Raw genomic sequence first — 144,179 nt, 5'->3', positions numbered from 1 at the left:
GAGGTCACCAGATCTCAGTCTAAGAATGATGTTGTCCTGACTGCTCCCTCTTCTCCATAACTCAGAAGCTACAGCATTTGACCACAGCAAACAAACGTAAATGTTCGGTCTGATGGTTGCAATAGCATTTATTTAAATGACAGTAGCATTTATGCATGTCTTTATTTACATTGATTATTACAGTTCAGTAAATCCTTTATGAGACTCTACAGGTTTGGAGTGTTTTCCCCAATCCTAGCTTGCCTGTATGCCCTGGTTTTTTGATTTTGAAAAATTGATGGTTTCAGAAACCCATATACCACATGAGGGATGCAATCACTTTATAGTGGTCACTGCGGGTGCCTTTTTCCTTTGTCTACTTCTCCGTCCCCCTTCCTCCCTCCCTCTCCTCCTTCATTCCTTTTTTTTTTTTTTTTCAACTTTTGACTTTTAGAGATTTCCCTCACTTTCTTGCAAGGCATTTAAAGTCATGATTGTTGTAATTTGTGCGGGATTTGGTTTTTGGCAGGAGGACCCTGCAGAATATTGATTCATTCCATCCACCCTACTCCCAGAAGCGAAAGTCTCTATCGACTACTCATCTTGCTTTACTGTGTTGAAATCTCTCACCAGCGGTGGTCCCTTTGGATTCTCTTCATTGTTGTTGACTTTGTCCTTTTTCATTCCTTTAGTTTCATCTTCATGTAGCCTCTGCAGGGAGAGGACATAAAAGTGTGTGCGGTCACGCGTTAATCTGAACCACAGACCAGAATGATTTTTTCAAACTTGAGATTTAAATGTGTTCTGGTTTCTTCTTCAGAGTTTTCAGGAGTGCACAAACAAGACAGATTAAAAACAAATGACATGTCAACCTAAGCTGTAAGATAAAAAATGTACCAGTTAATGAATTTCAAAATAATGAAAAAAAAAATTTAACACTTTCAGAAAGTAATTTCCAAAGCCTTTTTTTCCCCAAAAGTTAAGTCTAATTTATTGTATATAGTAGGTCATTATCTACATATTTGTTTTTAAAAAATATTTCACTTGTTTGAAAAGTGATGTCATGAGGTAGTATTTTAGCTGCTTTGGGATGATCTTTAAGTTTTTGTATCATTAGTTATTCTTTTTCATGAGGGATATAGGTTACTCACATGGCCATGGTTACAAAGCCTTCTGAAATATAAGTTAGAGGTTGTGCTCTTCTGTTTTTACTGTCTGACAAGCCCATGTTTTGAACAGGATACTTTTCAGTTGAAAATAATACCTGCACATTCATTTGACAGGGCATTTAGAAATACTCTTTCAAATATGTCAGTAAAAATAGTAGTCTCTACTAGAAATATTTGTATAATTCAATACTGTAGAAAAAAATAGTGTTTAAAGGAATCTCTAGAATAAATAAACTCATTTCTTTTTTAATTTTTAATTTTTTAATTCCAGCATATTACAGGGGTGTAAATGTTTAGGTTACGTATATAGATAGCCCTTGCCCCACCCGAGTCAGAGCTTCAGGCGTGCCCATTCCCCAGACGGTGCGCACCGCACCCATTAGGTGTGAGTATCCCCATCCCCGACTCCCCCCCCCCCCCGCCACCTGCCCGACATCCAGTGAATGTTACTACTCTATGTGCACTTCAGTGCAGTTAAGTCAGTTAGTACCAATTTGATGGTTAGTACATATGGACTTGTTTTTCCATCGTTGTGATACTTCACTTAGTAGAATGGGCTCCAGCTCCATGCAGGATAATACAAGAGGCGATAGATCAACATTGTTTTTTTGTGGCTGAGTAGAACTCCATGGTATACATATACCACATTTTATTAATCCACTCGTGGATTGGTGGGCACTTGGGTTGTTTCCGCATCTTTGCAATTGTGAAAACTCATTTCTTTCTGTAACATACCTTGGCAGTAGATAGCTGTTGTTGTTTTAGTCCCCAGCATTGAAGCTCCTGCCTTACGGTGGCCCAAATGACTTTCAGAGCAACAATAGCTCTCAGAAAGGTATAGAGAGAGATGATAAATCAGTGCAGGCTCTTCTGCTTGAGAACCTAAAGGCTCTGGTTTGTCATGTTCTTCAAGGGCAAACCTGGTAACAGAAAAGAACAAGTAAGTCCTATGTGTAACCATTAAGTCCCTCTCTCTGTCTGTCTTTTTCACTCCCTTTCTCTCACACACAAACACATACACATGCATGCACCCCTACATGTGCATTTGGGACTTTGAATTTGGACTGCGGGGTTGGTTACAAGGATGAGATAAATGTTTAGAGTCTTCTAGTCAATCCATGCTCTGCCAAAGACTTCGAGTTATTCCTACCACCAAAACCTGTGAAGGTGTCTATTTCTATCTCTTCCCCACTTAGTTTCTTCAGTCTTCTCTTTAGTCATGTTAGCTTCCTTCCCATATATCTGCAGTCTCCAAGCCCCAGACCTTGGCCCCGTGTGTTCTGTGGCCCCTTAGGAACTGGGCCACAAATCACCACCTGAGTTCTGCCACCAACACCCCCGCCACCGTCCCTTGGAAAAATTGTCTTCCATGAAACTGGTCCCTGATGCCAAAAAGGTTAGGGGCTGCTGCTATACATTCTCTCTCTATTTTATTTCAAAATATTAAGAGGGTACAAATGTTTTTGATACATGGATACCTTAACGCTTAAGTTGGGGCTTTTGGTATGCTGGTCACCACAATAATGTTCATTGTACCCAATAGGTAAGTTTTTATCCCACTTTCCCTCCCCCTACCCCTTATTGGTTTCCAATGACCTTTACATCTCTTTGTGCCCATGTGTACCCATCATTAGTGAGAATATGGGGTGTTTGGCTTTCCATTTCCTGACGTACTTCACTTAGGATAATGGTCTCCAGTTCCATCCAGGTTGCTGCAAATGACATTATTTCATTCCCTTTTATGGCCAAGCAGTACTCCATGATATACGTAATTTCCATATATTCTCTGTCTGCCTAACCTACCTAGTTATTTCTGTACCTTGCTAACAAACTACACTAATTTGATTCACCTTATGACACAATATGATTGAGGGCCACATGCCACCAAACAATGATATTATAAGTGACATCACAGCATTGGTCAAATCTGCTTAGCTGTACAGACTGGAATTATACTATGAAGCAGACGAGAATCTTCCTCCTTGTTGGTGCTCAGAACCATAAAAGAAATGATCTGATACAGCAGAACCGAGCACTACTCTGCTTTGACTTTGTTTTCAAAATTGGAACAGGAATCAGATTCTGCACAAGAAACTTAACAGAAACAGAAGGAACAGCAACCAATACAGCTGCTACTTCCCCTCAGCCAGCCTAACCAGAGCAGAGAGGCTGCATTCATTTGACTGACTGGTTTCTACTCTCTTACATTTTCTGTTACCTCTTTAAATTTTAAAATACTTTTAAATTATGAGACATTTCAACATAAAGAAATAATATCATAAAACCTATGCACCAATGCACTACCTAGAACTGGGTTTAGGAGCTGTAACAGAAAAATAAAAAATAGTGGCTTAAAAAAGTTAACTTTTTTTCCATCACAAGAAGTTTGGAGGTAGGCAGTGCACAGAAGATACAGCGTCTTAGAGATGCCCCCGGACCAGGCTGCTTCTCCTTGCTGCTTTTCTGCCATTAGCATCTCCTTAGGCAGCTTCCATCCTCGTTACATGAAGAAGAGTGTGCCATTGTCAGGCAGGAAGAAGACAGGAAGGGGGCCTCCTCCATACATAAAACCTCGTTGCTGTTGTTTCATTGCATCAGAAAGCATGTCCCGGGAATGTCGTCTACCTCTCTCTGGCCAGAACTATGTGATATGGCCCTTCCAGGCGACAAGAGATGTTGGGAAAAGGATATTACCAATTTCATCAAAATTGGGGCTTTGTTAATAAAAAAAAGAAAGAATGAATACTGGGAAAAAACCCACGAATGTCTGCTGTCACTTACTCCCAGGATTTAATAAATGTTAACTTTTTGCAAATTTGCTTCGGATCTTTTAAAGATATGAAACATTACAAATAAGGCTGAAAAATCCATCTTCATGTCTCTTTCCTCTCTTCCACACCAGAGGTAACCATTAACCTGAAGCTGGTGTGTGTAACCCCCAGATAATTTTTATACTTTGACTGCATCTGTAATGTTGGGCTAAGTAAATCAAGCCCACCCTCCTGATAAAATATACCTAATTATACCTAAAATATATGTGTGTGTGTATACTTTTTCTAAATTATATTTTAATATTTAGTAAAAGTGTTATAGAACTGACAATGTTATAAAGAACTATCAGCCCAGAATTTAAGGAACAGGAGGGTGTAGAGAGGCAAGTTAAATACACCAGCTGTATTCAGCTCTGGGCCAACCCTTGCTTCAGTGCCTTGGGGTTGGGTTAGGGGCTGGTCTACTTCTGATCTACCTGACCCTGAAGGTGTGGTCTTCAGGGACCTGCTTGCTATAGAAGAGGGTTTCCTATTAAATTCCTAGTCTTAGGGTGAGCTCTGGGCCATTATTTCTTTTTTTTTTTTTTTTTAGACAGAGTCTCACTTTGTTGTCCAGGCTAGAGTGAGTGCCGTGGCATCAGCCTAGCTCACAGCAACCTCAAACTCCTGGGCTCGAGCGATCTTCCTGCCTCAGCCTCCCGAGTAGCTGGGACTACAGGCATGTGCCACCATGCCCGGCTAATTTTTTATATATATATCAGTTGGCCAATTAATTTCTTTCTATTTATAGTAGAGACGGGGTCTCGCTCTTGCTCAGGCTGGTTTTGAACTCCTGACCTTGAGCAATCCGCCTGCCTCGGCCTCCCAGAGAGCTAGGATTACAGGCGTGAGCCACCGTGCCCGGCCAAGGGCCATTATTTCTTCATAAATCTACTAAAACTGAAGTCCAAGTTTGCCCAGACCAACACAAGCCCTCAGGGCAAAAAGCAGATTCTATGCTCCTGTGTCCTACTATCACAGATGGGCTATCTAGGAAGGCAAGGACAAATTCACACCAGAAAAGCCATTGGTATTCGCCATTTCTCAGGCATGTTTTCCCTGAACCTTATGATTGTCTTCCTTCTATACTTCTTGAATTTATTGTTTTTCTTTGGCTAATTTCTTAGCTCATTGATTTTTTTTAAATCAATGTAGTTATTTAAAGTCGTGGATTTCTTCTCTGTTAGGTACTGGTTTATCTATATTCCCAAAGTTTTGATAGGTAGTGGTTCATTATGATTTATTTCTAAACATTTCTAGTTTGTTGACCCCAAAATAATGAATAATTATTGATATTTTTGTAAATAGTTATTGAAATGTACGATATATTCTGAAAAGTATATAATCATAAATGAAGAGCTGTATATATATTCACAGAATGAACACATACATGTAAACCCCATCCAATCAGGAAATAAATCAATCTGACAATATTTGTCTTTTAATTGTTTATTCCATTTACATTTAAAGTAATTACTGAGATATCTACGTATTTGCGTTCACATTCTTGCTATGTTTTATTTGTTCCCTGTGTGTTCTTTGTATCCTTATTCCTCCTTGATTTCTTTTGGAATAACAAGCATATTTTTTATTATATTTTCCTCCTATATTAACATTTTAGTTATACATCCTTGCATTATTCTTTTAGAAAACACAATAGACATCCTTGACTTATTCCAGTCTAGCTTATGTTAATAGTTTCACCATTTCCCAAGCAATGCAGGAAACTTTCACTGATTTAACTGCATTTACCTGCCTCTTGCCCTTTGTGATATTGTCGTCATATATTTCACTTCTACTTATGCATAACCCCACAAGACTGTGTTTTACATCAGCAATATAATTTTCTATTTATACACATATTTACTCTTTCTGTTTCTCTAATTGCTTCCTATAGTCCCATGCCTCTATCTAGGGACTCTAACTTATTAATTACAGCTATGTTAAAGTCCTTATATATTCCTAACACCAATATTCGGATCACCTATGGGTTTGCCTGTATTGTTATTGGACTAGTGATATTTCATTGTACACCACTCTACACATTTTTAAAACATTAAATTAGTTCCCAGAATATTATATTTTGACATAAGGAGCTCTTCTTTCCTGTTAGGCAAATAAGACAAGAGGCTAATCACCTGAATCCAGTTATGCTGTGAGCTGGTCAGACCTGGGTTGGGGTTTTGGTAAGACTTGGTCCATACTTCCAAGCCGCTGTCCCTTGTGTCCTGAAAGCCTACAGGAGGCTGGGCTTCAGCACTCCTCAAAATCTGGCAAATATACTCTGGGAGAGACTGGTCATGTGTTTGAAGCAGGGCCCCTTCTCAGAGTCTCATAGGGACTGGGAGGCCAGCAGAGACTGCTCTCTGCTTCTGGAAGCCCTTTCCTAGATCCCCAGCTTTCTGTGTGTTTCCCAGCACTCAGGGAATGTCCCATGGTGAAAACCAGCCACATGTTTGGAGCTTTGTCATCTAGTGCCATGTGATCACCACAATCCAAGTAGATTTCCTTTGCATGGGCCAAGCCCAATTCTCCACGCACAGAATTGGCAAGTGCTCCCAGGGAAAAAAGTGGCCGGCAACGATCAGCTCACTTCAAAAGGGCTTTTTAAAGCAGTCTTTCCTTCTGAAAATCAAGATAATCTTGTCATTATTGCTTCCATTACTTGTGAACATCTTAAAAATAATGATTTTGTAATTTATCTGGGTTTTCTGGTTGTTGAAGTGGGAACATTGGGCTAACTACTATATCCTGCCTGGGAGCAAAAGTTGACTACCCTTTACAACTTAAAATACATAATACATAATATATGTGCTAAAAAATTTAAAATTAGTCACTATTTTTTAGTCACTAAAATTAGTCACTAATATAAGAACTTTAGAAAGTTTTTATTCTAACCAATACTTTCTATAGTTTGTGTTATTTTTTTAATTTAAAGAATCCTTAACTATAATAATAGTAACAGGGAATTAACTACTAAGAGGGGTAAAGGTAACATTAAAGAATATAGGACTAGCAAATGTATGAGCAGCTATTACCCTTAGGACCGAGGGAGAGTACCAAAGGGACGAATCTGGAAAAGGTTCCTCACCTTCTCCTAAGCTGAGATTTGACTCCCCTTAAGGGTGTGGTTAAGGCCTACTGCATGGTAGAAAATTTTGTTGAAGTGCCACAGATGGGAGCTGGTAACAGGCAAACTTCCTGCTAGGATGCTGGCAAGACCACTAGCAGACCATCTACTAGACCACCTGCCAGTGCAGGACTATCCTTGGACCTGCCCACTGGGATGCCAGTAGAACTGGGTAGCCATCTGCTGGGGTGCGAGTAGAACGTGCTGGAGGATGTGCACCAGTGTGTCTCTTACATGCCACCATTGGTGGAACTGACCCCTCACAAGCAAGCTGCCCACTGGCTGCCACAGGAGCCAGAGAGCCAAGCAATGGAACCAGGAAGAGAAGAGTCTTCCTCTTACTGGTCCTCCTAGTGCCCTCTACTGCCAAGGACTGACATTGTGCCAGCTGGGGTCCAGCTCCATGTCCCAAAGGAGGGCACAGAAGACTGGATTAGGAGCCAAGAGGAATATATTGATAATGGGCATAGATTTCCTATTGCTCATCCTTGCTACTTATACCCCAATCCTTCTTCCTGTATTCAATAGTTTGCTTTCTGATGTACATTTTGCAGTAATTCCTCTATCAAGGGTCTTTGAATAAATCTCCTTACCTTTGTTCATTCCAAATTGTCTTTCTTTTACCCTCACTCTTGAATGATAATTTAGCTGGGTATAAAATTCTACACTGGTTGGTTTTTTTCCTGTGTACTACAAAGATACCATTTAACATTTTCTTAGTTCTGTAGCTGCTATTGAGATTTCTGCTCTTAGTTTAACCATTATTTGTGGAAAATCTGTCTTTTGTTGCTTTTAAGGTTTTCTCTCTCTCTTTTTTTCTGATCTAGACTATTATACCAAGGTTTCAAGGCTTTTGTCTTGTTTGGGAGTTTGTGTTATTACCATCTGTGGAGTCATTTTCAGAAAAATCTCTATCAATTCTGGAAATATATCACCCATTATCTTTCTAAATATTGCCTTCCTAACTCACTCTGTTTTGTATTTCTGGAACTCTTACCATCTGCACTTCAAAGCTTCTCATTCTTTTCTCCATGTGTCTTATAGATATTGCCACCCCTTCAACTTTCTGTGCTGATTTCTGTGTAGATTATTCTGTTTCTCTCATCCACTATTTCCACCATGGCTATGTTTAGTCCGCTATTTAACTCATTCTTTGAGGGATTTTGTTTGTTTGTTTGTAAAAGTTTTATTTGACTATTTTTAAAGTCTACCTGTTCTTTCCAAGTCTTTTCCCTTCTACTAATTTACATAGTGTCTTTTAAGCAAACTTATAATCTTTTCTTTTGGATTGTTTTATTGTCAGAAGTTACCGCAGTTCTAAGCCTCATGCTTATTGTATTTGACAACACTTCCTCATGAAGGAATTCATTTCCTAGTGAATTAAAAAATTTTGAATTGTGAGTCTATACATTCAGCATTTTTTTTTTCTGTGAAAACACCATGTAAACTGGTTGAGGAAATATCCTTTCACCATGTTTTTGTGTTTACTTACGCTAGGTAATGTAAATTTGAACCTTAATAAAGCATAGGCCAGGGATTTTGATTTCTTAGCATGTTAGTCTGAGTCTAACCAGGAGACTGAAACCACATAGTAATTTAAATAAGTTAGTTTAATATAAAGAATTATTAAGCTATGACAAGAGAGTAAAAAGATGGAAAGAGAATGCTAAATTTGGACCCTAGGGCTGAGAAAGAAAGTATCCAAGGAAGGACAAATTGGGAAGCGGGGGCTCCCTGAGGCTGGGGTTCAGGGTTCATTGGCAAGGATGTGTTTGCAGCTTGCAAGAAGGCGGAGAGGCTTACTGGGTTGCCCAGACTTGAGCTGGTCCACAGCTGCTGGGCAAGCAGGAAACAGCTCTCCATGGTGCAACCACAGCAGGGCTGTTATGTGGGTCACAGAGAGATTCAAGACACCATTGTGGATGTGAAGTCTGGAGCACTTGTTATCTGTGTCAGGTGGGCCATAGGACTGGCCAGGATGGTGAGGTCGGTGAGGAACGGTGCATAACACCATTGGATGCCCCTCCCCACTCACACTGCCATACAGCAGGAGCCAGAAGCAGCCAAACCCAGCACACAGGAACCAAGAAGAGAAGCCCCTTTCTCGCAATGTCCCTCCAGCACCCTCTGCTGCGAAAACATAGTATGATGCTACCATAAAGGAGAAATGCTTAAGGTCTTCAATCAATTATCACAGACCAGGCACTGAAAGGTGAATTTGAACCTGAGAGGCAATACATTAATAGATGCCTCAATTTATCTGTCCTTTAGGATTGATATTTTTCCTTATCTAGAATGTGAGTAAAGACACACGTTCTCGCTCTGTGAGCCAGTGGGCAGATTATTGTTAGTCCACCTTTCCCTGAAGGTGCCACCCTTTGAAGGTTCAGGCTGTATGCAGGGGCTTCTTCCCACTCCCCGCCTTGTGTGGACTCAAGGACTCCTTTCCTGTTCCCACATGGGCATTAAAGCCCGAGCTCCTAGGAACTGATATCAATGTCCCTTCATCAGATATGAAAGCTGCTCGTCACTTACTACTTTTTTGTATGTCCTCTTTTCATTGTCATCCCTTGGGAATTTCCCTCTCTTGGCTGTGAACTTGGCTATGCATTCAAAGTGGCATACATTATACCCAGCATTTCTAAGTAGTCTTAGGGAGAAGGTTTCAGTCTCTACAACTCTGGCACCTCAATGATACCTGTTCTTGTTCTCTCTTTGGTTTTCTTTTGCAACTTTCTGGACCAGGTAACTGCTTGAGATACATGCTAGAAGATTTCAAATATAAATAAAATAAATAACCCTTCCTGGAAGTTGCATTCTTCTATTTTAGTATATCATCAGACTATGGATGCAAATTTCAGGTGATTTATGAGCTAGACTACCCCAAGCTTGGTGGAGTGACTTGTACAGTGGTTGTCCCATGTGGCTTTCACATGTGCATTTTAAAAACACTCCAGAGATAGACTTGTGCCAGCAAGAAGGGATTTAAATTTCCATCTGAGGGCTCTGCATACTTTGGTGGGTGTGTAACCAATTTCAAATTCATTAGTTATGTAAGATGTCACTTATGTCATTCTTATTAACTGGATCCACATTTCTGATTTATTTCAGCAATATATTAACACAGCATCTAGGTTATGTTATACATTGGCCTTCCCCTTAGTTTAGTTTTGGAGGTTGGTGTATTGTTTTATGGAGAAACTTATGCTCTCTAAATGTAAGGAGACCCTCCCCTGAGCTGCTGCCTCATTTTGTGTATACCTAGACTATATTGTCCATTAATTGCAATGTAATTTTTGTTCACTTGTCTGACATTCCCTCCAAATTAGGAGATCTTTGATAATAGGATCTTGGTATCTGCCCCAGGGACTAGCACAGCTCCAGAAAGGAGATGATAATTAAATATTTGTTGAATAAAATACATTTTTGTCTGGGATCAAACAGCTAGGAATAATTCAGCATAACTTCTGATTTGTTTATACACCGTTATTTTAGCTGGAGCAGAAGGCATGTGAGGGAATTGTCCCTTGGTAGGTAAGCAGATTCCAGATCTTGGAGTATTTTTGTATAACATGCTTAGATGTTGAAATTCTCTTATGGCTATGGGGAAACATTCTGGAGTTTCTATCTGAAGATAGAGGTGATCAGAAATGCATTTTGGAAAGATCACTTTGTTGGTTTTACATAGACCATGTAATCATATAAATGGCCCTTGTTAAATAGTGGTGGAATGAGAATGGATAAAAGAATGAACTAGGGAGGTACAGCTTGGCTCTCCACGGTTCCCTTCAGTTTTGTTGTCCGAAGCAGAATGCTGGCTTGGAAGGTGTCATGGACTGAATTGTGTCCCCACACATTCATATGTGGAACCCCCTAACCCCCTATACATAGGTGGGTGACAGAATGTAGGTGACAGAATGTGACTATATTTGGAGATGGGGCCTCCAAAGAGGTAACTAAGCTGACGTGAGGTCATTAGAGTGGCCCTTAATGCACTCTGACTGGAGTCCTTATAAGAAGAGGAGAATATAACACACCAGGGGTGCATGTGCACAGAGGGACAACCCTGTGAAGAGGTGGCCAGAGCACGGCCACTTGCCAGCCAAGGAGAGAGGCCTCGGAGGAAACCAACCCTACCAGTGCCTTGATCTGGGACCTCTAGCTTCCAGACCATGGAAGAAGACATTTTAGTTGTTTAAGCCATCTAGCGTGTGTTACTTTGTTATGGCAACCCTAGTAAACTAATGAAGAAGGCTTCACAGGCTGCCTGGGGTGGTCATCCCCACCTACTTTTGGGTAAAGTTTTTTGAGTGATGTTCGGAGCTTTTCTCTTCCTGCTGATTGAAGGACTCAAGAGAGTTGGTAAAATGCGGTAAGAGGAATTTCCATTAGGCTTAAAAACATTTCCTCAAATGTAGGAGATGAAGTATTAGAATGTCTGCCCAGGGGCTTCTCAGGTTCAAGGAAAACGTTGATCAGATTTCAGTAGATTCTTGCCTGACAGTAGCAGGATCCAATAAGTGGCACCAGGAGATATTTTCCAGCCTTCTGGTCTTTATTAATTACTTAAGTTATTTATGTAGCATTTATTAAACATGCAAACATCTCTGCATTGGGGCAAATCATCAGGCCCTATCCTTGAGGTTAATTAAAGTAACCCAGTTAATTAATTAGTTAGTTAATTACTATTAATGAGACACAGACCTTGGCCTCTGCAAGGGAACAGTCTAGTGAAGAAGACAAACATGAAAACAGATAACTACAAAATAACACAGTCGGGGCTCTAACACAGATATTACCTGGGTGCTGTGGGAACGCAGTGTGCTGGGGCATAGGAAAGGCTTCCATGGGAGGTGACATTTAACACCAGGGTCTTGAAGTGAGTGTAGGAGTTTGTCAGGCTGATAAAGGCACCAGAAGGGGAAGGGCATCCTAGACCGTGGGAAAACCCTGTGCAGAGGCTCAGAGGCACGGTGTACTTGGGGGTCAGTGAGGACTGTAGTGGGAGACAAGACACGTGAAGGTGGGAGCAGAGAGCCATGGGAGATGCCACTGGGAAAGTAGGCCACTGCCAGGGAGAGGAAGACCTGGGATTCCACCGATTATGTAGGTGACAGAGATTGAGTGGGTAGTACCAGGTCACCGTAGCCCCATGGAGAGGCCCTGCTATCCAGTGGCTCATCTTTGCTGCCCCATTGGCAATTTTTGACACGATCACCTGCTTGGCCTTTGGGCTGCATTCTCTACTGCCTCGCCTCTCTGGCTTCCTGCCCCTTCTCTGAGTCTGTCTCTGAGCAGCAAGAGAGAGGGAGAAGGGGAGTGATAGGAGATGAAGTCAGACAGGTGGACAATAACGTAGGGCCTTTGTGACTGCTGTGAAGATTTAGCTTTTTCTCTGAGTGACTTTGGGCAGAGGAGTGGCCAGATCTGTCTCAGGTGCTAAAATGGTCATTCTGGTTGCTCGGTGCAGAAGTGACCGCAGAGAGCTAAGAGCAGAAGCAGGAGCTTCAGAGGTGCCGGAATTGGGGTGTTCCCCTGGGCAGGGGTGAGTACACTTTGGTTGCATGAAGGAGAGTTGGGAACACGAGGCGAGGGGAATTGAAGGAAGGGAAGTGGGCACGTGTGGATGTTGGAAGCCTGTTGGAAATCCATTAGGGCAGACAGTCCGCCCTTGTTTTGCTACCCAGTGCTGAATTCTCTCCCTACTTGGTGGGGAGAGAACACACACTGTGTGTGTGTTGGAAGGTGGGGCTGCCATTGCCTTTAAAGAAGGTCCTGGCAGAGAATGCCAGAGAGAATGGGCTGGGGACCTGGGCTCATCCTTCTGGAGGTCCACACCCAGAACCCTCAATCGCAATGGAATGACCTGCAGAAGACATTCCATCAGCTGAGAAATTCTTTCTGATGGCTCCAACAAAGTGAGGATCCCGCTGGCTGCAATGGTACCCAAGGTGTATCTCAGAGTCCTCCCGCTGGGCCCTCAGCTGGGCTTCCTCCCATCCTCTCATCCTGCCCACTCCAGGTGTGGTTTTCCTGGCTTTCCCAGTCCATTCTGTTGCTTCCAACCAAGAACCCTGCAGATGCGATGGCAGAAGATTTTTTTTTTCACCTTCGAATTTTTCAGAGTACTACTTTCTAAAGAAAGTGTGTTCCAATTAAAGCAACTCTCACTCAAGATTAGATGAGGGGGGTGAGAGGAGGTCACAGGAGCTATTCAGCATGAGGTCGTATTTAGATAGGAAGAGAGTGGGGGCGAGAACAAAGGCAGATGCAAAGATGACATGAAACAAATTAAAATGTCTTAGGAGATCAATTAGAATATCTCAGTAAAATTGACACATTATTCTTGTGAGTTTCTTCTTTTAAAATTATTTTAACAATCCTTCTGAACAGAGGTGCTGATTGAATTTGAATTCTGTTCTCGAGAATACTCGGTTGGATGTTCTGATTATGTAGAAATAGTTTCCTACAAACTAGGGCAAGTTGAGCACACTTTGTGGTTCTCTGCACCTCATAAGCTTTCTTTAGTTGAAGAAGCTTGATTTTATCACCAATTGGAAACTTGAGTTAGAAATATTTGGTGTGGTTAAAACACTGGATTGGGAGTTAGGATGTTTAGCTGTGAAGACTCCACTCCATTCAAGTAAGGAATTTTGAAGTCAATGATCTCAAAAACTTCCTGCAGCCCTAAAATTTTGATTCTACCTTAAAGTACAAAAAACTTATTAGAATATTTTAAACATTCAGAAAAGTTTTAAAAAATTAAGAAACATGAATATAACTATTATTTAGCTTTAATATATACTGATAGTTTACAGTATTTGCTTCAGATTTTTCTTTTAGTTTTTTTAGAAAAATTGCTATGTAATAAAATTGGCTTTTCTCCCCCACTTTTTTTTTCTTGTACAGCCCTATGAATTTTTAAAATGTCATATAACCACATTATAATGTGATATAATGCCACAATATAATTATTGTGGTAAGATACACATAACAAAGAATTTACCATCTTAACCATTTTTAAGTGTCCAGTTCATGGCACTGAGTACATTCACATTATTGTACAACCAACACCACCATCCATTTTTAGAACCTTTTTCATCTTCCCGAACTGAAACTCCATACCCATTAAACCAGAAACCACCATTCCACTTTATATCGTTGTGAAATTCAGTCCTGTGAATTTTAACACATGTGCAGATTGGCGTCACCGTCACCACAATCGGGGTACAGAAGAGTCCCATCACCCCCCAAAGCTCGGGCACACTATCCCTTTATGATCACGTCCTCCTCCAGACAGCCACCAATCTGTCACCCTCACCATGGTTTTGTCTTTTCACATATGTCGTAAATGGAATAATAAAGTATGTGACCTTTTAACACTGGCTTCTTCCACGCATCGTGACGCCCCTGGGATCCGCCCCAGTTGCTGAGTGTACCTGCGGTTTGTCCCTGTTTGTGGCTGCCCAAGCACCTGTCTGCAACCCGCTCCTCTTCCTCCTCCCTCTCCAGAGGTAACTGCTGCCCTGAAGTCCGTGTTTTAGAGCCTCATGGACATTCTTTTTTTTTTATCATTTTAGTACATATATGTGTAGCCACGAAACGATATTCACTTCTTGTTTCCTACAGTTTAAGGTTTAAATAACTGGTATCTTCCCATACAAACCACGCTGCAGATTGTATTTTATGACCCATCATTATGTTTTTGAGGGATATCCATGTCAGAGCCATGTTAATGCTGGGTTACAAATCTTCATTGTTATAATATTCTGTTATATGACAATATCATGTATTGATCCATTTACCTATGGGTGAGTATTTCTGCCTGTCTATATCTCTGTCTCTTTAGTTCACTCTGACTACAAGCGTTTGGCTCCCTCCTTGACCCCCGTCCTTCCTGGGGCCTCCAGGTCGTACTGATGGCCAGAAATACCCACACTGGGGATGCAAGGGAGAGATCCCGAATCTCACCTCCAGGCTGGCTGCCTGCTTGGCCAAGAACCGAGGTGGAGTCTGTGTCTGCATCCCTGGACCCCTCAGCCCCAAGTACCAACATGGTCTCAATCCTAGATGTATGTTGGAATCCCAATTTCTGGGCAGTGATACTTTTTTTAAAGCCCGCAAGGAGCCAGGTGTGTGGTGGCTCACACCTGTAATCCTAGCACTCTGGGAGGCCGAGGCGGGAGGATTGCTTGAGGTCAGGAGTTCCAGACCAGCTCTGAGCAAGAGCAAGACCCTGTCTCTGCTACAAATAGAAAGAAATTAGCCGGACAACTAAAAATGTATAGAAAAAATTAGCCGGGCATGGTGGCGCATGATCGTAAAATCCCAGCTACTCGGGAGGCTGAGGCAGGAAGATCGCTTGAGCCCAGGAGTTTGAGGTTGCTGTGAACTAGGCTGATGCCATGGCACTCTAACCTGAGAAACAGAGTGAGACTCTTTCTCTAAATAAATAAATAAATAAAATAAATAAAAGCCCCCAAGTGATTTTAAGATGCAGCCAGGGTAAGAGCCTCCTGATTTAAAACAACCAACCAAGCAATGCTCAAGACAGCGTTTTCCAGCCTTCCAGAAAGTTTGGGAGCCCCCCGACCTCTGCACTCCCCCATCCTCCACCCCTTTCACCCCTCTGTCCCTGCCGGAGCTGGCACCTGCACCTCCTTCCAGAACCTGACCCCGAGGCCCTGGCCTCAGTCCCACTGCTGCTGGGGTTTCTCATTGTTTCTGGTGCACAGGGATGTTTATGTAGTTTCTGAGCCTCACTGCAGTTTATCCGTTTCCTCCATTTGTTCTTTATCTAATATTTCTATACGTTGGAAGAGAGATGTTGCCTGAGAGCATGAACTCTCAGAAACGCTTCCCGTCTCTTGAAAGCGCACTTCACCTGCCGAGGGACTGCTATTGTACCTTCAAAGGAGCATATGCTGCCGCCTTATAAATAGCTTCTCTTTGTGTTTTGCCTTTTAAAAACGAACGATTATTGCCTTTTCTCATTTCAAAAGTAATTCACGCTTGCAGTAAAAAGTTCAAACGCTATGGAAATGTACGACTTGGAAAGTAAAAGAAAAGTCTCCCATAATCATCTCTCTGCAGATGAGTACTGCAAATAATTCTGAGTATATTTTTCCATATTTTTTTTTACTATGTATGTACTAACTTTTAAAAAATAAAAATGAAATTACGCTGGAGAACTGCAGGGTCAATTGATTTTTGCACTTAGTGTATCATGGAAAATTTTCTGCACTTAGATAACCTACTTCATTATTCTTAAAGGGCACGTGGAACTCCTTCGTCTAGTTGCACCGCAGTTCATTTACTGATGGCCATTTGCGATGTTTCGGTTTTGGCATCAGGGATAATGCTGGAATAAACTCCTCTTACGTACATCGCTGTGCCCTTACACAAGGTCGAAAACTGCCTTATCTCCTTGGAACCCACATTTCTTATTGAAGCGTGGAGGAAGGAAAGTGCATCTGAGGGGAAGGAGAGAGTGGAGGGAGGTCGGTGCCCTTCCCAGCAGTCTGCAGGCAGTGGACGCTTGAGGCCCCTTTGCACGCTCAGCCCTAGGGGAAAACATGTCCTGAGTGTCCAAACTCTCAGTGCTCAACGCTGAGACAGATTCCCTTCACTCTACCGGCTTCTGACCCCCTCAGTTGCTGAACAGCAGCCTCCAGAATGTTAACTTGGAAGGGTTAGTGCAGTTTTTTTTTTTTAATCTCTAATTATTATACTTACATAGTGCAATGTCTTTCACACTGCAGAGCTGTGACCCTGTATAGGTTATGAAATCAAATAAAGGGTCATAAATAAGCAATTATAAAAAACCAGTAGAATAGTGTAGAAAATAACAGAGTGCATCATATGAAGTATAGTGTAAGTGTTGTTTACTTGAAATTGTATTCCAGGGTGTGTCGTGTGTGTGTGTGTGTGTGTGTGTGTGTGTGTGTGTGTGTGTGTGTGTTGGGTGGTGCTTTAAGTCAGGTTCTCAGAAGCACAGCCTAAGACATGAGATTTGGGCGTACAGGATGTGTGGAGGAAGGGCTCTTAGAAAAAAAGGGGAGTGAGGGGAGCCAGATGGGGTGGTGGGAGGCTGAGCAAGGGTGTGTTTTCAGTCTGATATTGGAGGAGCCCTAAAGCTTGCATTGTCCCACAGAGTTGGTGCTGCCCGATTGAGGGGGCCATCCTATGAACACCCATGTCCACAACCAGTCATGGGCTGTGGCTGCTCTGAGGAAGAGGGGTGCAGAACCTTCTAGAAAGGCAGCTCCAGTTCAGCCAAGGGCAATTCTGCAGAGAAGGAGGCAGCTGGGGTGTGGGTGCACCAGCGCGAACGAGGCTGCCAACAGTGTCCATTGCAGGAAGTGATATAAAAGTACTCCTTCTTAGTGTGGGGCAGGGTGAAAAAACAAAACGTTTGAGAAACACTGGATTAGAAGAATTTAGTCCACCACTCTGTGGGAAAGAAAATGAGGCCTCTATTACCGCCTTTTCCTAATTTCATTAGACAAAGGCAAATCCCACATACGGTTGGAATTTTATCCCCGCCGTAGAAAGAGTCCCCACAGTTCCTGAACACGTCAAGGGTGGGAAAGAAACACGGAGGATGTTCTTAATGCGCTGAGCCTTAAGCCTTAAGGCCAGCAGGTCTCTCGGGAAGCTCACAGCTGTGTGTCCTGGCTTTTTGAGCAAAACGCCCTGGGCGAGAGGTAGGCAAACCCACAAGAAGCATTACACATGTTCAGGAAGGATTTTACTCAGCTAAATATTTTAAAACTTGGGTGCATTTTTTATTTACTACAATGAGTATAACATCCTTGTTCTTGGCAATAATAACATACAAGCACGTGGCATTCACGTGACTGTGGCTGTGTCATTGGCCTCCTGGGTGTGTCTGCTGGTCTAATCTGAAAACAGAGCTACCCTGATCGGGACCCCGCGACAGAGAGAGCACAGCACTTCCAGATGGGAGAACGAAAGTTTTCATCTGTCCAAAATTGGCTTCTTTCCAAAGTCATCATGGGCAACCAAGTTAAGGGGACCAGGGAAGGAGTCTCAGGAGCTTGCAGAAGAGCTGGAGGGAGACTGGCCCTCACCCGCCTTTCCCTTCAGTGGGGCAAAACCCTTTCTTCTACTCTGAAAAGAGTGGTTTCAATTGCAGAGAAGGAATTCGATGTAACGCATTCCCATAAGGTGTCAGTAGCTAACAGCACCCCGTTTCCTGGCAGCGGGGTTGGGGGAGGAGAGCAGGAGAAGCTGACAGCTCACCTTGGTTAGTGGCTGCTCCTATATTCCAGGCACTGTGGGTGCTTCACAAACATTCGATCTCATTTATTTGCCCATCGGCACAATGAGGTTGGTTTTATTATCTGCACCCCAGAAGAAGAAACTATCTCTCAGAATGTGAATAGCTCTCCCATTCAAACACACGCCTGCCCAACTCCCACCCACCTGAGGACAAGGGGTACAGAAAGGGTGAAATGTGCTGGCCAGAAGTGCTGACCCAGAGGAAAGGACAGATAGCAGCAGAGAGACAAAGCCACCTGCTTGGCAAGGTTGTCTTAACCCAGGCTACCCCTGATGTTGGGAAAAGTTCCCAGCTCCACCCCCTTCTGGGTCCTTGTTCTTAGGGATTTTCTGCCAAGATGGTTCAATGAGTGGGTGTGTATTCAACAAAAACCAACATTTGTATAGATCTGCAGGGGCGTGGGGTGGGAAGTCTCCATTTTGCCACATTCATATTCCATTCAGTTTCACCAAGGTGTAATTTATAAACCAGGGAACTCACCTGTTGTGGGTGTACAGTTGGATGGTTTTTAGTTAATTCATGCAGCTGTGCAGCCATCACCACTTCCATTACTCCCAAAAGTTCCCTGTCGTGCCTGTCTATGGTTACACCCTTTCCTTCCCCCCAGCTTTGGGCAAACTCTGTCTACTTTCTGTACCTCTGGTCCTGCTCTTGGTAGAAATTCCTTATCATGGCATCACACAGTATATAACCTTTTGTATCTGATTCTCTTACACAACATAATGATTTTGAGGTTCAACTATGTTGTGACTTGTGTCAGTATTATTTCTTTACATTGCTGAGTATTATTCCATTTTTCTTGTCCCCCTTAAAACTCAGGCTGGGAAACATAATCCTCAATACAACAGTATTAAGAGTTCAGGCTTTTAGGAGGGAATTAGACCAGGAGGGCTCTGCTCTCAGTGATGGGATTAGCACCTGATAAAAGGGCTGGAGGGGACTAGCTAGGACCCTTGTGTTTTTTTCATCTCTTTTGCCATGTGAGGACACAGTGTTTGTCTTCTCCAGAGAAAATGATAGCAAGGCTGTATCTTGGAGGTAGAGACGGGGCCCTCACAGACATGGAACCTACCAGCAGTTTGATCTTGGACTTCCAGGCTCCCCGACTGCAAGAAATAAACTTCTATTGTTTATAAATGACCCAATCTCAGATATTTTGTTGCAGCAGCATGAATGGACTAAAAGATTCCATCTTTAAGGCCACATGATTATGGTCTCTAGCCTCACTTGTGAAAAAGTCCTTTCTAATGCTCGAGCTTCTTATCAACGCAGGTCCACCGTGCCTGTCCCATGCCTCAGTGGAAACACAGTCAACAGCCGCCTGTATACGCCTAGAGCCAGCTGAGCCCATCCCATCCCCATTTCTTCTAGCTAAGCAGACCTGGCTCCTTTCCCTCCAGGGGCTGTCTCTGCCCCTCTCAGCCCTTGCACTGCTTCCTGACACTAATGTCCTATACATGGCATGTGCCACTTGGCATTTGGACATTACAGCTTTGAAAGCAAGGGACGGCTGGGAGCATGTCACTGGAGGGATTTCCCAGAGGACGCTGGAGGGAAAACAGTTGCTGACTTCCATTCCAATTTGTCAGGCAAGACAGCTGGAATCGTTAGGCCTTTTGATTCCCAGGGATCTCTTGGGGAGAGGGAAGGCCAGGGCAGACAGGGACCTGGGAGAAAAGGATGGGCAGGAGAACTCAAGAATCATACTTGTCACTCACTTACACACTTACAGAGCTGACAGTTTGCCCTCTCGTTGTACTTCTGGCCCGACCGTAATGCCTGTTCTTTTTGTCTGGTCCTGAAAAGATTGCATCAGCACCTCAGCAATCATCTGCCTCTTGATGAAGCTCCAGGCCAGGTGTGCACCCACGTGACAGCACAGAAAGACTGTAACAGAGAGTCGAGTACAGAAAGAAATAAATGCAGTAAGATCTGTAGCATAACACGAATAATATGCATAAAAGCACATAATGCACTTTACAAAACAACACTGTGTATTTTATAAATATAGGTCCTTGTACTCAGGTCATAGCTCAGCCACAGAACGGTAGATGTCTGGTGGGCGTGGGAAATTGGAGTGTGTGTTTGTGTTAGTTTCCCATGGCTGCGGTAACAAGTCACCACAAACGGGGTAGCTTAAAAACAACACATTTATTTTCTCACAGTTCTGGAGGCCAGGAGTTTGAAATCAGGATCACTCAGCTGAAAGGTGTTGAGGTGTCGGCAGGGCTGTGCTCCCTCCGGAAGCTCCATGGCAGAATGTGTTCCTGCCTCTCTCAGCCTCTGGTAGCTTCCCACATTCCTTGGCTTGTGGCTGCATCACTCCAATCTTCAAGGCCAGAATCTCCACATCTCCGTCTGCTCCATTTTCACATCACCTTCTCCCCAAGTGAGTCAGATCTCTGCCCCACCCCCAACGCTCATTGCACACACTAAGAATCACCCAGACATAAAATTCTGGGTGGGAAATCTTCTTCCCTCAGAATTTTGAAGGCGTTACTTGATTATCTTCTAGCTGTCAGTGTTTCCATGGAGAACTACGGTGACATTCTGATTTTGAATCCTTTGTATAAGCATTTCCTCCCACTGGAAGTGTGTAAAATCTCTGTGTCCCCTGGAATTTCAGATGCTATGCCTTACCCTGGGTCTTTTCTTTAACCCATTTTGCTTGTACTCAGTGGGTGCATTCAATTCAAATCCTTCATGTCTATGAAATTCTCTGAAAATCCTTATTTGATGATTCTCTCCCTCTTTCTTTCTTTCTTTCTTTCTTTCTTTCTTTCTTTCTTTCTTTCTTTCTTTCTTTCTTTCTTTCTTTCTTTTCCTGTTTCTCCATCTTGGACTTATAGACCAATTCTTTAGTTTTCATATTTTTCTCCCATATTTTCCATTTCTTTGTCTTTTTTTTTTTTACTTCACTTTCTTATTTCTTCCATTTTATTTTCCAACCTTTCTATTGGGCTTATAATTTGGGGTATCATATTTTTAGTTTTTAAGACTTCTTCTTTTGTTCTTTAAAATTCCTTTTGTAGAACATCTTGTTCTTGTTTCACAAATGCAGCATCTTCTGTCTCTGAGGGCATTGTGGTATCTTTTGTTGTTGTTGAAGTTTACTTCTCCCTGCATAGTCTCTTTCCTCCAACTTGCTTTTAAATTTTTTTTTTTTTTTGCCTGTCTCATATTGGAGACTTTCCTCAAATGCTTGATGATTCTTGGCTGCCTGCACATGTTTCAGAGTGGGACATTCAAAAGTTGGTTGGATTTCAGTTTTCAGATAAGGTGTTTCTGTATGAAGAAGATAAACTAGACTCCAGGTCTGGGAGCTGAGGGGAGGAGGAGAGCTGGAATCCAACACCCACTATGTAAATGTCTATCTAATCCCTTCGTTTCAGCTCCATCCCTGCTTTCAACCATGCCTGGTATTCCTTGACGTGGGGATTATGTGTTATACCCTCGGGGGACACAAAACTGCCAGTCTTGCTGGAGTTGGGGAGGAGCAGCTGCCTGGCTGGTTGGTGAGGGAGACAGGATCTGGGGTTCTAACCGCTCCTTGAAAAGACGTAAGCAATCTTGTTTCTAGCCTCTTGTTCACTCTGACTTCTAAATCTATCTGGTGCTACTCATTTCTGGGCCCTTGGAGGTTTTGCAGGATAGATTGGGCTACAGCTTCTTCTTCTTCTTCTTCTTCTTTTTTTTTTTTAGTGCAAATTCAGCAGACAGGTGGGGCTGCATCTTGTCTTCACAATAATGGTTTAGGATTCAGCTTTCTCAGGACAGCTGCGTCACATGCTCTCTGTCCATTTGCTTTCTAACCTCAAAGGACCTGTTGTTCTTTTCCCCCTCTGTACCTTGTTCTTGTGAGCTCATGCCTCCTTCTGCCCACTCTTTACCAACTTTTCAGTGGAGTTTAAGTAGGAAAGGCCACCGTGTTCACTCAGAGTGCATCTGTGTTAGTTTCTTACTGCTGCCATAACAAATCACCATGAACGTAGACTAGCCTTAACACAAATTTATTACTGTACAGTTCTGAAGGTTAGAAATCCAACATAGGTCACACTAGGCTGAAGTCAAGATGTTGGCAGGGCTGTGCTCCTTTCTAGAGGCTCTGCATGAAAGTCTATCTCCTTGTCTCTTCCAGATTCTAGACATTGCCAGCATTCCTTGTCCTGTGGCCCCTTCTTCAAATCTTCAGAGCCTGGGACAAGTCCTCCTCACCTTGTGTCACTCTGCCCTCCTCTTCTACCTCTCTCTTTCACTTTTAAGGACTCTTGACATTACACTGGGCCCAAATGGGCAATCCAGGATAGTCTTCCTATCAGAAAAGCAGCTGATTAGCAAACTCGATTCTCTCTGCAGCCTCAGTTCCCCTTTATTATGTAAGGTAACACGTTCACAGATTCCAGGAATTAGGAAAACGACACTTTTGGCAGGTCATTATTCTGCCCGTGACAGCATCATTCACCAGAATTGAGAAATTTGAAATCAAGTTTTCAAAATTATCAGGATGAATTATTGAGACTTAAAATGATTCCGAGTGCCAAAGATAAATGGAAAACGAACAATACTTGCTCAGAAGTCATTTCATTCCCAGAACAAAGCAGTGGAAAATATTTTATTTGAAGAACTCAAAGTAATTCTACCGGATTGGATAGTGTTCTCTGGAAAGATTTGTCTAACTCCTAACCCCTGATGCCTGTGAATGTGAACTATTTTGGAAATAGGGTCTCTGTGTTAATAGATATAATTAAATTAAGGATCTCAAAATGAGATCATCCAGATTTAGGGTGGGTCCTAAATCCAGTGACGGGTTTCCTTGTAAGAGAAAGGAGAGGGATATTTGAAGACACGCAGGCACAGGGTGGAAGGCTACGTGAAGACAGAGGCAGAGATTGGATTCACGCAGACACGAGGAATGCCAAGGGTTGCCACGGTCACCAGAAGCTAGGAGAGGCATGGGACATATTCTCCCTCAGAGCCTCACAGAAGGAACCAGCCCTGCTGGCACTTTCATTTTGGACTTTTAGCCTCCACTGCAATGAGACAATGAATTCCTGCTTTTCTTTAGCCCCCAAGTTCGTGGTAATCTGTTGCAGCAACTCTAGCAAACTAAGGCAGTCATCTTTTAGCCAACTTCTCCTTCCAAGTGATAAATACCCAGGTCCTGTTAACTTCATTTTACTCAGAGAGGCTGGTCACTATGATAGCTGCTCTTGTGATGTTTGGAAAGTTTAGAAGCCATGTCTACGGAGGCAAAATAAAATGGAAATTTGAGATCATCACTCGGTTTCCATGGGAAAGAGAACCTAACATTTATTGAGCCGGCTCTGTGTTAAATATGCTATGGTAATTATTTTACGTAATTCTCATAATGTCTTTATGGGGAAGGTACTACGATCATCTCTATTTTATAGGCTTGGAGACTGCAACAGAGCAAAGATTCTAACTTAGCTCTTCCAAAACCCTAAGTATTTATGCCTGAAGATTCAACCCGGAACTTGAAACTGATCAAATCTTCCAAATAATCGTTCAAATTTCCACTTTATGTTGTCTGCGTAGAAAAAGCTGGAAAGTTTAAGGGTTCTTGTAGCCAACTATTAAAGTTAAAAAAAACAACAAACGATGAGTTGAATCATTCCAGAATATTCCTTCATATTCCTATCGTACCCAAGGGCTTTCTCCTAAGAGAAGCTGCTAAAGAACTAAGTCATTAAAAAAATGACAGAAGCTGCCGCCTGGATCTCACTGATACTCATTTGATTATGAAAATATTATCTTTCCCCACAGCTATGCTTTTGTCAGGGGTGTGGAAAGATAACTGAACTGGCAGGCCAAAGGCACAGAGAATTCATTACCAAGATAAATAGAAAAAAGGGAACTTTGAGAGGCTCTTCGGGGACTTGCTGGGGTTGCCAGGGCGATCATTCTTTTTGGTGTCTCCAACACAGCCCAGTTCTGTTCAGAAAATGAAGACGATCTGATAAGCCTGTTGCTCAGCAGGCTACTCCGTGGGGTATTGTCAAGGGTAACACCTTGAGCATCTTCCCTTCCACCTTTTTTTTGCAGGCTGGTTTCAAACAAAGTTAAAGCCAAACCCACTGGGCGGGTATGATGACCTCAGTCCCAGGGTCCCTGCAGTGTTACCAGTCTGGGTAGAAAATAAGCTCATTTCTCTTGTATCTGTTACCACTCAAGATAATGACATTTTTTTCAATCCCAGGATTCCACATTTTGGTGATAATTCTCAGGGCTTCCTCGGAAGCCTGGTTATAACCTCTTTGTGAAGAGAAAACCGAAAATTCAGATCCTTCCATCTTGTCCCTGCTGCTCTTGTCAAACCCAGGCCAGTGGGCAGCTCCAGAGCAGGCCTTGACTTGGTCACTGGAGGGTTGGGGGGCCCAGAGCTCAGGGCTGGGCAGCTGCACCCTCTCCTGTCGATGTTACCATCCCAGCTGGGGTGTGAGGCTGTGTGGAGGGGACAGGGCTAATGGAGGGGATGGAAATGGTGCCCACGTCCTGGAGCGTCCTTGCCCACGCCTGGCCCCAGAGGCCTGTGGCCCTTCCCTGCAGTCTCAGAGTCGGCCCCCATAGCCTCACCTTCCACCCCCCCATCCTGGTCAGACCCAGGTGAGAGGGCGTGTGCTGTCAGCAGGGCGGTGGTAGAAAATAAAATTGTTCAGGCAGGGTGCAGCCAGACCGGGGCAGCCCTGGGGTGCTCGGCCCAGGTCCTGCGAGGGTTTTGAGCTCAAGTACATCCCCTGCCCTGCAATGCCACCTCCACTCCAGCCCCTGCAGCCCAGGCCTCAGAGGCCTTGATTTTCCTGAGTCACGGAGGCAAATGTACCCACCCCTCCCAGCTCACCCTGGGGGCCCTCCCTTGGGGTCTCCTCCCTGCAGCCACTTGACCTCTCTATTTCCAATTCTGTGAGTGAGCCACAGAGTTGGGATCTGTGGACACCCTGATTAACGTTTGGGACTCCTTCCCCCTTTGCTGAATCAGCCGCTGACTAGAACTGCTCACCTCTCTTACGTTCTTGGTTCCAACCAGGCTCAGTAGGAGGAAAAGAAGGCATTTGGAGGGAATGCTACCTTGCGATTTCCTTCCCTTTAAAGCTTCCAGAGGGCAGGGTGTGGCAGGACAGAAACACAAGATGGGGTGGGGGGGCTGGGGGGATGGGGGGGTGAGCTTCGAGGTCTGGGGTTGGGCTATGCTCACCGGCATTGGCACTTGCCTCATTAAGACCTGATTTTCCCATGTGTAATCTAAGGGGGTTAATCAAGATTCCAGGGATACCTCCAGCGGTCCTTGTACATTGACCACACACAATGGCATTTTCATCATCTTGGCATTCACATATTTTAGAGCATTATTTTTTATCCCAGTGAATCTTCACAGCGATACAGAGAAGCATGAGTTTGATATAATTTGTAATGTTTAATGTGGCTCTTCCCTTCCTCCCTCTTCCCCTGTCTCTGTCACTCATGTGTCTGTTTAGACAGGTCCCGTGCACACTCATTTGCATGAAGCTCAAGGGATGCAGGGGTACAGCTCTTCTGAGTTTGCTGCTGGCTGCTTCTGGAACTGGGCTGCACCTCTGCTCACTGCTTCAGAGGAAAGGGCAGGGGGAGAAGTCCCCACCCAGATCCCAGCAACCTCACTCTTCATTTTTTGAGTCTGAAATCTCTTGAACGCTGCCTCTGCCACTCACTCGCTGGGTGACCTTGGACAATTTACCTGACCTGACTGTGTCTCGGTTTCCTCTTATGTAAAATGGGAACGATGACAATATGTACCACATAGGACTGCTGAGACTTCCTGCTTCAGAATAATCTGAAGTACTTGTCCCAAATTCAGGTTCCTGGGCCCCAGCTCAAATGTACTGATTTAGCAACTCTGGAGTTGGGGCCCAGAATCTATATTTTTACCAGCTCCTCAAAGCCACACTTTTGTGTACCACAATTTGAGAACCTATGCCTTAAGTGTAGGATGCTTCCCAACTCACATGGCGTTTTAACCTGCATGGACTCATTCGAACTTCACCTTGACTCTGAGAAGTAAACTGGCCAATCTACCTCCCTTTTCACATTCACTCAGGAAACCCCTGCTGAGGGGTCAAGTGCGTTGTCCAAGGTCACACAGGGACCCCAAATTCCAATGCCCAACTTCCCTTTCCATTTTCCCTCCTGCTGCTGCATCTTCCTGCAGGAAGGCATGCTGACATGAAACCCGTCCCAGAATCTGGCTTGACTTCTGCCCGTTTCTCCTTTCTCTTTAGTGGGCGAGTTTCCTTTCTCCTGTTTGGCAGATAGCCATCACCTCCCTTTATAAATGTTTTTATCTGCTGCCACTTTTATCTTATCAGACCCACAGTGTGTCTTTCTGCTCCTAAAGATAATTCCTGCTTTGCTGTACGTCATCAGTGTCATCTCAGTCACTGCTCAAAATAACAAATAGATTTGTTTCCAGCGTGGAAAGAATGTGGCACAGCCCTACTTAGGGAGAACAGGAGTTTTGCACTTTCACTCCTCGGCCCCCTGCCATGCGCTTAAAGGGACTTGGCTGTCCACTCTGAGAGATTCGGAGGGCCCATATCCCTGATATGTTGGGGGGATGCTCTTGAGTGCTTCAGTGAACTGAATGAATAAGAATGAACTGGGAGAAAGTGGGGTGCTGCAGTCTAGACAAACTGGGAGCAGTCTCTTGGGAACACAGATGCCCGCACCTGCAGTTGAGAGGCAGGAAGCATGCCAGGGTCAGGGCGGGTTACAGTCCCCCTAGCTGCAAACTGAGTGGCCCAGAAAGAAAGTGAATCGGCTCTTCTGAGACGAGACGTGTACTGTTTATATTTTCTATTTTCTGTGCCAGGACTAACCAATTCTCAGAAAATGCAAAGGGCCCAGCCACGAAGGACCATGCCTTTGATATGCAAACTAGCCAGTGCAGGGGCCCAGGAGGCAGTAACCCTCTGCCTACATCATCCAGAACTGGGTACCTGGCAAATAGCCACCACTCTCACAGTTCAGAGTCTGCCAAGATTATTCCATCTAGACAATCCAGAAGGGCTCACCCTGCTCCGCCTTGCCTTTCCCTGGAAAACCCCAGTGAAAGCTGTGGCTTGAGCGGTCCCCTCTCCCCTACCTGGTGATTTTCCATGTGGCCCTGGTGGTGTGCCGTGCATGCCTCCTGTCTCTAGGACCTGTGAGCATAATCAACCTGGTTTCTTCCTGAATCTTCCCAGTGTCTCCTCTTGTGGCCACACCTGGCTGGCTGGCTCATAAAAGAACACAAAACAAGAAGCAATGGTCCCTCCCCCCGACCCTTGCCTCGGGGCACTTGGTGGTTTGAAGGAGACTTCAGAATTGCCTTCTGGGTACCGAGTGAGCGGAGCAGAGTTCTAGTGGCTGAGGTTAAAGATGCAAAGATACTTCTTCCATGCCCTGTGACACTGCGGAACAGAGAGGGGTGGCAGGATGGGGTGGCAGCGGGGGTGGGGGGTGAGACACCATCAGGTCCACTACCTATCATTGGCCTGCCACACACACCAGCTTGCTATTCATCTGTTCTTTTAATAATAACACTCGCCATGACGCGTAGTGGCCGGCACGCTTGCACGAGGCATCCGCACCCCAGGCCTGGCTGCCCTTCTGGGTGTGAGAGCCCCCGCGTGTGCTGGTGCGTGGACAGTGTTAGATCACGCTGCATATCACGGCATCTCGGATGTAAGTTTCCTCAGAGGATGATGAGCTCCGTTAATCATTTCACCACACGCCAGGGTTTCTCAGCCTCGGCACTGCTGACATTTGGGGCCGGGCAGTTCTTTGTCATAGGGGATGTCCTGTGTGTTGTAGGGCGTTTAGCAGCTTCCCCAGGCTCTACCCATTGGATGCCAGAAGCATATCTCACCCCTCCATGGTGGCAACCAAAATGTCTCCAGGCGTTGTCAAATGTCCCCTGGGAGCCAAAATTACCCCTGGTTGAGAACCACCGGCGTAGAAGAGCAAGAGCAGCCTGGCAGTCTTCAGATGCTCGGGGACTGCTTCTGAAAATACGAAACCTCGTCGTGAAGGTCTGCGGCCAGAGCTTCCCAGAGATTCCCCAGCCAGCTGGCACAGCCTCTCCCTCATTCTTTAAGGACTCTGTCCCTCCAGCGTGGCCAGACAGGACCTCCCCAGAATGGCCTCTCTCACCTGAACCCTGACCTCTCTGGCTCCCAGGCTGCAGACCCCAGGGCCCCCTCTGGCCAGCTCTTGCCTGTGGCATCACTCTGGGTGCATGCTCCATGCAGCTCGTGCCCTGCCTCTGCTGGGCTGGCTTCTAGAATTAGTCCCTGCACAGAGTACCCCTGGGGTTCCTCAGCTGCTCTTCCGTAATGGTGCCTGCCTCAGCCTAAAAATCACCCCCTCGAGCCCCGCTAGAGCCGGAGTCCCCGCCCAGCCTGCAGGCTGCCTTGTCAGCCTCCTCCTTCCTTTGCAGCCGTGGTCAGAGCGTGGAGAATTCTTGGCCTGATGTGTTTAGCCATTCTGTGGATCCAAACTCACCTGGACTTTTAAATCACCGAGATGCTTGTTAAAAATCCAGATTCTGGGTGGTACCCCAGGATAGCATGGGGACTGGGAATCTGCTTTTTCATAGGCACTATGGTGACAGGGCCCCACTGAGGTCAAGAGAGGCCCAGAAGCCGAACTTGCTCCCAAGCCATCAGCCTCCCCTTTCATCACCAAGGCCTTCCTTCTTCCGGCCCCTGCACTTGCCAAGCTAAGTTCCAGTCCTTTGCTGCATTTCTCCTGCCCTGAGATTTGTATTTGAGTTGACAGATCTAAAGTGAGACAGCCCTGGAGAAATCTAAAACAAAGTGGCAGATGTCAAAGACAGAGGATGTGAGAACCCTGGGTTGGAGGTCGGGGTTGGGGGGAGCCCCCCCACCCCCACCCCGCCGGCTACACTTCAGGGCTGTGGTTCTAGTCCTGGCCCCAACACCTGCGGGCTGGTCCCCTCTATGGCCTGCCTCCCTCCATTGGTGACATGGGAATATACAGAAAGTAGATCCCAAGATCTTTGAAAAGCAATGGAATTCTATTCCCCCTTCATATGGAAGCTTATTCGGAACGCTAATGGGAAAAGCGGTGAACAGGTGTGTTTCAAGAGGGGACAGCCCTCCAAATCCCATACTCTCAGACTTCTCTGTGTCCTCTTCTGTCCCCTGAGGCTCCATTAGAGAAACCTGGGGCTCTACAAGTGCAGGGTGAGGCCCACAGGCCTGGTCCCTCCCTGCCATGACATCTGTGACCGTCACACCCAACACCTGGCTTCTGGGCGTGAGCAACCCCAGCTCCCTTTTCCTTCCCCACTTTCAAGTCTATGAAATGGGAATACGCTCCCCAGCCCTAGCTCAAAAACTCCAGCAGGCCCACAGCTTGCCAGCTCACTCTCAGCGAGCCTGGTCACTTTATCACCAAACACAGTCTCAGTCCCAGCCTGTCCACTCCAGGAGATTAATCAACACCCTGAGCTTAATTTCACAGCAAATCTTTGCCACCATTTCCTCCCCCCACCTCTCATTTCAGGATCAGAGAGGAGGGAGGAAGGCGTGGTAAATGAAATGCTCACCAGTGTCAGATTTGTTTTCTGGGCTGGGAGATACTGAACGCCGCTTCACCAGGTGTAGCTTTCCTCGGCTCCCTGAGAGCCCTACGGCTCTTCTGCACAGCCCTCGCCCTGGTGCCCGGGTGCAGGCATGTCCACCCCAAGTGGTGGCTGGTGGCTGCTTCCTCCTGGAGTGCTTAGAGGCCTGAGCTCACCTCCTGCTTCTTGCTGCTGAGCTGGCTCTGTCCCTCCCAGCTGCGCTGTTGGTCAGGGCCCAGAGTCGTCCTGGCTGGCCTCCTTGGGCACCCTGTGCCCACCGACCCCAAACTCTGGGAGTGAGGGGACCCCAGGGCAGCCACCTTGCTTCTCTGCTGCAGCGGTCTGGGGCGTGACGAGGCAGCAGCCCGCCACGTCTCGGCCGCAGGGAGCACGCAGCCGGGCTCTCTGATGGACCGTGGCCCTCACGAGACACGCGGTAGGGGAGGAGGGGGGACCGCCTCACACCCTAGGTCCCTGCAAGGAAACCTCTTGACAATTCTCTCCTTGCTTCCCGCTCTGACCCCGCCCCCTTAATTTGGAAATCCATTAAAATTTTTTTTTATTTTTAATTATTATGGATACATAATAGTTGTACATAAGTATGGGTACATGTGATGTTTTGATGCAGGCATGCAGTGTGTGATGATCAAATCAGGGTAATTGGGGTATCCATCTCTTTGTACATCTTTGTACAATCTGACCTCTTTGTACTTCTGACCCGTTTTTGTCCTTGATCTGGCTGAGGGGCCCAGGACTGCATCAGGCGGGGTCCAGCCAGGAAGGCAGAACGCTTATGAGCATCACGGAAAAAGGAACAGATTCTAGGAATTAGACTGTGCACAATGGTGGGAGGTGCTGGGCGAGTAAAGTTTGCAAAGAGGAGGTCAAGGGGTGTAGGAAGGTCAGCCGTGGGGCAGGGAGTGAGTCAGAGCTTTGAGGGAAAGTGAAAGGCTGGAAAGGGTGGGGCAGGGAAGGCTGTGGAAAGCTGCTGCTTCGGGGCTCACAGGGAGGGCTCTGCGGGGGGCTGGGGGTCGCTACTGGCCAGTAGGCTCAGCAGCTGGGAAGGAGCGCTGGATGTGCAGCAGGGATGAGGGAAGGCCCTCTGGAACCATCGGCACCTCTGCATGGGTCTGGCCTCTAAACCAACAGCAACCACCGGAGGGTGAGTGAGCCTGCTCTTCCACTTCCGCCTCCCAAATCCCACTCAGTTCACACTTGGTAACTCAGATCTAGAACATCCTCTAACAGTGTTCTGGGAAAGGCAGTGCCTAGTGGAAACAAGTTGACTCTAGAACAATCCAGCACAAGGGGCTCTGGAGCTGCTGATTTTTTTTTTTTTTTTTTGGCATATTATGGGGGTACAGATTTTAAGGTTTCAATAAATCCCCTTTTCCCCTCCTCCCCCCACAAGTCTGAGTCTCCAGCATGACCATCCCCCAGATGGTGCACATGTCACTCATTATGTATGTATATACCCGCCCCCCGCCCCCCTCCCACCTGCCCAATACCTTATTACTGTAGTACCTATGTGCCCACTTAGGTGCTGCTCAGTTAATACCAGTTTGCTGGTGAGTATATGTGGTGCTTGTTTTTCCATTCTTGAGAAACTTCACTTAGTAGTATGGGTTCCAGCTCTAACCAGGAAAATAAAAGATGTGCTATATCACAATTGTTTCTTAGAGCTGAATAGTACTCCATGGTATACATATACCACTGCTTCTTTTTTTTTTTAACCTACACTTTTTACTTGACATCAGTTGTGCCTTGGTGTAGACACTTCCATTTCTGCATCCTCTTACCCATGGCGCGATCCTTGCCTGCCATTTGGCACATTCAAACGCGTCCCTTAAAAGAAGCAGAGAGCACAAGCCAGCGACACGCCATTTGCAACTTGCTCTTGAGGGAACCAGCAAGCAGCTGTCCCCCAGCCTGGGGCTGCTTTTGAAAATGCAGAAGGTCATATGGGAAAGAAGCAGATTTATGATAGGCTCACGCTGGTGACTGGGCTTCGGCCATCAGTTTCAGATGCCTGAAAAGAGAAATCACTGAAATAACTCAGGTTTACGGTGTTTGTTGGTTATGTCGCCCAAGTCGCAAAATTTAAGAGCAAATTTCAAGTTACTAGTGTGCACCGGTAGCCCCGCGTGGAGATGGGTGGCAGCTGTCGGGGGTGTTACAGTCAATTAGTTGTTGTGTTTTCCCACGGTTTGGTGGGAAGCCGCGGAGGGGAAAAGTGCTGGAAATTGCTTTTAGAAATGAGCAGTGCTGGAAATTGCTTTTAAAAACGAGCAACGCGCTGACCTCCCTCTGAACCTCCTCGGCAGCTTCCTGCGGGTGTGGCACAGATAACCACCAAGCCAGCGACAGGCGGTTCATTCTAGCGACCGTCCAGGGGATGGGCAGTCTAACAGCTTTAGGCCCAGCGGAGCGAAGGCTGTGGAAGATGGGGTGAGAGGGCTCTCTGGTGAGCTGTCAGAAGAGAGGAGACAGCAGGAAATGAAGAGGAGAACAAGAGGCTCAGAAATCTGCCGGGCATAAAATATATAACCTTATGTGGTCAGGTACAGAGAAAATGACTGTCCTCTGCTAGGTAATAGGAACGAGGTTCTCCGGGCACTAGATCCCCGGTAACGCTCATACACCCGAATACATTCTCTTGGCTTGTAAAATCTGTGTCCTCCACACTTCCTTTATTCAGCTAAGGAAGGCAATGTTGTATATAAAAAAAATAATAACAATATTAATAATGATAGCCAACACATACTGAGCACTTCTTCCGTGCTGGGGATTATTCTAAAGACAGCATCTGTGTTCGCTCATTCGGTTCTCACGTCACCCCTGTCACCTGGCTGTGTCATTACTGTGACGCAGAAGCGGAGGAGGCTCAGGGAGGTTGAGTGACACAGGTGAGTTGGCTTACGCAGGGATTAAAAGCACTGACTGAATTCACGCCATGAATTGCTACATGTTCGACCCTGGGCAAGTTGATTAATGTAGATGAGTTTTAATTTCTCATCTGTAAAGTGGGAATAATACCAGTTCCTGTATCTCAGAGTTGTGGTGAGAGCGAAACATTATTGTGAAACATTTATATGTCTGGTACATCATAAGAGCTTGGTCAATGGTCTCTCTTTTTTTTTTTTTTTTTTTGAGACAGAGTCTCACTCTGTTGCCCAGGCTAGAGTGCTGTGGCATCAGGCTAGCTCACAGCAACCTCAAACTCCTGGGCTCAAGCAATCCTCCTGCCTCAGCCTCCTGAGTAGCTGGGACTACAGGCATGCGCCACCATACCTGGCTAATTTTTTCTATATATATTTTTTTAGTTGGCCAATTAATTTCTTTCTATTTTTAGTAGAGACAGGGTCTCACTCTTGCTCAGGCTGGTTTTGAACTCCTGACCTTGAGCTATCCATTCGCCTTAGCCTCCCAGAGTGCTAGGATTACAGACGTGAGCCACCGTGCCTGGCCAAAGAAGAACAATGGCTCATACGGGGATTGAACCCACAACCTTGGCATTATCGGCACCAGGTCTCTTATAATTATTACTTCCTAGGATCTTTTATGTCTTTTTCATCCCAGCTGCCCTCAGCCCTTTTCCCCCTCGCATCACCATCTAAAACCTGTGTGTGTGTGTGTGTATGTGTGTGTGCATGTGTGCACTCCCGGTCACCTGGGGAAAAAGGGAGGCAAAGAAAAGGAGCAGCCACTCAGAACTCAGTCTAGACTGGGGACTGTGCAATTGGGTTGCTGCATCCCTGGGGTGGCATCTGCCTGCCACTTTTTGTTTGTTGATTTATTTTGATTTGACACACCAGGGCAGATGGCTGGGGGAAGGGGGTTGATGAGAGTCAATATTTGGTGACACGTGAATAATGCACTTGTGGAATTAATCAGCCTTGTCACTGTGGGCTAGTTGCCATGGCTATGGAGAGCCATGTGTCTTGTGTAAATCAAAGAAAATGGATCGTGGCATAGCCCTGCTCCCTGTTTTTCTCAGTCCCAGGCTCCTCCAAGAGTCTCAGGCACTCAGGCGGTGAGGGAGGCCTGCCCCTGTCCCTGGAAGATGAGATGGCCTTTCTGTCTCTCTCGGGGATCATGTGCATCTTAGGACAGTGGTTCAAAGGCCAGAAAACAGGTTTGGGAACCGACAAAATAACCAAAATTTTGTTTTGCCATTAAGTGCATTAAAGAGGAAAAGAAAAAAAAAACTATCATTATTTTACAAAAGGGAATTTTAATGCCAAAAAGTAGGAAGGACATAATTTCAGAATAGAAGACAATTCTTCGAATAGAAGAAATTTAGTTTAATGAAAAGCTTTCCGTTATCATTATTTTTTCCCCACTTCATTGATGACTAGTGAAAACTTTCTAACAGATTGGTCGTGTTAGGTGTACCTCATATGTATGGAGGCAAGAAGTCAGAACCCTCGAGATAGTGCTTCATTTTGGAATTCTAGTGAGTGTGATTACTGGAGACATGGGGCAGAGCGATCAGCAACTCGGTGCCTCAGTATTCCCTGTTATAAAATGGGTATATCGATGCTCGTCTTGCTTCCTTCGTGGCGTAGTTCTGGGGATTAACTAGATAATATAGGTGAAAACCAATGGTGATCTCTTACCATATTTGGGAGGTCCTTGGGGGCAACACTTGTGTCCTTTGATGTCCCCTCATGTCTGTTCCATGGAAAGTACTAGACACAAGCCTACTGACTGGATTATACAGCTGTCAAAATAGTGACCATAACAGCATGGAACCAGACCAGTGTGGAGGGGAAGGGCACTGCCAGGACGAGGGCCTTAGCTACCCGTCCCTCTGCCATCCAGGTCAGCAGCTGCATGTTCTACTTATTCCTAAAGACTAGATTCAACATTTTCCCTCGACTCACAAGTCTTGAGTCTCCAAAAACTCCATCTGTTATCCCTGGAATCCAAGTTAATTTTCTTTTCCTTGGTGAAGCTCTTTCAAAGAGTGACTGTTTTTAGCACTTGTGACGCATAGATTTGGGGTGTCGGCCTTGGAACTAGACTGCCTGGGTTCAGACACTGCCTCCTCCACTCACCAGCTCCATGCTCTTTGGCAAGTTGCTCAACCTCCATGCCTCAGTTTCTTCCTTTGCAAATGGGGATAATAACAGAACCCTCCTCAGGAGGCTTGGTGGGGATTAAATGAATTAAATACTCAACATAGTGCTGGGCCTATTGGGGGCAATATTATTACTACTCAGAGACATCCTCAAAGAATGGGGAGATGAGATTATTCCATGAGGATCCAACTGGATCCCAGCAGATATAAGCAAAATGCAAGTAGGACAACTTGGCCCCCGAGCCTCTGAGATTTGACTGATTTGATTAAATATTTTAATGCATTTAAAGACAGCCAATGTCAATCACAAAAGCATGGTCACCACAGAAACTAAGACGCAGAAGAGGCCCTGAGTCAAAAGTGGGCGATGTCCGTCTGAACTGCATCTTGACCAGGGCTGGTGTGGGACACCACTGACCATCATCTTTTAAGGGTTTCCAGCCTGTTATTAAGTCAGATTCCTCTGTGGAGATGGCTGCCCCAGGCAGTCCTAACAATTGCCACCTTGCACCTGCCTAATTGCTCTCTGTCCTGCCCCAGGACCACAAAACAATATTCCATACCCAGTGGGCTTCCCTCCCAGCTTCAGGAGGAGAACGGATCTGTGCATCCGTCACCTGCCCTTGCTCAGCTGCTCCCCTTGTGTCTACTCTCAGACGAAAGGTCAGACCACAGTCAAGTCGTTAACTGAATAGCCACCGTCCTGGGAAGCCCATCAGAAGACAGCTGCCAGGCCCTCTCCGACACTCCCAGGCGAGCCCTTCTCTTACTCTGAACGTCTGTAGACAGGAGCCTTTCTCTGACAGTTGGCACACAGACAGAGGGGCAGCTCCCACGTCCAGGAAGGTGCCAGTGTCCAACATGCTGTGTGCACTGCTGACAAGGGGCATTGAGCGCCCTGAGCAGGATCAGACCCACCTGGAACCAAAGTCCCAGGTGGCACTTCCTTCTGCCCAGCAATTAGCTCTGCTGCTGAGCCCGGCAGATGCCGCGGCAGCCCGGGAGTGCTCTGTGAGCGTTGATTTAGGAGGCGAAACAAGCCCCCATCAAGCCTCCATTTGTGCTGGAATAATAATACCTAGCGCCGTGGCTTTGACTCTGGCAATGAAACCAGATAAAAGGCATCCTTAGTGATGGGAATATGAGCTGGATTACCCTGGAGTGACTTTCAAAATGCCACAGATCCTGCAGCCAGAAAATGAGGTCTCAGCAGTTGAGAAGGAGCCAGAAGGGAGTCATGGAACTTTTTGCTCTTCCCCAAACACTCCAGGCCTCTCGTGCTCCAAGCTGTCACTTGTGTTGCTATTTCAGCAGCCCCAAATGCCTTCCTTCCCCGTCCCTGGCAGTCACCCATCCTCTAAAACGCAGCCCAAACAATGGAGCTGGAAGGAGCTCAGGGGCACCTGGTTCAGTGGTTTTCAACCCTTTCGCCACCAAAAACCCTTTCCTTAGTTTACTCCAGGGGCTCTGTGTTTCACCAGATTTTTTGTCTCCCCAAATAAACAGAATTTACCAAATAGTAATGAATTAATTAACCAAAGACTGACACAACCAATGAACTGAACTTCTGATCAGCAAATAACCATGCCGTGTTAATCTGATTCCAGTGCAAAGCAAAGAAACCTGATGTTTTTAATAGTCTTGGGCAGCCCTATCTCTGGCAACTATGTGACTTCAGGTAGGTTTTCTGGCAGGAAGTAGCCAGAGAAATCCTGAGGATTATTTTCTAGGCTCTTTGGAGGTCTGAAGGCCCTTTATTGGGAACCCAATCTAACCCTCACTGTTCAAATTTATTCAGTCCTTTGTTATGTTGGGACGAATGGACAGACAGCTGACATTGGCCGCATTTCTACCATGTACAGGACACTGTGCTAGGCCCTTCACGTATGTGATCTCATAGAGAAGTCACATCACCTGTATGAGATGGGCAGTGCCATCATATATCATCCCCATTTCACGATGGGGAAACTGATGTCAACGCAAGTAACTCTCTAGAGGACATTTAACTAGTACATGACAGAGGTAGGACACTGATCCAGGTTGTTTTGTTTTGTTTTAATGGCTTATTGAGATATAATTCACATATCACATAACTCACCATTTAATGTGTATAATTCAATGGTTCTAGGGTATTTAGAGTTACACAACCATCACCTCAATCCATTTTAGAAATTTTCATCATCCATTAAAGAAACTCCGCACCCATTTGCAGTCACTCCCCATTTCTCCCAATCTTCCCATCAGCCCTAGGCAACCACTAATCTACATTCTGCCTGTAGGGATGGACTTGCCTCCTCTTGACATTTTTATATAAATTGACCCAAAGTTTTAGTTTCTAAAATCCACATACATCCAGGCTCTTGCCCTGGAATCGAGGCAGATCACAAATACCTTTCATACTTTTATAGACTATTTCTTTCGTTACTTTGAAAACACATGGAGTACATAGTTGCTACATTCTTCATGTTTGAAGCACACAAAAATGCAAATATCGTTCCCTATCAGGGTAGAAAAATGGCATGCAATTACTTAGCTGTCAAATGCTCGCATTTGAATGGCTACACATTCTTTCCTACCACTTTCCCAGGCAACCAACGGCCCAGCCCAGCACTCTGGGAGAAGAGACCTCTCCTACCCTCTGTTCAAGCCTTCCCATCATTTTGCTGTGAACTGGGTCACTAGACTGCCTTCGGGGCGCCCAGTGTTCCTCTTTCCAGGTCTCGAGGGTCCTGGCCCGGGTGGTATGAGGTCCCCTTCCTGTCGGAGAGACGCTCTGTGTTTCCTGACTGTCCTGCTCTATTCTCCTTGACCTTCCCTCGCCTGCACATCGCTGTTGGCAACGTGATTAATCCTCCTGCCACAGACGGTGGGGACGTTTAACACCATGTCTAATAGTCTTCCACTTAGAATCCCCCTCTTGGCAGCCGCTTTGTCTCTTGGGGTCAGGTCCCGTTTTCCCAGGTGATTAATTATGCCTGCCGGGTTTGTCCTTTTATGTCTTTGGGGTCTGTCCCGAAAGTCTGTCTTGAGTGCGTGTGTTTGGCTTGTGGCGTGGGTGCCAGTGAAAACTCAACGCTCTACAGATGGTGGCAGACGCGGATAGTTCTCCTAGAGATTGGTGTTGCACAAGGAGTCACCAGCCCTCTGTCCCTTTGTTCATTCATTCATTCATCTTCTCATCTGATGGGTGCTGCACGTCCTCAGCTTCCCACACACCGTGGGCATGTGGGACACAGCCTCACCCCTCACATGGTGCCCTCTCCCCGGCCCTGCCTCTCCTTTGGGGACAAGCACACCTCGGGTACCAGACGTGGGTCTCAGTTGGGGTTCGCTCAGCTTTTAGATAACCATGCAGCCTCTCCCTGGAGTATCAGGTTTAGTCAATGTTTCAGGAGGGAATTTTGGTATTAGAACAAGGAACTGATCTGTCGTGGGAAAGAATTAAAAATTAGCCTGACTTTTAAAGATAAGATTTGAGACCTCAGAGACACGTTGGGGCCCACGAGGAACTTCTCTGGCTCTGGCCCCCAGCTCAACCACGCACGTCAGACACAAACCAAGCCCAGCTTCGGGGGGACGCTCACAACCTCTTTGACAGGCAGACGGGCATGTAGGTCGACGAAGATGAAGGAATCCCTTGATTCTGCTTCTCTTATTAATCAATGTAGAAAATCTAATAGCTAAGTCTATAATAGGTCTTTTGAATGGGGTCTTTGTCATCAGGTTTCTCTGACAAGGCATCACACCCAGGGTCCTGGGTAACCTACCGAACCCCCAAACATCCACTGGAGCTGGGGAGATGAATCCTCTTCCGAGAGCCTGAAATATAAAAGTCCCACGGTGCTGGGCTCTCTTTCCTGGATGGGGGAGGGGAACCGATGTTAACTCCAGGGTGAGCAGACGTGCTGAGTCGACCTACAGGTAGCAGGGCTGGTACCTGTTTACTGGTGGGTCAGTCCTGTGTTTAGTGTTTAGATATTTTGAAAATCATGACTAACACTAAGTAGTCTATATTCTTTTTTTTTGAGACAGAGTCTCACTGTGTTGCCCAGGCTAGAGTGCTGTGGCATCAGCCTAGCTCACAGCAACCTCAAACTCCTGGGCTCAAGGGATCCTCCTGCCCCAAGGCTCCCAAGTAGCTGGAACTACAGGCATGCACCACTGTGCCCGGCTAATTTTTTCTGCATATTTTTAGTTGTCCAGCTAATTTCTTTCTGTTTTCAGGAGAGAAGGGGTCTTGCTCTTGCTCAGGCTGGTCTCGAACTCCTGAGCTCAAACGATCCTCCCACCTCGGCTTCCCAGAGTGCTAGGATTACAAGTGTGAGCCATCGTGCCCAGCCTATACTCTTAATAACTTCTCCTATTACATGACCTTAAGCGCCTGCCTACTTCCCCTGAATGTTTCTAGGCCCCCTCAGATGATCAAGGTCTGATTCCAGATAGGGGTGTTATGTGGATAAAATGAACCAAAATATGTAGGGCACTGAAAAGCATGCCAGGCACTGGGGGAGGGTTAAGTAAACATCCCCTATTTAAGTTCAATCAATGTGTGCAGAATACATACATGGTTGAAAACTTTTCATCAATAAGAAATACCTTTATTATTTTGTCTCCATGCACCCAGTGGGGGAACCAAGGCTGTAACACAAGAATGAGTTGTGAGTGGGGATGGAGTTATCTATTTATTTATTTATTTATTTTATTTTTTGAGACAGAGTCTTGCTTTGTTCCCCAGGCTAGAGTGAGTGCCGTGGCGTCAGCCTAACTCACAGCAACCTCAAACTCCTGGGCTCAAGCGATCCTCCTGCCTCAGCCTCCCGAGTAGCTGGGACTACAGGCATGCGCCACCATGCCCGGCTAATTTTTTATATATATATTAGTTGGCCAATTAATTTCTTTCTATTTATAGTAGAGACAGGGTCTCGCTCTTGCTCAGGCTGGTTTCGAACTCCTGACCTCAAGCAATCCGCCCGCCTCGGCCTCCCAGAGTGCTAGGATTACAGGCATGAGCCACCGAGCCTGGTCTTCTATTTACTAATTTTAAAAAATCAATTCAGTTTTAGCAAAGGACTATGAATCCTTGGTGATTTCTCTTTCTCCTTTAGGACTATTTACCTCTGCTTCTCAGAATGTGTGTATGCGTTTGTGAACATGTGTATGTACTACTTGAGACAGACTGTATTGAATTAATTTCCTGCGTTTTTGAAAGACTAATAAGTTATTAACACTTCAAAGGACTGACCTCCCCGGATCCCAGTGTGTCTTTCTGGGACATAGTTGGAAAGTTCCATCGAGTCTGATCTACTCAGTGACAGGACTCTGGGATCTCACAGATCTAATAAGATTTTTTTTTCCCTAACTCTAGAAGGCATGTTAAACCTGCCATTTCCATTTTACCTGTTAAGTAATTATAAATGATCACCATTATTTCCCTTTTGGTCCTAAGACACACTTGGCAAGTGGGTTAGTTCATGCAATTTGGTTCTCTCTTCCTTGGGAGGAAAAAAAAAAGACTTTTGCCTGCAATGGTGCGATCCATTTTCCCCAACTAGGGAAGGCTGTGCATCTTCCTACCCTCATTTTATTCTTTTGTCATTGGGCCTGTCTTTGTCAAGGGAATATTCTGCCTTTGTCTGCTTCCTGCTACCTTTTATCTCTCTCTCCTAAGAGTTAAGGACATTTAAAATTCCCTCTTCTGTGGTAAGAGGTCACTGGAGCCATTATTATAATCTGGATTTGAATATCTCTCTTATAAAAGGGTTCATAGAAGTAGCTTGATCAAGGCTGACTGATTCAATGATTTTGGAGCCCTCTGCTCTCCATTTAAGCTTTCAATTAGCTTGATTCAGATCCGGGTCATTGATTCTTTAGGTTTCAGGTGAGAGTTTCAAATTTCTTTTTAAAGGGAACAGAACCCAATATGAATCTTCGTAAATTATTTTCTTTAATTGTGGACTAGATGGCGTCACTTCCTTTTCGACTGTTTCTGTACACCTCTGGTCAACTCAGAGATCAGAATATAAATCAGCCTTAAGATCAGAAAGAATATAAATCACAGAACATTAGCAATGGAAGGAGGTTAAGGATCATCTAGATTCAAGCTATCATTTTACAGATAAGGAAATTAGGAGAAGTGAGGTGATTTGGCCAAAGTCACCGAGATAAATTAGTGGTTATGACAGATTATATTTATTCTAATTGTTTGTTTAAAGCCCCATTTCTGAACCACTTCTGTTATAAGTTGGGGGAAAGGGCAGGGAGGAAGAGAAAGTTTGAGATATCAAGGTTAGTGACAGAAAGCAAATTGGGACATCGGGGACATTGTATGGAAGGCGGATGCCAGAACGGGGAGTAAGAGATTACCAGAAATTCAAAGCCGAAGACAGTGCACAGACAGAAGACATAGGTGAGGAGTCAGAGATGGGAATTCCTGAGGAGTTGGTCAAGTGCCGTGCCAGGAAGACAAACTGTGAAAAGAGCTTGGGAGATTCATGAGGCTGGGTTTTTAATTGCATGAACTCCTCTCACCGGCTTGCTTTTTTAAAAAAAACAGAATAGTTTTCTGTTAAAAAAAAACCCTAAGTAATTATATACATAATTAAGAATTCAAATAGTGTTAAAAAGCTTGTAATACAAAACAGTAGTTCCCTGGGCAGCCTCACACCAGCTGCCGGGCCTTTGCCAAGGGAAGTGCTTTGAACAATTACCTGCTTTCTCTGACAGTTACCTGTGCGTGTTTAAACAATATGCATATATTGCAATGCTTACATTTACAAATGTTATGAGGGATGAAGATTTAATATCCCCACCTCCTTTTCCTCATCCTCTTCCCAAAATTTTGCCACACTTAAAAGTGTATCAATAATTAGTGTTTACATCATTGGGACAATGTAAATATTGTGCACTGCAGAACCTGTTAGAATATTGTGTTACATGTCCCTTCTTGCATAGGCTCTTGCCATGTCTTGAGTTAATAATTGCCTGATTGTATCTTCTTTCTAGGTGCTCCATCATGTCATCTTTCATATCCCTTTTTCTACCGGGTCCACTTCTTCCTGGACACTCCTTCTCGAAGGACTCTCTCCCTGCATCGCCGTGGCCTGGTGGCTCTCCAGTCCTGCCACCCAGTTACTAACTTGGGATTTTTCTCGCAACAGCTTTTCTGGGTTGGATTTACATTTCCGGGATGCCGAGTCTTCCTCTTTCTTGGTTACCTCTTTGTAACCAATATGCATATCCTGCAGTCACTTTCTAAGAAAGGAAGCTCCATTTTCTGAGTTGAAACGGTGTCTGCGAATGTCTATTCTGTTTTCGTACTTGATTCACAGTTTGACTGCAAGTAAAATTCTAGGTTGAAAAATTATTTTCTTTATAGTTTCAAAGGTGTGGCTCCCGTGTTTCCTGGCTTGTTGTAGTATTGCTGTTGAGAAGACTGGCAACCATTCGGATTCTCATTCTGTTGGTTTGTTTCCCTGGAGCTTTTAGAATCACCTTTTCATTCCCAATGTTCCAAATTCTCATATCTTCGAACGCGTTTTTATTTTGTTTGTTGATCACTCAACAATAAGTCAGTGGGCTTTTGATAGTGAAGTATCCTGACACCAGGGTCAGATGGCCCAGATTCAAAACTCGACTCTTTCACTTATCAGCTATGGCACTAGTTAAGTCACTAACCCTCTTTATTGTAGTATCTTTGTCTCTTATATTTGTTGCCCCTCCTTTCCTGCCTTACTCCCTCTTTCCCCTCATTCCTACTATCCTGGGATTGCATTCCACAATGAAAGGTTAGCAAGAAAATCTTGCCTTTGGTTCTGGTTAGTAGGAAACCCAGACTAAGGCATACTGAGTCCAAGAGCTTGACTCTGAAGCTGGGCTCTGGGTTTGAATCCTGGTCCTCGCCCTGCTGGCCACAAGGCATTGGGCAAGTTACTTAACCTCTCTGTGCCTCATCTGTAAAGTGGGTATAATATTAGGAGCTTCCTCCCAGCATTATTGGGAAGATCAAATTAGTTATAAAACACATACTAGGCCGGGCATGGTGGCTCACGCCTGTATTCCTAGCACTTTGGGAGGCTGAGTCGGGTGGATTGCTCAAGGTCAGGAGTTCGAAACCAGCCTGAGCGAGAACCCGTCTCTACCAAAAATAGAAATAAATTAATTGACCAACTAAAAATATATATATACAAAAAAAAAACCCAAAAATTAGCCGGGCATGGTGGCGCATGCCTGTAGTCCCAGCTACTCGGGAGGCTGAGGCAGTAGGATCACTGAGTCCCGGAGATTGAGGTTGCTGTGAGCCAGGCTGACGCCACATCACTCACTCTAGCCTGGGCAACAAAGTGAGACTCTGTCTCAAAAAAAAAAAAAAAAAAAAAAATACTAAATACCCAAAGTTAGTTATTATTATTCAGTTCTATAAATTTTTCAATGTCATTTTCCCTCTGTTTTCTCCATTCTGTTTTCTGAAATGTCTATTATGTGCATATTGGTCTTCCAGAATTGATTCTCTCTGTCTTTTGTATTTGCTGTCATATTTTCCATAAATTTGTCTTTCCGTTCTATTTTATGGGAGACACTCTCTCCTTTGTATTCTAAGTCTTCTATTGAATTTTTATTTTGGCATCATGCTTGAAATCTCCCAGATTATTTTGTTCTCCAGTTGTTTCATTTTAATCATGTTCTTTATTGGAGAGGAAGAATATGTAATATCATCTCATATATCTGAGGCTATTAATTTGAAGTTTTCAAGTTTTTTTCCTTCCTGTGTCTGACATTATCACCTACTCATCTAGCTCTTCCTTTTGGTCTCTTTGGTGGGCAGGGCTTTTGGGGGGAGGATGAGAAGTTCCCTGTAACAGCTGATGATCTTTGGTTGCCCGTTTATTTTAAGATTATGGCATAAATAAACTGATGGGAAGCTCTGTGCGTTACGTTTGTCTATTGATGGGGAGGACGGCATGCGGGACCTCCTCTGAGGCCATTCCCTTTCTCAGGGGAGGAAACTTCCTCTCCCTGCCTGGGCCAGGGTGGGGACTTCAGTGTGTCTTCAGGACGGAAGGAGGTGCCTGAGCTCATGGTTCCATTTGCGGACTTTCAGTCATTCCTACTGACTTGCTTCTGTCCTCTGCTATTCTTGGAGTTTCCAAGACCAAAGCCTCTACCTTCCAGTTTCTGCAGAGAACAACTCTCCAGGCCTCTTGCCAAGGGTGCACTTGCTGGCCACTGGTGATGTGGGTGGGGGCTGTAGGTTTCTACTCGTCAACAGTCAACATTGGGATCTTCAAACAGACTCCACTGCCCTCTCCTCTGGGTGCCTGGTGGCCTCTCTACGCTCAAGTCCTTGCAAAGCCGTGTGGCCTCTCCACGCAGATCGGTTTCCTCCCCTCCACCCACCTGTTCTCCACCTTCTAAAAGTCCTCTCCTGTTCTTTGCATCCTGCTGGGTTCATAACTCCACCTCACTACCCCCATCCCACCCCACCACTCACCCTGCTTTGATTTCATTTGACTGAGCCTTTAATCAGAAGGATTTTGCCTACAACGCCCATTAAATTCCAAAGGCCAGACTTCCACCACTTACGAAGGAACGTTATATGGCCCCAACAAGGCCAATAAAATAATTTTCAGCGCCTGGTCATTTACTGCAACAGAAACAAGGTGAGCTGAAACATTTTGAAGCTTTTTGGAGGGGTTCTTGGGAGCTTCCTGCTGTTGAGCCAGGCATTTCTTCCCCATGCTCTGGGCTCTCTCACTGTTTGAGTTTCTCCTCGCCTCTTGGATGCTGCTGGTGTTGGCCCAGTGCCTGTTCCTTTGCCTTAATGACAATGGTCCTCTTCCCCTCTCTTTCCTTTTCATTCTGGGAGCAGGGTTACCAGATTTAGCAAATGAAGACAGGATGCCCAGTTAAATTTGAACTCCTGATAAACAGTGCATAATATGTTTAGTACAAGTATGTCCCATGCAACATTTGGGACCTACTTGTGTTGAAATCCTTTTTGTTGTTTACCTGAAATTTAAATTTAACTGGGTATCCTTTATTTTATCTGGAAACTCTATCCACGTGGCTTTTTTTTTTTGTTTTTTTTTTTTTTTAATTCTCTGCAAATCAATTTAGGTGAAAGTGAGGAGAGTCAGTCAACAGCACAAAAGGGCCTTGTCTTCCCTGGATTCCTTTTCTTAAAGGGACCTACGGCTATTTACATAACATATGGCAGCCTAACACCCGTACATTGTAAATTAGAGCCTGCTTATTCATTGTCAAGTTAGGAACTCAACCGTATTTCTCAGTTGTCTCCAGTTCCCCAGCCTCGGATTCAATAAATAAATGTGTTGTTCTGATAGTGTTTGTGCCACTGTGTCGCCTTTGTTCATTGTCTGTTCCTATTTTGGGCCTCGGTGCTCAGAACACCCACCCCCCACACACCATTCAGCACCAAGGGAGCTCGCCTCGTCATCCCAGTGTGACATGGTCCCCATAGTCGGCGTCTCTGTTTTACTCTTTGAAGGGTTTGGAGGTCATTTTAACCAGAGCTCTGTTTCTGAGGACATTATCACAGGTGCTGACGAGTGACAGGTGTGCTGTACAGGGCAGGGCTTGTTAGTGCTGTGTGCTTGACACCGAGAACTCGAGAAAATATACCTGTCCCGAAGAAAAGCTAAATTATGGTTGAATCAAGTGCATGAAAAAATACAGGAAATGAATATAATGGATACAAACTGCTCAGGAAAGCAATTCACACAATAACATTAACATTTTCATCTAGTCCCCACGGAGTTGTCCTTTTTCGGGGTCATTTCCTTGAAGATACTTTTCTTTTCGAGTTATAAGATTATAGGTGTTATTGTATTTCACTGTCAAGCACTCTGCCTGCTACGTTCCTGGGGAGATGCAAGGGGTCGGCTCTGAACAGAGCTGAGCTAGATCTATCCCTCCAAAAGCCTCTGCTCATGGTGACATGCTGCGTCAGCAGAGGCTGATTGTTCCCCCACTCCTCTGTCACCAGGCAGCCCCATCAGAGGCTCAAGGGACAGCCTCAGACTCCAAAGAGGTTGGCAGGATAAACCAAGAGACTTCCTAAAGGCCCTGGCTAGGTACCTCGCACGGTTGGCCACCCACTCCCATTGCCACTTCACCAGCATTTGTGCACGTATATATCTACTGTGCATCCTGCCTCCAAGTAAAATAGAAAGCACAACCTGAACCTGGCAGCAAAGATTCATGCTAACGGAAGGTTATTATACATGAGATTTGTGGGGATCATCAAAAGGAGGAGGATTTGCCTCTTTTTTTTCTTAATGGGAAGAAATGAAGGTCTTGGAGCAGAGAGTCTTAAATGGGAAGCAATATTTTTCTTTGGTTTGCTTGGGACTAAGGTGCTTCCTGGGGTGTGGGACTTTCAGTGCTAACACTGGGACAGTGTTGGGCAATCTGGGACAGTTGGTCACCTTCGGTAGCCTTCCCTCGCCACTATCCTTCAAACTCCCTTCACCACTATTCCACATACTGGAGAGGAGAGACCAGGAGAGAGGTCCTCGCTGGAAACGGAGCTTTGGAAGTTTTTGCCAAACACCATCTAGATATTAATATCTTGGGGGTTTCACAAGATATTTTAGCAGCAATAAGGAAGGAGCCAATAATTTTCCTTTGAAGGTGTTACTGAGAAAAGGAACCTTAAGCAATGGAAGGGAAGAATGTACCTATACTTTTCATTTGCAAAACCCCTCTACAGAGCTATTTAAAATGTTTACACGCAGCATGCTTGTATTTTACTATTTCAGTAAATGTTTCTAATACATAGGAAATAGAAAAATTTGTGATTACAAATCTGTGGGGTTTGAACCCAGAGCCACAATCTGTAATTTCAACAAATCCTCCACCTATCTTTTGGACTTCACAGTCCGTGGCACTCTGCCTCCACCTGGTGGCAGTGTACCTAAATTAAGTCCTGTTCCTCCCGCCCCCGTCCGTTTTTTTGGAATGTGGTGAGAGCCTCTCTTTTGGGAACTGAATCATAGAACCAAATTATAAAGATACCAATTTGTCTCATATGATACTATTGTCCTGATTTGGAATGCAGGGTCAATTTGAAGCAAAAATCATGCCTTTATATTTGCTTTACACTTCATCTTGCGAAGTACTATGAGCCTATGAAACCTTATAAAATAATTGAATAGTGCAGTCTCCAAGAGATTATAAGAATAATTGTAAGCAGACACCATGAAGGACATGATTTGTGAAAATATCATAAGTGTGTAGATTTTATTAGATTATAATAATCAAATAAAACTTGTAAGAAATTTATTAATCAGGCACGGTTCATCAAGTCCATTATCACACTGAGTTCCACAGTTATTAGGCACAAGGATTAGGAGTTCGCATCAGGGGATTTAATTGGGATTGCTTTTACACAGGTAAATCTCTTCTTTTTTCTTACATTTTCTTTTCTTTTCTTTTCTTCTTATTTTGTTAATTCTCCAGCATCTGAAATAATTGCTAAAGTTCATGGGCTGTGGCAGCAAAGACTCGCCCCCCTGCTTGGTGCATTTTGCTACTTCTTAGGGGAAAATCATTTCACTTCCCTAGGGCTAGCTTTCCTGGACTGTCAAATTAAGTTAATAATTATATGTCACCAGGTTGATACAAGAGGCAAATAAGGTGCTGCCTCGTGTAAGAGTGCTCTGCTCTCCAGATGTTAGCCTGGCGGTGGTTGGGGGGAGGGGAGGCATTGTTATCACATGCAAATTGAAGACAAAGATTCCAGGTGTTTCTTCCTGGCCCCAGGCTGCATCCTGCACTTCAGTCCTAGGGGCTGAGTTTCCCTGAAGTATGGGGAGGAAATCTAATTCCCATCTCAACCCCCTAGTTCACAGCTTTGCCAAGACCTCTCTCAAGCCCTGCCTCCCCACAATGTCCCCAGCCCCTCTCTTCCTCCAGGCTGGATGAAAGCAGCCTGGGGCCCTAGGAGGTGGGGATGGGATCCAGCCCAGGAGTGTTGTCACAGAAGGAACAAGCCACAAGCCAGTGTTAAAGGGAAAGGAAAGAGTAGGGGTGGGGGATGGGAGAAGAAGGGCGACCTCTTCCTACCCACCTAGGTCCTCTGATGTGAGCAAAATAATTACCTTTCAGGCCCAGTCTTAGCAACAATCTGATTCCACGGTGAGAAGAACCCCCTCGTCCTTTTTCTCTACCCTCTGCACACACACACCCATGCCTCTGCCTTGTGCTCATAAATAAAAAAAAAAGCAAACGGGGGGCAGCGTATACACCTACACCTCGTTAGCATCTCTCTGCCTGCCTGGCTGACGCTTCTTCAAGGAGAGGCACAGCTTTTCACTGTCCTGAACTGAGCGGCACTCTGGGGCCCCAGAGGGGCGACAGGGACGCATTCCCAAGGCCCCAGGTGATGAGCCGAGTCCTAAGGAAGCAGCTCAGGCGGTGGAGACTGGAGTGTGAGACCACGTCCCTCTGCGCTGGGCATCCGGTTTCTTTTCTTGCAGAGCGCAGCCAGTGTAGACAGGGTGACGTGGCCTCCCTTTCTCGAAAGCCCACTTCCATGCCACCACTTCATCTGACCGACCTAATTTTATTTTTATCTTCATGTTGATTTCATACTAAAGTGGGGGCTAAAAAAAAAAAAACCTGTCTCAAATCTTTTGGAACAAAGTAGAGGGTTTTCACCATTTCAGCTGTTTTTATATGCATTCAGATTCAATGCTGTTTTGATGCGCTGATTGCCTCCCCAACCCTCTTCTGTATAAAGTGACAACTTGGAATTTTCCTCTTTGCTTCTAATGTCATTCCCGCCTTGGCAAAGCAGTTGCAGACAAGGATGCACGTACCTGGCTGGAAGGCTGCCTCCCAGGTCACGGAGGCTCCATTTGTGTCCTGAGGATTGAGCAGCCTCGGAATTTCTTCCACGAGTAGATACTGCTCCTGCTGCTGAGGCCCGTGCCGCTGTCTGGCCAAGAGCACACGTAGGGCTTTAAACATTCCAGAACAAAATGCCAGTCTGCCCCCTCCCGTCTGGAATGGAAGGCCTACCCCATCACTGCACCTGACTAGGAGGACCTGCAGCGCTGCAGGAACGTGTTAGATTTGTTCCCACATCCGTGGAGGCCCAGCCTTGCCAAAACCTCGCGCTCACATCCTGGTATTGGAGAGGGGAGGCCCGCTACGGCATCTGCTGGGTGAGCATCCAGATTCTCCGGGTCGTACCTGGGAGAGAACTGCAGTTCAGAAGCCAAAGCACCTGGGCTCCGTCTGCAGCATGCCTGGCAGAAACATTTCTGAGATGCAGTTTGCCTTCAGAAAATATTTCACATGAGGTTTATCCTCTCTGTGTTTGTGAAACCATAACTGATGATGCTGTCTACTATCTCATGCAACACCTTTCACATCAAACCCAAATGGAAAACTTTTTTGGATGAGATAATTGCCAGAAAACATTTTGTCTCTGTAGATAAAATTCTGGTGTGAAAAAGAAAATTAAAATTATATATTATGTAATACATCACATTTTCCTCCAAGTCTTGGGTGCCAGATAGCTTAAGGTTAAATTCATTGTCTAAATGCACACATCTGCTTCAGTCAAATGCCTGAGATATATTTTCCTTCAGCTGTTTTTTTTTAAAAAACTGGGTTTTCTATCTACCTATCCACCCATGCATCTTTTCTTTTTTTTTTTTTTTTTTTTTTTTGACTGAGTTTTAACCTGTAAAAGGCCCTAAGTCCTTGGCAGAAGTAAGTATAAATTAAACTTGAAACTAATAAACGAGTTCCCCAGGTTGTGGAGGAAACGGCCATTTCTAAATTGCACTGATTTCTTCGCATTGCTACAGTCACACATTTTTCAAACATTAGGTGCTAAAGCTAGGAGACCCAGAAAAATGGAATGTGACCAATTTCTATTTTCTTTTGCAGGAGAGTTGCATTAGGTGAGTGGAGGGCGCAGCAGCAGTGGGGTGCATGCTGTGGGCAGTTTTAGGGTGTTGGGGTGGGGGCAGCTGCCTCCTGACTGCTCCTATGGCAAGACCTTGGCTGTGCTTCCTACCTGGGTTCCACCCCCATTCTGGGGCTGCCTTTTCTGCTTTCTGGCCAGTTCTCTGAGCCCCCTGGTACCCTGCCTGTAGATTTTCTTTCTGCTTCCATCAGTCATATTGAGTTTCTATTGCTTGCAACCAAGAGCTCTGACTCATCTGTTCAGCGAGTTAATCAGCTCAGTGATTCACTTAACCAACATTCCCTGAGCAAAACACCATGTGAGGTAGGTATTATTTTTTCTGCATGTTATGGATGCAGAAATGGAAGCTCAGAAAATTTAAACTTGGAAAGTTAACATTATTATCTAGTGCGTGGCGTTAAAGTGGTGTTTTCTGTTTCTTTATGATCCCCTGGCAGTCACTAGAGTCAACATTTCATTGCCAATCCTGGAGGATTTTGAAGGTCTCGTCGCTGGGGAAATGGCCTTACTGCAGACCCCAGCAGCTGGAGTTGCACCTCTTTGTTCAGGAAGAACCCAGGCAGGACGGCTTCTTCCTGGACATGTGTAAAAACTGCATAGGCCTGAGTATGAGGAAGATTTGGTGGGAAATTTTTTGAACAGCACCTTTGTAAGACTCTGTGTGTGTGTGTGTGTGTGTGTGTGTGTGTGTGTGTGTGTGTGTGTGTGTGTGTGTAAGTGACAAGGTTAGAAGGTTGGCTGTCACAAGTCACATGTAGAGTCCATCGCATGAGCACAAGACTCTAGAACCTGAAATGAGGAATGATTTTACATATTAACCCCACTGAAGCAGAGGCATTCTTCCTCTGGTATTAGTGCTAGGCAAACACCTTTCTCCCCCTTCTAGAAAAAAGAAAGAGAAAGCAGTGTCAAGAGTAGTTTGTAAAATACAAACTTCCACTTCCCAGTCTTGAGGCGGGCAATTGGAGATGCGGTGACTGTTTGATGAAACTGACAAATAACGGAGACAGCAAATTTAAGGCCATTCTGCTAACTCAAATGCCACTATTCTGTGTGACATAGATCATAGAAACGTCTAGCTTTTCACAGCCTTCTAGATCAGTATTTAACAAATAAAGTCTACCCTGCCCCCATGCTCCACATTGTATTTGCAGAGATTCGTAGGGTTGGAAGCTTAGCTAAGGGAAACCAGCACATTCCCTTCCGGAGGAGAAACCATGGCCTTTTCTGGAATCGCAGGTGTTGCTGGTGGGTGAAGGGCAGAGGGTCAGGTGGGGAGGAGGAAGTGTTCTCCAGCCACAGGATGCATTTTTAACAACTCACAAATGAACTGTGGAACATAGTAGAAATTGTCCACCGTCTTAATCTGATACCCCCTCCTTGCCTGTTTGTGCAGTTTTTGACTTATTGTTGTAATGTGTTATTTTCTGATTCTATGTTCCTTTTGCGTCACAACCATTGCCACTTACCATCGTCTCCATCTTTTGGGGAGGTAACTTAGCTTGCTCCAGGGGTGATTATTTTTCAGTTCATACTGTGGAAGAGGCAAGGGTGGAGCTGGACTCAGAGACCATGATGCGTAGGAGTTCAGACCCCGTCAGATCTCTTTCTTGATCACTATGTGCTGGCTTTACTTTTTCCTAAAAACTTTCTCTACTCCACAGGGGATGTGGCTACCAGCAGTGTCCAGGCTCTTGTCCTCAGAGCTTTGCTACCAGAGAGGAAAAGACCTTTTCCCATTTGTTCTAATGTTGAGTCACAGGAGGAGTGACTAAATTGGCTTGAATTGGGTCATGTGTCCATCCCTGGGCCAATCGTCAAGGTTATTTATCCATTTGCACCCCTTGTTATAGTATGGAGAGGGATGGGGGAAAGGAGGCTCTATTGGGCTGTGACACTGTCACCACAGGGCTCAGCCAACCCCAGGGGGGCGGAGGGGGGGTTCTGGAGCTGGGGTGGCCCTTGAGAGACAAGGTGACTTGGGACAAGGTGACTGGACTTTACACGCCCCCATAGCAGCTGGCTTTGGATGCAGGCTGGGGGAGGGGCGGGATCTTTGCAGAGGGTGCTCCTCCCAGCACCAGTGACCACAGGGAGTGCCAGCAGCATAGGTGGCAGCTGGGATTAGTCCTTTAGTGCCCAGGGGGGGACCTGGGCAGCACAATTCAGCATCCACTGCACTGGCTGGGTCATGTCACCCTTCTGAGCCCCAGCTCATGCAATTACACAGCCGGAGGACTTGGCCCCCTTCATCCTTGAGTCTATTTCCAACTTAAAAATCTCCTATTTATAGTGTTAGGTACTTACTGGTTCTTGTTTCCTGAAGTCTTGTTATGTGTAAATATGTTTTGGAAATATCTGGTGATACATGAAAAAAGAATGAGGAGCACCTCTATGAATGGATTTGGAGTAACTTTTAGGATACACTGTTGATTAAAAGAAGCAAGATACAAAGAAGTTGTATAGTAGAATATCCTTTGCCCAGAAAGAAAGGAAAACGTGTGTGTGTGTGTGTGTGTGTGTGTGTGTGTGTGTGTGTTGTGTGTGTGTGTCTTTGCAAAAAGAACAGGGAGAATCATAAAACCTACAAGGGGGAGGTAGGGCTGGAAGAAATGGGGGTAGAAGCATATGATTGTCTTATATATTTGGAAATTAAATTAAATTAAATGGGATGGAAATAAGTAAACTCTATAATTGGAATACAATAAAAAACAAATGATGCTATATTTTGTATTGATAAAATAACTACACAGAGAAAAGAATTGATTCAAGCAAATTTTGATGATTAGGACTCTTGACTATCTTTTAGTAGGATATAGTCTAAGAACAAAAGGCTTCCAAAGGCACCTAAAACTTTATGTAGTACTCTTATTGGTTATTAGTAATGCTAGTGTTATAATTTTGAAACTATTATATGAATATTGTAAGGATAGAGCAAATAAGTAGATACAGTAATATTATTGGGAATCAAGACTTTACTATAAGAGAAAATAAAAGAAGTTTTAAAAAATATTTTATATTAAATTTGAATATATGAAGTCTGGAGTATATATATACCTAGGTCTGCCCACTCGCAAGGCTAATGAATGATAACACCTGGTTGAAATGAGCACACTTACTGCCCAGATCTTGATGTAAACAACGTTCTCCATTAAAAAGGAACAGGACTCCTTAGATAGTGGCTCATTCCAGGTCTGGGGAAGAAAGACATATAAAGCGAATCATAAATACTTTATGGTGCCAGAAAGCAAGGAGAAACTAAAAAAACTAACACATTCCTATAAAAAAAGATACAGGATCCATTTTGAAGGGGCTCCCTTTAGCCAAATTTGGGAGAATTTGAACATTCAAAAAAATTAAGAAAGCAACTGATTGTAACACATTAAATAAAAAAGAAAGTCACGAGACCATAGTACTATGATGTAGAGGGAGAGGAAAAGAAGAGAAGAGATGGGGGGAGAGCAAAACAGAGACAGATGGAGCAGATGGAGAGAGAGAGAGAGAGAGCAAAAAATAGAAAGAGAAGAAAAAGAATAAAAGGAAAGTTCATCTTTGCAGAAGAATGCTAGGTAATAAACACAGAAGGAAGGGTAGAATGAGGCAATCCTGCAACCCCAACATAATGATTGATTCAGGTAAGGATCTTCCATGGATATTAAAACATTGGATATTAAGTTTGGAGAACAGTTTTTACTATGGGGTCAAAGTCCTACCCCACAGATTACTGATGACAAAGGAGAGAAAAACTTACCTTTACTCTGGAGACATCTGGCCATCACCACCTTACTCCAGGGAGTACACTTAGCATCAGTTATACGGGTACACCCTGACATCGCATAGTTATCCCGGTGTGATACAACATGAAGTATAGACACACCTTGGAGATATCATAGGTTCTATTCTAGACCACCACGATAAAGCAAATAACACAATAAAGTGAGTCACACAAATTTTTTGGTTTCCCCCTGCATATATAAGTTATGTTTATACTATATTGTAGTCCAAGTGTTCAATAGCATTATGTCTGGGAAAAAAACAAAACAATGTACATACCTTACTTTAAAAATCTTGCTGAGAAATGCTAATGATCATCTGAGCCTTCAGTGAGTCATAATCTTTTTGCTGATGGAGGGTCTTGCTTTGATGTTGATGGCCCTGACTGATCAGGGTGATATTTGCTGAAGGTTGTGGGTGACAGTGACAATTTCCTAAAATAAGACAACAATGAAGTTTGCTGCTTCAATCAACTCTTCCTCTCATGAAAGATTTCTCTGTAGCATGCAGTGCTATTTGATAGCATTTTGTCCACAGTAGACCTTCTTTCAAAATTAAAGTCAGTCCTCTCCAACCCTGTTGCCTTATCAACTAGGTTTATATAATATTATAAATCATTTTTCACAGCATCTTCAGTAGGAGTAGATTCCATCTCGAGAAACTACCTCCTTTGCTCCTCCATCAGAAGAAACTACTCATCCATTTCAGTTTTAACATGAGATGGCAGCAAAATTCAGTCATATCTTCAGGCTCCACTTCTAATTTCAGTTCTCTTGCTATTTCCACCACATCTGTAGTTACTCCCTCCGCTGAAGGCTTGAAGCCCTCAAAGTCATCCATGAAGGTTGGAATTAAATTCTTCCAAACTCCTGTTAATGTTGATATTTTGACCTCCTCCCCAAAATCACTAATGTTCTTAATGGCAAGTAGAATGGCAAATCTTTTCCAGAAGGTTTTCAATTTACTTTGCCCAGATCCATAGGAGGAATCACTATCTATTGCAGCTATATCACTCTATATTGCATATAACCTTATGAAATGTATTTCTTAAATAGTAAGACTTGAAAGTTACAATTACCCCTTGATCCCTGGGCTGTAGAATGGATGTTGTGTTAGCAGGTATGAAAATAACATTAATCTCCTTGTATGTCTCTCTCCTTGGGTGCCAATGAGCAGTAATATTTTGAAAGGACTCTGTTTTTCCTGGGCAGCAGGTCTCAATAGTGGGCTTAAAATATTCAGTAAACCATGCTGTAAACAGATGTGCTATTACCCAGGCTTTGTTGTTCCATTTATAGAGCACAGGCAGACTAGATCTAGCATGATTCTTAAGGGCCTTGGGATTTTCAGAATGATAAATGAGCATTGGCTTCAACTTAAAGTCACCAGCTGTGTTAGCTCCTAACAAGGGAGTTGGCTTGTCCTTTGAAGATTTGAAGCCGGGCATTGACTTTTCCTCTCTAGCTATGAAAGTTCTAGATAACATCTTCTTTCAAGATAAGATCTTGATCTACACTGAAAATCTGTTGTTCAGTGTAGCCATCTTTATTAATAATCTTAGCTAGATCTTCTGGATAACTTGCTGCAGCTTTTATATCGGCACTTGCTGCTTTACCTTGCACTTTTCTGTTACGTGGAGATGACTTTTCTCCTTAAAGCTCGTGAACCAACCTCTGGTAACTTCCAACTTTTCTTCTACAGCATCCTCACCTCTCTTAGCTTTCATAGAATTGAAGAAAATTATTTTCTCTGGATTAGGCTTTGGCTTAAAGGAATGTTGTGGCCGATTCAATCTTCTATCCGGACCACTCAAGCTTTCTCCATATCAGCAAGGTTGTCTTGCTTTCTTATCATTCATGTGTTCACTAGAGTAGCACTTCCAATTTTCTTCAAAAAGTTTTCCTTTGCGTTCACGACTTGGCTGTTTGGCATGAGAGGCCCAGCTTTTGACCTGTCTCAGCTTTCAACATACCTTCCTCACTAAGTGTGATCATTTCTAGCTTTTGACTTAAAGAGACAGAGGTGGAGACTCTTCCTTTCACTTGAACACTTAGAGGCCATTGTAAGGTTATGAATTAGCCTAATTTCAATATTGTTATGACACAGGGAATAGGAGGCTGAGGAGAAGGAGATGGGGAAAGGCCAGGTGGTGGGGCAATCAGAATACACACAACATTTATTAAGCTTGCCTGTCTTAATGGGAGTTTGTTCACGGTGCCCCAAACAATTACAATAGTGACATCAAAGATCATCAAACAGACATAATAATGAAACAATTTGAAATATTGTGAGAATTGCCAAAATGTAACACAGAGTCACAGAAGCAAGTGAACAATATTGGGAAAATGGCATGGACAGATTTACTCAATGCAAGATAACCACAAACCTTCAATTTGTAAAAAATGCAATATCTGCAAAGTGCAATAAAACAAAGCACAATAAAACAAGGTGTGCCTCTACACAAAATTGTCTATGCAGTGTTCTTGCCAGAGATGTTTAATTTGAATCTGATCAAGTTGTCAGACCTTACTTTCAAAAGACAGAAAACATAGGGATCGAAGAATAAGTTAAATAACACCATGAGGAAACAATCAGTCTCATTCGGAATGTGTGGAACATTCCACAAAATAACTGAACTCTTCAAAATGTCCATGTAAAGACATTTTTTTTAAAAAACTGAAACACTGTTTGATATTTTAAAATACTAAAGGCTAAATGGCTTTAAAAGCCTAAAAACAAAATCAAGAGCAAGAGTTTAGTATAATTGTAGAAATATGAATATGAAGCAAATATTAGATCATATGGAATTATCGTCATATTCTTAGATGTGATTATGATATTTGATAAGAACATCCTTATTCTTAGGAGATGCATGGTGTACAACTCACTTTAAGTGATTTAACAAAAAACAATAATGTATATATATTTTTTCCTCCTGTATTTCTTCTATAGGTAGATAGATAGCAACAGAGACAGACGATAAAGCAAATAAGGTAAAATGTTAACAATTGGTGAATTTAGGCAAAAGGTATATTGTTAGTTCAATTACTTTATCTCTTCTATAGACTTGAAATTTTTCAAAATAAAAAGTTGAAGGAAAATGCTTGGCTAGAGTCCTTGGATTTTTATCTTCTATATCTTTAATTTTATAAATTGTAAAATTGAAACCCAAAGAGGTCATGGAGCTTGCTCAAGGCCACAAAGTCAGCAAACAACAGAGTCCAGCCTCTGGTGTTATTCCCACTACTCTTTGCTGTTTCTCATGAAAATTAACCTCACTTTTTTGGCACATAGAATTCTTTTTAATCTCTTCTCCAGTCACACTGGCTTTTCCATATCAAAAGGACTTGGGGAGACAGGGCACTGCAGGACACCCTGACATTGGTCCCTGTCTCTCTCCTCCAGGCACCGTGGTTTCTCCTGCTCCTTAGGCCTGAGCACCTGGACCACAGGCAGCGCCCCCCCCCCACTCTCATGCTCCCCCTCACTCAGTGCCTCCCCCCAACCTCCAGGGCCCCACTGTCTCCCCCCTTCATTAACATGGTGCCACCTTCACTGACCTGGCCATGTCACTCCATCAGCCACATTCCTTAATGTTCACAGGCTGATTGTAAACAGGCTTCTTGGCGTTACTGAAACATCATAAACAGAACTAAGTCAACCAGTGAACATAATCATATCTTCACTATGCTAATTGGAAACCTCACTTATAAACAGAAGGTTGTACTCTGGGCAGTACCTTCCCCCATCTCCAAAGGGCTAGCGCCTCCTGCAAAAACAAAACGGTAGCTTTAAACACACCGACCTATAAATTAAACCACTGGGCTGAGTTTGTGAAAGAGCATTTTTGCAAGGTGGTGAAACAATGAAAAACAAGCCTGTTTCTTAAGCAGTTGTTCTTCCCCCAAAGGAAGCGAAATAGTGGTGGAGATGCTCCACAGAGCCCAAGCACGAATCGGGGGCTCACACCTTCCTGGGCAGGAAGACCTTTAAGAAGGTTGGATTGAACTAACTATTCTGCTCATTGTTCCCTAATCATCCCCCACCATTTTTTTGTTTTGTTTTGTTTTAATTTAACACTGCATTTTCTCTTTCCTATTCTTATGTGCCTACCGTTCATTTTTATCTTTTGGCTAAAAAAAAAAAACAAAAAAGAAAAAAGATTTTTATTCTTAATATGCATTGGGAAGTTTGGTATAAAAAGCTCTTGACACTCAGCCCCTTCCCCTACCTTTCTGTTGCTTATAGTGGACCTCTTTTCACTGAACATCTAATGAAGGTAACTGTTAAATAAAAATGAATGTTATATATAAAATTGTAAAATGGTATTTTTTTTTTACCTTGTAAAGAAAAAAACATATAAATGTGGAATGTATAATTTATAGTCAAGCCGGAAGACTATGGCAACTTAAATGGCTTCAGGCGAGGAATGGGCAGAAAATCTAAAGGCATCAAGGAAAGTTGGAGGGTATTCTAGAGATTGCAAAATAATCCCCAGAGGTTCAATGTATTTGCTGAATAAGGTCCTTAGAAAAACAAGCCTGTGGGTTTATATTATTGGCACATTCTCTCCAAATGAGACATAATCTCTTCTCCTGAATTTATTGGGCTGAGTTTCTCATTTCTAGTATGGTGTGTGTCTCTGCATATGGAGCTCTAAAATTAGCTTTAAAAGCAGGCATAACAAGCTGCTGGCCTGGGTTTTATTTGGTCTGTATGGTATTCTTAAAAAGAAGAAATTTGCACTTAAAAACCCTGATTTCCAACTTCTCTTGGAAGATCTGGCAACACTGGGCTTGAATTTTCTCCTGGTAAAAATTGCTTCTCTCTCATGGCCATGAGCTCTGTGATTTGCCACAATCCCTAGAAGTCCCCGTTGTTGCATCTCCAGACAGCTTTATTTAAAAGGCTGGCTCCTGGAAGCATGTGGATTTGGGACCTGTGTTATCCAGCTTTGATTCATTTAAATAAAAAGTTTCTTTTGACAAGAAGGGTAGGTATTACATGTATTATGGCATCGCATGCATTCAGGATGCCTTACAAGGCATTTTACATTACGTTCTTTTACTTGCTCCTCCTAACAAGCTTTTGAGGTAAATGTAATTATTACAATCACTTTAGAAATGTTTCTGAATCTTGGAAAGGCTGTGGGATTTGCCCAGGGACACACAGGTAGTAAGGAACAGAGCCCGGATTCAAACCTTGTACTATGGGACAACTGAGACAAAAGAGAACGAATGCTGAGGCTGCAGTAACCTACAGCTCATTTCCTTGAAGAAAAAGAAAACAACGTAACAGCATCAAAGGACCTTGGGTCAAAGGTGCAAGAATTGGGACTGAGAACACAGGTCTGTCTTTCTGAGGGCCTCACCACCTATGGGTTGGCAATCTCAGGAAACCCCTTTTTGCTCCCTCAGTCTCAGTTTCTCAATCTACAAATGCAGGGTGAGGGGCAGGTGAATAAGGAGACCTCTACAAGCCCCAGCTTCTTCTTGCTCTAGGTGTGGTACCTGAGCTGAGAGGGATTTGTTCCTTTGCTTTTGCTCCCTCTGCTGGGCATGGAGCAAGAGAACACCTTTGCTGCCATTTCGAATTTAAGTGAATTATTTATCAAGGGCTTGCCAGGTACAAGGTCCCGGTGGGCTCCTGGTGACCTGGTGAGCAGACCTAGACTAGTGATGATGGGGAGTCACTTTCTGATCGTTGCTATGGAGAGCAAAAGAAGCAGAGGTCTAAAGTCACGCGAGATCCTATCATACACATGGACGTTGTAGAATCAGAGATGTGACAGTGATCGTGGAAATAATGAGGGCACTGACAATAGGCCAGGCACCGTTTTAAGCACTTTATCTACTTTCATTTCCATTTGGTCCTTAAAGAAGCCCCATGAAAGTTGCCATTTATTATCCTCACTTTGCACTGGGAGGGAGACTGGAATCTAATTTCCTTATTTTCCAGATGAAGGAATTGAGGCCCAGGGACACTAAGTAACTTACCCAAAGCCACACAGCAGCTGACCACTGGTAGGGCTAAGACTAGAAGCTAGTCTAGAAAGTTTTTTATTCCTTCATTCAGTTTCTCCAATTTAAAATCTGGCTGAGGAAATGGGACTAATATACCAAGAAATAATTAACAGGAGGCGGCACGTAATTAGAAGCTTAAATTTTAAGAGTAGAAAGGGGCCTTAGAGACTATCTGTTGTGACTTACTACCCAAACAGAAACTTCTCTCTATACCCCTGACAATTCAGTACTCAGCATTTGAGTTGAAACCTGCCCTAGTCCTAATTTTATTCTCTTGAGCTATACAGGTTATAGCTTTACTTTTTCTGTATACTCTCTTCTAAGAATTTGAAAATAGTTCTTGTGAACCTATAAAACATAATGCTTAGGGTAAAAACCCCAAATGTATTTAAGTCTTTCATGTTATACATGATTTTGAATAAGATTTGTTATAAACCTGGTTGTCTTCTTTGATGAATTACAGAGATGGCTTGCAATGCATGGCATCTCCTGGCATTCATGTCCTTGTTTAGTCCTTCTATCCTGAATTTTGGCAGTCCTTTGTCCTATGTAGAAAGTAACAGAAGTGACTCTGTGGCAGTTCTGATCTTAAGCCTTAAGAAGCCCTGAAAACTTCTATGTCTGTGCTCTTGGGAGCTAGCTGCCATGTAAGAAGTTTGACCACCCAGGGTATGAGATTTCACATGGAGAAGAACCGAGGCATCAGATATGTGTGCGAGGAAGCCATCTTGGATGTTCCAGCCCATGGCTTCCAGACCACTTCAACCCCAGGTGCCAACTGACTGAAAATGCAACAGAGATTTAAAGGGAGACAAATGGAGGAATCACCCAGTTGAGCCCAGTCAACATAGAGAATTATAAGAAACAATAATACCGTAAATTATTTTTTAAGCCAATAAATTTGGGTGATTTGCTATACAGCAATAGATAACCAAAACAATCCTCTCAAAAAATATTCCCAGAACCAAAATGGGTCTATCTAATGTTGAGGATGGAAGGAATCCATCTGTTTATCCTTACGCTATTAACACAGTCCTGGATTTAATTCACATTTAGCAATCATATCGTCAGATTGAATGAGCACCCAGCTATAAATCTCTGGCATTTGTCACAGGACTGCTGTTTGGTTGTTTTCCCCTCAATTTCTTCCTAAATGGTGTTATGGGCCTAAATAAAAGATTTTATGTTATTGTTCTTGTTAACTTTTATCTTAGCTGTTGTGGCTTATCATTCCAGCTTGATGAGATTTGAAAAAAAAGATTTGAGTTTTGTCATCGAATATAATAATTAGCCTTATATCTTCTAAAATTTGACAAATGCGCCATACATATGGAACAGGTCCTAGCAAATTCGGAGTCCTTTGGCAGGGCGCTAAAGGCCTCCTGTTGAGTGGGTTTTGTTTTATTGATTAAACAGCACTTTTAGGAAATGGTCATTCCAGCTACAAGTCTGGCTAATTTATTTACCAAACTGCCTTTCTTCTTTGGGTTCAACATGACAACGTGGAGAATTTGCATTGCTAATGTCAAGGCATAGTTTGTCTCTAGCCTTTTATTGAACTCTCAGGGTAAAACTATCCAATACGGTGGTTTAAATTTAGTCTAACATGACTGGCTGTTAATCGGACTCATGTAGGCTCTCAATGAATACCTCTTTATTTCCTACACAATCATGAGTAATTTATTTTAGAATTTGAAGAGCACAAGTTTGATAGTCAAACACACCTGGGCTGAAATCCTGACTATTTTCATTGTGAAAATCACTCAAATTTCTCAACTTTTCTGAGCCTCAGTTTCCTCATCTATAAAATGAGGAAACTGATACTTCCTTCATGGGTTGGATGTGATGATCAAAACAGGATAATATGTGGAAAGCACTCAGCACCCTGCCCCACATGGGATAAACACCCAATGCATGTCGAGTTCCATCATTGTTAGTGTTTTATTATGGTAATAGTAACTTGTTACCCAATTTGTAGTCTCTGAAATTGACCTCTTTCTCTCCACTTCTCTGAAAATTTGAAGAGCACATGACTATCCCTAGTCTTATGGCACTGTGTCGAAGAATATAGCAAAAATAAAAATAGTGCTGCTTGCTGCCTGCCATCTGTTCACATTAACCATCTGCCCCAAACTGTGGGCCTATCTTTTTTTTGTTGTTCTTCTTCTTGCTCAAAACATTAATTAAAATGTGTTTTCCACCTCTGTGCCCAGCTCACACCCTTTGTGGCCCTCGCATGGCTCAGCTCATTTGGGGTTCCAACTGGTGTCAGACAAACCCATTGTCAGACAAACCCATTGTGGCCATGCTTGACATTCCTCCAGGATTGTAAGTCCCACGTGCCATATTCTGCATAGGTCTATCATCACCAGGACTGGGTTGGGCCAGACCTAGAGGTCCTTTAGCTCTGCCAGGAGCAGTAAAAGTCCTGTCAACACTAAGAAGTCATGGGGTCTAGGGTTAGATAGCAGGGCCTGGAGAAACAGGAGAGCACCCTGGTCATGGGGGAACCAGGGCACCAGGAAGGGAAAGGAAATACAATCACAGTAGCAAGGACTGGGTACCAAGGCTCAGAACCAGCCCTAGGGCTGACATGAGAGAAACCAGAGAGTGATTTATATTTTTTTAGTTGTCCAACTAATTTCTTTCTATTTTCTTTTTTTTTTTTTTAGTAAAGATGGGGTCTCGCTCTTGCTCAGGCTGGTCTCGAACTCCTGAGCTCAAACCATCCTCCTGCCTCGGCCTCCCAGAGTGCTAGGATTACAGGCGTGAGCCACCGCGCTGGGCCCCATTCAGTTGTTTGGCTAGTCCTTAAACTCTGGAGAGCCCTTCTCTTACTGATTTCTGAGTCTTTGAGAGATGACCTCATTCATTGGTCAGAAACCTATTAGATGCCCTTCTTTCAGCAGGATGACAATGTTCAACTACACTGAGTGGAATCCAGGTCACTTGTGACTCTCTGAGCACTCAAAATGTCAGTTTAAGGCGAGAACAGCTGTGACAGGAATGGAGGGAGACAGTGATGGGCTACATTTAGCAGGGCAGCCATTTTTGATCCACTTTAATGACCTAAGGGAATGGTTCTGGTTACAATTCTCTGGCTGTTGATAGCATCAAAGTGTCCTTAAATGTCACTCAAAAGTCATCTAAGACTTTTGGCATTTCTTAACCTTTTAAATCTAAAAATTATTACAAACGTTTTTTTAAAAAAGAGATGGGGAAATAAACCCATTACAGTCGCACCTCCTGGAGACAATAGAGATTGTCTATTGTTGTTAATTGTTTGTTAATATTTGTTAATTGTGGTTAATTGATTGTTAATATTTTGGAGTGTATCTGAGCTAGCTTCTTTCTTCCCTCTTCCCTGCCTGCCTTTCCTTCATGTTCTCCTCCTTTTCTTTCTCTCTTTGGATTTCAAGAGCAGAGAGCTGGGTTATTATATTCCTCAGTCATGGCCCCTTATTAACTAACCGTTGCATGTGCTTGGCCTGCTCCTGTTTTATTTTATTCTCTTACCCCTTCTTCCTGAGTCTGTATTGCCTGCCCCCTCCCACTACTGGGAGCCATTCTAAGATGTTCTATTCTTACTTTGGCATGCATCATTGAAGGATATATTGTATTTATGTATTTCTAATTTGCATAAATTGTACTTGCTATAGGTCTTGTTCTGTTTCTCACTTCCTATTTTTTTTTTTAGCGCGACACCATTTCCATGATCTATTTACGGTACAGAATGTCCATCTGGCTCACTGTGGCTGGCTGTCGCGTGGTGTTGGAGAGTGTGCGTCCTCCGCAATTCGCTTATCTAGTCCCCTAGTAATGGACTCTAGAGTGCCTCTAACATCCTACTGCCAAGAGCAGCACTATACACATCCCCACGCACACGCCCGTATGGGTCTGATTATCAGAACTACATGGGCAGGGGTGAGACCGCTGAGTCATAGGGGTACACATATTTACTATCACTAAGTACTTCCAGATTGTCCTTCAAATGGTCATGCCATTCTATTTTCTTGATTGAGAGAGGATTCATATACTATAAAACGCATCCTTTTAAAGTGTACGTGTTAGTGGTTTTTGGATTACTCAGAGAGGTGTGTAATCATCATCCCTGTCTAATTCCCGAATGCTTTCATCACCCCCAAAAGAAACTCTGTAACCAGGTAGCTGTCAGTCTCTGTTTTGCCTTCCCTCTAGCCCTTGGTAACCATTAATCTACTTTCTGTCCCTGTAGATTTGCCTATTCTGGACATTTCATGTAAGTGGAATCATACACAGGTAGCCTTTTGTGCCTGGTTTTTTTCACTTAGCATAATGTTTTCAAAGTTTATCCATGTTGTAGCCTGCACCAGTACTTCATTCCTTTTTATGGCCGAATAATATTTCACTGTATGGAGATGCCACATTTTATTTATCCATTCATCAGTTGATGAATATTTGGACTGCTTCTACTTTTTTTTTTACAATTATGAATAATACTATATTTTGTCTATTATTCTATGATGCTGAATATTCATGTACAAGTTTTTGCATAGACATATGCTTTTGATTCTCTTGGGTAAAAACCTAGAGCTGGAATTGCTAGGTAATGTGCTAAGTGTGTGTTTAATTACTGAGGGACTGTTTTCCAAATCGGCTGCACCATTTTATATTCCCAACAGCAATATGTGCAGGATCCAATTTCTCCACATCCTCATGAACATCTTTTTCTCTTATTACTTTAAATATGGTATCCCACTGCCATCTGGCCTTCGTGGTTTCTGATGAGAAATCAGCTGTAAATAGTTTTGAAGTTCTCTTGTATAACTTATACACAGTGAACAGCACACATTTTTAAATGTAAAGTTTGGTGAGTTTTGACATGTATGTAAGCCCATGTAACATCTAACCCAATTAAAAATATACAAAATTTCCACTTCTCCAGAAAGTTTTCTCAAGCCTTTTAATAAATAATACCCACTCCTATCACTGAAGCAACCACTGCTCTGATTTCTATCAGTATGGAGCACTTTTTCTGTTCTTAAACTGTCTAGAATGAGTGTATAATGTGCATGGAATTACACATTATGTACTCATTTATATCTGACCTCTTTTGTTCAGCATGTTTTTAAGATTTATTCATTTTATGGCATATATGAATTTCATGCTATTTTTTGCTTCTGAATAATATTGTAATACTACACCACAAATAGTTTGTTCATTTTCCTGTTGATGGACATTTGAATCCTTTCTGGACTGGAGCTATTATGAGTAAAAATGCTACAAATATTTTTGTATAACAATTTTTGTGGAAAATTTTTTTGGCTTTTATGAGTAAATATTTGGGAGTGAAATTGAAAGATCATAGAGCAGGTATAAGTTTCATTTTATAAGAAACATTTTTATAAAATAGTCATACCATTTTATACTTCATTAGCAATGTCTGAGAGTTTCAGTTGCTCCACAGCTTGCCATTTGATGCTGTCAGTCCATTTTGGAGATAACTACTGTGTTTCCCCGAAAATAAGACCTACCCATAAAATAAGCCTTAAGCAGGATTTCTAAGCATTTGCACGATATAAGCCCTACCCTGAAAATAAGACCTAGTGATGAGTGTGGCCACGCAGTAGATCTGCACAACCCATGCATTTCGACGTGGAGCAGAAAAGAAGACGAGCAGCCCTTCTCATCTGCCCCATGAGAGCTCTATTGCTCGGCATGAGAGATTGGGGCCAATGGTTCTAAGGGAAATACAGTCGCAAGAATTCAGGATGGAATTTGGGGTTTGGAGAGTTATGATGATGTTCCAGAAGAAGATGACTTAATTATATTTGAATAAATGTAGATTGTTATATCGTACTTAAAAAAATAACACATCCCCTGAAAATAAGCCCTAGGGTGTCTTCTTGAGGAAAAATAAATATAAGACCCTGTCTTATTTTGGGGGAAACATGGTATTGTAGTGCCTGGGACATATCATTGTGATTTTAATTTGAACTTCCTTAATGTGCTTATTGGCTAGTCATACATTAATGCATTCATTAATGAAGTGTCTGTTTAAGTCCCTAGTCCATTTTAAAAATCGGTTTGTTTGTCTTTTATTTATTAAGTTGAAGCAGTTTATATATTCTAGGTACAAGTCCCTTGTTATATATAGGTATCGCAATTATTTTTTTCCAGTCTGTGGCTTGCCCATTCATTTTCTTAATGATGTCTTTTAATGGGTAGAAGTTCTAAATTTTGTTGAGGTACAATTGATCTATTTTTTATGGTTTCGTATTCTTATACAAGAAACATTTACCAATCTGAAGCTTGCCAATATTTTTTTACATTTCTGTCTAGAAGCTTTGTGGTTTTAACTTTTTTTTTTTTTTTTTGAGACAGAGTCTCGCTTGTTGCCCAGGCTAGAGTGAGTGCCGTGGCGTCAGCCTAGCTCACAGCAACCTCAAACTCCTGGCTCAAGCAATCCTGCTGCCTCAGCCTCCCAAGTAGCTGGGACTACAGGCATGCGCCACCATGCCCGGCTAATTTTATATATATATTAGTTGACCAATGAATTTCTTTCTATTTATAGTAGAGACGGGGTCTCGCTCTTGCTCAGGCTGGTTTCGAACTCCTGACCTCGAGCAATCCGCCCGCCTCAGCCTCCCAGAGTGCTAGGATTACAGGCGTGAGCCACCGCGCCCGGCTTGGTTTTAACTTTTATGTTTAAGTCTGTGATCCATATTGAATTAGTGTTTGTTTATTATGTATCTATGAAGAGTCAAGATTTACCTTTTTTCTAGTTGTTTAGTGCCATTTGTTGAAAACGCTTGTTTTTGTTTGTTGTTCCTCTGTGGAATTGCATTAGTTTCTTTATTGAAAATCAATTTACTGCATAAGTGTGGGTCAAATTCTGGATTCTCTATTATGTTCCATTAATCTATTTGCTCCTTCTTACACTAACAGCATACTGTCCTGATAACTATGGCTTTATGGAAAGCCTTAAAATTAGATAGCATAAGTTTTCCAACTTTTTGAGTTTGTTTTGGTTCTTCTACATTGCATTTCCATAAAAATTTTAAAATCAGCTTGTTAATTTCTACAATAAAAAAGCCTGCTGAATTTTCTATTGGAGTTTCATTAACTCTGTAAATCATTTTAATTTATTTATGATAGATTTTCAGATTAATTTGGCACTTCCATTAGGCAACTAAATAATCTGGTTAATTTCTTTATCAAAGCTAAACTCTGTAATTCAGAAACTAATAATAGCCCTGTGTAGGTTCTTTGCACCTGACTATTTCAAGAGAATTGTCAAAGCTAAGCCAGTCATATGAATTAGATTATTTAAGTGTGAGCAAATTTATAATCCTGGAAAGTTTTCTTGGGCTTCTTATTCTTGTATGTTAGCAAAGCAGGATACATAGCTAAATTTGTAAATGTGAAATGATACTAGTAGAATTAGCTGATACTTATTAAGAGGCATTATGTTAAGTGTTTCATAGGCATGTTCTTAATATTTTGACAACCTATAGAACACAAATGCTAGCATCATTCCCATTTTATAGATGAGGAGACCGAGGTTTAGAGGATCACATAGATATTCATTGGTTTGTTGGAATTTAATCTGGCTGTCTGCAGAGCCTGACATTCTGAGCATTGGCTACACAGTCTCCAACATGTGAGCACTCAGTGGCCCTCATGGTCTTGTTCCAAAGGTCATTAGTTCAGCAACAAAATATCAATTCTCTGCCCTTCGCTCCAGACTGAGAACAGGCTACGGCATAAGCAATGCATGGTTCTCTCTTCTCCATGACTCACAGAGTGATTTTTGGCTATAACTTTATCATCTATTAGACTAGAATCTTATTCTTAGAATATTACCAGAGATGAGCAAACAAAGGGCCATCAAAATTCCCTCTTGATAGAGGGAAATCTTTCCTTTATACCACAATTGGGACCTGGAAGTATTGTGCCACTTTTTTTTTTTTTTTTTTTTTTTTTGAGACAGAGTCTCACTTTGTTGTCCAGGCTAGAGTGAGTGCCGTGGCGTCAGCCTAGCTCACAGCAACCTCAAACTCCTGGGCTTGAGTGATCCTTCTGCCTCAGCCCCCCGAGTAGCTGGGACTACAGGCATGCGCCACCATGCCCGGCTAATTTTTTATATATATATCAGTTGGCCAATTAATTTCTTTCTATTTATAGTAGAGACGGGGTCTCGCTCTTGCTCAGGCTGGTTTTGAACTCCTGACCTCGAGCAATCCGCCCGCCTCAGCCTCCCAAGAGCTAGGATTACAGGCGTGAGCCACCGCGCCCGGCCTTTGCCACTTTTTTATTAGCTTTTGTTTCCAAAGGTCTGAAGTCTTTGGGTAACGATAAATAAATAATTAAATAGATATCAAATAAATACTGCCACTAGGCTTATAGTAGCTTAGGAATTTCTAGTTTTTCACCTACCTAAATCAGCCACAGTGTCTTGCACAGGGCAGCATGGATGTTAAATATTTGGATTTCTTTTCACAGTATGTTTTAGCTTTTAAAGTATAAGCATTTCATATTGTGTGCCTTTCTTTATTTCTTTTTTTTTTTTTTTTTTTTTGAGACAAAGTCTCACTCTCTTGCTGGGCTAGAGTGCAGTGGCATCATCATAGCTCACTGCAACCTCAAACTACTGGGCTCAAGTGATCCTCCTGCCTCAGCCTCCCAAGTAGCTGGGACTATAGGTGTGTACCATCACGCCTGGCCATTTTTCTGTTTTTTAGTAGAGATGGGGGTCTTGTTGTTTTGCTCAATCTGATCTCAAGCTCAATCTGGCCTCAAGCTATCTTTCTGGCTTGGCCTTCCAAAGTGCTAAAATTCCAGGCATAAGCCACTGTGCCTGGCCTATGTGTATTTCTTAATGTAATGATACTAATTAATGATATTTCAAATAAATTCAGGACTTCCTCCTTGCTTAAACATAATTTCACTCCTGGCAGATAGCTACTTTTGGTAATAGCACATAAATATTGCTTTTTGTTTAAAAATGAAAATGTCTTGCAAAAATCTTACAGAGGACTATGATGTGAAGGTACAAAACTGAGGTAAACTAATGCTGCAAAACCCTGGTGTTCTTCTGAGCCAGTAACATCAGAGTAAATAACCTATTATCAACCTTCACAAAATCCACATTGTTATGCACCAGAGTTAAAAGGCAGTCTTAGCCGGGCGCGGTGGCTCACGCCTGTCATCCTAGCACTCTGGGAGGCTGAGGCGGGCGGATTGCTTGAGGTCAGGAGTTCGAAACCAGCCTGAGCAAGAGCGAGACCCCGTTTCTACTATAAATAGAAAGAAATTAATTGGCCAACTAATATATATATAAAATTAGCCGGGCATGGTGGCACATGCCTGTAGTCCCAGCTACTCGGGAGGCTGAGGCAGGAGGATCACTTGAGCCCAGGAGTTTGAGGTTGCTGTGAGCTAGGCTGACGCCACGGCACTCACTCTAGCCTGGGCAACAAGCGAGACTCTGTCTCAAAAAAAAAAAAAAAAAGGCAGTCTTGCCGGAAATGTGTGCCGTGGCTGGATATTTTGTGAGATTAAGAAGTCATTGGTACTTATTTTTATGTGTGATAATGGTATTGTGGTTATGTTTGTTTTTTTTTTTTAAAAAAAACCTTATCTTTTAGATATACATATTAAATATTCATGGATAAGATGACATCATGTCTGGGATTTGCTTCCAAAAAATCCCAGGGGGAGTAGTCAGAAGCAGAGAAGGGGTATAAATGAAATGATACCGACCACATGTTAGCAACTGTTGAAGGTGGGTGGAGAGCACATGGAGTATCCTTATACCATTTTCTCACTATTGTATACTTTTTAAATCTTTCATAGTAAATAAAATTAAGGTAATCCTACTGATTTCTACTAAAGATTGAAAAATAAAACTGAAACTTTAGGTACTAAGAAGATGGTTCCCGAATGATATGTGCAACTGAGAATTATTAAATTATAGAGAGCAAAGGAAGAGCTTGTAGCCAAATTCTGATGACCTTATTCCATGTTTGCAAGTTACCACATGTTATAATGACATCAGCAATAATAACAGCAGCTGCTGCAGCGGCAATAGTTCATATTTACCAGATACATACCATGAGGTTGGAACTGTTCTAAGAACTTTACACTGATGATCTTATTGTTGTTATTTCTACTTAATATATGAAAAACTGAAGCTAAATAAATTGGCTACTGTATTAGAAGTAGAGGAGCTAGGATTTGAACCCCAGAAAGTGTGACTCTATACTTCCATTCACTCAGCAAACATTTATTGAGCGACTACCACTTTCCAGGCACTGGGGAAGCAGTTGTGAATTAAAGAGCGAAAAAGTCTTGTCACCACGCACCTTCTATTTCATTGGAAGGAAACAGACAACACTTAACAAATTTAATATGAACTATGTGTATTTTAGAAAGGGTGATAAGTGTTGGGGAGAAAATAAAGCAGGAAAGAGGATAGGGAATGACGGGTGGTGAGAAAAACCTAACTAACATGGTGACGTTTGAACAGGGACCACCTGAAGGAGGTCGGGTAAAGGAATTTCAAGCAAGAGAGACATCAAGTGCAAAGGCCCTGTGGCAGGGGCGTTCTTGGTGGCCTTAAGGCTCAGCATGGAGGCCTGAGTGGCTGGGGCCAAGAGGACAGACACCGGGGGTGAGGAGTAGAGACCAGGCCAGGAAGGTCAGAGGGTATGATGTTTTGAAGGCCATTCGGGCTTTTACCTGAAGATCACACAGGCTGCTGTGCTGAGTACTGGCTATGGGAGTTAAAGAAGAAAGGCGGGAAGACCAGTTAGGAGGCGCCTCTTAGACCCAGGAGAGAGGGGACAAGTGGCTTAAACCACCGCTGTGTGTGAGAAGAGGTCAGATGGGGAATATATTTTGAAGGTAGGGCTGACAGAATTTTCATTAACGGCCTGTGCTTTTAACCACTGTGCCACTCTTAAAACATTTATTGGCGTTTATAATTGAAATTAAAAGTGAAGACTTTTTTTTTTCTAGTCAAATTAATCAAGGAACATTTCATCTGCGGCTGGACAGCCAGCCCAAGGGTGACCAAACTCCTCCTGGTGTCAGCACTGAATCTTGCATCCGAGAAATAAAACCCCCTGCATCTTAAGCAAACTGGGACAGTTGGTCACCGCTACTCTGGCATGTGGTTCGAATCCCACCTCTTCCACTCTCCGCTCCGGGACTTAGTGCAAATAGTTTAACGCTTTGAGCAGCCTCGGTTTCCCCATCTCTAAATGGGGATAATAACTTATGCTGGGCTGTTCTGAGAGTTGTGTACGAGGTACTGGACAGGAACGTGCTTTGTGCACCGAGACACTACACAAGAATCGCGTGTTTTATTTAACACATGACAGGATCTCTGGAGCTTTGGGGTGCCCAGGCCGCAGGACCTCCCTGCTTCCTCTGCAGGAGGCCGGGAAGCCCCTTCCTGCTGCGTGCCCGAGGAGGAGGGTGGAGGGCCTGGCCTCTGGGGCTCCCCTCACAGCCTCCAGGACGCCGGAGGGTCTGGCAGTGTTCCCTGAGGCCCCCCACAGGCCCGGCTTGAGGGCCACGGGGCGGCTCGGGGCCAGCAGGGGGCGCGCTCGAGTCGGGACGGAGCGGAGGCGGCGCCCCCTCCTCCCTTCCTTGGGCGGAGGACACTTTCAGGAGCCCGCCAAAATGGTTTAACCCCTCCTAAAAGCATATCCCGAAAAAAAAAAGAATATAGTCGAGGCTGTCACCAGTAGAATTACAAAATATAATTTATTTAAATTGATTAACTTTGTGTGTGTGTGTGTGGGGGGTGGGCAAAGAGGTCCACAAAAGCAGAAGTCCCTAAAGCCCCCCCAAAACATAAGGTCGCCCTGGAAGGACAGAGAGTTCCTCAGCAAATGTCTCCATCCATCTGCACATAGTTCCACGGATTCTCTCGGCTAGTGCAGTGTGTTTATTCACTGAATTATTCATGTTCAGTTTATCTGGGGCCCTCCTTTCGTTAATCCAGAGACAGCTTCTCTTGCGTAAGTGATACTGCATTTCCAGCAACCAGAGCGAGGTTGGGGCGTGTTTGCTTGGTTATTTATCTGTCATTGATCTATTTATTTATTTTTTGCAGACTCAGAGAGTCAAGACAGTGGTTATGACCAGGGTTATGGTTGCTTCTCTCCACAGGCTGTTATTAGTAAACATGCCATCTCAGAGAACTTACATTCTCTGATGTGCAACATCTAAATTAACCATAAAATTGGTGCACGCCATCTCTTTGTGGGTGATGTTTGGTGGGTGGAGTAATTCTGTTTTCCCTATCTCATTCATTTAAGAAGTCTTTAGAAAATTACCTGACATGTCTAAAGACTTTCTAGAACCGATATGGCCTTCGGTGGGTTCTATGCTTGAAACTCCCATAAAAATGATCATCGACTTGACCCAAGTCTTTAGCAATGATTTTCAAACTGTGACACTGTGTTGTGAAGACCCCACCCCAATCGTGACTCACACACACACAGTTTCTCTGCAGAGACCCCTGAGGGGCTGCATTGGGGGTGTATAAAATGACATGGCAAGCAGGATGAAGCTCCTGATCCTTCTCCCCACTCTTTATTTATAGTAGCTCCAGTTCACTTGTGGGTACCACATAATGTTTTATTTGAACAACAGGTTCTGTGGCTAAATAAAACTTAAAGGCCAGGCCCAGTGGCTCATGCCTGTAATCCTAGCATTCTGGGAGGCCGAGGCGGAAGGATTGCTCAAGGTCAGGAGTTTGAAAACCAGCCTGAGCAAGAGTGAGACCCCATCTCTACTAAAAATAGAAAGAAATTAATTGGCCAACTAAAAATATATATAGAAAAAATTAACCGGGCATGGTGACACATGCCTATAGTCCCAGCTACTCGGGAGGCTGAGGCAGAAGGATCGCTTGAGCCCAGGAGTTTGAGGCTGCTGTGAGCTAGGCTGACCCCATGGCACTCTAGCCGGGGCAACACAGTGAGACTCTGTCTCAAAAAAAAAACTTATAAACCCTTCTCAATAACTGGAAGTTGTAATTTTCCCATGGTGATATTATTGAACGCTGAAATACTTTAACGTAAGACATGTGTGCATGTAAACTATTTAAAGGAACCAATAATTTATATCTTAAGGATCAAAGTTTTAAATATGACATTTTTACTCCACTTATCCTATTCAACAGCTGAATATTGACTCTGGTTGTTACTGGTTAGAAAAGCCCTACAAGCTTTGACATGCTTTGAGATATCAACTGTTTGGGGAGTCATAGAGAAATTCTATTTTTGGCATTAAGATAAATGTTCCTATCAAGTTTTTCGATTGACAAGGTGGAGGAAAGAGGGGATGGTTACAATTCTTGCTCCTAAAGGAGCTATTTTAAAAATAAGTTAGCTGGCTCTATCTAATTGATTTCTGTTATAGGTAATTCAACCTCATAAACATTCTCTTGGGTGAGAACCTGACAAAGGAAAACCCACTTACTTATAAACTGGCGGAGGGGAGGGAATTTGAGTGTGAGCACCTGGAGCAAGAGGATTTTTTTCCATGTAAAAAAAAATCTTCCTGAGGTTGATTTTCATAATTGTACATTTCCTCTTCATAATCCTAGTCATTAATCATCAAGTAGTGTTTAAGGAGTGTAAGCCATTCAGAAAACTCAAGATTTGGGTTGCCTCTTGCTCTAAGAACTAGAGTCCACCCCAGGGGCTGTTCCTGGTTTGTCTGTATCTGTTCCTGGCTGGAACTGAGTTAGGGTGCAGGGTTTCAATGTCTTCTCTTACTCCTCTCCTCACCTTTCCTCAACTCCAGGGACTCTCAACCTTGGCACTATTGATGATTTGGGCCAAATAATTCTTTGTTACACAGAGTTGTCATTGCATTGTAGGATGTTTGGCAGCATTGCTGGTCTCTGGCCACTAGATGCCATTGGCATCCTCTTCCTAGTTGTGACAACCATAAATGTCTCCAAGCATTGCAGAATGCTTCTCCAAGCATTCCCTTGAGAAATAGTGGGGAGGAGGGAGCAAAATTGGCCCCATTGAGAACCATTGCTCAAATCCATGGGGCTCCCAGACTCTGGGAACCCTACCATGAATCCCCAGCCACTACTATACATGGTTCTCGAAACACCTTAGACCCATGTAAATTAACCAAGTCAGTGCTCTCAACTCTTATTGCATATTGGAATCATGTGAGATATTTACAAAGGATCAACTGGGCATTCATATTTTTTAAAGGCTCCCCCAGGAGATTCAAATTTGTAGATAGGATAGACAACCTCTGAACTAAGTGCACTTAGTAATCTTTTTTTTTTTTTTTTTTTAAATAACCTCTTTTTTTTCTGTAGATATGGGGTCTGGCTATGTTACCCAGGCTGGAGTGCGGTAGCCTGATCATTGCTCAGTAGCCTTGAACTCCTGGGCTCAAGTGATCCTCCCAACTCAGGCTCTCAAGTAGCTGGGACTACAGGCATGTGCCACCATGCACGGCTAATTTTTTAATATTTTTGTAGAGACAGAGATGGAGGGGCTGGGAGGTGATGGGGGTGGAAGCTCTTGCTATATTGCCCAGGCTGGTCTCAAACTCCTGGCCTTAAGCGATCCTCCCACCTCCTAGAGTGATAGGATTTACAGGTGTGAGCCACTGCACCCCAAAGTTAATCTTAATGCTTATAAAAACAAACAAATAAGCAAACAAACCAACGATGACCCAATAATTTTATTTCAAATAGGAAATATCTAGGTAGCTTCAGAGCAAGAAAATAATCCCATATGTCCACAGATTGTAGAATATAGGCCATCAGAAACATTTCACAGTTGTGTTTTGTTGTTCTGTTGCCAATACAAAGCAGCTGGGAAACTGGATGCTTTTGGGAATGTTGGGCTTGACAGTTCGGCTGACGGTTCAATATGAAGCAAGTCCCCTGGTGCTTGTGACTCACAGAGACTCTTTTGTCAAAAGTAACATCAATTAGAGAACTTTACGGGGAAGAGACTAAGGAAGAAGAGATTCTCTGAATGTAATGTTTGGGATTGGCAGGGAAAGGACATCAAGACTTAGCAAGACCAAGGGTGACTTAGGAAGGGCAATCTTCTGATAATATTTTTCAGCAAATGAAAGCTATGATCAGTTTATTACCTCTTTTCTTCCTTAGTGCTTCAGTAACAGTGGGAATAAACCCAGACAATGAGGGTCTTCATATCTTAAGATCCTGGAGCATTATGTCCGGAAGGTATATATGTTCTGGAAGATGCCAATTCCACTTCTTCTGGCCAGCCAGGGACGGTTGGCAAAGATTCTCAGGCAGTTATTGATCTTCTGAGAGGTGGAGGGAGGCACTGGACAATGCTCAATTTTCCCCATGATCTTGGATGACTCGACTTCCCTGAGATTTTGTTTCTTTGTCTGTAAAATGGGCAGCATGGTATTTACCCCCAGACAATCATTATGAGGATGAAATTAGGTAATATTCGTGAAAGTGCTTTGTGAATTATAAAGCCCAAAGAGTTAATATTATCTTTCCAGAGACCTTCCACCCTAAACATTCTGCTAGACCAGGATCCAGTGGCTTTCCGTTTGGGTATCTAGGGCGTGTGTAGAATGACGGATGAGTGCAGCCATTGGCATAACTTGTCAAATGTCTGCTCTCAAGTGGGCAATCAGGAAAATGAATTTGAGCTGAAAAGACACAGTGATGCATTTTTCATGACCGAGGGTTACAATTGTATTTTAGGTTATTATATACTAAAGACCAGGAAATTAATTGGTGCCCTCTAAAATACAGAAGAGCAAGAGATTAATCTAGTAAATGGTTTCCATTAAAAAATTCCATTTGGTTTCCCAAATTTATCTTGTCTCCTGAGGTTTCTGAATGCCACAGTGTCCTCCCCTTTGCTTTCCAGCTACATTCTACTGCTTCCTACATCCCTAGGTTTGGAAAATATCAGTATTTATGCAAATGCAGTAGCACAACATAACTAGAGACTTAACCCATTAGCTGCCTAATTCATGGATTTGTTGACTGAAACCATGGTTTTGTCTTTCAATTTAGATTTCGGTTGATACTTAGAAGGTAATCTTTGTAGACACTGAAGAAGAGGGTTTGGGTGACACTTTCATGTAGATAATGCAGCTGAGAGCATCCAAATAAGGTCACAGTCAAGGTTCCAAGTTATTAGTGCTCACGTTGTAAGAAGAATTCTCATCAAGGATGAAATAAACAGGGCAATAGGGAAGGCAGTTTCAGGGGCCAGTCAGTGCTATTCTGGTGGGAAACTGGTAGGGAAGAGGTCAGCATTTCCAAACCTTCATTCAGATGTTTCTCCAATTAGGTGTCCCACATGGCTAGCAGGGAAAATTGAGTGGATTCCACCTCATTCTTACAAAAACACAGAAACTTGGATGCCGTCTTTTCTGAAGAAACTATTAATACCAGACCAAGTACACATCCAGAACTGAGCACACTACTACATTATAACACTAAGTTCATATTTCTCTGGTTTGTCCTCAGATTGCTCTGCCTTGCAGTCTGGGTCAGGGTCTGGATGGTGGATTTCAATGAGAAGAATATAGATGAGGCCTCCAATGACAGCACCAACCAAAGGCCCCACGACAGGAATCCACCAAAAGTTGTTTCCAGCTCTGAAATCAAACAAGAAATTAGTGAGACATTTCCGAGCCTTCCTGCTGGTATTACTGTCCAGTTGCTGAATAACCAACTAGTCTTTCTCATGCTCATAGCTCCATTTTAACTCAGCAAGAGCTAAGTGTAAGGGCACTCTCTTTAGCAAGGCAACCATCATCCTAGATTTTTCACTACACCTGATTTCAGATGATCTGTTCCATTGTCCTGCTAACACTTTTGGGAGATTATGTCCCATGTATGTTCCTTTTGGAAAATGCAGTGCCTGAGCCCATGGACAAGGTTGAGGGTCCCTAGGGAAAGCTCAAGTCAATTATTCAGGATCTGCCTTTCCCTCATCCTGAAATATTGAGGTTTGGGGATTATGAAGAGAAAGGAGATGCTCATTATGTGGAGAGATTTGTGGGCATCGCCAGCCTAGGAGGGCAGTCAAAATAAATTATCGGGAAATGTTTGCCAAACAATGAATGAATTTAAAAAGTCTAAGGTGAATATGTGGATTTCCTACTAAATATGATTTAAATCAGCTCTTATATTTTGAGGTTATAGCTCCACTCTCTAATAAGGCTTTTGTGCCATGACACACACACTCTCTCTCTCTCTCCCAGAAATCCTTGATGTCAGTACACGACAACAAAGTCCTGACAAAAAGTCCTTGTGACTTGTCATTTCTTTGGAGAGAGGAAATTCATTTAAATAACTCCCTAGAAAGGACCATGAATGCTCAGGAGCAAACAAAAAACTATACAGTATATTGTTTAAGGATATATACATTTGAGATAAAACTGCTTTTAAAAAGGAGGGGAATGATAAACACAAAACTTCAGGATGATGTGTGTGTGTGGGGGGGTGGGGGGTGGAGAGCTCTGGGATACAGGCAGCACACACGTGCATGTGAGGATTTCATAGTGTTCCAGTTGGATTCTAGAAGGATCCATAGCTGTTCTTTTCATCATGCTTAATAACTACACATATGTTCCATGTGGCCTTTTGTTTATATCAGATTTTGATTAGAAAGGATAATAAAGGAAATAAGTAGAAACCAAGAACCCTGTCCTAGAATCCTCCAATTGTAGGACTCTCTAGGTCTTAGGGCAAGTCACTGGGCTCTCTGAGCTTCCATTCCTCCATCTGCGTGGTTCTTTCCACCTGGAGCATCGAAGTAGTTTCCTGGATCTTGGATCACCAGTGCAGGCTTGATAGAAGAGCACCGAGACTCAGTACAGCAGCCACCAGATGTCACTCTTACTGCACGAGAGTGAGGATGCTGCACTCGCCGCTGTCGCGGAGCCCTTTCCCAGGCCCCAAATCCCGATGGACTCTTCTATGAGAGGCACTCGGAGGGGGGCTGCTTCTCCCATCTGGCTTTAAAGAACTGGGCGTCTGCTCTGGGGGTCAGCGCATGAAGCGAGTATAATCTACCTTACTTGGTCCATCATGTCCTTTTATGGAAAACCTCTCCTTGTCATTTAGCAGATGAAGGTTCAAGATACCTGCCAGGACACATGTCTTCTTTCACTGGCTGGACCTGCTTCCTTCTGTCAAGCTGAACACATTGTGCCAGGGTCACAAGTCATAAATGGAGGGGCTGAGGTGTGGTCACCTGCCCGGCCCAGTCCTACATGCACACAGGGTCGTGGTCATTTGCACACTATGATTTGGAGGATGCCAGCAGCATGTCTGGGTTGATTGTCTAAAGGACCATCTCCAGGGATTCATTACTTTGGGTAAACTGATTTAAAAGTTAATAATACTCCAGAGATCCTTCACCCATTAAGTCATTAACACCCTAATATGAATTAATTGAGAGAACTTTGATGGGGGACATCCTAATATTTGAGGGGAAAGCAAGAGTCAGCCGGGGTGACTCGTGCCGTTGTCAGAGCCTCTGGTACCCCATTCTCCCTGCCCTCCTCCACTGCCTGCCACACGGGGGGAAGTGAGGCCTGCAGATAAACAGCCTTGGTTTTATCTGAGACCTCAGGGGCAGGGCCAAGCTAGGATATCTACTGAGGGATTTACTTTGTATGTAGAACTCGGAGAGATGTGACCATTTGAAGGCCTGTTATCCCTCCAAGGTTTTTTGGAGAACTCTTCTGGTTGAGAATTATCAGCCAACTGAGCTCTTTCCTAAGGGGTTTCTACTCCCCCACTGTCTCCTTTTTCAATCCATCTTATATGGTGATGCCAGATTAATTTTGCTCAATCGACATTCCAAACCTGCCAAACCTCTGACCCAATCCTTGGCTGTTCCCTAAAATCTACAGACCAGGGAGCAGAAAACCCCCAAATTCTCATTCTGGGAGTCCAGATCCTCTCTGATCTGACAACTGCTCTTTCCAACCTTCTTCACGCACTTTCCCAGCTAGACTAGATCACGTGCTATTTTGTAATAACATTGTGCCTTTGAATACAGGGTCCTCTCTGCCTGAGATGTCCCCTCTGTCACCCATTTAAGCATATCCAAAAACTACAAAATGCTCCCAGTTCCATCCCCCATAATTTCTAAATTTGGAGCTATAAAACTTCTTTCAACTCCTGGAGTTAATTGGTCTAATCTCTTTAATGGCACTTGACAGCTTCAGCCGTGTATAAGAGTCTCCGCTATAACCTTTTGTGTAGAATATAAATAAAATGGTGAAGGACGGCAACTGAGTCTTATCCTCTTTAGCACAGGCCCTTGAGGAAGAGATCAGGTAGCTGCATGAATGAATCAATGGATGCACGAAAGGAGAAGACCCTGGACAAGGTACATTGAGTGATCCCCGTGTCCTCCCATGCTCCTAACACATACTCTAAGCAAAGAAAGACCAGACAAGAGCTCTGTCTGTTTTGGAAGCACCATGGCTCTTGGAGCTTTGGATGAATCACCCAGGAGGACTCAAGGGGAGTAGGGAGGAGTGTGATCTCAAGGCTCTGGAAGGCGGGATTAAGGGAAACCCCTGGGCTAACTCTGGGCCCTGGGAATAAGGAGATCTTTAGGACAAAATATTGTTTTTGATGCTCCATTGGAAGGTACAAGAGATCCTTTCTAGTTAAGGACCTTTTCCTGTTCTAGTTGTGATCGTTCTAGAACACAGTTTCTCAACCACAACACGATTACCATCTTGGGCTAAATGGTCCCTTCTTGCGGGTGTCTGTCCCGTGTGCTGTTCAGCAGGTTCCCTCACCTCTGTCCACTAGATGCCACTAGCATCCCCCCTCCCCACCTCCCGTTGCGACGACCAAAAATGTTGCCATCGTTTTCGGTTGGACATCACTGGACATCGCCAAATGTCCCTGGGGCACAATTGCCCACCTCTGGTTGGGAACCACTGTTCTAGAAAACGTATCGCGTTGTCTATTTTTTGAGGACAGGGAATGTTGCTTGAATCCCTTTGTATCCTTCAACTCCCAGGGTGTGCCTGGCACGTGGCACCTGTTCATTCGTCTATTCAGTGCTTCTTATTGAGCCCCCCTGGGAGCCAGGCCTGTCCTGGGCCCCTTGAGTGCAGCAGGAGAAAGCGGCCAAGGTCCTCCTGACTCTCACATCAAGGCTTTCTGCAGTGGTGATCTGAGTGGTGTCAGTCATTGTAACCGCTCGTCTTCCACACTGGTGACAGGCAACCTAAACTCTCATTTAAATGAAGTCATGACATGAATAGCTCAGCATCTGGGAACACTCAAGTCCTTTGTTCTCGCAGCACACAATAGACTAGAATTTGCTCACATGCATTCTTCCACTTCCCTTTCTCCGTGGTAAAGTCCTGCTTCCTGATGCACCAAAATGAGTTCCTTCCCCACAGCTGCCACGAGTGGATGGGGGCAGGCCTCTGTGGCTATAATAGGGGGAGAAGGCAGGAAGGAGTTAGTGGGCAGAGTTTGTCCTGGGAGACTGGTGCCAACACTGGGCATTTTTCTTCGGCACATTCTGAAGTAGAAAGCGTGGGGTCTTTCCATTTCCTGGGCACAGGCTCTATCTAGTTGATGTCTGGCCCGCCAGGAATTTCTTACTCCTATCTCAAAAACCAACGCGGCTTTCACTTCTTCCGCCATGCCTTTTCCAACTTCCCTGGCAGAGCCAGTCACTCCCATAGCTGCATTCTCACGGCACTTTTAGGGGGTTGCCAGAGCACTTATTATATTGCCCAAGGTGAATGTTCTTTGCTGGTTTTGAAAGGTTCTTGCCTAACGCAGAGGCACCTCAAACACAGCACAGGCAATTCTCAATACAGCTCTGCCGGATGAACGAAGCCTACATAGATGGCTCATGAGAAAGAGCCCGGTAGTAGTGTCAGAAGATGTAAATTCCCAACTTGGTCACAAAGTGAATCTGTAGACAAGTGACACAGCTAAAATGTTCACATAAAGTCATATTAATATCCCAATTGGAGGAATATTGTTATTATATGGGACAGGCCTATTTCTGTTGAATTTACCCAGAGGCTGGCTCTCTCTCTCTATCTCTCTCTCACGCACACACACACAAACACGTACACACATCATGCCACCAAACACCAGTGAAATGTCCCACACTTACGACCAGGGTATGTACTCAACCTTCGTGCTCTTGTCTGATTGACAACCCTGGGTCTCCAAGTCAAAGCACACCCTCCTCGATGAGGCACCTTGTGAATCTGTCTCTCTACGCCCCAACGTTGCTACTTACTTGAAGACATCAAACCCCCATCCCGCCAGGGCTGTGAAAAGTCTGGGACTCAGGTCTCGAGCTGGGTTCATGGCACAGCCGCTGTTCAGTCCCAAAGAGGAAGCAATGACAATGATCAGGAGGCCAATGACAATAGGCTGTAGGCATTGGGGGATTCCCATATTTCTGGAGTCTAAAATGGCAAAGACGACTATGAGGAGGAACATGGTGGCCACTACCTGGAGAGACAGGAAACGTGCGAGGGCTTTAGCCTGTGTTCTGCCCACTGGCCCACCTCAAAACCCACCCCTGCTTGTTAAAAATAAACCTAGTGATACCAGGTATGCCAGAGAGCTGGTAGGCCAGCTCTCTTCTTTCTGCAGCAATCCTACAGGTAGATGCTAATGTTAACACAATTCTCATTTACAGAGTAGTTACCTGTCCAAGGTCACACACCTAGCTTGGATCCAGAGAGTACAGCTCCAGAGACTGTACGCTGAACAGCGACACCATCCTGCTAAGCTACTACTCAGCTAAATAGAAAGGCTGTTGAAATGAATGAAGGGCATGTTCAAATTGGTGAGAAAAATGATGTGAGATGTCAATAGCTGAATAGGCAAAGGAAACGAACAGAAAATTCATGAAAGAACAGAATTAGAAAACAAGTGGGAAAAACTGATTTGTAATAAAAGACATACAAACAATACCAAATATTAGGAAAAGGATACCAGTTCTTCCAGGTTTTCCCAGTAGATCTAAACAAGTACCACACTTTTGAAAGGAAATTCAGCAGTAATTTAGCAATATGTATTATATGAAACATTATTCATATAATTTGATGCTGTTGGGTATTTGAGAATTATACCACAGAAATAATCTAAAACCTAGAAAAATCATAAAACAAGAATGTTCACTTTAGCATTATTTATAGTCCTGAAAAAGTGGAAGCTACCTAAGTACACATCAATAAGGAAAAAGCTAGCTGTACTGTGAAAAGTCCATTATACGGCCTACTATATAGCCATTAAAACTATAAGTATAAAAGCTATGTAGTAACATTAAAAATGGTTATTATATTAAGTGAAAAAAACAAAATTGTATGTACATTATGTTTTACACAGTTCTCCCTCAGTATCCACAAAGGACTGGCTCCATGACCTACCGCAGTTACCAAAATCCACAGATGCTCAAGTCCCTGATATAAAATGGCACAGTATTTGTATATATTAATAACCTATGGACATTCTCCTGTATACTTGAAATCATCTTAGATTACTTATAATACCCAGTACAGAGCAAATGTTATGTCAATAGTTGTTATACCGTATTATTTAGAGAATACTGGCAAGAACAAAGTCTGTACCTGTTCCATACAGATGCAAATGTTTTAAAAAAGATTTTTGATCCATGGTTTGTTGAACCCATGGATGTGGAACCTGTGGATACAGGGTTGACTGTATTGAAAACCTCACATAAAAGAAAAATTGTAAGAGAATCTACCAAAATGATAACAGGTATTCCGAATTGGTGGGGTTTACCTGGTGTTTTCCCCACTTTCTATTTTCTAACCTTTCTAAACTATCACTTCACTTTAACAGCTAAATGATAGCTTCTATTTATTGAACATTTATTATGCTGTAGGTACTTCATATGCTTTATCTCATTAAAACTTCATAACAACCAGGTGAGGTAAAACCTAATTATTATTTTCAGTTTTTGGATGAGGAAACTTAGGTAGAAAGAGGTTAAGACGTTTGCCCAACAACACGCGGCTCCTAAGAATCAGGCTGGGAATCAGGCAATGAATTTTAAAGCTTAAGCTTTTCACTGTTTCATCTGCTTTCCATAATAATAATAATAATAATAAAATAATTTGTATGCAAAGAGACATGTTCTCCCAGGGGCACCCTTTTCCCAAGTCTCCCGGACAGAGTAGAAGCTCCTGCCTCTGGGCTTACGTGACATCCTGACTTGACTTGTGTCACTGCCCTTGTCACCCTGCAACAGGATGATCTGTTTACTCGTCAGATTGCACATCAGACCCTGAACTCCTTAAAAGAGGAACAGCATGGAGCTTGCACCTGGCTCCGTAGGTGCCCGGTAAATATTTATCGAGTAAATGAATGATTGATGATTAACTAAACTGTGAAATATGCTTGAACAATATCTAGAGCTAAACAATTTAGTAATCTTGACATAAGGTGACCCTAAGATATGGTCACGATAGCCAAGAGTCTTGTTGGATGTTGACTGAATGATAAAGGGCAATTTTCTGAACTCCCCCAAGCCTAAGGAATACAGAGGGCCTTCAGGGATTCCTCATGGCTGGAGCACCAGGGTTTTGTGATATTGGTTTTCTCTACCTGGCTGTAAATAATAACTGCCTTCAACAACAGGGTCTATAGAGAAGCTTGCAACTCACTCAGACGTAATGAGGAAAGCGTAACAATGGTGTGTGGATCTACGTCAGTCAAGACTTGGGTAACCCTTCCGGAGGCTGGACCTCATTTGATTGGATACCAGACAATTTCCTTGCGACACTTGGCCATAGGAATTGGGAGACTATGTGAAATTCTACAAGATCCCATTAGAAGAACAAATGTAGGGGGAAAAGGAGAGAGGACTGGACAAAGGCAGAAAAATGACCATTTGTTGACTGCCCAGTATGTACCAGGCATTTTATGGCTGTGGTTCATTAGTCTGCTGTGTCTGATGCCATTCATCAGAAGACTAAACTGAGGCTTCGGACGGTGCCTAGTAACTAGCACAAGGGCAAACTCCTGGTAAGAGGCAGGGCTGGGCCAGATCTCCCAGGATGCTCAGGGAGGCTGTGCCACTCTCCTGTCCTTGGGTGGCCCGTGTCAGGGTTACTCTGGGTCCTGCCAGCTCTCAGGAGGGGAAGGGCAGTGCCTCTGCAGGAAGGAGGGAAGCATCGCTCCAGGACCCTGGAGAGGGGCCGTCTCTGCAGTGAAAATCTATGCGTCAGGAGCTTCACCTTGTTCCTCAGATTCTCAGAACAGCCCAGGAGTACAGGGGGTGGCTTTGGGCCCAAATCACAAGGAACAAAGACAAAGTCCTTTTAAGTTCAAGTCCAGGTTGGAGAAAGTCAGCACTGTTTCTTCCTTGCTTCTAATGGACATGAACCCTGAATTCACATGAGAAATCTCCAAAGACCCTTCAACAGTTCTCTACTCTGTTTCTAATTTCTTCATTATAAGATAAACTTGGCCTGGACTGAATGGAATAGTTTTCAAGAAACCCTGTGATGCTTACTCATCCCCACAGTCCGTTCTGAGGCACCCGCTGGTGCCTTTATTGACTCAGCAAATACACAGCAGGCTGCTCTGGGTCTGCACGGGCACTGAAGGCTTAAGGGGTCCTACTCTCCTGTCTTTCCTGACCTGCCTGTGAGAGTAGACTCCTGGCTCTTTGAAGCTAGAAAGAATCACCCTGTCTACCTACTGCTCTTGGTAGACTCATGCCCAGAGGGTCAGGCATGCTTTCTCCCCCCACCTCCATCCGTCCCTCCTCATAGCGGTTTCTGTGTTGTTGTTCCAAGGTTATGAAACAACTACCCTCCTGCCCTCTTCCTTCAGATGACTCCAGTGCTTCCTAGTTGTAAAACTCCTTCTGCTTCCAACTGGCTAATCCAGTCTCAAAGCTTGTAGGTGATTTAAAGCCTCCATTTCTAGAAAAGTCTTCCTTTTATTGAATGTGACTTTATTTCACCATAATTTCATTCATTTATGGATTCATTCATTCATCCAATAAATATTTTTGAGCCCCTATTATGTGCCAGGCATTGTGCTTCCGCCAAATCTCCATGGGGGTGGGGGGTATACATACACATCAATCCTTGTCTCTTTTCCACTTGACAGACCTTCAAATGTTTGAAAACTACTGTCATGTCCCATCACATCCATTCCCCCTCCCCAAATATCCCATTCTCCACTCATTGCTTGTGTGACATCATTGCCTTTTTTGGTTTTATGCTTCAGTAGCATACCCCCTGTAAGTGCAACACTTTGGAAATTAGTCTAACACTCCCAGCACAGAGTATAGTAAGATCCTCAACTACTTCATTTAAATACTATGCTTTACTGTTCCAGCTTGTGATAACATTCCTTTTTCTGGCAGCCACTCCTCTCTGTATCCTTCCCGCTGAAACTTTTCCTATTGTCCTAACTCTTCCAGGATCTCTTATTCAATTACTAAGGGGACCCCTATAGTCAGATTTTCTTTCTAATTATATTTGTTTCTCATTGTTCCCGTGTTCTTACGTAATCATTGTGCTCCTCAACTAGATTCTAAATTTCTAGGCAGATACTGTTTACAATGTCTTCTCATCATATGATTCTTTTCATCATTATAAGTAAGCTGATGAGAGTTAATATTATCTCCATTTTACAAGTGAAATATTTGACACCCCAAAAGGTCAGTAATTTATTGAAACCACGCAGGGAGTTGAGGGCAGAATAGTTATTTTAATTCAGGTTCCCAGACTCCAAAATTTAGATCTCTGTAGCTCACATTTATTTGTTAGTTCCTCAAGCTCCAGGCATAAGGCTCAGCACATAGGGAGTTCTCAATAAATACTTGTTAGCTATTTGATTTATTGACCAAAGTGGAAAGTAAAAAGGCTAAGGACATGAGGGCATAGTTTTTCATCCATCCACTTAATGAAGGTGGGCATGGTTGATAAACTGGAAGATCCATTTTACACATATGCCCACTCTGATCTGCCCCACTGTGTAAGTCCTGACCACAAGAAAAGAACTTAGATACACTGGGAAAGATCTCCCTCCCTCCCTCCCTCCCTCCCTCCCTCCCTCCCTCCCTCCCTCCCTCCCTCCCTCCCTCCCTCCCTCCCTCCCTCCCTCCCTCCCTTCCTTCCTTCCTTCCTTCCTTCCTTCCTTCCTTCCTTCCTTCCTTCCTTCCTTTCCTTCCTTTTTTCCTTACACTCCCCTAACCAAGATGACCAGAAGCCTTCTCGGGACACAGTAGGGAGAAAGAGGTCTTTTGGGTTGACAATGCTGATCCTGCCTAAAACTGACAAGAACAGGTGTGCTTTTGGCTACACCACATAGGCCTGGGTGTCAGAAGCTTGTGCAAATGTCAATAAGGCAGAGACACATTTAGCTACCTTGAGGATTTGGAGAAACCTGTGCACATGGTAAGACACAGAGGATCTGTAGCACCCCAGACTCAAATACTAACTACCCTTCCCCGTTCTTGCCATGAGATAGAAATGCCTTCTCCTGTGGCCTCCACACTTAGACCAAGTGCTCAAAAGAGACAACAGTAGTGAGGTGGATCCCATTTTCCTCTACATGGGTTGAAATGTCCAGTCGTCCACTCTTTTCTGGGCCTTAACTGATGTGAAACAAGCATGTGTACTAAAGAGGAAGCAGAAAACTCTTCTAGTGGTATCAACTTCTGCAAAAGCAAAAAATTGTCAAGAACGCTTGGGTTATGCTCAACGACTTCTGCCTTTGGAAATACAACCTCTCCTTTCTGATAGGCCTCTAATGCTCCAATGCATTCACCTTATTATACAAAGTTAAGTCTTTGCACTTACTTGGTCTGCAAATGCATTCACCATAGATAGATATGGAGCTGGGTATGTTGCAAAAATGTGTGCTGTTGCATTTTCTCCCACGATGAGCAATTTTCCGCCAGCAAAGGACATAAGTCCATCTATGAAAGACAGAGCTCTGACACATTAGCATTCTCTGGGAAGGGTCGAGGGAGGCCTATTCCAAGCTGTGTGCTAAGCAACTGAGGTTCAACACTGAAGTTGAGCTTGGCATATCCATGTGGTTTGTCTCTCTCCACTTCATAGTATAGTAATGTTAGAGCTGCCCAGGGGAATCCCAGGATGGCAGGTCAAAAGTAGAAAGCCCTTCACTGCCTGCCCTCAATGGCCCACCAAACTCGGACCAAATCCTTTAGCCAGTGGAGTTCTAAGGAACCAACCTTCTTTTGGGAGGAATTCTTGGACTTTTCGAGATCAACCTAAAGCTGAAATAGGGTTTAGACCTGTTCCAGGCAGAATTCATAATTCCCAGCAGGTTCTCAGCAACCCTAATGCCACTCCAGAATTTGAGGGTATCACAGTCTAGTGAAGACACCCTTAGAGCCAGGGGGATGGCAGCCATCAGCACAGTTAGCACCAACCCTCGGCTGCTCTTGCCACAGAAGCTGGGTCTCGGAATCTCTGGTCCAGTCTTGAATTCCACTTTAGTCCTTTTAGATTCTAATTCTTAGGAAAACTCTCTGTAAGGAGAGGCTTTTTTTCCACAACCTATTTCCCTTGGGTGGTTCATAAATTCTAGTTCCTACAGTCTTCCATTTGAGAATCATAAGGTATCGGGGATTACCTTGGGTTAGACGAAGAAACTGCTGTAACAGTTGATTTCATGGAATACCATTTTTTAGGTTGAAGGGCTTTTGGAATAATTTAAATCATCTCATTTTCCCCACCTAACCCATGTCTCTGCCATGCCTCTTCCTTCAAAGGTACCTTCCCAGATTTCTGCTCTATACACTTACTGGTCATATCCTTTTCCACCGGTCAACACCACCTCCTTCCCCAGCCCAATTCGAGAAAGCAGCAGGAATCCACTGGCCTGTTGCTTATTTTGTGCATTTTCACACTGTTGTGCTGGTTAGGCCTAAAGACAGGCCACTTTCAGTTCTGTCCCCCATTTAAGGTATGACCATTTTCATTCACATTTCATGCATTTGCTCTACTGATCATGTTGGCCTCATTTTCTTAAATTTAAAACTTTCTGCCAAGTGTTGTAGAAGACTTCCTGTTCTCACTTTATCTCACCTCTTCCTCACAAGTGGTTCTGGCTTTCACACTATGCCCAGAGCTCTCCCTAACCTCACACTCAGGGGCTCTACTCACCATAGTAAATGCCGAAGAGTGTTGCAGCCCCCGCAAAGGCTCCCAAGAACTGGGCTCCCACATAAAATGGCAATTGGAACCACTTCATCCGTCCAAAGACACACATTGCAAAAGACACAGCTGGGTTGATGTGGCCACCTGCAGGGAAGAGAAGATGAGGAGAGGTGTCAGAGGGTGGGCTAGGAAGGAGAATCATAAGGAAAACCTTATCTGGAGACCTCAGGCAGAACTCAGTCTTCTAGGTAGAGAATTGTGTGAGGAGAAAAGAGGGGTGTGTGTGTGTGTGTGTGTGTGTGAGAAAGAGAGAGAGAAAGGGAGAGAGAGAGAGAGAAAGATAGGGAGAGAGAGAGAGAAAGAGAAAGAAAGGGAGAGAGACAGAGAAAGAGAAAGAAAGGGAGAGAGAGAAAGAGAGAGAGAGTGTGTGAGAGAGAGAGAGACAGAGAGAGTTTGGCATAGAGGAAGGGAGGACAAATAATCTTCATGGCACCCTTACATACTGTTCAGAATATTTATCTTTATGAAAAAGGAGTCAGATATAGAAAGAAACTGCCTGTGCTTAAGTGGCTCATTTTTAATGGAGTTTTATCTCTATATAAAGCAATAACCATGAATATAATAGATTGGTGTAACTGTTATCTTCAATATTTTTGTAAAAGTCAATTTGCTTATACAATATATGTGAAAGATTTAATTCTATGTCTATCAATTCCTCAGTCCATGCCCAGAGGCTCTAGAAACAATCTTAGGATTGAAAAGAGATGTTTCTTTAAGGAGAAAAGGTCCCTGGTCTCTGGGCTGGGCCTCTCCCTGAGGTTAGGGGTGTAGTTTATTTTGAGGTGGTCACAGTATCTGAGTGGAATCTCCTTAGTTCCTCTGCATGAACAATGACTTTCTCCCACACACAGAAAGGCAGAAACACTTCCCTCATCCCAGCCCACACTACAGCTAGAAATCAGCCTCTTTGGTTCTCAGCTAACCACAAGGTCAGACTGAGGCCACCTCCAGTCAAAACACCTCCCTGACATGAGGCCACCAACAAGAGATTGTTTTGTTTAACAAGCTCCTCTTCCAAAATGCTTCCAAATGTTTCCCTGAGGTAGATGTATGCTTATTAGCTCCTCACAAGCACCTCGAACTGGAACTATTATTTACCTTGGACCTCATAGCGTGCAAGGGATCTAGTAGGGGTTCCAGGCTGTATCTAGACTGCTCAGACTGCAGAGATCTGCAGAGAGGGGAAGTTGTTCGGGGGTCAGAGAAGGTGTGTCTGCAAAGCAACAAGGAAAAGGGTCCTAGAGGTGGCAGAAAGGCTCGAAAGGGAAGTGGACAAGTGGCACCCTGACCCCTTTGGCTGGAGACCAAGCAGCTACTAGAAATTTCTACCTGCAGACATGAGTGGTCACCCCTGGCTTACCACAAGGACAAAGGCAGAGCAGTGTGGTGGAAAGAACATGAGTACTAGAGTCAGAGAGTCCTGCACTCGAAGCTTGGCTCTGCCAAGCCCGTTGGGATGATCAGATTATTCATACGAAGAGCCCGGGGGTGCAGGCGGAGCCCACGAGGCACAAGATGAAAGTCTCAGGTGAGCAGAGTGAACTCTTTCAAGGTTCTGTTCTATGCAAATCTCCTCCTTCCCACAACCCATAAAAACTTAATGACAAATAAAATATAAGGTCATGTTTATCACAGAATAATCTAGATACTTCAGGGAGAGGCCCAGCCCAGAGACCAGGGATCCTTTCCCCTTAAAGAAACACCTCTTTTCAGTCCTAAAATTGTTTTTATAGCCTCTGGGCATGGGCTGGGGAATTGCTAGACACAGATTTAAGTCTTACACATATATTGTTTAAGCATATTGACTTTTACGAAATATTGAAGTTGATGGTTACATCAATCTATTATGTCTGGGGTTATTGCTTTATAGATAGATAAAACCCCATTAAAAATGAGCCACTTCAGCACAGCCAGTTTCTTTCTATATCTGACTCCCTTTTCATAAGGATAAATATTCTAAACAGTATCAAGATTATTCTGTGATAGACAACCTTATAGGTCATTTGTCATTAAGCAAAGTCATTTTGCTTTCACAACACATTTATTTTACTTACAAAACACTACAGCAAAAGCAACTACCATTAGGCAGCCTAAACACTTTGTGGAGGACACTGCCTAATTAGGGTGTTGTAGACTGGATTTGATTGTTACATCCCCCGGGGAGCGGGATGCTGTGACTTCCTCACAATGAGGTGGTGTTTTGTGTTTAAAGGCCAAGTGTCCACGGACTTCACCAGTCTGGGACCACAAAATGGGGTCACATTTATTTATGCCCTTATACATTAGTTATTTTGGGGATCCTCAAGTAGGGTCTCAAGTGTGCCCACAAACCAGTGTGATAGCTGCAGCCACCAAGAGACCGTCACCTCCCACACACAATCTTCTCCTATTCCTGCAGCTGCTAGAGCCAATGCTGATGCTACTGTCTGCGTAGACATGACAGTGGCCCAGCGTGTTGTCTCTGCATGTTCCCCAAATGTTCCCAAAGCCACCAGTCCTCAGGGAGCCTGAACCGTGCTAGGTGCTAAAGGGAGATGGAGCAATAAGGGCTCCCATTCCAACCCAATGCCACCGTTTACCAGCCAGTCTCAGAGAGCATTCTATTTGTATTTTGGGGTCTTGAGGTCTCTCGTAAACAATGTGGTCAGGTTCTAACCCTTACCCGGAAGTACAGCCTCTAGTGAAAATAGGCTCATCAGTTCTGGCCCTCGGCTCCCTAACCTCAGGGGTTTAACCCCAGTTTAGGGGCCACAGGAAAAGACCCCACACATCCCTTACTCCCTCTTCTCCTTCCTGCTGGTCCCTGCCCCTTTTCCCCCTACAGTGACAGCTGAAATCCCCAAGTATATCAAAGGACACCAACAGATATACACTGCAGTGGTGGTGAAGGTTGCTGATGACATCGGTGGGGTCACAGGCCAGTTAATCCCAAGTAACTGATTGATGACGTTCAGTTCAGAGTGTTATGCAGGCCAAATACTGCAAGAGAATTTCTGTACCTAAAAAATAGCTGAAAATACGCCCACATCTACACGGCATGGTTTGTAGAAACCATACTGATGTGAATATAGTGGGAGCTTGTGGGGGCAGCAGCGAAGCATCCTGCATGCTTGTTTTAAGCCAAGAGTGAGCTTGGTGTCTGGTTTCAAGACCTGCACTCTAGTTAACCCCTGGCACATTCAGGGAAGTCCCTGGTTGTTCTTGTGCCCTACTCAGGGTTTGCAGTGAGATAGGCAATATGGTGCTGGGATCACAGTGAAAGACTAACAAGAGTTTGAATGGAGATAGAAGAAACTGCTCATGCCAACAGTCACATATACAGGAATCTATAGCCCAGACCACCCCCAAGGTGCAAGTCTGGCTACTATATGAAAAGGGTGCCAGCCAAAAAATGGCCATTGCAGGTGCCCAGCCCAAGGAGTTCCTGGGAATCATTCTTTAGTGCTCCAGGGGCAGTGTTTGCCAGCAGGCAGCCAGCTTTCCTGCAGGATCCTCAGCCCAAGGCCCTGTCTACAGTGTCCTTCCCATAATACAGCATTGGAAATACTGTATGAGAATGGGGACACGAACCTTACTGTCATGCAAACCTGGGTCAAATCCTTGCTCCGTGTCTTTACCAGCTGCAGGATTTCTAGCAATTTACTAAATCCCCCCTGCAAGAGGGATTTCTCTGGAGAAGGGAGGCAGTAATACCTGCCTCACATGCTGTTGTAAAGGACAGGGAGAGAAAGGGTGGCCGGCACCCAGCACAGCGCACAGCATGCAATGGCAGCTCAGTTCTTGTTCTTCCCTTTTCACCAACAGAATGCATGCACCAGGCTGTTCAGAGATTCTGAGCACCTGGATCATTTCCACCGCCCCTCCCTAAGTCCTCAGACTACATTAAATATCATCATCTCATTTTGCTTTTGAGAACCTTGTGCACGGCTTCTAATCAGCCCACTTCTTGGGGCAGGATTAGACTGGGACCTTCCAGACCAGAGCTGCACTTCCATGAAAGCACCATCCAGTTTGCAAGAGGCTCAGACTCTCCCTGACGGCTGTGGATAGAGGTCCATGGACTTGCCTATGTTGGAGTGACCTTCACTGGCTATTCACAGGCTATCTACGGGCGATTGGGAAATGGCTTCCAAATGTGGGATCAGGCAAGTAAAAGATCCCAACAGCTGATGAAAAACATGACGCTGTGGCCAAACCTAGGAATGAATCAGTTGTGAGTTCTAACCCCCATCTCTGTCTCTTGCTAAATGTTGCTTTTACACAAGTCACTTACCATTCGCTGGCCCTTTTAATTTTATCATCTATAATAATAGGATCCAAAACATATTCCTGCAGGATTGTTGAGATCTAAGTAAATAAAGGTATGTAAAGCACCCAGCACTGTGCTAGCACATGGGAGTGTTAATAGTAGCTAATATTATTTCTACTACTTACCAGAGACACCTGCCGTCGTATAAATGGCCATTACGACTGCCATTGCAAATCCAACATTCATAGTGACGACTCCTCCCGAAGCACCTCGACTGAGGATAGCTTGGGCAACAGAGCCACATCCGAGGACCTGGAATGAGAAGAAAACTCAACAATGGAAACTCACAGTAACTAGAAATATTTTTTTTAAAGCGAATGCATGGTTTGGGCTGCCTTGGGTTTTATACAAATCAACTTATAATGATCCAGCTATGTATGCACAGATAGAAGCATGGTGGCTCTGGCTTACAAATCAGCTCTACTTACTGGGCCTGCACAATGTTCAGATTTTGCCTACATTTATACATCAGGTAATTTCATGCAATGATCCAGGCTTCTGGCCTTTTAAAAAAAAATTAAACTTCTTTATTTTAAGATAATTATAGAGTCATATTTGCATAAGAAATAATACAGAAAGGTCTCGGGTACCTTTTATGCATTGGTTCCTTTTGATGAATCAGAAGACCCAGCAAGCCACAGGGAAATAATCCGGAGCAGAGTAGCAGTTGGCTGCTCCCTAACAGAGCTCATGCCTTCCCCATTGGCTCGCTTCACTTCACTCATTTAGGTCACCTTCCTGGCCCCTGTAGGCATTTGAGGTTGAGATGCTTGCTCTAGTGGCTCCCAGCATAAGCCAGATCAGGCACACAAACGATCGTGCACACATCCAATTAGTAGCAAGGCCATTTGGACCATGTCTTAGAAAGAGTGTCTGATATGCAAGAAAGCCAAAGGAAAACTGTCGGGGGGATAGATTTGGCAATCAGGCCTTCCTCATCTCTATGTCTGTCCTTCCTCCCTGATGTGGCTGTAGTTTCCTAGAGAGCAGAGGCTGCCAGACTCATTGCTCCTTGTCTTCCCTGCTGCTTCTTGTCTTCCCTGGGGCACCACGCACAGTGCTGTGCTCATAGTAAGCACGCCGCAGACAGTTGCACAGTGGAGATGAACTGTGGCAGTGGGTCTTCCACAACCTTCGGCTGGTAGAGGATATTTTGGGAAATGGAGTCAGTATTCAGAACGGTTTAGAATAAATAAATCATGGTGCATCCATTCAGTAGACTGCTAAGTAGCCACAACATAGAATGAAGGAGGTCTGTGTGTACCAAAGTGGAAAGGTCCCCAAGGTATATTATTAAAATTTATAAAAATGATGCATAACAGTGTTAAAACATACTGCCAATTGTATTGAAAATACCATTATATGTGTTCCTTTTTATATACATGGCCTCTTTACCGAACAGACAAGAATCAGGAAATGGGGTTGGATTCCATGGGGGAAAGTGAATGTCTGGGACAGGTGTTGGAAGAGAATTTTTTATTTTATACCTCCCCCTTTTTTTAGAAAGAGTGTCTGATTTTAGAAAGAGTGTCATGTATTTCCTAATTTTAGAAAATAGGTCCTACATATTCATTGAACAACCAGTTAAAACCATTTAATCACAGTCCATTAAAGAAATGCTCAGTGAAGGACAGTTCTTGGGAAAGACGGAACAGTGGCATGCCACCAGCTGTCATCCTGCTGTGGTTTGGGAAGCCAGTGTGTCCCTAGAGGTATAAGTTCTGGACTACAGGAAGCGTTAAGATGATTGCTCTTTGTATGTTGAATAGGGAAAACTTTTCCTAGAATAGAGAGTCCAGTTTGGGGTTCATAACCCAAGAAGAGCAACTGACTTGATGCAGGACTCAGCATCACGTCAAGCTATCGGTATCACTTAAGGGCAGGGAAACAGGACATATAGGTGGAAATGTTTCAGAAACAAATGTATTTTAGCAAAAAGAGATTACCAATGCAATGGCTTCTTATCAGGAAGATGATAACCTGCTACTGTGTCTCTTCACAAAGGGGTGAAAAGGGAAGAGCATGAACCTGAACTATGAAAGTTTGCACACAAACGATTTCCTGTTTGTGATGAGTTGATTCTAAATAGCTCCCCCACGGCTCATCTGCTGAGGTCCTTTAGAGAAATACAATTTATGAACAAGAGATATTTGATACACAGAGAATGGTTTCAGTTTACTCCTCTCTGAAGGCAGAGGAATTACATAGATGATCTTTTAATGTCCCTTCCAGGACATACCTCTAAGATGTATCGATTGTCTTCGTTCTAACTGCTGGGTAGTAAGTGGGGGGTGGCAAGAAGGCGAGCTCGGCCTCCCTAGGGAAGCTCTTGGTCTGCACATCGCATGCACAGGGCGGCCTGTGACTTTACTCATTGTCTTCGCTCCATACCCTAATGCAGAGCGTTAAATAAAGTCACAACAGAACATGTTCCCTTTCTCTTTTCAAAAAATAATCCCCTGAGTCCATTTCATAGCCCACCAATGTCCCCTACATTTGACATTATTTTTCCTGGAATCCCTATCTATTATAATAACTGTTGGAATTAAAACCACATTGGTGTCTCTCTTTTTAATGTAAAGCCAATCAAATGCTCTGGGCACAACTTCCAAGCTAACTGACATTTTAGGAGTATCTCCTGAAAAGAGGAATAAAACAATGCTGACAGCAGAGATGACCTGATTTAGACGACCAAGGCTACAAAGAGACACACCCAGAGAGAGGCCAGGCCTGGGCTGTTATTGCTTTCCAAATAAGTGTCTCCCCTCTTTTATGGTTATGATGCACATGCACTTGTGCTAGTCTAGAGGGGACATAAAAGCTTTAAATGGCTCAAGTGGACCTGGGGAGGCCTCTGCCCTGTCAAATTTCTCTATGATTAATCCTCAACTCTTCCACCCTAGATGCTGAAATTGCTTTTCTAAGGAAGGTAATCGATGCTGTGTGCTGTGGGAAAGAAATTAGGAGATGAGATGAGCAATGTGGGGACTTCAGTTATCCTCATCAGAATTGCCACTCAGAAGATTGCAGCCCAGATTTGCAGCATTGCATCTTAATTTTAAAATATATTTATTGTAGCTTGAAAAGCAATGAGGCAGATGGGTATCTGCCTACTAGCATCTTCTCTTGCCTATCTCCTGCCGCCCGTGTTCACAGCGCCGGGAAGGCAGACCGTGGGCATTCTGGTTTCCTTGTGCATGCTCAGTGTATATATTTTTTCCTTCAAAACTAAGAGAACTGTTCTTTATATTATTGTCAATAAAATTTCCAACATGGTTCCCTGCTCTAACTTTTAACCACTTCGGGACCAGCGTCGACTGTAGTCGACGGCCACAGATGAACGCGCACAGTGACTTTAGCCAACAGTAGTGATATGACTTTTCTAATTTTGCATTTATCAAAATAAAATTGTGAACATTTAAAAATAACCTAATGAAAACATAAATGTCTATGTTACCTATTCTGATTTACATTACAAGTAAAGCTGCCTGTAAAGTAAAAGGAACTTTCAGTGCTTTAAAGCTTTCCTCATCACACGAGAGAAAAACAGATTCGTCGTCAATGCACAGGACAAACTATCATGCGGACCGTGAGTGCCGGCTGTGGGCAAGGTTTCACAGCCGGTGAGCGCCTTACCAAAGTGGTTAAGAACTTCCAGACTTTGCCCCTGCTTAGACACAGAAAGAGCCCATCACCATATCCATCCTGTCTTGATTTTTCTGGTCTCCCCATTCAGAAAGCATTTTAAGATCCATTGCCCATTCACATCCTTTTAACTAACTCTCTTCTCTGAAATTCAGTTGTATTGTCCATACTATACAATCAGTTCTTAGTTATTTTCCAGATGCCTGATCTTGATTTCCCTATCTAGAAACCAATCTCTCCGGTTCATTTCCATAGCAATAGTTGATAATATGCTGGTCTCTTCTACCTCATTCTGTCCCCTTGGGTGTTCTGCTTCCCAAGTCTACCACCCATTCCTCCTCTGCAGGTCTTCTACAGACCTCCAAGGTCTCTTCCACCTTCTTGACAGAATCTGGCACTTGCTCAAATCTAGCTGCTTTCTCCATAAGAGTTGGAAAAGTCACATAATCATGTAGAAGATGCAGGGCATGAAAAAGCCATGGATCTAGTCTTCACTGTGTCTTTCACTGTGTCCTCCGAGCTCCTCAATCATCTCATTCATATTCTCCCCATAACTCCACCAAGGCTTCTCTTCTCTCATCCATTCAACCAGCCCAACTGCCTTTCTGCAAATAACAAAATGACACCACCTTCTACTTGACGCAGCACCTATTTGTGGACTTGAAGATCAATGGCGATTCAGAGTATCATACAAACATTGTATTCCAGTTATCCAGAGATGCATAATTAGCTATCCACAACTGAGTGGCTTAAAATGATAACATTTATTTTGATCATGAATCTGCTATTTGGGCAGGATTTTGTGGGGCATCTCATCTCTGCTCCATTTGGTAGCAAATGGGGTGGCTCGAAAGTTAGAGCACTGGAATTATCTGGAGGCTCACACATTCATGTGTCTAGGGGTTGATGTTGGCTATCAGCTGACACCTTAGCTGGGACCTACAAATGGCTCCTCCGTGTGGCTTGGCTTCTTCACAGCAGGGTGGCTGGGTTCCAAAAGTGAGCATCATATAAGGTGCATACAGCATCATGCTGGTTCTGAACTCCATAGCACACAGAAGGAATCTGATATAGGCACTCTCCCTACAAGGTCCTAAATAGGTGTTCACCTGACCCATGTTGGATCACCTTTAGGGATAGGAAGCTCGTGACCACATTAGACAGCTTGTTCTACAAATTTGTTATTGTTCATGTGCTTGGGGAGTCCTTCCTCATATGAAGTTGGAGGCTTCCTTCCTGTAACTTCTGTCCATTAGCTCCACTCCCGCCCTTGGGACCATGGAGAATAGGCTGTTTCACTTATCAGACACTCTAATAAGTGGAGGGAGCACGATGTCCTTCCTGAGTTCTATCTTCTTCCGGATACTTGTCCCTTCATCTTTGTCCCAGTGAATCTCACCTAGATAAGCTAGGTTGTCGGTATCCCTCTTAAAACATGGAGCCCAGGAAGGGCACAATACTCTCGCATTTTTGCATCACATTATGACATGTCAATGAACCCTGCACCTTCTGCTCATGGCTTCTATTGTCACCTGGTGGGGCACTTAGCCATAGGATATTTACTGCTCACACATATTTACACCTGATTTTCTCAACGTTATAACAAGATTTGCAAGAGAATGCATTGAACTTCTTTGTTTCTGCAACAGCTTCTAGTATATTGGTGGTAATTAAAAAATAGATCCTAGACATTATTTCCACATATGACACTTGGTGGCTGTGTAAACTAACATGTTATTTCTCAGTCTCAGCTTGCTCATATGTTAAAGGGGAATAATAATACCTTCCAGGCTGTGTCATAGGGGCTTTCAATAAAAGATCAAATGAGATAGCATTAATGAAGGCACTAATTAAACAGCAAAGGGCAGTACTAAGTGCAGGAAGTTATTGTTTTTAGCATAAACTCAGAAGGAAAACTCTAGTTTAGGGTGAATAAGTTAAGACAATGCAACCCATGAACTTAACTGCTAACTCACTGCCAGGCAATAAAAATACATCTATTACAGATAATAGAAATAGCTGCTGTTTCATTACTAGTCATGGGATCAAATTTTGGGGGTAAGGGAGAAGCTGATAAAATTTTCAAGTTATTACACCTATTTGTGATTGTTCTCCAAAGATGGGTCATTTCACAGTTGGCAGGTTTTTAGTGCTTTTGGTAGGAAAGCAACTCAAGAGAAGAGAAGGGTAAATGCTGTTTTTATTATCAAGTTCCATGCATGGCAGGAGTGAGAGAATTTCAATGGAAAAGGAAGAAAGACATTGGAAAGGCAAAATTTCTACAAAAGATTGATTGGTGTGTGAGGTGCTCCCCAAGTCATTCCCAATCACCCAGACCAAAGATTCTGGAACCATCTGGTGTTCTTTCCCCTTCTCTCCCTTGGTCGTCCATAGTCAGTCATTCCCACATCTTTATGAGCCTTCGTCTGTAGCCTCCAACCAATGTCCCTGCATCTGATCTCTCCCCAGCTGGTGAGCATACCAGATGATGCACCACATCCATGCCACCTCCCTGCTGCTCAGGACATGCCAGCACAAAGTCCTCAGGCTGGTACCCAGGGCTCTCCATTGCTCTGTCTTATGATTCCCAGCCACAGTTCTGCCCAGTATTCCTTAGCATAAATCTTTTGCATCAGCCAGGCTGACATCCTAGTCACTTTGAGTCCTTTGAGCTGATGACACTCATTCCTACCTCTGTGCATTTGCTCATACTATACCTTTTAGAAGAAATGTCCTTTTCCTGCTCCTTCCCCAGCTAAACCCAATCTATTCTTAATGCTGAGCTGAAACTCAACCTTTTCCATGGGGCTTTCTCTGACAACGTAAGCTCTCAACAGCCTCTTTTGCCTCCTCTACCATGTCTATACATTGTCACTTCATTACATACCTACCACCAGGTCTTGTGGCACCCTACTAAGACTATGCTGCCTACTAGGGCAGCCCATTCTTCCATATATTCATGCTCAAATAGTATTTGATCAAAGGTATTAAAATATCTAAACATAAGCAAGGGGAAAAACCTATTTCCTCTCCCTGCTTTTAAGAGAAAGCAGAAAAAGAGAAAAAACTTAGTTTGGGTTATCCATCTGACAAGAGATTAATAACTAGAATATTTAAGGAGCTCAAATAACTCAATAGCAATATAATAATAATAATAATCCTATTATAATAGGGAAAAGATCTGAATAGAAAAAACATAAAAATGGCCAACAGGTATATGAAAAAGTGTTCATCATCATTAATTATCAGAGAAATGCAAATCAAAACACAATGAGATATCATCTCACCCCAATTAAAATGACTTTTATTAAAAAGACAGGGAATAATGGATGCTGGTCAGGATATGGAAAAAGAGGAACACTTTTACACTGTTGGTGGAAATGTAAATTAGTATAGCCACCATGGAAAACAGTATAGAAGTTCCTCAAAGAACTAAAAGTAGAACTACCGGATGACCCAGCAATTCTGCTATTGGGTTTAAATCCAAAGGTAAGGAAATCAATATATTGAATAAATATCTGCACTCCCATGTTAATTGCAGCACTATTCACAATAGCCAAAATAAGGAATAAACTGAAGTGCCTATCAATGGGTAAATGGTTGAAAAAAAATGGCATATAAACACAATGGAATATTATTCAGCTATAAAAGGAACAAAATCCTGTCTCGTGTGGCTGCATGGATAAAACTGGAGGTCATGTTAAGTGAAATTAGCCAAGCACAGAAAGACAAATATTGCATGTTCTCACTCACATGGGGAGCTAAAAAAAAAAGTGGAGATCATGAAGAAAGAGAGTAGATTGGAGGTTACTAGAGGCTGGGAAGGGTGGAAGGGGACGAAGAGATGTTGATTAATTGGTACAGATAGTTAGAATGAAGAAATAAGACCTAATGTTCAAAATATCAGTGGGTTGACTATAGTTAAAAATAATCTATTATATATTTCAAAACAGCTAGAGGAGAATAATTCAAATATTCCTAGCATAAAGACAAGACAAATATTTAAAGTGATGTATATCCCAATTACCCTGATTTTTTAACTTTACACATTATGTGAATGCATTAAAATATCACATGTACCCCCAAAATATATATATATATCTACTGTGTATCAATTTAAAAAAAGAAAACCAGGAAATAAAACTATCCTGAATAATCTTACTTTAAAAGACATACAGAAATAATAAATAAATAGGAATCTCACTCTAAAAAAACTTAGTTTTGGGGTAGGATGTGGAAAGTGGGAGGTGTAATTTATAAAAAATACCAGTTGGGACTGTTAGGCAGTTTCCGACTGAGCCATGACTCTATGACAAGCTGTTTGCTGGACACAATGTGAAACCTAACATGGTGAAGTGACCATGATGAACTGAAATGCTGGGGATGGGGAGAGGGAATAACCAGCCTGCAGATTTTATTGCACTTGGCCCTTTTCAAATCTTTTCTATATTTATTACCTCCTTTCAAAGGGTAAAGCGAGATGTTTCTAGCAGAATGCATAGTGCATGAAGAACACTTAATAAATATTTGTTTAGTGATTATATAAGACCTGAGTCCTTAAAAAAAAAAAAAACAGTAGTAAATGAAGTTTAGGAATTCCTTAGGAAAATGTTTGTGAAGGCATGCAACCTGGGGCCAGGGATCATCAAAGAAATGTAATGATTGCAAGAAGTCTGGGATTTATTTTTTGTGAGCTTCAAACGTTGTCCAAAAATGGAAAAAAACAGCATGTCTTGTATCTACCTTTTGTGATTCAGGATTTTCAGAATCAATGGATACTAAAAGGACAGTTACCACCCTATTGAGTTCTTAAAAACTTTTGAAACTAAAAAGTTCTCCTTGGGAAACATTGTCACAGGCTTTGGAATAAATACAAAGTGTTTAGCATCTTGACTCCTCTGTTGAGGGTAGTGTGAATAAAGGAATGCAAATACTAGCTGCCATCTATTTGGTTCATTCTTTGTGCCAGGTTCATGCTAAGTGCTTTACCTGCATTCCTTTATCACTATCCCATCACTAACTTACAATCATCCTGGGAGGTTAAGTATTATTTGGAGGAGGAAATTGAGCTGAGAAAGGTCAAGTAACTTGCCCAATTTTACATGACTATAAGGAGACAGAACCATTGATCACGGGTCTGTCTTAATCAGGGGCTTTTAACCATTACACATTGGATGAAGCAATAGGTCATCAGAAGCAACCAATGCTCCCAAGAATTCATGGAAATATTCAAGGTGGACACTGGGTCTTCCACAGGATGTGGGATGGGGGTGTCAGTTTTTCCATTTGCATGTTGAAAACAAAGGGCTGTCTGGGAAAGTGACGACTTGGAGACCCCAGGTAGCTGCCCTCTGTTGTCAATCTATTCACTATAAAGGGCCTCATTGTAAGCCAGGTAGGTCACTTTGAGGAGAAAGGACTGAGGCTGAAACTAACTTGGGAGCCTCCTTGTAGTTCCTGGACAAGTGGCTTTTCTGGTGACAACAAATGTGGTCACTCTGATTTAGAAAATACCCAACATTTGTGCATTTTCATCAAAGCTTCCCGGTAACCCAGAGAAAAATCCTTTTCAGCTCCAATTTTCCTTCCTTTCTCAGAGAGCAGTGAGATAGTTTGGTGATTACCTCCAGCATTTCCAATTTGTGCAAACCCTGTATTTTCCGTTTCTTTTGCTTGATTTCTATGCCCCTCATGGACAACTTCCATTGCATGACCAGGTGCTCACCAGTGGAAAACTAGACTGAATGGCAGATTCAGCCCTTTCTTCTCTTGTCCTTTCTTGCTCTCTCCTGTCCTCAGAGTATCTTTCAACTTTGTGGTCATCACCACCCACTTCCTCTCACGCTGACTGCATAGGCCCAATGCTGGCAGCAAGAGTGGGCCTAGAGCGGGTCTTTCCACACTGATGGGCCACACCCACCACCACGTAGATTTCCGGGGCCCTGGCCAGCATTGGGGAACTTACTCAGCATTCACAGCTATTCTCAACACCAAACCCCAAGAAGCCAAACAATTCCCCACCTCTGCCTGCCCCTTAACTAACTTTCACTGAACCAGAGCCAACCAAGTAACCTGGGTGGACGTTCTAAACTTCCTCAAAACCTTTAAATCTCATGCAGTCAGTATTGTTTTATTTTGTTCTCTTAAAGGCTTATCTAGGAAGCGAATATCATCCTTTAATCCAGTTGTACCAGTTCGGGGCACATTTGCTACATGCCATGTGGGCAGCAGCAGTGCCACCAAGAACATGAGATATAGATGATTGTTTTACCTCCTACATTACTGTAGGTCTTTTCAGATGTAAGAAGGGATACATTTAAATTAAAAATACCCGCAAGTAGACAATTTGTCATTAAATGATGCAAATGTTTATAAAAGAGAAGTCAGTATTAAAAGAGCATATCTGTGGCAACACATATTTTAAATCAAATGATTTGTTTTATATACAAATATATACATATGTATGTACGTGTGTATGAAATGTATGTATATCATATATATGTATATATATGTATTCTCATTTAGTCCCTATAATAACCTCAAGGTGGAGGAAAACTCTCTTGTTTCTATCTAAAGAAAACTTGGGACAAAGAAATTAATTTGCCTGAGGACATACAGCTAGTGAAAGGATCTTTTTGAACCCAAAGTTAATGTTTATTTGTGTCCAATGTTCATGTCCCTTCACTTCCACTAAAATGCCCTCAACTGGACCTTAGTCAAACAAGTAGTTTATACAGATTTGTGCTTCAGAAGTCTGTCTTTCAAAAGATCAAATTATGCAAAACTAAGATTCCCAAATTTATAAGCACCTTTAGTTGGGGTTTGGCATTTACTCAACTATTCCTTCCTTCTTTCATTCATTCATCCATATGTACGTACATTTGAAAATTCCAATTGTCAACCATGGTGCCCGGTGGTAGTGGGGACACAAAACGCCAGGCACAGGTCCTCTGGGAGCTTGCAGACCAGTCTGAGAGATGGGATAGATAACTGTAGTACAAACCCAAGTGGTAAGAATCACAAGGACAGTACGAATGAAGTATGGTACTGTCATTTAATGTTATAAGCTTGTTAATGAATGGCTTCGACATTTATGACCGGAGAAAGTACACATGAGGGTATGATTTTGTAATCCAGCTTTACTAAGTAGATGGTGGCTATTTGGACATTTGTCTCCTCAAATTGTTGAATTATTTGATCAGTACCCCAAATAATTCAATCACCTGACATAATATTATTAAATCTGAGATTATATTAACATATGCACATGAGAGTATAACGAATTGGCATCAGGAACTTAAGGTGCTATGAGACCAAGGTTTCTCTTAAATAAAAATGGTTTACATGCTATTGCCTCAACCACTTTTGGCAGGTGGTAGGATGGGAAAGGAAAGGACCATGATATAGCACATATGAGATTTCAATTTCCAATAGCAAAGCCTCCTGTAAACAGATGATCCCAAGCAGAAGGCTTAGACTCTCACAATCTCTTCATTTGCCCTTTCCTGGTTGAGGATGTTTTGTCTTTATAGAATGTAGTTCAGGGTGTCTTTAGAGTAGAGTCACAAACTGGAGTCCATGGCTGGAGGCAGCTATGAGTAGAATTGACCCAAAGATGTACCTTTCTTTGGCCAACATGGTGGTTACAAAACATTTTTTTAATTCTTGCTAGTATTTAAGCATAGAGAAATTACACATCAAACTCCAGATTTCTGACCACTCTTAAAAAACTGGAAAATCTGGTAAAGCCTTGCCCCATATATGTCTAGCCATGATGGAGAGGGTCTGGGTGGCAGATGCCCCCTTGAGATAGGGCATGCAGTATCCACTTACTCCTACCACACCATGTCCACTTCACTCATATATGTTGCCTATGTGGTCTTAATAACCCTTTGGGACTATTGACTCCTACCTTAAGGTCTAGGAAGAGGAACCCATGAAGCTTTTGGTGCCAGTGATTTCCTGGCCCTACAGATAGCTGGTGATAACACACCTGGGCTCAGATGCAGCAGAACCTCCCAACTCCTGGAGGAAGGATCTGTGGCTACCTTCAATTCAACGACTATGCATGGGGAAAATTTTAAGGTGGTGGTCACAGAGCAACCAAAACCCACAATCCTCAATCTTGAGATCCACTCACTTTGGTGCTTACCAGAGACCTCCCTGCTCTTGTAAGTATTTTGCTTCTTATATCTGGAGAAGGAGAACAAACAGCAGCCCATCAGCACAGCTTTCTCTGCAAACCTTGGCCCTCCAGCCTTGTGTTGTGGGTATTTGTTACAAAAGTCCCACATACATCCTACTCCACCCGTTTATGTTGGCATATTCAGTTTATGTGACTACAGCCATTCGAACAAATAATGATAGTCAGCAATAATAGCAGATATTCATTAAGTGCTTTTTATGAGCTAAGCACTTTACACTCATTAGCCCATTAGTCCTCACAACAACCCTATGAGTTAGGTTCTCTTACTTTTATTTTACAAATAAGGAAAGCAAAATCTAGAGAGGGTAAGAGAATTTCTTACATTTGCACAAGTAGTAAGTGACGAGGCTAAGGTTTTACTGCACATAATTTTGATCGGTGGACAGGGAAAAGAGGAAACAGTCGCAGCATGTGCACTGTGGGCTGGGCGTTCTTGCCTGCATTACCTCTGTTATTCCTTCCAATACTTAATCCCTAGTTAAACACTAAAAATCATATTGCTAATAAATTGCAGTATCCAAATGTGGAGCCAGGTCCCCTGATTCCCAACCCTGTGCCCCTCCTGTGACAGCCGTGGCTGCTTCTGTGGGTCTACTTGTTCCCTTTATTAGGACAGAATGCATATTTATGCACAGCTTTGCAGTCAGTTAGTTTTCCAGCTGGAAAATAAAACTTTCTCACTCATAACAAAAATAGTCACAAAGAGCCAAGACTAAAACCTGGACATTCTGGTTAAAAATAAATTATCTGGTGGCACGCAGCCTGAGAGACTATCAGAATGCGATCAATCATCCCTCAAGGACCAGCTGTACTTGAAAAGAGATGATATTAGGGAAGGCTCATAAAAAAAGAGGAATCTGCAATTTGAGAAGCAGGTGAATGGGCAGATGGCCAACCTCTGTGCTCTCCAAGGAGAAAAAAAGTACCAAGAACCAACTCAGGGCTCAGAAACGAGAGGTGATTGAACTCTATTATCTCTCCCAGGCTGAAAAGAACAATGCTCTCCTTTTCTGATGCCACCAGGCATTCACATCCCTCAGCTCATCCCAAATGCTGACCTGGACAGGAACTTGGGCGTGATCCCAAGGGCCGGGATAAAAAAAACTAGGCATTTACTTATTAAGGTGTGCTTGCTTGTGTTGGGGGAGCTGTGGGTCTCAGAAGGCTGTGCTTGAATGGGGGGGGGGTGGTTGCTGAGAAATGTTGTCCCCCGTCCACAGTGCCAACAATGTCAAGTATGCCTCGGGTCACCCTCAACCTGGAAGACCCCCGGAGATGGAGTGGTTCTGGGGACTGGTGTGGTTCTTAGGTGCATTCCAGGGCCTGAGATTCTTAAAGTATGTTCCACAGGTCATCAGTCCTATGAGATGCTCCTTAGAAAAGGGGGTTTGTGGTTAAGAAGATGTGGGGGAAACTGTATATTCTATTCTCCTCTTAGAGGGGTACAGTGAACATTAAAGGCTCTAATAATTCTTTCAGCTGAGAAAACTGCTTAGCCAGTGTCTCTCAAGCATATACAGGAAAGATAGCATCTTTTTTTTTTTTGCTTAATTCTTATTCACTTATGAAATTAGTGTTTCTAGAACACATTTTGAGCAACTCCCTAAAATACTTGAAGAGACACACCCCGCTGGGTGAGCTCTTTCATGGGGGGACAAAGGGATGAAGAAAATACATATGAACACGTACAATTTTTTAAATTACAAAATGGTAATTTGGCAAATTATAAAATATAAGAAATTTTGTTTCCTTCTTTCCCTAAATTTCAAATATTATTATCCACAGGTAACTAATAGCAATACTTTCTGGTATGTTCTGTCAAAAATGTGTTTGTGTGTGTGTGTAAAGAGAGCATGGTATTTTGTGCATACCATTTTCCGGCTGCTTTTTCATTTGAATAGCTTAGCACTCTTTCCATATCTACATGTAAACATTATTTTTAATGGCTCTAAGGAGTCCATTGCATGGATGCACCCCCATTTCTTTAACCAATCACCTGCTGATAGACGCATAGGTTTTTCCTGGGAGGTTTTCCCATAAGAAAGCCTGAACTTCCAGGGAGACTCTAAGGCATGTGGGCTGATCCTAGGTGGAGAGGGACTAAGCTCTCAAGTTCTCTGTGGACTGTGATGGTCATGTCTTAGCATGATCATCCAACCAATATAGAGAAAAGGGGGAGGGACATTTTGCTGGTATTTTGTCTCCCAGTGCATTTGTTTTGCTTAGCAGTTTCAGTGAACTCAGCAATTCTACCCCGGACATGAACTTAGGTGCATACTAGGTGTATAGAGTAGCCTTCACGGCTGGACTATGTCAGCAATTTGAACGGTTTCATTAGTCGTTATCTCAAGTTTTATGAGGCCTCTCCTCCTCCCAGCCCTTCACTCTATGTCATGTCTTCATCACAGGGCGGATGAGTAAAGGAGAGCCAGCTTCTCTCTCATTCCTGTGTTGTCCTTTCTTGTCAAGTAATGAGAATATGTTGCAACGGGCTTTGTCACTAAAGGAAAACTAAGCAAACCCTGGAAAGTAGGAAAAAAAAATATTTCCCTTTGAAAGTAGCTGAAACAGTGAGTTGTCTGGGTCGAAATTAAAACTCATGGATCAAAAGCAGAGTCCTGTTTGGCAGAATCAAGTTTGACCGCAGGAGTGTGCAGCCCTCAGATCAGTGACCCAGAGCAGGTTTTTCTCCCCAAGTCCTTTGGAACTGTGGAATTTCCCAGGCGAGTCTGGCCTTTCACATTCATTGCTGATGAGGGGAGGCCCACAGGAGAATTCTCTTTCAGCTGGTACTGACTCCAGGTCTAAGGATGTGAGTAGAACCAGGCTCATTTGGAGGAAGCATAGAGGCCCTTCATCATTCATGGCCACACATCCCACTTGGGGATAAAAGGAGCAGATAAAGAAAATGTGATGTGTGTACACACACACACACACAAACACACACACAGTGGGATACTGTGCAGCCTTACAAAAAAAGAAATCTTGTCATTTGTTACAACACGGATGAATCTGGAGGACATTGTGTTTAATGAAACAAGCCAGGCACAGAAAGACAAATTTTGCATGATCTCACCTATATGTGGAATCTTAAAACATCAAACTCATAGAAGCAGAGAGTAGGCTGGCATGGGGGTGGGGACAAGATTGGGGACATGTTGGTCAAAGGATACAAAATTTCGGTTAGACAAGAGAAAAAAGTTCAAGAGCTCTATTGTACATTATGGTGACTATAGTTGATAACAATGTATTGTATATTTGAAAATAGCTAAGAGGCTAGATTTTAATTGTTCTCATCAAAAAAAAGGTATGTCAGGTAATGCATATGTTAATTAGCTCAATTTAGCCATTCCACAATATATACATATTTCAAAAGATCATGTTGTACACCATAAATATATACAATTTTTATTTGTTAATTTCAAAGTTAATTAAATTAATTTTTAAAAACTTTAAAAGGTACCACTCACATTAGTAACAAAAACTATAAGGTCCCTAGAAAAATATCTAACAAAAGATATATATGGCTAATACAAAGTAAATTATTAATATAAAACCTTAGTAAGACCTACAAGACATACCTATAAAAGAAGAGCTATTTCACATTCATGGATGAGAAAATTCAATATTATAAAAAGTCAATTTTATCCAGAATAATATATAAACTCAATGTAATTCCAGTCAAAATATCTACAGTGTATGGAACTTGATAAACTAATCTTATAATTCATATGGAAAAATAAAAGGTTAAAAATAACCAAATATAAGAAAATAAAAGATATTTAGAAAGTGATTATAATAAAAATACATGTCATTGGTGCAAGTTCCTACAAATAGACCAATGGAACTGAAAGTCTAGACATGGAACCACATATATATGTGAACTGGTGTGTGATATGGATGTCATTGCAATCAGAAGAGATAAGATAGGCTGGTCAAAAATGATACTGGGACAATTATCTATCCTTCCAGACATAGATAACATTCACCTACTTCACATGACACACCAAAATAAATTCTAATGATTTAAAGACACAAATATGAAAAGCAAAATATTAAACCTTAATAAGAAAACAAAAAATATCCTTGGTGTCTGGATTGAAAACAAATACCAATATCCTACAACTGTTGTGAAAAAGCAAAATATCCCAAAGAGAAATGTACAGAGGCTATGAGCAAGCAAGTCATAGAATAAGTAAGCTAAAGTTTCATACACATGAAAAGATGAGCACCACACTGGAATTGACTAAAATTACTAGTGCAATTCTATTTTCTATCTGTAAAATGAGCAAAAATATAAAAGTTGGATAATATCAAGGTTGAGTATGTGGAGAATGGAAACTCTGTTGCTACTGATAGTACAAAGCTATGTTGCTACTGATAGTACGAATTCAAAACCACTTCAGAGAGCAATTTACAATACACATAAAGTTGAAGATGCCCATACCCTAGGACCACCAGGCCAACTTCTAGGTATATTCTGAAGAGAAACTCTTGAGCACATGTGCTAGGAGGCATGTGCGAAAGTGTTCACTGCAGCAGTGTTGGTAATTGTGAACAACAGCAATCAACATAACAGTTCAAGAGGGAGATGGATGTAGAAACCAGCCATTCTATACAGCAGTTAAAATGTACATGTTCCCAAGCAGGTAAACCTCCGAATGTATCTGTGAGCGAAAATCCCAAGTTGTAGAAGGTATGCAAGCTATGAAGCCATGTGTGTAAATTTTCAAAACATACAAAACAATAACATGTATTGTTACAGGAGACTGTAGGAAAAGTTCAAAAGCATAACTTGAGAATGTTAACTTTAGCATGGGGAAGAGAAACCAAAGAGATTTGATTCTAATTCCAGCTCTGCCACACACTTGCTTGTGAGTAAGTCACTTAACCGTACTGAGCCTTTATTTCCTCACCTGTACAATGAGAACAATACTCTTACCTGATGGGATGTTTTTTAAGGGTTAGAGAGCATCTAGGATGGAGAGTAGGCTCAATCAATGCAACCCCTTTGCCCTCTCTTGTCCCTGTGATATGTTTGATGGGAGGGAGCCTCAGGTCTTTAAGCTTTTCAGTAAGACTTCTTTGCACCCAGATGAGGGTATCAGGCAAGAAGCCACGTAGAACCCTCAGTGTTTAGCTCTTATGCATGTTCAGATTTAGAGCCTTGGACTTTCCTAACGGGTCAGAACACTCCAGTACAGGAGCACAAGTCCATGAAGGACTAAGTATTGGACATAAATCATAGCAAGAGGCAGGTAGGATTGAGTGTTGAAGTTCTCTCTGATGTTCTGCTGTGACGGAAAGAGCATCGGATACAATTCTGTGAGACGGTGAGTCTCTGTTCCCTCATCTGAAAGATGTGAGGGTCAGACGACAGAGACCGCTTTATTCCAAAGTCACTGTGTGAGGACGGTAGATCCCTCCCCAGCTCCAACAGACAAACCATTTGTGGCCAGAATCAGCCAGGGCACTGCCGACAGCAAAGGCTTCTGACCCATCAACTGCTGGAAAACTGAGAGCTCTATCTCTGTGTGACTCTCAGTCCTGAGCACCCTAGGCTTGGAGAGGCAGATGGCTTTGCAAGGCAGTAATCTAGGAGAACCAAGCAGGGAGAAAACAGAAAGGGCAGGGGACTGCTGAGCCAGAAAACAAGAGAGAGGAGTTATGGGATCTCTTGAAACCCACTCCTTTACAGGTCCTTTTCACTGAGCCAAAAGGGTAGTCTTGAGAATCTAGAAAATAGAAGTACTAGAAGAAAAATGTGGCGCATGGTCAGTGTGTTTATTGCAGCCATGAATACACGGCTAAAGCATCTCAGAAGCCTGATGTTACAAGAGGATTAAATGTATTTACCTCTTTTGGTGAAGAGGTTCAAAAAAATCTGCTAGCAGATCTTCTATAAAATGTCCCTACCACGATTATTTCTGTTCTATATAATCATCTTTTGACACCTCTAATGTTGAATGTATTTTAGGCTATAAAATTAGTCACATTCTCTTGGGCTTTCACATGAAAGGAGCTAATTCTTATCAAATGATAGTATGTTGGGAATGATTGGAATCAAGACATCAAGCCCAGCTCTTGTATTCAAGGGCTGATGACCGTGGGTGGGGCTCTTAATTACATTACACCTGCTTCCCCACCTGGCAAAGTGGAATTGCCTTCCTTTCTTTCTCTCTTCCAGGAAACATATGAACAAAAATAAGAATCTGGATGAGCAAACATTCTGTGCTCCTTGGAGCAAGAGCACAGTAGAAACCCAAAGGCGTTGTGTGTGCCCAGCACAAGGCAACTGGGCTCCGAGGACACAGGACTGTGTCAGCCTGTGCCCCAACTTCTCCACCAATGACAGGGACCAGTGGCGTATGCCCATCCGTACCCCAGAGCTCCTTTATCAGTATCTGGGATTCTAAATAACATGATAGAGCAAAGTTGTCCTGGATTATGCCCCACAAAGCAAAGCAAATGTCTCCTTTAATCTGGCTTATTTTAAGAACTTTCTGATTTCACTCCAAATGCTGACCATATATTCTTTTGTTTCAAAAGCTCTCTAAGATGGAATAGTCATGCCCCAAGTTCTGAACACACTTTGTAATAACCATCTTAAAGCCCTGAGATTTCTATAGCTGACATATCTGACTGAGGGTTCCCCCATATCTGACTGAGGATCCGTCTTCAATGGAATGAAGAACCCTGTGATCCCCACAGGAAGTAGGAAACACCACCTGGTGTCTCACCTGCAGCTGACCTGCCCCATCCTTCCTTTCCCCTCCTGCTCGGCCCACTCCACAACCTCTGTATTCTGGGTTCCAGGAGAGCTCCTTTCTGTTCCCCTTCAGGGCACACATCAAGGGTGCTACTTTTTGCAGAAGTAGTTGCATTTTTTTTTTCACTCTCAGAGGTGCCAAAAGGAAGATCTCTAATATGGAAGCCTAGCAGGGTGAGAAAGAATTTAGGGTCTTCCCTACGACATAGAGGAGATGCTACCTACTCAGAAGTCCTGCCCCGGGAGGGCGTCATTCCACTTGGGGGGGAGGGGGGATGTGGCTGCTTGCTGGGCGATTCCCCTGAGCATCGTGAGTAAGATGAGCTAGGTGTCATAGCATCCTGAAAGGTCTGAAGAGAGAGGAGAACATATAGAACAGTAGGAGCAAACATAGTCCCTGTAAGCAATGGGCTGAAATAAATAGAGACTCTGGGAAGTTCAGCACAAGGTAGAGATTTCAATGCAAGACCCCTTTGTGGGGTCCTGTTTGTGTTTGTGCAGCACTCACCTGCAGGGCACCCAGGAGGAGACAGAGCAGCTCTTTTCAAATGCTAGACAGGCTCTCAAGCAGAAGAGGGAACAGGCTCCAAGGGGCAAAGGGAGCTAGCATTTAATGAGCATTTCCTACGTCAGGAACTGCACATGTCATGTGTATTTAATTCTCACAAAAATACTATGAATTGTTATCTCATTTAAACTGGGACTCACCCAGGATGTTAAAATCATTGCCCTTGAGGCTAACAATGCAGTCAGGTGACGCTGCAGGAAGAAGGTGGACAGCCGGAGTTGTGCTGGGGGCGGTCTCTGTGCTGGTGCACCTTCTGCAGCTGGACGTCCCCAGGCCCCAATCACAGGTGAAGGGGGCTCCACAGTCTCCTGTTTGCTAAGCTTGCCTCACACCTGTCCACCTGCATTGAGCAGTCTTTTGTGCTTCAGAGAAAGCAAAGACCCTGGCTCCAGGGTAGAGCTAACAGTCTGGTTCCTCAGTACGCCCACCGGTTACACTCGTGTGCCCACGAGCAAATAACAGCAAACTCACGGCTCCAGTCTATGGACATGTTGAAGCAGAGGGGGTCTGATTCCGCATTTCCCAAGGACATTCCCAGGGGGATTCCAGCAATGCATGGGAAGTGGTATAAAAAGCATAGGCTCTAGAATTAGAAACAACCTCAGTTCGATGCTTTTCTGGTTTGGGCTAGTTACTTCATCTCTTTGAGGCCTCATTTTCTCTGGCTATTTATGGGTGAAAATAAAGCCTTCCTAATGCAGTTACCATAAGGATTAAACAAATGTACACAAATAACCTAACATATGTTAGGTACTTAACACATGTTCCCTATCTTTGCAGCTCAATGCTTTGCAACCTTTTCTCTGTGGTAGGGAAGATGCATTGCAAAGGACTGTATTTCTCAAATTACAGCTAGTTCTTTGGGTTAGGACTTAATTATTGTTGGTTTTCATGTAGTTTACAAAGAATTTTTCATGGACTCTTTCCTCCCTTAATGCTAGCAGTAGACCTTATCAGTCCTTTATACCATAGTGTGAACGAGTTTGAGATGCTTCCTCTAAGAGCAGCTTTTAGTGGGGCAGGGAATGGCACCAGACTCCCAAGGTCAAGGGTAAAACCAACCTTAAAAATTTAAACAACCGGTGAGTCCTGCATATATCCTTCACCATGTTTTAAATGTTCCCTTTCCCCATGTCGTATCAATATGTAAAGCTTTCTACAAGAAAAAAGCAAGGCAAAATGCACATTTTCCAATAAAGCAGAAGCAATTACTTTCTATAACCTTTGAGCAAAATCATGTAAATTTATTGGTCAAAAAAAAATACTGTGTTCATGCAAAAACTTCTTGCTTACACATCCCCATAAGCCTCAACAAGACTGAAGATTATAATCACAATTACAGATTTCATCATAGTTCACTTTAGAAAATAAATGTACAGTGTAAATAGAAATTAATTCTTTCAGGAAATGATTAGCTCTACCCCAAAGATACAAAGTTTAAATATTTAACATACAATATGAAGATAGGATTTCTTTATCCCCAACCTTGAATACTGGGGAAGACACCCTACTAGTTGCACAAGCGGAATAGTGAATGCCAGAAAGCAACTTTTACCTTCTCAGTTCAGAAAGTACGGGATTATGAAACAGGTTCTCATTAAGAAATAAAGAGGGTCTTAAAATGTTCAGTTGCCAAAGAAGGATGTTCAATCCACTTCCTTCTCTTTGTTTTCTGCGGAGCACTGAGAATTGTAACTGAATCGGCTTCACTTTTCTGTGCCACATGTCACCGTGAGGCTGAAATCAGTCTGTGGTGACAAGTGCTCTCTCCTCTTTGGGGCCAGACTGTCAAGTAACATAAGGGTCTCAGGCCTGTCCATGACTCCCTGAAAATACCTGAATGAACTGGGTACGAAGAATCTCTCAGAGACCAGAAAATTTTTGACTCTTTCTTTGTGTTACACTAGTTCAATTTTTTGAGTTCACATTTGTTTCTCAATCTTAGCTTAGCCGACAAATGCTAAACTTATTCTTCTAAACTATTAGATATTTATCCTATGCAAAGAACTTTTAATGTATAAAGTTTATGGGCAATTCTCTATAACCTTAAGAAAAATAAATTTATTTACACCTGAGGTAGGGAATCTTTGAACAGGTATTTTTTTTAAAATATATAAAAAAAAGTTGAAATCAGTCTCCACATGACAGTAATTTTCTATTCACAAATAAAATACCTGTAGCTATTCACAAATGGTCTGGCCGCAGGATGTAGAGAATGCTAGAACATGCAGCAGGATAAAGCCTAGAGCCTGTGCCACTTAAGTAAACTTCCTAGTCTCTTGTTAATAGCTGAATAAATAACTGGACAAATCCTTGAGAGGTTCTTAGAATCAGTCCCTCATTTATATCAAGAAGGTTCTTGTAACTGTCTAATGAAAGATCTTTAGAGATTACCTTGCATTAAAGAGGGGGAAAAAAATGATACAAAACCAACGCTGGACTGTTGCATAGTACCTTACTTCTACCTAATGCAATTTCTAATTTGTTAAAAGTCAAGTGATCTGACAACACCAGCTTTGCCAAACACTTATCCTAACGAGCGGTTTCTTACCATCTGTATTTATTGACTGTTCGTGCTTATTTCAGATAACAGAGTTTCCCCAGTGCTTGGGGGAAGCTAGCAGGGTACGATCAATTCATCAGTGGAAACAATGACTAATTTTTAAATCATAAAGCCATTTGAGAGTCTGAGCGGACATCTGAAATGAAGAAAGCACTTCACTCCCCCTCTTCCATCCCCGTCCACTTTTGCGGATAAATGCAATGAGTAAATGAACACCTAATATTATGGCCACCGAGTAGCCAAACAGCCTCTAGTAACTTTTTGCTTCCTGGAAGAGATGAATCTGATAGCTAAGTTAAAACAAACCAAAACAAAACCCGACGCCGCCAGTTTGGCAACGAGGGAGGCATTATTGGATCAGAATTGAGGGAATTAGGAAATACTTACAACCATGATGTACGTGCCCAAGAACTCGGCCAGTGTTTCTTTCGCTAAGGTCTTCTTCAAGGCCAGTCTCTGCTTCAAGCTTTTCCCCTTCTCTCCTTCCTCAGGCTGCATCGTGAGGCTTGTCGGATGACGGCTGTCCCCACAAACACCTGCCTGTTCTGGTCCCCACCTTCACACGCGCGAGAAAATGGAAGTTTTGACAACTGCTCACGGATTCCTGGAGATGTCTGGTGAGGTTCTCTGACTGTACAAATGCTGTGCCAATTAGAGGCTGTGACTTAATCCTCTCCTGGTGGAACTGTCGTTCTCTGTTCCCTGCTATTTGTTGGAATTCGCGAGTTAGAACCTGAAATCCCCCAAACGATCCTTTTTGTTGTGCCTGATAGATTAATCATTACCTTTATTCTCAAGGTATTTTTTCTCTGTTTTTTTTTTTTTTCCCCCAAGAGATGAGAAAAGAGATGTGCTGGTTGTGTTGCCAAACCACAGTGATGGGCCTTCGTCCAAAAGAGATTTACATGTTACACAATTGCAGGCTTCTGATTTTTTTGTTTTCCCTATTCGGAAGTGGGTGGTTGGGGTGTAGTTTGGTATTGTCATATCAGGTATAGATGCATCCAGTGTAAACATTGTTTTGGGGAGAAGGTTTTTATGCACACTGGAGAATTTGAAGAAAATATAGGTTTATTGTCTTACAAGATGAATCACTCTTGTTTTCTTCCAGTATCAGTTCAGTGACTTCATGACACCACTTCGAGATTGGTAGGAACCACGATGACCATTCTAGAGATGGAGAAATTAACACACGGAGAGGCCAACTGCAAGCTGCACACTGCAAGTCTGTAGGACAGGATGGGGCCACCTCCTGGCTACTGAAACTGGACTTTGTCTGCTGAGAATAGTTTGGGATCCAAAAGTTGGTTAGACAGAGGAGTCAACTTCTTTAGTTTCTTCTGAAGAAGGGTTCCAGTTTGAAAAACAAGTTAATCCCCATCATTAACCATAAAATATTTAGGCAAAACACATAGAAAATAAACAATAGCAGCTTGAAATTCTATACTGCATGACCATAACTGAGCTAGAAAGAGATCAACCTGGGTACACATCGTCCCAGTTAAACAAAGAGGGGGATCAATACACCTAACCCAGGCACCTAGCGACCTAGGCTAGCGACCTAGGTTGTGTTTAAATTTGATGAATTAACATGCTTGCATGCCACACACTGTGTTTGGGACTAGCTTCTTGTCCTGCCAGATTTTCAAGCCTTGTGTTTCAAAACTGGTTTGTCTGAAGAAATAGAATACAGCATTAGGTTCTGAATACCAAGGCACCCACGGTACCCACCCCACGTGGTGTGCTTCCTCTCAGTCCTCCCACGGAGAAGCCAGATCTGTTTCAGGCCCTCCCCTTCCTTTGCAGGAGGCCCTCAGTCATTTCCAGCTGAGGAGGCAGGTGGGAAGGAAGGGAGGAGAGGATGTGGAGAAAACAGCTGGGCAAGGGCAGAAGGTGACACCTAATCTGCAGACACCTAATCTGCAGGTGAAATTTAGAATTTAGACTTAAAGAAGTTATAACTTGCCCAAGGCCGCAGGATTGCAGAACTAGGACAAAACCCCAGCATTTTGGCCTTAACTCTTGGTTAAATTATCATGGAGACCATTGCCTGAAAGAGTTACCTGTGATTACATTACTTCCAAGTCCCAGTGGATGGACCAGAGAAACAGGACTTTATTACAGTGACTACAGCTATTAATAACAACAACACACAAGAGTGTTCTCTGCTCTCTTCATTCGCTCATCTAACAACTATTTATTGCACACTCATTATGCGCCAAGCACTGCACTTAGCAAAAGCACACGGCGTTCTTGCCCTTCACAGAGCCTACAGTCTAGTGAGGGACACAGACATAAGTGAAATAATCCCACATGCACAAAAATAAAATCACAACTGAGATGTATGCTATGAAGACGGGGGCCATATTTATATGCACAAATATACAAAGGGATTTCACCTTGTCAGAGAGCTAGCTAATGGCTTCTCCAAGGACATCATATCTGAGCTGAGAAGGGGACGGATGTGCACATACAAAGGCCTTGGTGAAGGTTAGGGGGTGGGGAGGGGCGCAGGACAGCACGGTGACTGTCAAAGAATGAGAGAAACCCACTGTGGGTGAGCCCCAGAGAGAGTGAGAAAAACAACATGCAAAATGAGCCCAGAGCCGTGGGCAGGAGATCTGACCATACAGAGCTTCCTCGTAAGTAGTGTTTCAGGCTGAAAGCACCATGAGTCATCTAGGTGCTTTAAACAGGAATATGACACCATCAGATTTGAGTTTTGAGAAGATCATCCTAGCCATGTGGTGGAGAGGAGATTGGCAGGGGCCTGGCGTAGATATAGGTAGATTCGTTCTGGGATATTACAGAATCCCAGGACTGGGTGGTAGCTTTGACAATGCAGACATGGAAGAATTCAAGAGGTCTTTTATATCTTCAAATTGGAAGGACTTGGTGGATTAGATATGGGAGATGGGCAAAGGGGAGTCATCAAGGCTGATTCTTGGGTTCCTGGCTTTCTGGCTTTCTGGGGAAGGTGGTACCAAGCCTGGGAGAGAAACCCTGGAAGATTGTAATGGAAGATCACTAATTCTGCTCATGCAAAGTTGAGCCTCAGAGGCTTCTGAGAGATGACATGGGTCCAGAGACAAAGGGAATGTCTGTGTGCTCACAGAGGTGATAACTGGAGCCAGGGGTAAAGAGGAGGTTCCCTGGGAGAGAGCTTGAAGAGAGCAGAGACTAAGCTTGAGACACTGAACATTTCATGCTTAGGTAGAGGAAGATGACATCTTCATTATTTCTTTTATTCTTTAAGTGACAGTCATGCTTCCCACCTCCAGCACCACAAATTGCTCCTCATCAATCATAGTTCACTCATATTCCCCAGACAGCCACCAAACAAAATGTTCAAAAGCATCCCAAGAAGGTAAGCAACAAATAGCATCCCTCTCTTCTTCTACCCAGGAGGAGGCCTGTGTACAGATACCTTTTCTCCAAAGTTCTCATTGGAAGCGTGGGGCTGCTTCATTTCTTTCATTCTTTCATCCAGAAAAATCTTTCATTGCGTATTTACCATATGTCAGGCACAGCATTCAGTAGTGGGAATTTAAAAATGAGAAAGATAGATGTCTACTATTAAGGAATTCATAATCTAAATGACAAAGACTTCCAAAAAGTACACGATATAGTAAGATAGTGAGCAAGGTACCGAACCAAAATTCCAGCTATCACCACAAGCACATCTGAGAGGTCATTCTACATTTGCCTCAATTTGCTGTCAATAGCTCTAACACTGTGCTCTGCTGGATGCACCGCCATGTTGAATTTCCTGGCCTAAGCAGCTCTTTTAATTCCCGCTGACTCAGTCCCTCCTGGTATTTTCTGCTCACCAGCAGTCACTTCTCTGTCTATCTGGTTTTGCCTTGAGTGACCATCTTTGCTTGCACTCATGGCATCCCAGGACAGAAGCTTGTGTTCCAAAGGGTGACCACCTCTCCCTCTGGCCTCATGTGCTGTGGCCGCCTTTAACTCCACTCTAGTTCAGAAGTCCCTTTGCAGGGCCACCGTTGGGACTACGTCACCACCCAGGGCTGCTCCTCTTTCAGAATCTTTAATATGGAGACTCATCTCACTGACTTCCAGTCCTCACATTTCACCCACTTGCGGACTTTCCCAGATTTGCTTGACATCCTCCTCCTAAGTTCCGGTCCCTCTCCCTCCCTCTCCACCCTGCTCTTGCTTGGGGACTGCCCAGGCTAATGATGCACTTACCAGCATCTCACGTTCCGCTGACCTTTGTGACTTTCTTCCACACCCACATTGCCAAAGCCCAACCCTGGGTATGCTTGGCCATCTATTTTTCTCAGATATTCTCTTCCCAGGCTGCTGAAGAAAATCATATAAAAATGTATATCATATAGTTATTGACCCTATTGCACATGGTTGTGAGACAGCATCAGCTGTGGCTCTGTATCCTTAGTTACGCTTTGATTTCAAAGGTTCTAGATTTTAGTATGCATTAGAATCACCCGCCCTCGGAGAATCTGATGCCCTAGATCTGGGATGGAGCCCAGGTATCTCACAAGCATACGTGATGATTCGGATCCCAACCCCTATTTCACTCTATATGGCAGCAGCCATAGGCCTCTTGTATGCCTTCCAGCTCACAGTCCTATCCATCCTACTCAGCTGGTTAGCTTTTCTCCCAATCCACTGGGATAACAAACAGGGATTATTGGCTATAATTCCCTTTGTGTCTCTACTTCTCAAAAACTTGCCTTAGTTCTATTTATGCTGTCTTCCATTCCTTCCCTTCTTCTTCCTAAAGTTAGCTCCATGTTGATATTCTGCTCCAGCCCCTCTGGGACGTTGGCCAATCAACATTCCCCTCTCTTTCCAATACTGGCTTTTTCCCAGGAGCTAAAACAAGCTCAGGTCTCCCTTCTGCTGTAAAACATTCCTTCAAAGTTGTTCACTTCAAATTACCATTTCATCTATCTCCTCTACTCTCTTTCTTTTCCATTTGAGGAAGAAATAAAGTCATCCCCTTGAGTCTAAAACCATATTAAACTATGAAAAAAATCTTAAGTATTTAAATTAAAATTTAAAATTTCTCATAATCCCTGCCCTCAGAGATCACCACTGTTAACTGGTTAGAATATATCCCTGCAGAATTTTTTCAGTAGATCTATGTATAGATATTTGTTCTTTTTTCCCCCCTAAAAGTGGGGTTATGCTACATTTACTAGATTCAAGTTTTTTTCCACTTAAAATGTTCTGTTCACCTTTCTATGTCAATGTATATCTTTTTAATTACTATATAATATATCTTTTTAATGACACCTTTCTATGTCAATGTATAATATATCTTTTTAATGACATGACCCTTGTAAATGTATCATAATTTAAACAAACTCCTTTAGATAGACAACTGGTTGTTTCCTATTCACTGCAACTAAAACAACATTGCAATGAGCATCCTTAGGTATATACTAATCTCTGTCTCTTAGCATAACTTCCTGAAGTTGAATTACTCATCAAAGAGTATGCATATTTAAAGTGTTTTAAAATGCCTGTTTCTCCCATTCTCTTTAATATTGGGTAATGTAAATCTTTCCAATCTTTTCCCATAAAAGATAACATTGTTTTATTATATATTTCTTTAGTTAACAGTGAAGTTGAGCATTATGCATGTTTTAGCTATTTGTTTTTCTTCTAAGTTTTATATTTATGTATTCTGCCCATTTTTCATCTGTAATGTTCACTTGTTTACTTATTAATTTGGTTTAGCTCTTTATGGTATCAAGATAAACATTTTTTATCCATTAAACATAGAACACCAGTTTCCAGCTAATTGTTTATTTTTTAACCTATGATAATGGTATTTGGCTGTCATATAGAAGTTTAGAACATTTTTATGTAACTAATTCTGTAAACCTTTTTCTCTATGGTTTCTAACTTTTGTATTTATGCTAACAAAGACCTATTCTCTCCTCAAATTACAGGAATATTAACCTGTCATATATTTTATTCTAGTGTGTTTATGGTTTTATATTTTACATTTAAATCTTTAATTTTTAGACTATATTTTGATGTATAATATAAGGTAGGACTCTAATATTTTTTTCCCAAATATTTTGACAAATTGTTCAACATTATTTGATTTGAATTATGTCTCTCATATATTAATATAAAAAGTTCCCAGAAGTAAAATTGCGATTTTAATCACTCCTCTGCTGTTATATTTTTAAATGTCTTTCTATAAAGTAGATCTCCTCTCATTATTATTTTCAAACGTTTATTAGCTAGAGGAAATTTAGAATCATTTTTAAAGTTTCATCTCCTGCCAACTAGAATTAGCGAAAAGACATTAACTTTATGGATAAAATTACAATATTAAATTATCACAATCCGAAATATAGCCCAACTCTCTATTTATGCTAGTCTTCTTTATGTTTTCAAGGTACCTTGTTTTCTCCACTGGGTCACAATTTCTTGTTAAGCTTACTTCTAGGCATTTGATATTTATTTGTGTTTATTTTTGAAGTCAGGATGATTTTTTTATTCTATTTTATAACTGATCATAATAAGTGAAATTCTTTATTTCTGTGTGTATATCTTATATCTGCCCACCCTAATGAACTTTCTTATAGTTTAAAATAGGTTTCTACTTGATATTGTAGTGAACAATGTCAGTTGCTTCCTTAGCATCTATTAAACTCTATTTCTAATAGTAACAGATTTGCATTTGGAGATCCACATTTTTTTCTGTGCTACTATGGGCTTTGGGTAGAAGACTGACCATTCTTGAGTCTAACGGTAAACACAAATTAATCTAAGTCTATCAGAATAAATTTCCCTCCCTTAAAACTATGCCAGGTTTGGGAATAATAATGTGAGTTAATTTGGGGCCAATGAGATTTTAGAAAAGGCTTTTTGGGGTTTTGGAAAGGAGTTCCTCACTTCTGTGAAAGTCACAAAAACTCAGTTCTCTGTCATCCACTGGACATGAGCAAGGAAGCATGTAGCTATTAAAGACAGTCATCCTTTAATATTGGCTAGGCAAGGGAGAGGAGAGGACTAGCCATCCAATAAACTTGGTGACAGAGCCCAGTAGGGCATGGAGACAGCAAATACCTGCATTGTTGATGACACCACTGAGTTCCTGAATCTACTAACCCCGAGGCCCACTTCACTTCCGGACTTGCAATTATGTAAACTAATAATATTTCATATTTGTAAAGCCAATTTGAATGTTATTTCTGTTAATTCCAACATTAAAAAGCCTTAACTGGTTTGGTTATCTTAGATTTTTGAGGTGGAATATAATATGAACTATAAATAATCATCATTTCATGTCTTCCATTTTAATACTTCTATTTTTTCTTATTTCTTCTTCTTGTCTTATTGAATTTGCTAAAACCATTACAAAAATATTGAATCATAATAATGAAAACAAGCATCCTTGTATTGTTCCTGAATTTAAAGATAATGCCTCAATTATTAAGTTTTATATTTCTTATTATCATTAAGGATTTTGTTGTTACTAATAATAACTAAGAAATATTATTTCTTAAACAGGAATGGATGTTGGATTGTATCAAATGTCTTTTGAGTATTTAATGAGAAGTATTCATTTCAAAAACTTCTGTTTTCCTTTATGTCATTAATAAATTATGTTATTTTTGAAGTGTTCCATTGTTGAACCAGCCTTGCATTCCTGAAAAGGCCCCTACTTGGTCATGATATACATATACATATGCTGCTAGCTTTAATTTTTCAATATTTATTTTAAATTTTTTTCCTTGGATATTCACAAGCAAAACTATAAAAGAATAATTTGTGTTTGTCAGACTTTGATATCATATTAATGTTAGCCATGAACAAATGTACTGGAAAGATTTATGTATTTTCCTATCCTATGGAACATTTAAATAACCCCAAAATTATCTGTTCCATAAAAGTTGATGGGCTCTCTCTATATATGAATATAAGCCAAGCTCCTCTTTAGATAATAGATCTTTGAGAATGTTTTAATATCTACTATAGCTAGTATTGTCCATAGGTCTTAAGTAAATTTTAGTCATTTTTGATTTCCTGGAAATTGTTCTATTTAATCTAGAATTTCAAAATTATTGATACAGATGTAATAAAGCATCCTTCCTCATTTAAAACATTATCTATTTATGTTTTGCTCTTTTTTCTCCTTGGTCTTAATTGCCAGAAGCGTATCATTTTTATTGTTATTTTTGAAAAACTGTGCCTTAATTTTATTTGCTAATTACAGTTTTGTTTTATTTAAAATCAACTAATTTTTGATTATTCTTAATACATTTCTCTTGATTTATTTTTATTTCTTTTATTGTTTTTATTCTTTCTTGAAGTTTACTGCTTGATTAATTTATTTGTATTCTTTATTGTAGAAGTCATTAAGGGAATGCTTTAGAAAGCCTATAATTTCTGTTTTCATTTCTCTTAGACCAAATCGTTACTTGGCAGTATGATTTTTAAGTATAATATCAAAGAAAGTTTTATTAATATCTAGCTTTAATGCAGAATATTCAGAGATTCTATTCTCTGAGATTTTAACTTTTTAGAATGTATTGCAATATTATTATGGCCTCATATATGATTAAGTTTTTTAACGCTCTGCAAACTTTTAAAGGATACATTTGCATTGCACAGAGTTATATATTCAAATAATCAAGATGAATGCTTATTCAAATCTGTGTCACGTCATTGTACTTAGTGCATTAGTTTTCCATGTCACATAACAAATTACCACAAACCTACCATTATATAAAACCTAGTTTTTGACAATACAAATTTATTTTGTCACAGATTCCATGGCCCAGTAGTCTGGCACTGTGTAGATGGTTCCTCTGCTCAGGATCTCACAGGTTAAAATCAAGGTGTTGGTCAGCTGTGTCCTCATCTGGAGGTTCAACCACACAAAGACCTATTTCTAAGCACCCTTAGGTTTTTGGAAAAAAATCATTTCCTTGTGGTTGAAAGAGTAAGGTCTCCGTTGTGCCGCTAGCTATTAGTTGGGAGCTGCTCTCAGGACTTTGTCATGTGGTCCCCTTGAGAGGCCTTTTCAGACTCCCAGACTCTTATTTTAGGAAGGGCCCTGGTCCATTTCAAGGGCTTCCCTAATTAGGTCATGCCCATCCAGGATAATTTCCCTTATATCAACTCAAAGTCAACTGATTAGGGGCCTTTATTACATCTATAAAATCTCTTATGTCATAAAATGCAACATAACCATAGGTGTGCTATCACATCATAGTCACAAATCTGGCTCACACTCAAGGGGAGCGGATTATAGAGAGTGCATATGCCAGGGGGTAGGACACTTGGGGACAATCTTACAGTTCTGCCTACCACAGTTCACCTATCAAATTCTGAAAAAAGTATATTCAAATCTTCCACCATGATTATGGTTTTGAAATTCTTGCATTACTGGAAGTTTTCGCTTTCTATATGTCAATGCTATATTGTTTGTGGTAGCTTTGTAATATGTCAACTTGGCTAAGCTGAATGAATTTCCCAAAATTCCCTTAATTTGTGTATTTCTGGTTAGGGCAGGCCAGAAGAGAGATTCTTGTGCAAGATGTGGAGGACAGAATTGAAGTGCAGCTATTTTGTAGTTCACACAGGTTATCATTTGTCTGGTGGCTTATCTTTTTGGTGTAAGCCAGAAGCCAGACTTGCAACTTCTCTACCTTCCCCTGGGTTTTCCTTCAGTTTCTATGGCTCCTACAGTAGGGGTGTGCGTGCGCATGTGTGTGTTTAATTCCATGCTGAAGTATCCCAGCTTCTGTAGAACATGCATACCATCAAGGTCAGAAGCAACAAGAACTGAAACAGGTTTTAGCAGGTGTAAGTCTGTCTCATGCCCCAGTCCGGGGGAGGGCTCTCGGGAGATGTGGGATGTTACCAAATGATCAACAGGTATCCTCTAAATTCCATCTGCACATATGAGCTCCCTATTCCAGATGGAAAGCTCACCTGGGGGTTGAATCACAATGCAGATTCAAGCTAATGGCATAATAATTACTCTTAGGCTACTCAAGGTCACTTTCTGAATACTGTCATGCCTGGGCTGAGGAATTCCAGATTGATAAAACCGTCCCTCCTTCCACAGGTGTAGCAGTTGCTCAGGACAGGATTAAGGGTATGGTAACACCAAAATGGAAGGCCTTCCCTTATCCTTCTTCCTAGGTGGAGCAATTGCTTGAGACAGCGCCAAAGCAAGGATCTCTTGTCCCAAGAAGAGCTGGAGATCTAACTATCTACCTAACATTTCCCACTCTCTATCCTATAGGCCCAAATCATTAAGTAGGGGCATTGACTTATCTGGCTGCTTCCTGCTGGGTGGGGGTGATGATTACTATTAGTCTGGCCTCTTGCAGGTTCTCAGGGGTTCTCTCCAGGGGACTTCAGTATATTTTAAATCTGTTGAATAAAAATTAGATCTACATTATATTTTACAGTTGATCTTTTAGAGTCACCTATTTATTTTACTAGCATAATGTCATTTTATAAGCAGAGATGCCCTTAGCTATGTTCCTGACTTTAAGTGAATCTTTACAATCTATTTAGTATAACTACAACTAGATGAGTGCAGTCATGGTAAGCAAGTTAATCAGGATGTGGTTAGTAAATAAGAACTTTTTATTGCCATTGTACTTTATAGCTGTAGTGTATAAACAAAAACTTTAACAACCAACATTTTAATAATTGTCTTTCCTTTAACTGTCATTCATTTTTTTTTTTTTTTTTTTTTTGAGACAGAGTCTCACTTTATTGCCCAGGCTAGAGTGAGTGCCGTGGCGTCAGCCTGGCTCACAGCAACCTCAATCTCCGGGGCTCAGCGATCCTACTGCCTCAGCCTCCCGAGTAGCTGGGACTACAGGCATGCGCCACCATGCCCGGCTAATTTTTTTTTTTTTTTTTTGGTATATATATATATATATTTTTTAGTTGGTCAATTAATTTATTTCTATTTTTTTTGGTAGAGACGGGGTCTCGCTCAGGCTGGTTTCGAACTGCTGACCTTGAGCAATCCGCCCGCCTCGGCCTCCCAAAGTGCTAGGATTACAGGCGTGAGCCACCACGCCTGGCCCATATTTTAAATGTTACAAATCAACAGTCCTTGAAACTTGAAAAGGAACTTGCCAATATGGCAAGGAAGTTTTTGTCTTTTTTAGTAAATAGAGAAAGCCAATCTTTTAAGGACAAGATTTAGAATAAGAATACATATAATTTAAGTTTTTATAACTGGTATGTAACTATCACTAGTTTTCCCTCTTGTCTGTATGAACAAAGGTGACCTGCTACTCTAGTACCTGCTTTCTCAAGATTACTTATGTCAAAGTTCTTGCTACTGAGGTTTGTGGCCCCTGGTCTCCATTTTAATCAAAGCTGAATTAAACATATTTGGAAATTATCATAATTTATTTCTAGAAGCTTTTGTGTATCTTTTGTGTGGACAGTTGGAATTAACAGTGACTGATCAGACTCTTTCTCTCTTATCCAACCTTTAGACTGTTGTTGGTCATGGTGTCTCATTTCTCCTCCTTCAGTAAACTATAGAATGAAATAAAAAAAATTCTAGGCCTAATATCTGTTGTCACCATAGAATGGATTTTCTAAACTTAAGGCATAAAATGCACAACCTATAGAAGAAAATGTTGGTATATTTGACTATATTAAAATTTTAAAATGTCTGTTTATCAAAAGATGTCATAAATGGAGTCAAAAGACATTTGAAATAGAATATTTGCATCACACATACCAGACATATCTAATACAAATTAAATAACGAAAAAGTAAAGAACCATTTGTTCATGTTGCCAAATGAAAAAACGGGCAAAAGATCTGAAGGGGTGCTTTGAAGAACTCCAAAAGCCAATAAACATGAAAATATCCTGTGTTTAACTAGTAATGAAACAAATGCAAATTAAAATCTCAATGAGATAACATTCAATACCAACCAGATTGGCATAAAAACTTACAGTATAAAGAGTTAGCAAAGATGGAGGGTCATCAATTCATTTCTGGTGACAGTGTAAATTGATAAAAAAAAAAAAAAAAACAAAAAAAAACCTCTTTTGAAATGAAACTCAGTTTGGCATTATCTGAGAAATTTGAAGATATGTATACCTAATGACCTGGCAATTTCACAACTAGGAATACACCCTGAAAAAAAAAAGGATCACATATCATACCTTGATAAATATATACAGTGGTTTAGGACAGCACTATTTCTAATAACAAAATAACTAGAAAAACCCACATGCTGATCAATAGTTAAAAGGATAAATAAACTTAGTAACTTTTTATAATGAGATTCCATAAAGCTAGAGAAATTAATGAATTGCAGTTATACACAACATAAATGAATCTCAGGAACATAACATTGAATAAAAAATCAGGCTACAGAAGAATCCACAGAGAACCATTCTTTTTATGTTAAAAATAAATACAAAATTGTTCAACATGTTTTTAGAGTTCAAGCATGCATGACAAATATATGAAGAAATGCAAAGGGATAATGAAGAAGTTCAAGATAGTGGTTACCTCTGGCCAAGGGGTTCAAGAGCAAGAAAAGATTGATGACAGATGGGTATGACTTTGGGAAAGGATCAGAGATCAAGGTGGGCATATTAAATATTCTGCTTCAGAAATATCACCTCATTTTAATGTACTGCATTTTCATCAACTAAGAAAACCTGAAAGTTTGTCTTTACCAAACATACGAAACATCTCACAATAAAATGACCATCATAGTAGTACAATTTAATAAATATTTACAGAGAACCAAGTATGGGCAGAATGCTGAACCTTTTTTTTTTTTGCATAGCAGCTCTTCACAGTTTATCAAGCATTTGCATAAATTATTTTATTTGTATCTAAAAGCAATCCTGTAAAGTAAAAGGGATAGATATGAATTGCAATTGCAATTTCTTGTTACTGGCCTACACTGTGCAAGCCTAGAGGGTTAGAAACTATGTTGACTGTTAGATTACCCATGATCTAGTGTGTTCATGGTGCATAATCTCACGATGAATGCATGTTGAGTTAGAGAGTGAAGGGAACCTTCACTTTATAGGCGAGAAAACTGAAGCTCAAGAAAGAGCAGTGACCTATCCAAAATCAAGCAGCTAGTGGGAGAGTGAGGATTCAAATCTAAACCTCTGGACTCCTGATCTAGTGCATCTTCTACCATCATGGCTCAAACACAATGGAGAAATCCCACTTTTTTCCAAAAATGAAAGGAGATTTTGGCTTATGGATGGATTTTTGTTCAATTTATCCTAATTTCTTTGTGATTATGCTATTTCGTGGAACGAACACAATACAGTTGGGAAAAGCTCCCTTAGGTAGTATTGCAGCTATCTGTGAGGGTCAGGCTAAGGCCAAGGGCTTGATCTTTGCCTCCTGCCCTGAATGGACTCCACAGGCCCAGCCATGTGAGTCTCCCTGTCACACCAGCTGATCACACAAGCCAGGAGTGATCGAGTGCAAACTCAAATCTAGAACTGCAAAAACACAAAAGCCTGTGCCCCGTTGATACAGCATAAGCAATAACTGTGTATAAGACAGTAAGATAGCTGCAGTATTAGTATTTCAGGAGCCTAAACTGCTCACCAGGTTGGGGACCTGGGTGAGAAATCACATTTCCCACACATTATCAGTAGACTAAAAAATTTAGGGCTTTCATTCCCTGTTGTTCCATGCATTTTCCCACCCCCACCCCTACCTCGCTAGCAAGGATTCTCCACATAATCTCCTGAGAAAGACACTGAAGTTTCCCCAAACCTCTCAGCAATTGGGTCAGGGGTCCATTGCTAGATTTTTGAGCTTTGCCAGTAGAATGTCCCAGATACTTACTGGTTGTTGTATATTTTAGCCCAGGGTGCTTTCCATTAAGCACTGAGGATCTGGAAATTCCTTCTTGTTATACCAAGTAACTATCACTCTTTCAATGGGTTATATTGTCAGTTGTGTCTATAAAAGTGCTAAATCAGAAGGCTCCCCTTCCAAAAGGTACCCCACAAATTATAATTCCAACTGCTCCACTAAACACAGAGGACACAAAAATCAGGTTTTAGAGCTCTTTTCAAGATAAACTTCTTCTGACATCATATTTGTTGTAACATGATGGAAAGAAACAGCAATGGTTACTGATCCACTTTTCAGTTAGATGACCTTTACCTTATTCTCAGAGTAGACATGGCATTCTTCCCTGAAGAATATCCTATGGCTATCCATAGACTTCCAGGAGACGCTGAGGCACATATGCAAAAGAATCTTCTTTCATCTCCTGAAACTAGCAAGGGTTATATTATTACAATAAAAAAATTAACTTGCTAGCTGTTGAAAATATACTACAATGACTTCTAGAAAATTAAAAACAAAAGTGTGTTGCCTCAATAGACCATTATCTAGGAACTCATTGGAGAATATGCTCCTGGCACCAAAAGCTTTGCTCCTGGTAGTGAGTTAAAGGTGTATTTTTAAATGCCCTATTTCTCATTGGAAATATTCTCTCAAAAACACCTTGAAACATCCTGTGGTTTGATACAAAGAATTTGGAGACTTTGACCATGTCTACTTGGATACACCTTTTGTAGATTAATCTCTGAATAGTTAATCAAATTCCCACACATAGCATGGCTTTGATAGTTGAATTGATAAAAATAACCAATCAATTAATGATCATATAAGCAGTAGAAAAAAATTTAAATCAGTTCTCTTTTGACTGAAAAATCTGAATTAAACATAGTCCTGGCTGATGTGTGCTCACCAAGGACTCTGTGACTTCCATGTCCTCAATGATCTGAGTTTATTGATCTTTTGGGTACAAAGATGAAGACCATCTACTTATCCAAATATTTGCTCAGAGAGAATTAGAGGGAAAGTGAATTGACAAAATGAAGCAATATCACTTTTGTTTTTGTTTGTTTTGTTTCTTTCATGATATCAAAGAGACTGCTGAAATTTAACATGCAACTAAAGGACATTAAGAAAACATTATAATCTATATGAAGCAAATTGGCAGTCAATAGCACTTTTCAAATGAACATTTTAATCGAAAGCATTCATGGTTAGAACTGGAACTATATCTGTGTTCTCTGTTCTGATCCATAGATCTATGTCTCTGTTTTTGTGCCAGTGACATGTTGTTTTGGTTACTATAGCCTTGAAGTATAGCTTGAAATCTGGTAAAGTGATGCTTCCCAATTTATCCTTATTATATAGGATTGCATTAGCTATTCGGAGTCTTTTCTGGTTTTACACGAAGCATAGAACTATTTTTTTGAGATCTGCAAAAGATAACATTGGTATTTTAATGGGGATTGCATTGAATCTGTAGATCATTTTGGGTAGTATAGTCATTTTAACAATGTTGATTCTGCCAATCCATGACCGTAATATGTTTTTCCATCTGTTTACATCCTTTGAAATTTCTTTCCTCAGTGTTTCATAGTTCTCCCTATATAGGTCTCTCACCTCCTTAGTTAAATATTTTCCTAAGCATTTTATTTTCATTGATGCTATTGTGAAAGGTATTATATCTTTGATTTGATTCTCAGCTTGACTGTTAATGGAATAAATGAAAGCTACTGATTTGTGTACATTGACTTTGTAGCCTGAGACTTTGCTGAATTCATTTATCAATCTAGGAGTCTCTTGGTTGAATCTTTAGGGTTTTTTTAGATATAAGATCATATCATCAGCAAAGAGCAATAGTTTGACCTCTTCTTTCCCCATTTGGATAGGCTTGATTTTCTTCTCTTGTCTGATTGCTCTGGCAAGGACTTCCAGTACTATGTTGAATAGAAGTTGGGCAACTTTCTCTTGTTCCAGTTCTAAGCAGGAATGCTTTCAACTTTTTCCTGTTCAACGTGATGTTAGCTGTGGGTTTGTCATATATGGCTTTAATAATTTGGAGGTATGTTGCATCTATGCTTATTTTGTTAAGAGTTCTTATCATAAAAAGGTGTGGAATTTTGTCAAATGCTTTTTCTGCATTTTTGCTTTTATTTATATGATGAATTACATTTATAGGTTTGTGTATGTTGAACCATCCTTGCATCTCTGGGATGAAGCCCACATGGTCATGGTGAATTATTTTTTTGATATGCAGTTGAATTTGATTTAATAAGATTTTATTGAGAATTTTTACATCTATATGCATAAGGGATATTGGTCTGTAGTTTTCTTTTTTGTTGTGTCATTTTCTGGCTTTGATATCAAGGTGATATTGGCTTCGTAAAATGAGTTGGGGAGGATAATTTCTGCAGTATGGGTATCAGCCATCCAATCTTCAACAAAGCAGACAAAAACATACATTGATGAAAAAAATCCTTATTCAATAAATGATGCTGGGAAAATTGGATAGCCACATGTAGATCACTGAAAAAGATCCGTACCTCTCACAAAAATTAATTCACAATGGATAACAGACTTAAACCTAAGGTATGAAACTATAAGAATTCTAGGAGAAAAACATTGGAGAAACTCTTATAGATATCAGTCTAAGCAAAGAATTTGTGAAGAAGATCCCAAGAGCAATAACAGCAACAACAAAAATAAATAAACAGGACTTGATCAAATTTAAAAGCTTCTGCACAGCCAAGAACACAATCAATAGAGAAAACAGAAAACCTACAGAATGGGAGAAAATATTTATTTGCTATATATCTGATAAAGGGATGATAACCAGAATCTACAAAGAACTCAAGTAAATCAGGAAGAAAAAAAAAATCAAGCATGTAGGGGGTGGGGAGGAGGGAATGGATAAATTCACGGCTAAAGGATACAAAGCACACTATCTGGGGATGAGCATACTAATCACTTTGACTCAAATGGTACAAAAGCAATTTATGTAACCAAAATGTTTTACCCCCATAATATTTGGAAATTTTTTTTAAATGATCATTTTATCTACAATTTTTAAATATTTATTATATTTGGTACATGGAAAAAGATAAAGTGATATCTTGAAAGTGGTTTAATCCACTGTCTTCAAACCTATTGACTGAGCATATTGCCTATCTTGTCTATATTATGACATATTGTTCTTAACCATATTGATTTGGTTCAGTTCAGTAAACATTTTTTGAGTATATGAGTGCTTAGCACACTGCTAGGTCCTGGACACAGGAAGATAAATGAAAACCAGCCTTGGCCCTCATGACAATATCAATCCAATTAAGAAATCACATAGTGTTGGTAAATTTGGTAATTGTGTGGAACTTCTATTTTATCAAATATTCCAGGGTGAAATTGAAACAGAGATGAGGACTAAGCTGGTTGACAAGCACTAATAATGTTGCTTGGCAAGTTTTCAAAGAAATTTATATGACATTATCTGCTTTTTTGTGGAGAAATTCACAAGATCACAGAATTTTAGGGCTGAAAAAGGCTTTAACACATACATAACCCAACTCCTTTATCATATATAAGGCACAAGAGGCTCAAGGACTTCCTTGGAGTCAGCTCACGGTGGGGGAAGAATTCGCGTGCTAGAAGGAGAATCCTAATTCCCGGTCCTATGTCCTCTCCCCTACAATGTGTTGTCCTTCCTTGTTCTGCCACTGGTATCACTCGTGCACATTGGGGGACTTAGGGTCCAAAGTCTGGTTGAAGGAGGCACTGGAAGTTGTGCCTTGGCATTATGTTGTGTGCACCGTCAACAGAAGGAACTGTTTTGTGAAGATACTTTACATAGGATTTGAAAAATGCCAGTTATACACATTGAAAACAGGCCTGTTATAATTAGATTTGTGGAGACTTGAAGGAGGTGATGGAGATTAGGAGATTTCTAAAGTCCCACAAGCCATCTCTTGGTGCAGCCATTACTGCTTACGGAGTCTACTATTGCCATTTAACTTGCAAGCAATAGAAAGAATTACATGAACTCTTAGTATATAGAATTCCTAGAACTTCTTGCCCCTAAACATGTGTTAAAGTGAGAGACTGAATATTCTGAAAGAAGAATGTTTTTTGAGTGGAATCAACTGAAACTCAGGGTGTTGTCTTCAGCTTTGCAGACCTGGAAACTTAATTTTATTGTGTTGCCCAAATGTGACAAAGTCCCGGAGAACTGACTCATGAACAAGACGCTGACTAATGAACAAGATGCCTGTCTATCAATTTACAATGAGAAAACAACCATGTTGCCCTGTTGGCTGATCAGCACATGCCTCCTCAGCAGCTAAGTCTGCCAGAGAAGCCGCATGCCTCTCAGAACTTGGAAAACATGGATTAGAACAGAGGAAATTGGTGGCCTCGACCACTCACTGACTGAACTGCTCCTTCCACCCACGGGCTGGCTCCCTTCAGGAAAGAATTGGCTTCACATTCCACACTCCAGGTTCCAGATCCCTTTGAACTTGATAACTCCACCCTGTGGCTCCATTTCATACTCCCTTTTCCTCAGCCAGGTTTTCACCTTTCAGCCCATCTACTCTGGGATTGATATTTCTTCAGATAGTCCTGGCTTCTCAACTTGACGTTCACCCCCAGCTTTCATCCTTCAGATAACTCTTGGCACCGTCCCTACCCATTCCAGCATCTAGCCCAGCAACCAGAATCCTTCTGTAATGGAAAGTCTAGTACTCTCACCCCACCACTTTGTCCTGGAGGGGTTCAGCCAGTAACCTGATTGGTGCATCTATTTCTGCTGTGGGGATCTATCCGCGGAAGGAACCAGAACATTGTGTTCAGTGGTCATGACTTCACCACCCAGAGACAGCAGTGCTGGAGACCACTTACTTGCTCTTGAGAGAGAGATTGGAGTGTAGAGTTGAGTTTGAAGGCCCCAGAGTTAGAGAGCTGGGGTTTCTATTTTTCTTTCACCATTTAATAGCTGTGGAACCTTGAGCAAGTTATTAACTGCTTTGCACCTCAGTTTCCTCATTTCTAGAAAGGGAATCATACTAGGTCATACCTCACAGGACTGTTCTGAGGAATAAATTATTCCATGTAACACAATCCCTATGACACACAGTAAGCACATCGTACTTGTTACTCTTCTTTGTCTACACTCTTTCTAGATTCCAATCAGCCTCTTCCCTTTATAACAGCACCATGACCTAAAATGTTTCACAATACAATTGAGTGGGTTATGGTTTCCTGGTAGCACCCTGTCGATCTGATGCAGGAGTAGATTAGATCAGGTAGGATGTGACTGCAAGAGGAGCACATCGACATTTGTTTAACACCTCCAGGATGTACCACTTTGCAGCTGCCTAATTGCAGTGACCACAGCCACCCACGTATTGAGTGTTTTTTATGTGTCAGGCACCATGCAAATTGGTTTTGGTGAATACTGTTTTGTAATCTTTTATGTGATGGTCAGTCAGGTGTGGCCACAAGGAGAGAGAGAGGAGAGGCTCAGGAAAAAACAAAGTGTATGATACTCGCAGGTCCTGGAGACAGGAGGCATGGCGCACCACGCTACCCCACACGGGGCTACGTGGGAAAGACCTGGGGAAGGTTTAGAGGGGGAAGGTTTAGGCCTTTATTGGAATTTACAAAAGAAGGAAAAGTCAGAGTGAACAGTTTAGGATTAAATAGCTAGTTTGATCATTTCGGTGGGTTTGGGGATAGAGAGGTAGTCCCGAGTTGCCTGGCACCTGGCCATGAGGCGATTAAGGCAAAGAAATATTGACTCCTGCAGTGCATGGACCAGACAGTGTGTGGCTCCGGGCAGCTAGTTTGTATACCAAAGACATGCTCCTGGCAGGCCCTTTGTTAATCTTTAAGAATTGGCTAGCCCTAGGAGCTCCTAGGGCTAGCCAATTCTCCCCAGCCAGAAAAGATTTTCTTAAGATATCGAAACATCATAATGTGCAGAGGAAAAGATGTACATTCCTTATCCTAAAAATGAGGAAACTGAGCCTCCTGGCACCAGGACATTTGCCTGGAATGGGCAGCAACAGGAGGGGTCCTGATTTGAGCTGAGGCCTTCCTGGTTCCAGAGCCCATGCTTTTCTCCAGAATGCTCTCTTCTTTCCCTCATAAAATTTAAAGTGATCCTTTCATTGAGCTGTCTGCATATTGTAGGGGCACCTTAGTACAGACTCCTAAAATACTGACATAGACCTAGTTGTCCACGATGAAGTCAGACCAGATGTCTGAAATTTCCTGGGACAGGTTTGGCTGTACCTCTTGTCACTATGCTGTCCTGTGCTTTATTTATTAATATTTTGCTTCTGTTACTGTTGTTATTTTGGCCCCAATTCAGAAGCAATTAACTAAACTTTTCCATCTGAACATCCTTCTAAAGACCAATTTATTAATCTTAGAGTTAGTGAATTCTGGACCCAGGGTTCTTAAATTTCCCTCCTCCAGCCAAATCTGGTTCAGAGGTTGAACCTCAGGTAGGAGTCAATCATTATATTGATTACAGGAATTGGTGACTACAGATTGGGGACATCATCCTCCCGCCTACCTCCATGGTATGGTGATCATCCATGATGATCAACTTCCTTGCTGGGGAACCAGTCCCTCACACACTCTATCTTTGGCCTCCCTCTTGCTCATTCTCTCACTTTTGTCTCCAAGCCTGAGCTCTAGCCTCTGGCTTCATACATGAGTATTCCTCCTAGAGATCCTAAGTCCTCAGATGAACTGAATTTTTATTCTGACCCTGCATGGTTGCCTCTGTATCACAAGGTCTACCCTACATCTTTTCCCTGCAAATGTTCCTGTCTTCCCAACTTCTCCATCTTGTAGTAACATGTCCCATTCAATGGTCTCCCAGGCTTGAAATCTTGAAGTCATCTTAAACGTCTTTAAGCTGCATATTTAGCCCTCTACCAAAATATCTCTTAATTTACACGATCTTTCCCTACCTTACTGACACAGCCCTACACTTTTTCATTATGTGTTATCAAGTATTAAAATAACCTACCAACTTCAGAGTTTTTAAGCCTGAGGACTAAATATACACTAGCAGGTCCATAGATGAGCTTCAGTGGGTCTATAAAACCCCTGGAATTATTTTTAAAATTCTTGTGTTTGTGTGCATACATGTGTATTTCTGTGTGAAATAATAGTTTTCATCAGTCTCTTAAAATGTTTGTATCAGTTTCCTATAATCGCTGTAGCAAATTACCAAAAAATTAGTGGACTAAAACAACACAAATGTATTCTGTTACAGGTCTAGAGGTCAGAAGTGTACAATCAAAGTGTTGGGAGGGCTGTACTCCTTCTGGAGGCTTCCATTTCCTTGTCTTTTTCAACTTCCAGAGGCTTCCTGTACTCTTTGGCTGGTCGTGTCTTCCTTGCATCACTCCAGCCTCTGTGGCCACATCTCCTACTCATCTGATCTCCAGCCTCCCTCTTATAGGGACCCTTGTGGTTACAATGGCCCCACTCAGGTAATCCACGATGTTCTCCCCATCTCCAGATCCGCACTTAATCACATTTGCAAAGTCCCTTCTGCCATATAAGGTAACACTCATGGGCTCTAGGAAGTAGCATGTAGACATCTTGGGGAGGCCATTATTCAATCTACCTCAGCAGTCAATGCCCCAGATATGTTAAGAGCTGCTTTCTTAGCTGGCTTCTTTAACAACCCAGACAACAATGTCTCTAACACTACTCTTGCCCTGCCATTCTTCTACTAAATTTACAATGTCTTCTTCTTACCTATCAAATCAATCCACTTTGTGCACCCAGCATTCGAGGTCGTCAGCCAACGGGCCCCGATTTATCTCTCCAATCTCATCTCCAACATTCCCCAGCTGGGACACTCTAAGTCATTCCCCTGAGAATGCGCTGTTAGTCCTAACTCCACACCTGTTCTCACTGCTCCCCTGCCAAGAATGCCCTCTTATCTCACCCCTCTCCCCCAGCGTAATTTCCTCCCTTCTATCAAAGACTTTTCTCCATGTGATTTATCATTCACAACGTTTTCCTTTATGAAGCATAGAGTGATTACTGACCGATACTAAAATCATACATTATTTTAAACCATCCTTTTGCTGGAGATGAGTAAATTTTCTGAGAACAAAAGCTTCGTATTCATTTCTCAGAACACCTAGAAGAGTTTATGAATGGATAATTATTTTTATTCTTTCATCTTTCTCCAGAAAACAGTCCTCTACCTCACAGATACACTTATGTCCTTCATTCTGGTCTTTTGTCCATAATCCAACAATAGCCATTCTGAAATGTGATGTATCATGTAACTTACACAAAGAAAAACAAGTTCACTGGACAAGGATGTTTTTAAAGTATTCGACTAAAAATATTTTCTTTATTTCAATCATTGATATTTAAAATACTGAGAGACATTTTACAGGTATTTTTACCCCTATGAGGGACAGAGAAAAGGCACAATTTAGGAATGTTTAAAAAGGGAGATTATTTTACTTACAGTACAAGTAGGACATATTGTTTATGCACAGTGAGTTGGAAATGCACTTACTCTATCATTTCCTCTTCCCACCAGTTGGGGATGGGCTTGGCCAAAGTGCCTGAACAACATCTCGCAAGTTCCTCTCCAGAACCTGAGCAAAGCCTGTGATTAACAACAGGATCCTTTCACCTTCACCCTCTCCATTTGCTTCTCCTCCTGGCTCTAACTGAAAGTTCTCTTTCCGCTAAGAGCCTGGTTTCTTTTGTGACCCTGTTTTCAACAGCTCAGTCTTCTGCATCCCCTCCTGCCTTGCATCTCTGAGACAAGGGAAAGAGATCAACTTTCCTGAGTCCTCAGTATTTCCCCTACCCTCATTCCTCCAAATTCCAAATTCTTTGGCCACACCATCCTTCACCCTTTCCTATTTCTGTCATCCTTTGCTCACATCCCTACATGAATGTGTCAAGAGAATGTCCTAAACTCCATCCATGCCCACAAATGAATTCATCATTTTCCCTGTGAAGACTTTTCTTCCTCCTGTGTCTCCAGCTTCCTGAATGGCATCACAATGTACCCAGATACCTTATCCAGGAACATCTTTAAACTCTATTTCTCCTAAAAATCTCATATGCAACCCATCAACATGTTCTCTGAATCCTGTCTCCTTTATTCTTCTAGAACTTGTTCTCTTCTCTCCAGCCCCTCTGTCACGGATTTAATCCAAGCTCTCATACTTTCTTGCCTGGCTTACTACAAAGTTTTGTAAAGAATCTATGATGCCTTTTCCTCTGGTCTTGTTCTGCTCCTGCCCATCCTCCCCACTGTTGCAAGACTGACTCTTCAAAATGAAGACTAGATCATATAATTCTCCTATTGTCCCCCTCCCTGCCTGCTCCCCCAACTGGTTGAATCAGTTTGTGTCTCAGTTGACATTAGGCCAAAAGGAAGAGAGTGGAGTCTATGGGTGACTTTTCTTGGAAACCTTTCTTAGTCCTTTCCAGGTGAACATATCTCTTCCTCCAGTGATAGAGGAACATATCACTTCCTCTTCCCATACATACACTGTATATTCTTCTACCATAGCACTCACAACACTACAACACTCAATTTGTACACATGCATGTCTCTGCCTACTAGAAGAAAACCTTTGGAAATCAAGGACTACATAGCAGACAATGTTGATGCTCTGCCCTCTTGCTGACCTCCGAGCTTCCCTACAACTGCAGATGACAAATCACATGCTGGAGCCTTCCTAGCTCAAGTGTTGGCCCATCTGCTTTGCTGCCTAAGGGCTTTCTCCAGTGCCATGGGAGTTTCTCTGCATGGCTGCAGGGAAACTCAAATGCCAAGGATATATTGCTTCCAGGGAAAACCTCAACCAATGAGAGACAGAAATCTATGGATAAACAGCCCAGATTCCTGGTCCTCGATGAGACAATTCTGAGGCATGGTGTCTTAGAGCAGCAGTCCCCAACCTTTTTAGCACCACTCTTTTTGGTTTCATGGAAGACAGTTTTTCCATGGACTGGGGGTAGGAGGATGGTTTCAGGATGATTCAAGCACATTACATTTATTGTACAGTAAAACCTCTCTGCTAATGATAATCTGTATCTACAGCTACTGCCCAGCGCTAGCATCACCGCCTCAGCTCCCTCAGATCATCAGGCGTTAGATTCTCATAAGGAGCAAGCAACCTAGATCCCTCGCATGCGCAGTTTACAGTAGGGTTTGTGCTCCTATGAGAATCTAATGTCACCACTGATCTGACAGGAGGCGGAGCTTATGCAGTGATGCAAGTGATGGGGAGCAGCTGTACATACAGGTGAGCTTCGCTTGCTTGCCCGCCACTCACCTCCTGGTGGTGCAACCCAGTTCCTAACAGGCCAGGGACCGCTACTGGTCCACGGCCCAGGGGTTGGGGACCACAGTCTTAGAGGATCCCCAAAGGAACTGAGTCCCAGTTGTATACAATGATGAACCACTCATTAATGCATCCTTTTTTTTTTTTTTTTTTTTTTTTTTTTTTGAGACAGAGTCTCGCTTTGTTGTCCAGGCTAGAGTGAGTGCCGTGGCGTCAGCCTAGCTCACAGCAACCTCAAACTCCTGGGCTCCAGTGATCCTGCTGCCTCAGCCTCCCGAGTAGCTGGGACTACAGGCATGCGCCACCATGCCCGGCTAATTTTTTATATATATATCAGTTGGCCAATTAATTTCTTTCTATTTATAGTAGAGACGGGGTCTCGCTCTTGCTCAGGCTGGTTTTGAACTCCTGACCTTGAGCAATCCGCCCGCCTCGGCCTCCCAAGAGCTAGGATTACAGGCGTGAGCCACCGCGCCCGGCCATTAATGCATCCTTTATTGGCTTTTATCTATTTTCTGTCTTGCTTTCCTCACTCCGCCTCCTGTACTACCTAGGATCACCTCCCAAATAATCTAACTGCACCCTAACCCTTGTCTCAGTGTCTGCATTAGGGGAAATTCCAAACAAAGACAGACAATTTCTTATTCGTCTTTTTGGTACATTTTAAGTACTTAGTAATGGTTAATAAATGAAAAAAATGAATACATTAACGAGGAGTGTAATGATTGCAAAAGCCAGGTGGGAAGTTGTCTTGGAGTCAGGCTGATGAGCTGGGATGGGACAGGGAGAAGTTAACAGAGTTGTCCAAAATGGAACTAGTAGTCAGAAAGAGGTTGGGAAGAGAGAGTGCACAGAAGAGAGTTGGAGCGAAATCTGAAAGTTGATGCAATAGACAAATTGGTTGAATTGTTTAAGAATATTATAAACCACAGGGGTTTATTTAGGCCAGGAAGGGGAGTGGAGGAGTCAGGCTAGGGATCAGAGTTAGAGTGATTTCTCCGAGAAGCAAAGCAGAGCAGGGCACACTGTGGGACAAGGTGGTTACCCGCAGCTCTCTTTTATCTACAACTGGTGCTGCATCCATTCCACGGATGACATCCTCAGCCTCCACGAACTAGCCACACTTATCTTTCTAGGCTTATATCTCATCATTGCTCCCAAAGCCTCACTCTCTGTTCCTGTACATCGTAGTTTAACATGTGGTCTCCAACTATGCCCTCTTACCTCAAGCATCCACGCCTTCGCCCATATGATTTCCTTGGCTTAGAACAGACTTCCCTAACCCCTTCATCCTAGCTAACTTCCAATTGTCCTTCAAAACTCAGCTCTAAGGTTATCTCTTCCAGAAGGTTTCTCCTGTGCCGACTGCCCCATAAAATCAGGTGACCTTCTTCCATAGATGGTGCAATGCACAGAGCCACTGCCACAGTGTACCCCTGTCATGGTCTGCTTCTCTATCTCGTTTATTAAACTGTTCTCTCTCTTGGGAACCCAACATGAAATCTATCACATTTTGCATATTTAACACTGGATGACAGCTGGATAAATGGCAGTAGTAGCAGCAGCATAGCTTTTGTCTTTCCAAATCACCACATGGAAACAGAGAAAGTGAACAGCTAGGTAAACCAAAAAGTCATGATCAATAGTTATAACAAAACTAAGTGACAAGGTCTCCCCATGACCTCCAGAATACAAGCAGGTGCAAACAAACCACCAACAGCTACAAAACTTGAGTCCTATGGAATTCTGTCAAGGAGGAAGCAGAAAGAAGCCAGAAGGCATCCAAATCTGAAAACAGGAAAACCCTGAATCAGCCAACCGGTGTTCAATGGACAACACAAGGTGAGGGGGGGAGGAATGTGAAGACAGCAGCTTACACCAGGAAGACCGTCTCTAATAGTAGGTGAGTGCAGGGAGCCCATGCATGGTAAGGGCCAAAAGGACTGGGGCAGTCTAGCCCCTAATATTAAATAACTCTCCAAAGCAACCCAGCAAGGCTCTTTCTAGTTCAAAGTCTGACTCTAGAAGAAAGTGCTGGGAGTAGAATCAAAATAAAGATGAAGGGGAGAGAAGGTTCAGATAAAAGCGGATAGGAGGAACACAGCCAAACTATCTTGGAAAGCAAGCCTTTATTTTTTTTTTTTAACACTACCTGAAAAGAATAGAAGAAGGAGCTTTGTGAAGTTTGAAAAGCTACCTAAACATCTTCCTTTTAAAAGTTCAGGAAAACAAAACTGGAAAATCAAAATTATATAAAAAATTAGTAACAGAAAACTACTGAGGTCAAATCCCACATAAAATTAGTATAATAAAAAGAAAACATTCATTTATTACAAGGGGGAAGATAGCAACTTGACAATGAAGGAAACTAACAGGAGGAAGCTAATTGTGCAAGCAAGAAGTAATCAAAACTTACCAGTGTTGTAGGGTAGGAATTGATGAAACTGAAAATGTAACATGCATTGGATCTATATAATTCCTAAGACTTAAGAAAAAGACACTATTTGGAAGACTAAGTGGATTTTAAATCTCCTTTCTCAGGTAGGTAATGTGTGATAGAAAGTGTCCTAGAGAACTTTCTATTTGCCAGGCACTTTCCTGATACAAGTAAAATGCAAATACAAATTGCATAGCATTTGTGGATACTAACAGAATATGTAAATTTTCTATTATAATAATAAAATTTTAAATTGTTATAAAATTATAGCAAAAGTAATGTATAAACATAATAAAGTGTTTAATTCATGAATTCAAGTTAATTCTCACAACTTTAGGAAGTAGATGCTATTATTATCTCCAGCCTTACAGATGATGAAACTGAGGACAAGGAAGTTAGTTCATTTGCCCATGATCACCCAGATAACAAGTTGAAGAGCTAGATTTGAGCACAGGCAGTCTTGTTCCAGAGTTCAAAGAATAACATTCGGTACAATTACTTAACAGTTATGTAATTTCTGGCAATTATAGCTCTAAGTTTCATTTATCATTTTTACAAAATGAGAATAAGAATACATAAATTTGTGGGAAGAACAAAACAAAAAATCACATGAATAGCAATGCTCAGGATCTGTTTGTTTAGGGTCTCCTTGTCAACCCCACAGGCAAACAAGCTTCATGGACCCATGGTGTTCCTTTACCTAATAATGTCCTCTCTTCTCTTGTTCTTCTATTTAAATCCTACCTGCCTTTCTATATCATTTTCTTGGAGCCTCTGACTATTCAAGCACTAAGTTACTTATTTCTCAGAAAAATATGGATCTTAGAGTTTGTGTAGAATAATTTAAAAGCAAATAATTTGATACTCCTTCATTCCAATTCCATTTCATCTGCTGATTCAAACTCCTCCAAATCAGGGCAGCACTGGATATTGAGCACAACATGGTAGACAGAGCCAAGATTGATATTGTCTATAATTGAGGCACAGTCTCCACTGCTCACTGGCTAGCTGACTGTGATCATGTTCCAGATAACTTTCAGTTTCTCCTTCTATAGAATAATTAGAATAAAAAGCAATGCCTTGATGCAGAAGAATTTTAATAAAGCATAAAGTGATATAGAAATCTAAGGCCATGATCAAATGCTGATCATTTACAAAAATCTGAAAATATTTGTCAGTGAAAAAGAGTAAGGACCCCTGAAAATTTTCTCCCCTGTAAAAGTGAAAAGAACACTCACAAAAATGACCAGAATTGAGTTTTTTCAGAACTTTGGGAATAAGTAAGATTTGCAGCAATTTGGGGAGCATTTATTAAAGAAAAATGAGAAAGTCACCATAAGAATAGCAATCTTCATGGCATTTTAATTTGGACTAGTTGCATTCCCCTTCTTAGCTATGTGGTAGCCTTGAAAATGGTAACAGCAATGGTAAAGAAAAGAAAACAAACAAACAAACAAACAAAAAAAACAGCAACCTGGTAGCCACTGGAGGTGGGAAAGTAGGGTCAGAGGTTTTTCAAAGCCTCATTCTCAGAAAATTGTTATTATTTGATTTGTGTGGTGGTTCTCTGACTAACCTGGAGGCTCTGCCCAAGTGAGAAGTGAACACAATGGTGGAGTTGTAAACTGCCCGGCCCCCAGCAAGCACACAGAGTTCCTAGGCAAAGACTGGGACACTTACTGATTTCAGGTACCTGAGGAAATTTCTTTTCAAACAGTGGCTGACCACTAAAGTAACTAAGCAGAGAGTAACTAAGCCATATGCAAGCAATAATATGGACTTTATAGAATTAGTCTAGAAAATTACCAAACAGCAACAAATACTGAGGAGGAGAGATAATCTGGTTTCCAGAGTTTCCACATTATATTATTTGAAATGTCCAGTTTTCAACAAAAAATTGTCGGACATGCAAAAAGACAGGAAAATATGACACATAAACAGGTGAGAAAAAAGGAGCTAATAGAAACTTTCCATGAAGGAAGCCCAGACATTGGACTTTAAATCAGCTATTTAAAATATGTTCAAAGAACTAAAGGAATCAATGTCTAAAGAACTAAAAGAAAATATGAAAATGGTCTCTTGCCAAATAGAGAACATTGATAAATATAGGAATTTTAAAAAGGAAACAAAAAGAAATTCAGGGTTAAAAAGTATAATAAGTGAAATGAAAAATTTACTTGAGAGAATAAATAGAGTATTTCAGCAGAGAGTAGAAACAGTCAAGGAACTTGGGAATAGATCAATTGAGATTTTCCAGGCTGAGGAACACAGGGGGAAAAATGAAAACAAATGAACAAAGGATCAGAGACCAGTAGTATGTAATCAAGCATATTCACTTATGCAAAATAGGAGTTCAAAGAGCAGAGAAGAAAGAGAAAGGGGCGGAAAGAATATTTAAAGAAATGATGTCTGAAAACATTACATTTGCAATAACATCAGAAAGAATTAGATACTTAGGAGTAAATGTAACAAAAAGGTGCAAGACTTATGCACTGAAAACTACAAAACGCCATTAAAAGAAATTAAAGACCTAAATAAATGGAATGACGGTGTATGTTCATGGGTTAGAAGATTTAATATTAAGATGGTAATACTCTCCAAATTGATCTACAGATTCAACGTATTCCCTATTAAAATCCAGCTACTTTTTTTTTTTTTACAAAATTTACAAGCTGATCCTAAAATTCATATGAAAATGCAAGTGATCCAGAATAGACAAAACAATTTCAAAGAAGAAGAACAAAGTTGGAGGACCCACACTTCTAAATATCAAAACTTATTGTAAAGCTACAGTAATCCTGATAATGAGTGTGAAATTGGAATAAGGATAAACATATAGATCAATGGAATAGAACTGAGATTCCAGAGACAAACCCATACATCTATGGCTAACTGATTTTTGACAAGAATGCCAAGACTTTTGAATGGGAGAAAGAATAAGCTTTTCTACACATGGTGCTGACACAAATGGAAATCCACATGCAAAAAAATGAAGTTGGATACTTATCTCACTCTACATACAAAATGAGTGATAGATCTAAATGTAAGAGATAAAACGATAATACTCTTAGAAAAGAATATAGGTATAAATCTTCTTGACCTTGGATTTGGGGCAGTGGTTTCCTAGATATAATAGCAAAAGCACAATCAACAAAAGAAAAGTAGATAATTAAATGCCATCAAAATTAAAATCCTTTGTGCATCAAAGGACACTATCAAGAAAGTAAAAAGACAGCTCACAGAATGGGAGAAAATATTTGAAAATTTTATATTTGATAAGAGTTTAATATCTCGGATATATAAAGAAGTCTTATAAGTCAGCAATAAAAAGACAACCTAATTTAAGAATGGGCAGAGGATTTGAGTTGTACATTTCTCCAAAGAAATGTACACAAATGGCCAATAAACA

At 42.3% G+C, this 144,179-nt stretch overlaps 1 protein-coding gene across 2 annotated transcripts; it reads right to left on the bottom strand.

The window, feature by feature from the left end:
* Positions 1-74,549: 74,549 nt before the first annotated feature.
* Positions 74,550-114,892, bottom strand: AQP9 (aquaporin 9). 2 transcript variants are annotated; one of them, XM_012783036.2, is made up of 6 exons: positions 114,533-114,892; positions 92,520-92,646; positions 88,032-88,169; positions 86,697-86,815; positions 81,140-81,357; positions 74,550-76,490 (listed from the first exon to the last, which is right to left on the bottom strand). In XM_012783036.2, exons 1-6 carry the CDS (start codon positions 114,641-114,643, stop codon positions 76,316-76,318), a joined length of 888 nt encoding a protein of 295 aa, XP_012638490.2. In that variant the 5' UTR covers positions 114,644-114,892; the 3' UTR covers positions 74,550-76,315. The 2 variants fall into 2 exon arrangements, with proteins under 2 accessions (XP_012638490.2, XP_020141640.2); XM_020286051.2 differs by lacking the exon at positions 81,140-81,357.
* Between the last annotated feature and the right edge of the window lie 29,287 nt (positions 114,893-144,179).

Source organism: Microcebus murinus, chromosome 6 (genome assembly GCF_040939455.1).
Source record: "Microcebus murinus isolate Inina chromosome 6, M.murinus_Inina_mat1.0, whole genome shotgun sequence".
In the NCBI taxonomy this organism is placed as follows: domain Eukaryota; kingdom Metazoa; phylum Chordata; class Mammalia; order Primates; family Cheirogaleidae; genus Microcebus; species Microcebus murinus.
The sequence above is the reverse complement of the archived record's forward strand: the minus strand, read 5'-3'. Positions and strand labels throughout refer to the sequence as shown.

What these genes read in the sequence shown, in the direction of transcription:
- AQP9 (XM_012783036.2), bottom strand. Translation starts at nt 114,643, where the DNA reads ATGCAGCCTGAGGAAGGAGAGAAGGGGAAAAGCTTGAAGCAGAGACTG. An exon ending in TGGGCACGTACATCATGGTT is followed by an intron (nt 92,647 to 114,532) that starts GTAAGTATTTCC and finishes TTCTCATTCCAG; the next exon opens with GTCCTCGGATGTGGCTCTGT. An exon ending in TGAATGCATTTGCAGACCAA is followed by an intron (nt 81,358 to 86,696) that starts GTAAGTGCAAAG and finishes CTGTCTCTCCAG; the next exon opens with GTAGTGGCCACCATGTTCCT.